The following is a 121,896-nucleotide window of genomic DNA, read 5'->3' on the forward strand; positions in this document are numbered from 1 at the left end:
TCTGCGCAGGACAGTTTGTAGCCAACAGGTGGTAATGACATGTGGTGTGAATGTAAAGTGGAAATCACTCCTCTTCTTCATGACGACAACCGGAAGTGTACCAACACGATGGGGCATGTAGCGCCACCTGTGGCTCGGATGCAAAATGTACCTCACACAATAGCTCGATTTCCTTGTGTGCATGTAGGATTGGATTTCTCTGGCACCCCTGCTGGGACCCTTAGCTCGATTACCGACAGTAGCTCGATTTGGATGTGCATGTAAACGCACTGAGGCCCTGTCCACACGGCAACGGATTCAGGTGACTCCGATACAATTGCTTATCGTTTAGGCCTGGCGTCCACACGGCACCGGTGTTTTGGGTGCCCAAAACGCAATCTTTTTGAGAACGGGTTCCAGAGTGGAAAGATCTGGCAACGTTGCCGTTGTGAAGTCGTCTGGATGAGTAGAACGGATTTGTTTACGATGACGTCACAACCACATGACTGTGAGTGCTTCACGCCAGGTAGAAGTGTAACAAATATCACCAGGAAAAAGCCTTACAGAGCACTAGTGAGAGTGAAACACGAGCTTGGATATTATTATTATTATTATTATTATTATAATTATTATGTTCGGTGTTAGTTCACAGTAGTAATGCAAGAAGCAGAATAGTGACAGTAATAGTGAAGCAAAAACATGCAATTGTACAAACACTGCAGCTCTACAGCAAAATATTCATTTATGAAATGGTCTGATTCTTAACACCAGTAGTGCCAATGATCTTCTCATTGCGATGTGAGTTGTCAACAAATCCTATAACTTGGTTCATGAAACGCGCTTACAAAATATTTTCACTGTGAATATTTATTGTGTAATGGTGCAATCCCGCCAGCAAAAATAGGGGAAAAAAGGAGCGATCTCACCTCTTCAGATGTTGATTTAAGTCCAACAATACATTCCTCAAAAAGGGCGTAGAGGAGCAAATTAATCCAATTTATTCCGGACCATTAAAGACGCCGCCTTCCGCGTAGAATCATACGTCATCCTCGCCGCCATATTGGAGAGGTCAAAGCGGAGAATAAAGATTAGCTGCGTTTAACTGTACCAACAGGTTTACCGTCCAAATGAGATCATATGGGATTACCTTTCACAGGTGAGAAACAACAAATTAATCCATCAACGTGTATAATTCAATTTATTCCAGACCATTGAAGACGCCGCCTTCCGCCTAGAATCATACGTCATCCTCGCTGCCATTTTGGATAGGTCAAAGCGGAGAATAAAGATTAGCTGCGTTTAACTGTACCAACAGGTTTTCTGTCCAAACGAGATCACATGGGATTACCTTTCACAGGTGAGACTGGAAAAATACTTTTCATTGTATTTGGTCATTATAATGTAATTTTACAAACAGATTTTCCTGACTTTGTGGCTAATATGAAGTCTCGCGCATAATAGTTTATGCGCATGCGTCGTTACTACTTCTGTTGTTCTGGTGTCTCCGAAGGGACCGTCTTACAGTGCCCCTAGAGGTGTGGCATGTGTATTGCATCGTTTTCAGCAAGCGTTGCGTTGCCATATGGACCTGATATTTTACTGATTGTTGCCCATTTGGACACGATATATTTTTACATAACATCTCGTTGCCGTTGTCGTGTGGATGTAGCCTGAGTGACTCACAGGAGGACAGAGAGAATCAGCATTCCATTGATCACCCTAACGGGCAATCCATTGATCATCCTAACGACTCTCGAGGCCGTTCACATCCAGCCATCAGTTGACCCACACCAACAGGATGACTCAATGACACCTTAGATGAGCTTTTCATCCATGAGAGGATAAATACCTGATGCTCCCTACCAGTCAGACAGAACTGAAGAAGCCTTTCGGATGAGAGGTGAAACGTCTTCAAGAATCTTCAAGCAAGTCCAGTTGCTCTCTTTTACCACCCACAGTTTACCATGACCTGGATGACTGAGAATCTTCACAGACATATTTGTTGAAGTCAACATTCGTAATAAGCGTCCTATTCCTTCGATTGCTTGCATTCTGATATAAGCGAGAGCGGGGGGGGGATACGTAAGTGAGCAGTAGCTCACAGTTGATCTTGTTTTCCTCCTGATGATGAATTACTCTTGGTAAATTAAAAAATCTGAGGTCTTTGTTTCTTCAGAACGATTTGCACATCCAAAAATGCAGCAAAACCTTCCCATACAGATCAATAACAGTTGATTCGTCTGAATGAAGCACAACGAGTTGCCTCCTGTCATGGCGGTGTAGATACCGTTGCTATGAGGGTCATGTGACTGTGCAAAGCCTCCTGTAGAACAGCATGAGCAGCAGTTTGAAAAGATGCAGTTGGCCAGCTTCACGTCTCGGAAGAAGTCCATGTTAGCCTTCACCCTCCCCATTTGGTAGCTGTTGTACGAGAGGGGAGGGTTCGCTAGTGGGTGGGAATTGACAGGAAAAATCTGTCTGTGCAGCTGCCTCCTAAAGAGGAAAAATGATTTGCGTGACTTATTTTAGGCATAATGCTCATCTCTGCAAATAAACGATACTAGGTTCCAGTAGGTTATATTTCAGTCGTAACAATTCTAAACGATCTCCTCTTATCTAATTATAGTCAGAATTTACACTTCATTACTGACTTGTCGACAAATTGTTCGGGATAAATCTGGATTTTCAGTACATGCCTATTGAGTTGATGGAAAGCAGCAGGAAAGCCTGTGCAGTGCTTATTTATGCATGTCTTCTTTTCCCCTTGAAAGAAATCGTCCCATCTAGTATGTATGTGACCTGCCAGCGGCACTTGGACAAACATTGTGCAAAGTTTTCCACTGGGACATTCCATTACCGGTCCCGTTTTAATGCACGTGATTCTTTACCCGTTCTCTTCCCGAGTTCAGAAAGATTGAATTTTACTGTCATGTTGATGTGTTTTCTGTGCCAGATAGCCCTCAGTGATGCCTTAATGAAAACACAATCTTCTCCTTAACTCGTATTTAGTCTATGAGCCAGCACAAAGTCCGAGGATTTGGACTCTTTCGGTCCCTGGTGATGCCCCCTAACCTTTGAGCAACCAGTCAGGTGACTGGATTCCAGTATTATTGAGTATTAGAGGAAAAGTGCATTTTGCTTTCATTGAGAAGGATTAATGACTTAATTTGCACAGTTCACTTTGAGCTTGGTAGCATTTCCGCAAATGAAGGATTCGCCACATTTGCAGGATCATTTCGCCTCAAAAACAAGCACAATGTGGATCAGGACACACACACACACACATGTAGAAAGACACACACACCAATTTCTAAAAACTTCCAGACCAAAGACACGTTTGATGGTTCTTTTGCACTTCTGTATTGCGTATATGGTCATATGATGTTGCTGCTTACTTGGTCGAGTGCAGTACACGGTGTTGCCGTTGCTGGTGTAGCACTGTTTCTTGAACATTTGAGCACGGTACATATGTTTATCCGACTGTGATTTTAGTTAATAAAAGAAAAGAAGATGGAAAAAAAGGACTAATGGAATTCAAAGGCCATGACCGAGCAAAGTTTGCTCATTGTGCAAAAATGATGTAATCATTTTTATTCTGTTTGACTCTGTTCTATACAGTATTATTTTGTATTGCACATTTACATCAAGCACTTATTTCTTCTGTGTACTATGCCTATGTGTACTATTGTTTTTAAAAAATGTAATTGGTACCTTTAAGTACCCTTCAGTGTTAACCAAATACACATAAAAGCACAGTATTATAATTCCTCGGAAAGTTTCTCAAGTCATAAAGATTAAACCAGTATTGTATTCAACATTTGGAGCTGTGTATTTTTGTTCGGTAAATCCTACTTAAAATACTTTGTGACTGTTTATTTGACTTTCTTTGCAGTGCTTTGTTTTTTTCCCCCCCTCTCTCGATCATCACTGGGAATTATATTTCATGATTTGACGCTTCCAGGAACATGTCAGTGGGTTTGTGATTGTCTGAGTGGCCTGCAGTCTCTAAATCTCAGCCCTGTTGAACATTTGTGTGTTTGGCTCCATGAATAACTGGAATACTGGATGGGGCGGCTCAGAAATTCTTCCGAAGGTCAGTCTTCTCTGCTGTTCAAACCGTGGGACAATTAGGATAGTATGAAAATTGAGATGTGCTGCAGTCTGTATCTATAATGAGATTTAAACTCGGAGTGGGTGTGGCCTAAACTGGTCTGACGGCTATCCTCTGGAAACGCTAGACAAAAAATATGTAGATGTAGAAATCTCAGCACTGTCAGCATTCTGGCTGTGACTCAGGTTCCTCAACTTCAGCTACATCACTTGAGTTCATAATTGGTCTCAACAGATGATTTTTATTTTTTTTTTAATCCTGTTCACGCAATTCGTATTTAAATTTCTACCCTCCCCTGAGGTCCCCCCCCCCCCAACACGTTTAGCTAATTCTATTTCCCGAAATATAAACAAACTGGTAGCTTAATTTGAAACTGACCAGGCTATCCATCCATACTACTCATCCGTACCACTCATCCATCCATACCACTCATCCATCCACTAAAGATGCTGCAAATGCATCACATACCACCTAAAGCTCCCATGAAAGAAAAACCTCTGTCGATTGGGACATTTCTGTTGCATCATACAGGGATCCCAATCCTGATGGATATCTTTAGTTTAGTATCAACCACATGCGATGTGAAACTTTCTGGCAAGCTTAAAAAATAAAAAAAGGATGGCATGTTTTTCATATCATATCTGTATTTGTATCTGGTTAGAGAAGCAGATTTGGGACCAAAAGATCACCAGTTCAATTCCCTGGCCCAGCAGGAATGGATGAAGTGCCCTTGAGCAAGGTACCTAACCGCCATCTGCTCCCCAGCCTGCACTATGTATGTTGTACATCACTCTGGATAAGAGTGTCTGCTGAATGCCATTAGTGTAATGTAACGTAACATATCTGTTTAGAATATACAATCCGTTCATTCCAAATAACACATTTACATTCAGGAACATCCCTATTACATACATAAGGAGGTCTAAAAATAGTTTTAAGTACTACTTCTTTGTCATCCCTACACATTTTGATTGCAATCCCAACGCACACTACTAATAACTTGTCTAATTAGGTTCATTATGCGTATTATAAACATACAGAGCCTGTAGCTTTAAGAACGTATGCTGAAGCCTAATTGAGTGTAGGACTGAGCAGTTTGGTACTAAAGGGGAACAGGAGAACATTGTGTTCAGGTAATGTAATTAAATCACACAACCAGTTTATCATTATAGAGTAACTGATAGATTTGAACTGGACACTTGAGGTGGTGTTACACTGGTCACTGATATTTAGACCAGGGACTGAGGAGATCTGAAGCTCTCTGTGGTCCTCCCCATGTCTCTCCTGCAAGAGAAGAAGGAAGTGTTAAATATCCATTCATACCGCTCATCCATCCATCCATCCATCCATCCATACCGCTCGTCCATCCGTCCATCCATACCGCTCGTCCATCCATACCGCTCGTCCATCCCTCCAGCCAGCCCGCTCGTCCATCCATCCAGCCAGCCATACCGCCCATCCAGCCATACTGCCCATCCAGCTATACCGCCCAGCCAGCCATCCAGCCATACCGCTCATCCAGCCATCCAGCTCATCCAGCCATCCATACCGCCCATCCAGCCATACCGCTCATCCATCCATCCAGCCATCCATACCACTCATCCATCCATCCATCCATCCATACTGCTCATCCAGCCAGCCAGCCATATCGCTCATCCAGCCAGCCATACCGCTCATCCAGCCATCCATACCGCCCATCCAGCCATACCGCTCATCCATCCATACCACTCATCCATCCATCCATCCATCCATACTGCTCATCCAGCCAGCCAGCCATATCGCTCATCCAGCCAGCCATACCGCTCATCCAGCCATCCATACCGCCCATCCAGCCATACCGCTCATCCATCCATACCACTCATCCATCCATCCATCCATACTGCTCATCCAGCCAGCCAGCCATATCGCTCATCCAGCCAGCCATACCGCTCATCCAGCCAGCCATACCACTCATCCAGCCAGCCATACCACTCATCCAGCCAGCCAGCCAGCCATACCGCTCATCCAGCCAGCCAGCCAGCCATACCGCTCATCCAGCCAGCCAGCCAGCCATACCGCTCATCCAGCCAGCCAGCCATACCGCTCATCCAGCCAGCCAGCCAGCCAGCCATACCGCTCATCCAGCCAGCCAGCCAGCCATACCGCTCATCCATCCAGCCAGCCAGCCATACCGCTCATCCAGCCAGCCAGCCAGCCATACCGCTCATCCATCCAGCCAGCCAGCCAGCCATACCGCTCATCCATCCAGCCAGCCAGCCAGCCATACCGCTCATCCAGCCAGCCAGCCATACCGCTCATCCATCCAGCCAGCCAGCCAGCCATACCGCTCATCCAGCCAGCCAGCCAGCCATACCGCTCATCCAGCCAGCCAGCCAGCCATACCGCTCATCCAGCCAGCCATACCGCTCATCCAGCCAGCCATACCGCTCATCCAGCCAGCCAGCCAGCCATACCGCTCATCCAGCCAGCCAGCCAGCCATACCACTCATCCAGCCAGCCAGCCAGCCATACCGCTCATCCAGCCAGCCAGCCAGCCATACCGCTCATCCAGCCAGCCAGCCAGCCAGCCAGCCATACCGCTCATCCATCCAGCCAGCCAGCCATACCGCTCATCCAGCCAGCCAGCCAGCCATACCGCTCATCCAGCCAGCCAGCCAGCCATACCGCTCATCCAGCCAGCCAGCCAGCCATACCGCTCATCCAGCCAGCCAGCCAGCCATACTGCTCATCCAGCCAGCCAGCCATACCGCTCATCCATCCAGCCAGCCAGCCATACTGCTCATCCATCCAGCCAGCCAGCCAGCCATACCGCTCATCCATCCAGCCAGCCAGCCAGCCATACCGCTCATCCATCCAGCCAGCCAGCCAGCCATACCGCTCATCCAGCCAGCCAGCCAGCCATACCGCTCATCCAGCCAGCCATACCGCTCATCCAGCCAGCCAGCCAGCCATACCGCTCATCCAGCCAGCCAGCCAGCCATACCGCTCATCCAGCCAGCCAGCCAGCCATACTGCTCATCCAGCCAGCCAGCCATACCGCTCATCCATCCAGCCAGCCAGCCATACTGCTCATCCATCCAGCCAGCCAGCCAGCCATACCGCTCATCCATCCAGCCAGCCAGCCAGCCATACCGCTCATCCATCCATCCAGCCAGCCAGCCATACCGCTCATCCAGCCAGCCAGCCAGCCATACCGCTCATCCAGCCAGCCATACCGCTCATCCAGCCAGCCAGCCAGCCATACCGCTCATCCAGCCAGCCAGCCATACCGCTCATCCAGCCAGCCAGCCATACCGCTCATCCAGCCAGCCAGCCATACCGCTCATCCAGCCAGCCAGCCATACCGCTCATCCAGCCAGCCAGCTATACCGCTCATCCAGCCAGCCAGCCATACCGCTCATCCAGCCATACCGCTCATCCAGCCAGCCATACCGCTCATCCAGCCAGCCAGCCAGCCATACCGCCCAGCCAGCCATACCGCTCAGCCAGCCATTACCGCTCATCCATCCAGCCAGCCATACCGCCCATCCATACCGCTTATCCATCCATCCATTCAGCCAGCCATACCGCTTATCCATCCAGCCATACTGCTTATCCATCCAGCCATACCGCTAATTCATCCATCCATACTGCTTATCCATCCATCCATCCATCCATCCCATACTGCTTATCCACTCATCCATCCAGCCATCCATCCATACTGCTTAGCCATCCATCCATCAATACTGCTTATCCACCCAGCCATCCATCCATACTGTTTATTCATTCATCCATCCATCCATGTATACTGCTTATCCATCCATCCATCTGGGCAGCCGAAGCCAATTCCAGTGATATGCTGCTGTACCCCTAAAGGTACAGTAATGTACTTTATTTTCTGAGAATGTAGTGTATTTATACTTCAATCTATTAGCCTTGCTTAAAAAAAAGACATGGTAGTATGGGTTATATAATTGTGCTGTATATCGTCTGTGTGTGTGTGTGTGTTCACCTTTGTCTCATGCAGTCCAAGGAATTCTGGGTAACTGAGGACTGGCAGGGGGTGTTCTGCTCACGCTTAGCTTTTACCTGTGGCATAAACATGCAGGTGCTCCTTGGTCTTGTATGTGTCGGTTTTCTTTTTCATATTATCTGTATGTTTTTTTTCTCTGTCCTGGTGTGTGTGTGTGTGTGTGTACCATTTTTTTAATCCTCCTCTCAGTGTGCAGCTTTCGGTCCTGTTGCAGTAAAGCTATTCGATCTTTCACAGGCCACACAAAAAAGATCTCATGCACATTACGCATAGCTGCATGCAGCTATAGAAAAACCACAGATGCAGAATAGCATGTTAAAAAAATTGGTACATTTCTTGATGTATTGCAGCTTGCCAGCTGGTCCAACACAAGCTTCAAACTTCACCTGTTAATTTAAATTAATTAGTTTGTTTGCAATTTGCACTTGTTTTATGATCAGTGGTGTGACAATTCACAATCACAAAGTGTGTGTGTGTTTTACCTGTGCTCTGACTCTGTGCTGCAGTTTGAGATCCTGCATAGTGAAGGAAGCTCTCCTCTGGTGTGTATCCACCTGAAAAAGACGAATCACCTCTCTGGAGTCCTGCACATCACACAGACGCAAAGCCGATGTAACTTGTATATTTCACCAGATTAAATGTATGAGTATGTGCGTACTGTACATGTGTGTCGACCTGAATGGTTTTGTTCAGGTGTTTAAGTTTCTCAGTCTGGAGAAGTCTGCGTGTGAGGAAACCTCGAGCTGCAGCGGTGAGACAACATGCTGCCTCCTGCTGTTCCTGAAACTAAATTGAACTTTCAATGAGTATCATAAATATGTTTTGACCATACCACTTTACAAAAGTGACATAAGAAAATCCTGTGTTTTATGTAAGCTAGTCAATAACCAGGGTTCTTTAAAAACAGATACGATAGACAGCAACATAACTGCTCGACAATCTCACAATAAGCAATTGGTAGAAGAAGGATGTTAGATAATTAGAAGATTTATACTTCTTGCTGTGCCACTTTTTTTTATTTTTATTTTTTTTAATATGACATTACTGTCCATCAAACTGTAGTGTTTACTGCATCAAGTGCAGCTATCTAATTCTACACAAATATGAAAAAAGATCAGATTAACAGTACAAATACACAGTTTGCCCCAATTATTGGGCCCAAATCTAAACGTTTTATTTACTATCTGTCCATTTTAATGTCGTTATTATGTGTACTATGCTGTTTAGATGATCACTTGAAGAATTGGATTGAAATTGTTTCTTCTTATCAAGCTTTTTTAAAAGCCATTAAATTTTTCTATATAATAATAAATTATTTGGGAAATCTGCACCAAGAAGTGCTATTAGACGACAGAACGGTGCAGAGACAGCCAAGACTTTTACTCTCATCAAGAACCACTGGTTCTATAAATATCTAAATTCAGAGGAACCCCCAATCATCTTGCACATCTCGCACCTTTTTCCTGGTGAACCATTTTACATGCCCTGTATGGGGGCATCGTGGCTCAGGTGGATAAGGCGCCATACCATAAATCTGGGGACCCGGGTTCGATTCCGACCCGAGGTCATTTCCCGATCCTTCCCCGTCTCTCTCTCCCGCTCATTTCCTGTCTCTACACTGTCCTATCCAATAAAGGTGAAAAAGCCCAAAAAAATATCTTTACATGCCCTGTATGTGCATATGGGAAGCTGTCATGGAAGAACCACATAGCGCTGATACAAGCTTAAACCACTCTTTCCTACGAGCAGCCATATACAGTGCCTCGTCATAATTAACTGATGTCTCTTTTAGGTCTCTCTGAATTAACCCCCTCCCCCCCACACACACACTGTCTGTCCCTCTGAGTTACATGTCAATCCTGAGACCGAGATGCTGACCTCTTCTACTCCTCAGACCTGCCTGATCCATCCTGATGTCCTACATCTGGTTGGAGTCTCACCACATCGCTCCTGTAGAGTTCGGCCCCATATGGACAGTCAAAAGTCACACTTGGAGGACGCTCTGGACTCTTACAGTAATGCTTTTATGGCTGAGGACTACAGTTGACTTGCTAACTTTAGCACTGCAGTTGTCATGAACAGTTTTGTACTCAAGTTTCCATCAATGAAGAGTTTATAACATCAACGAAACTGACTTCATGTTAAAACTGTTAAAATCACGTTATCTGTTATCACCCAAATGAGGATGGGTTCCCTTTTGAGTCTGGTTCCTCTCAAGGTTTCTTCCTCCTGTCGTCTGAGGGAGATTTTCCTCACCACTGTCACCACAGGCTTGCTCATTGGGGATAGATTAGGGATAAAAGTAGTTCATGTTTAAAGTCATTAAAATTCTGTAAAGCTGCTTTGCGACAATGTCTGTTTGTTAAAAGCGCTACAAAAATAAACTTGACTTCAATCACATCCTTCCATCTTAATTTTTGACGCCCAATTCTTCTCCTGCCGCTAGGCTCCCACGACAGTAATCTTCGCGGCAAGCGTAACTGCGCCATTCTTACCAGATGACCAAACCACATCAGTCGCTTTTTTCTAAGGTGGGTGATTAGTGGAACTTGCTTAGTCCTTCAACATACTTCTTCATTTGTCACTCGATCTCTCCAAGTAACTCCTCGTATTCTTCTTAGACATCTGTTATAAAATGCAGATAGTCGCTTCTCATCTGTTGCGGTGATGTTCCATGCCTCAGCTCCATACAACAATGTTGACATTACTACCGCTTGAAATATTCTGGTCTTGGATTTTAAACTTGTTTCATCAAAGGCCCTATTTTATTGCAAGCATCAGCTGCCTTCCCGATCCGATTGTCCACCTCCAAAGTTAGGTCCCCACTAAAACTTACTATGCTTCCAAGATGTACAAATCTATCCACATTCTTTAATATGATGTTATTATCATCTATCATTATACTAAGTGGCTTTTTTTCCTCATCCAATTGACAAAACTTTTGTCTTCTTGGAGTTTAGCAGGAGACCAACTTTAGCACTTTTTTTCTTCTATTTGACTGGTGGAATACTGAAGCCTTTGGGAATCTAATAGACCCTCCAAATTCAGTAACACTTGCTCGTCCTGTGTTCACCACTAACTCTGATTTTTGCAATGAGACTTGTACAAAAGCATGTTTTAGAAAATATTATTATTATTATTAAGTTTGGGTTGTGTGATAGATGGGACCTGCTGGTGGCGCTGTGTCTCTTGTTCCTGTGTTTTGGATATGTCCGAGAACTGGAGTGTGTGTTCTTTCAAACGCTCGCATGATGTTTCTAATACCTGGACATCACCTACAAGAGAGTAGAGGTTACAGAAACGTATTCCATTCACTTCTTTTTAATCAGTTACAGTTTTTAACTATACAAATGAACCTATACACTTTTTTCACAATTTGTAAATGACTAAAGTTTCATTGCAGTAGTGGTGTCCATACTGGTCAACTGGGTTAGAGTGTATGAGTGTAAAGTACTTAATGTTGGTCAGGGTGCAGGTTTCAGAACAGTATGAGGCAGGAATACACCCTGGTTACAACGAGTGCACCATGTGTGTACACACACACAATCATTCAGACCTAGTGTTATGCTCACAAGTGAGTATAACCAATTAAAGGTGAGAGGCGGCAGAGCAGAGCTTCACCAAAAAAAAATTATTTTACACAAGAGCAACAAGCTCAAAGTCTCTCCCAAAAAGTCTATCAAAACAACGTGAAGCCAAAGCAACAATTATTTCCCCAAAAGGTCTCTGCTACCGCATACCCCAAGACGAGAGGAGTAGCCAGGCTGATAAAGTCTGGATACACCCACGCACCCGGTGCATCCAATTGGGCTGATTGCTTCCTCCCCATCAGCAGCACACCTCCAGGGAATCAACAAGAAAGCACACAACATGGCTTGGGGAAAAGAGGCAAAGCCCAGAGGGCCGTGACACCTAGGGCAATTTAGTTTCGGCCAATTCACCCACCAGCATGTTTTTTGGGAAGTCTGAGAAAACTGGAGAACCTCGATGAAACCCATGCATACAGAGACCGAGAACATGCACAGGAACTCCAAAGAGACCAGGATCAAACTGGGATTCTGGAGCTATGTGGAGGCAAAACCATGCCTCCAGTGTACAAACAAAAAGCTTTTTTTTTAAGAAAAACTTGATTTTTGTACTATTGTGAAAAAATTCCCAGCCATTCTGCCATGTACTGTTAAAGAATGTTCAAGAAAACGATCTGGCAAATTCGGTGAAAATTAATGCAAGTCTACCGGACACGCCCACCCATAAGGACTGTGCTCCAGTATGCATACCTATGAAATGAAACTATAAGTACATTGCTAGACTCTTCTTTGTGTTTGCTCTAATTGTCATGAACCTACTGTTTTACCCTGGAGGGAATCAGCTAAGTGCTCCTGGTTCATTCTGTGCTGTGGACGTCCTGCCAGCTCCTGCCTGCATCTGATGGAGGTCTCTGAGGCCTCAGAGCCTGAGCTGATCTGTGGCCTGAGCAGTATCGGGGACGGATTCTCCACATCGTAGGACTGATTGAGCTGAGCTGGAGGGAAGCGCTGGCGTGTGGCACAGTGGTTACGCTGGGTTTTGGTTTTTTTAACGATCACTGGGTTCAGCAGGCCAATTGGTCTCCTTGACGTTAAGCTGCTAGGAGTGGAAGAGGTGAGTAAATTACAGCTTGTCTTGGTTTGGTTGGAGCAGCTGCAGTTCCACTCCACACCAGAAGATGCTGATAAAGCTGACTGTTCGATTGAAATTGTCGCTCCTCTGTTGGAGCTTTGAAACGCTGCATTAAAGTGATCAGGATGGACCTTTGACTCATTAATGGGAACAGAGATGAACACTTTGCGTGAATGGTGGTTGGGTGGACTCGGTAACTGGGCATAAGAGCCCGTTATACTGGCGCAAGTAGAAAGTTCAGTCAGTGATGAGTCAGGTGATCTTGGATCAAAATCAGAGCTACAATCTAAGCAATTACTACACTCCATCACCGGGAGATGCTCCAGCGTTCTACAGCTTTCATTCTCCCTATCGGAGACGGACTCTTCATTTTCCTTTTTCTTCCCACTTTGCATCTTTGCGTATCTCAAATTCTTACTTCCTACTTGAATCTCTTCAATACGGCCTGGCTGCATCTCCTCCTCTCCTTTTTGCTTTTCTCTTTTCTCCACTCTCTCCATCTGGCTGGTCAGGCTCCAAAGTGTCTCTTCCTGCTGTGCGGTACTGTTTAAGAAGAGATCGGTGCGTGGCTGCTCCTTGATTTGTGCTCTTTTGGAGCATGGGGCTTCTCCAGTCTGGTTAACCTCATCATCCTGCACCTTTCGCAACTGCAGAGAACAGAAAACTTCATTAGAGGTCATGAAAGTTTGAAGGTATAATACACATCTGTGCTGTAGGTGGCAGTATACACCCAACATGTGGATCAGGGAAGAAAAGAGGCAAGGGTTTTCACAACCATGTTAGTCCCCCCCCTTCAGCAGAGCAATAGGACCAGGGTTTTATATTTTATTTGGAAACTTCTGAGAAAAAAAACTCAGAATTTTTGAGATTAAAGTCAAAATTTTCGAGGAAAAAAAGTCGAAATTTTCGAAAAAAAAAAAAGTCAGAACTTTCGAGAAAAAAGTCAAAATTTTTGAGAAAAAAAGGCGACATTTTCAAGAAAAAAAAGTCAGAAATCTGTAGAAGTCGGGCTTCCATACGGAAGTGACACTCACTCGCGGCCGGTAGACATGAATGGCTGAGACCAGAGCCATGGAATTCAGAGTTGTGACAACCGGGGTACAGGAAGTCGGTTGGTGATGTGATTCACGTAGATTCAAATACTTCTAGGCAGCGGCTTTCTGTTTGCTAGAGACTAACACAGAACCACTACATAACAAGCAAAGATTAAGTAGAAACGAATCACAATATTGTGATTCTGTGCCAAAACCGCAAGGATCTCTTTGTTATTAAACCCAATCCCGAAATAACATTTGATTAAGTCGTCCATTTCAGCAGCACTAAACACAGTAGTAGCAGACTAAGTCTCCGTCAGCTCTGAATGACCTGGTACTTCCTGGTAGCCTAAATTTGTGACTTTTTTCTCGAAAATTTCGAGTTCATTTTCTCAAAACTTTTGACAAATTTTGACTTTTTTCTCAAAAATTTCGACTTTTTTCTCAAAAATTTTTACTTTTTTCTCAAAATTTTTGACTTTTTTCTCAAAAGTTTTGAGATTGTTTCTCGAAATTTTTGACTTTTTTCTCAAAATTTCTGATTTTAATCTCGAAAATTCTGAGTTTTTTTTTCTCAGAAATTTAAAAAAAATATGTATTTCTTAGTGGAACTATTGCTCTTCCGTACCCCCCCCCCCAAAAAAAAAATCACAGACATTCCACAAAAACTGAGGTCAGGATCTGTCAGAATTCAGGTCGGAAAAAAGTAATGCTGCGCTGTTTTGCTGTGGTCATGATGGTTTGTGAACCATCTACAAGCCAACCATATTTGTGTGGTAGCAAAGACTTGGGTAAAGTTGTACGAGTCCTTGCTTGCATCAGCAATCAGAGCTTGAACACCAAATCACTGAGGGGCATGGTCTGTTCTGTTTTTGAGTAATGCACCAGGTTACTTTTGTTGAAAATGTATTTTAATATTGTAATAAAACTCTAATTCTTATTTGTGCCAAATATTGTTAAATGCAATTCATCCAAGAAATGTACTAGATTGTATTTACTAAATTCAATCATTGGGTGTGCACTTGCAAGATGGCTCTGGACACTTTTGTTATGATGGCTGAGGACTACAATTGCCATGATAACTTTAGGATTGCAATTGTCATGAACAGTCATCAAAATTTAATCAAAAGAATTTTAATTTTGAACCGGTTTGCCATTTTGACAATGCACATTAAGTCAGCAGGAAAACACTGGGGGTGATGCCATCTGAGTGAAATATCAGGAATTATTATACATCCAGGTTACTTTTTCCATGGAATAAAAACATGTATTCTCTTCCCTTCTAGTGGGTTTATTGATGGCATGCAATATTATCATATCCCTTATCCTCCATGTATTACACCACGTTGACAAGACAACACAACGTCACACGTCAGAGCTCATGTGAAGATCCAATGACAAAACTTTTCTACTGCACATGCACAGAATCATTTCTTTGTCGGCCGGGAAGGAGAGAAGAAGAGGCTAATCCAGTGCTAGGATTAAGCACTAAATAAATAAACTGAAACTAAAGACGCGCTGAACACCTGAAAGGCTACCAAAACTTCATTATATATTCTTCACGCATATTTACAAGAGAAAAACATACCAACGGACATCAAAAAACTGGAAAAGAGACACGTGAGAGCTAAACTGTTTTCTGTACAATTGTAAGATTTTTTTTTTTCTTTTGTATAAAATGTGCACAATTTTGGGAATTTTCTGACCATATACTGTTGTAAATTTGTATGAACAAATCTGTTTAATACCATAATGTAGTAGTTAGTTTCAGAAAGTCATTAATTATTGCTCAGATGTTTTAGAATATATGGACATTTACATTAAACATGGACCATCACAGTCTTTGTGAATGACAGTGGAGTTGAAGGCCAAAGAAATTAACGATACCATTTGTGCAAGGCTGAAAAAAGAGAAGCCTATGAACCCTCCCAAGGTCAAAAGAACTTATGGGTTACGAACCACACCAAGAAGAAGTGTGGTTTATTGTAGATGATGGATGGGGGAAGCTGTTGTAAATGTGGGTATTGGTGTGTGTCTCCAGATGACTCACTAATTGGACTGACAATCCTCAAAGTTCTTATCCAGCACCTGTTATTTGCACTCACCAATGAGTGGATTGGTTTGAGCTTGTGAATACTGTAGCCTGCTGTGTGACTGAGCACATATACCGAGTGTGTGAAATTTAATAAGCCTGCTTAATGCATAGAACAGTCCCTTAAATTCTTTACTTTAGGTCACGTAGTTAAGTAAATGGAATGGAGCTTTTGTTTCTCCACTGGTTTAGTAAATCTCAGGCAAAAATGAAGAAAATTGAACCGTTACTGATCAAGGCTGATATTTACTGCAGACCTTTACTTGCTACAAGGGAGTAAAAGGCCAAATAAATTAAATTATTTTTTTCGTGGTCTGGTTTCCATCAAATCCTGCGCTCTGATTGGCTGGCGAGCGGGTCCGTATCCTACGATACGGACCCCGGTTACAGACCTCTGGCGACTCGCTCGTTCACAACAACAACAAACAAAGTAGCATTTTTTGTCAACATTTATCTTGTTTTTATAAGATTTATTTAAAAGATTATCAAAAATCTTATAAATTTTTGCCAGCATTTCTCAGGAGAATTGCATTAATTTTACAGCATGGATAGTGATAACGACAGTCTTCACAGCGAAAGCGAGTTTTACTACCCTGAGGAAGAAGAAATAAAAGAAAACATTTCAGGAGAAAGCTAAAAACCTGGAACTGTTGCTAACGCCGAGCAAAAACATGGCTGAATCCTGAATGACTCAATTTTGTATAAATAGGGGACTACATAGGCGGCAAAATGTAGGTTTTTTTCCTGCCGTGGAAGAGCGCTTGTATACCGAGGAGGAAGCAATTTGCATTACAGCCGTGAATGAGGATTGAAAATGGCGGCTTGGCTCAGTTTTCCTTTTCGGGCGCTCTCGTTTTCTGTTAGAATTTGGTAAAGAAAAAAAAATATTATTTACCAGCTTAAGGTCGGTCCGTATGGTGAAATACCGTGACCTTGGCCTTAAATACTTTCAAGACCTCGGTCACGGTATTTCACGATACAGACCTTCCAGCTGGTAAGATCAAGGTTCAAAAGAGGGGGGCGTCGTAGCTCAGGTGGTTAAGGCGCCATACCATGAATGCGGGCGACCCGGGTTCGATTCCGGCCCGAGGTCATTTCCCAATCCCTTCCCGTCTCTCCCGCTCATTTCCTGTCTCTACACTGTCCTATCCAATAAAGGTGCAAAAAGCCCAAAAAAATATCTTTAAAAAAAAGGTTCAAAAGAGAACTAATCAAGGTCAGAAGAACTAGTTTATTCCTAACCAAACCAGGAAGCAATGTGGTATGTTAGTCAATAAACCTAAACATGGATGTTGGAGGCTCTCTCTCTACTGTAGCTGGCTCAATAATTCAACTGACTATCGCACATCTATTACTCATGCTCACTAGTTTGAGTTGGTGCACACTGTATCCTGTTGAGTGTAACACTGAGTATATGTACTGCGTATGTAAAACCGTACAATAAACTTACCCAAAGCATATTCTCCTGAATTCTTTACAAGCAGTACAACTGTTTTTAGGCCACATAGTGTGAAGAAAAGTGTGTTTAGAACGTTCACTCCAAAGTTACAGTCCAATGTTTAGTGTGTTTAGTTGTAAGTGTTGAGTGAGGTGCTCAGGTGACCTGTACGTGTTTGATGACATCCTGCACTCGATCAATCAGAGAGCTGAGTCTCAGTGTGCATCTCTCACACTCTCTTTGCACTGCTCTCTGTCTCTGTCCAGCCATCTCAACACGCTGCTGTTCACTGAGCTACACATACACAAACATAAAAAATATGACAGTTCTAGCTATAAGTTTTGAAATAAATAAAATATTAGAAATCAGGTTTACGTGCATACTACATTGTAAATATAGAATGGTTGGTAAAAAATCTCCTATGACCCCATCAGCGTTTCTGGTGACCCCAAGTGTGTTGAGCTTAAAGCTACATTAAAATTAGTCTTTTTTTCAAGATCAGGGCTTCAGCTGAATTGTCTTTTTTGCTTAAGGTTCCTAACTGAGACGTTGAGGTTATATGGGTCGTTGACCCTCTCCGTTATCCTGTAGATGTTAGAGGCTGTCCACATGGCAACGGATTCAGGTGAATCTGATAAAATTGTTTATCGTTTCGGCCTGGCGTCCACACGGCACCGGCGTTTTGGGTGCCCCAAAACGAGAACGGGTTCCAGAGTGGAAAAATCTGGCAACGGCGCCGTTGCGAAGTCGTCTGGATGAGTAGAACGGATTTGTTTACGATGACGTCACAACCACATGACTAGAACAAGCAGCACTCTCGCTGTTTTGTATGAACCACTGCATTGCATTCACTTTTGTATACAGCTTTTCTTTTAAATAAACAAGTAACTGAACCATTTCTTGAATTTCTTTTTTTTATTGGATAAGACTGCTTTTCAAAATGTTCACACACAATATAAAAAGTTATATAAATTATATAAAAATGCTTTTCAAAATGTTCACACACAATAAGAAAATTAAGTTATATAAAACTATGCACACTAATAAAACTAATTTGTACACACAGAAGGCACGATTTCCTCGCGTAGTCGCAGCCATCTTCTTCTTGTTGTTGTGTGCTTGTTCCTGTGAGTGCTTCACGCCGGGTAGAAGAAGGGGTTTATGCGCATGCGTCCTACTTCTTCTATTGTTCTGGTGTCTCCGATGGGACCGTCTTACAGCGCACGTAGAGGTGTGGCATGTGTATTGCATCGTTTTCAGCAAGCATTGCGTTGCCATATGTACCTGATATTTTACTGATCCGTTGCCCATGTGGACGCGGTATTTTTTTTAATAACATCTCGTTGCCGTTGTCGTGTGGATGTAGCCTAAGGCTACATCCACACGACAACGGCAACGAGATGACGTATGATGACGTATGATTCTACGCGGAAGGCGGCGTCTTTAATGGTCCGGAATAAATTGAATGCTACACGTTGATGGATTAATTTGTTGTTCTACGCCCTTTTTGAGGAATGTATTGTAGGACTTAAACCAACATCTGAAGAGGTGAGATCGCTCCTTTTTTTCCCTATTTTTGCTGGCGGGATTGACTCTGCCCTAAGGGCTATTTTCTCTCTCTCTCTCTCTTTGCACCATTACACAATAAATATTCACAGTGAAAATATTTTGTAAGCGCGTTTCATGAACCAAGTTATAGGATTTGTTGACAACTCGCATCGAGTTCATTACACTTCTACCCGGCGTGAAGCACTCACAGTCATGTGGTTGTGACGTCATCGTAAATAAATCCGTTCTACTCATCCAGACGACTTCGCAACGGCAACGTTGCCAGATCTTTCCACTCTGGAACCCGTTCTCAAAAAGATTGCGTTTTGGGCACCCAAAACGCCGGTGCCGTGTGGACGCCAGGCCTAAACAATAAGCAATTGTATCAGAGTCACCTGAATCCATTGCTGTGTGGACAGGGCCTTAGGGTCACTGGAGGCCAGGTGTGAACGGTATTAGCAGCCTAGAGGGTCGTTAGGGTGATCTTTGGGTCGCTGGCTCTCTCTGCCATCATGTGAGTCATTGAAGTCAGCTGAGTTTTGGTGTGGATGTGTATTCAGTTTTCTGGCAAGTGTACCAAGGACTGCACTGTAGGTAGCTGATAAGTGGTCCACTAGAGGATAAATACTTGAAACTCCCCACTAGTCAGACAGAACTGAAGAAACCTTTCAGATGAGAGGTGAAACGTCTTCAAGAATTTCAAGCAAGTCCAGTTGCCTTCTTTAGCACCTACAGTTTACTATGACCTGGATGACTGAGAAACTTTACAGATATGTTCCTAAATGAGTGAAATGACCCAAAAGTATCCCCGTGGAAGCCATGATAAGAGCCCTTAGATTTCTCTAAATGCTAAAGAAAGGTGCTTCAGTGCTTCCTTTCTTCTCTCTTATAGCATATGGTACACTGGACCATCCTTCATGAAAGGAAAGGAGATAACGGACTTTTTAAACTAATTGATTGGTTGATTGATTACCCTGGGCAAAAGCACGTGCATGCCGTGGAAGCAGATTGTGGATCGTGCCTCCGTGTGACCGTGTCGTGCGCTGCACCCACTCTCCGCATGAACGCGGGCCAGGCTGTTCAAGCAGAACTCCTCATAGCTCTCCATCACCTTTTTCTTTCAAGAAACAAATTTAGAATAACATTTCATCACACTGATGTTTTGTTATGAATATGATTACTCTTAAGTAAGATAGTAAATAAGTAAGATAGCAAATGTGTAAGTAACCAATATAATAAGTAAGACAATAAATAGTAAGAAAGTAGGCAATATCGTAAATAAGTTAGTAAGATTGTAAATAAATAAGTGAGAAAATGAGTAACTCAGTAAGATAGTAAGTAAGCAATATAGTGAATAAGTGAGTAAGATAGGAAGGAAGGGAGTAAATATGTAAGTGAGTAAGACAGTAAGTAAATAATATAGTGAATAAGAAAGTAAGTAAGCAATATAGTGAATAAGTGAGTAAGATAGGAAGGAAGGAAGGAAGGAAGGAAGGAAGGAAGGAAGGAAGGAAGGAAGGAAGGAAGAGAGTAAATAAGTAAGTGAGTAAGATAGTAAATAAGTAAGTAAGCAAATAAATAAATAAGGTAGTAAGTAAGCAATATAGTAAATAAGCAAGTAACTGAAGATAGTAAGTAATGAAGTGAATAAGACAGTAAGTAAATAATCTCATCTCATTATCTGTAGCCGCTTTATCCTGTTCTACAGGGTCGCAGGCAAGCTGGAGCCTATCCCAGCTGACTACGGGCGAAAGGCGGGGCACACCCTGAACAAGTCGCCAGGTCATCGCAGGGCTTAAGTAAAATAATATAGTGAATAATTAAGTAATTAAGATTGTAAGTAAGCAATATAGTAAATAAGACAGTAAGTAAATAATATAGTGAATAATTAAGATTGTAAGTAACCAATACAGTAAATAAGTAAGACAGTCAGTAAATAATATAGTGAATAAGTGAGTAATTGAGTAATTAAGATTGTAAGTAAGCAATATAGTAAATAAGACAGTAAGTAAATAATATAGTGAATAATTAAGATTGTAAGTAACCAATATAGTAAATAAGTAAGACAGTCAGTAAATATAGTGAATAAGTGAGTAAGACAGTAATTAAGTAAGACAGTAAGGAAGCACAATATAGTGAATCAGTGAGTAAGATAGTAAGTAAATATAGTGAGTAAGATAGTAAATAAGTAAGATAGTAAGTAAACAATATAGTAAATAAGGCAGTAAGTAAATCATATAGTAAGAGAGAAGGTAGGTAAGCAATATAGTGAATAAGTCAGTAAGAGAGTAATTCAGTAAGATAGTAAGTAAGCAATACAGTAAGTGAGAAAATAAATCAGTAAGTTTGAAGTGGTCTGATATTAATAGATAAAACCTTCAGCTTCGTTTTTAAACATCAAATCATAAAATCAAGGTGAGGCTCCGTTACCTGTACACATTTATCCGCTTATACATTTGTCTTGTTTCACATTTTGAGGAATTTCGTCCTTTTTTTTCTCACTAACTCAACAGAAGAATAAAAACCTACAGTAAAGGCCCATCATTCAGATTAAATCTATAATATTTATTCTGCTTTTTAAACTCCTAATGTTTTCACCATTACAACCTGATAAAATAATAAAATATATACATATATAATCAGATAAATAGTTTGGTTTGTTGTATTTTATCCGCGGATATGAATTCTCTCTCTCTCTCTCCACTCGGTTTACACTTCCGGAAACGAACGGCTAGAACTCTGTTGCCTAGAAACCGACAAGCCACGCCCACTGACCTGTTGGGTCTGCCCACTGGTCTCATTCTGGACTAGAACAAGCAGAAATAAGTAAATAATATATGGCAAACAGACAATATCAGGATAATATAGTCATATTCATTTGAGTTATTTTCTTTCAACTATGAAGCTGCATTTAAAGTTGAGGATTGTTTCATAAATTATTTTGGGATTGTGTGTGTGTGTGTGTGTGTGTGTGTGTGTGTGTGTGTGTGTGTGTGTGTGTGTGTGTGTGTGTGTGTGTGTGTGTGTGTGTGTGTGTAAAATAGAGAAGGGTATCACTGGGACCATCTCATTCTTCTCAGTCTAACAAAGTGGCAGAGGTGGATAAAGCACCCAACTGCAGTCCAAGTACAGATCCCGCTGGTCAAATGTTACTCCAATACAAGTGAAAGTTGTCCAGTAAAATTTTTACTTAAGTTAAAGTACTGAAGTACTTGCTTGTAAAAATACCTAAGTATGAAAAGTACATTTTCTGTCAATGCATCATTGTATTATTGCCACAACGCTTACAAAACCTAACGCCGTTACCAAAGACAGAAATGTGAATTCACAAAATGAACGCATGCTGTGCATCATGACGGTTTAACGTTAAGCTAGCTAGTCAGTGAAACTCCACCTGACATGCTAGCAAACTCTTTTCAAACTCGAAATCATATTGGGTAGCTAACGCTACTAGAAAAGAAAGATTTCTACATTCTGTTTATTTGGCAAGATTATGCTAAAACATATTTCTGAAATGACTTCAGATAAGTTAACGTTATTCATGTGAGCGTAACTCTGTTTTTACATGCTAACTAACAGTGTCCAAGTTAACTAGCTATGTGTTAATGTTAGCCGTGGACGAGGCTACGGCAACTTGGCGAACAAATCCATAGAAAGTCATTTGACTGACCAGACTGCATAGCTATTGCAACGTTATCACTAGCTCTAAAAGCACAGACAACTTCATTGCAAGCTTTCTCTTGGAATAAAACGTTTACATCCCTCAATATGCTTCCGCAGGTTGACGGCGAGTTTTTGTAGGCCGTGATGTGGTTTGTTTTCGGCAAACAAAGCAAACATTTAAAACAAAACGACTCTTTCCATTCTGCCATCAACTGATCGTGTTTAAATAACGCTGCTGAGAAATCATTCATCTTGATTTTTTCCAGTCTATGGACGTGACGTGACCCTAGTGATTACTGATCGGCTCTCAGTGTCACCTGCGAAAAAACCAATCACGTTTAGAAAATAAAATTTAAAAAAATCCACTTTCAAAGCCGCTTCATAGTAACGAGTAACGAGGACCTTGATAGAAATGTAGTGGAGTGAAAAGTACGATATTTGCCTTTCAAATGTAGTGAAGTTAAAGTCATAAGTTTCCAAAAAAATTACTCAAGTAAAGTACAGATACTCAAAAAGTGTACTTAAGTACAGTACTCAAGTAAATGTACTTCGTTACTGTCCACCTCTGCGAAGTGGACCAGCAGCTTCACACAAATCTGTCGTCATACTCTTCTCATAAGGTTTGTGGTTGGTGTGTAATATTAATACAGTGCATGTACTGGTGAGTTATTTATATTAACATCTGTACTCTGTGTCTGTGTGATTCTGAATTCAGACCAGAGCTTGTGCCCTTCGTCTCTCCTAAAGAACACTGGTCAGGAAGGAAGCACCCATCTGAAGCTCACTACGTAGGTAGGAAATGGAAACATCTTAACCCTCCTGAAGTTAGTTTCATCCTCATGGTGCATTAGTTTGTAAGTATCACTTGGAAACTAAAAAAAAATTGTCCAACATGCTGCAATCACTTGTGAGAATTAACTCTTAACAGTAAAACTGCACCTGCTATCAGTTTATTTGGTATTACACTTCATATCTTAAAGTAATGATCGACTGTTGTGGTTTTTTTGCATCTGTTTGTTTGTTTGTTCCCAGTGTAACTCAGAAAGTAATGAACAGATTTTGATGAAATTTTGAGGAAATGTGAGCCACGGGCCAAGGACCAGTCGATTAGATTTCGATACAAATCCAGGTATGGATGTGGATCCAGGACCCAGATACACTATATTGCCAAAAGTATTTGCTCACCTGCCTTGACTCACATATGAGCTTAAGTGACATCCCATTCCTAATCCATAGGGTTCAATATGACGTCGGTCCACCCTTTGCAGCTAGAACAGCTTCAACTCTTCTGGGAAGGCTGTCCACAAGGTTTAGGAGTGTGTTTATGGGAATTTTTGACCATTCTTCCAGAAGCGCATTTGTGAGGTCACACACTGATGTTGGACGAGAAGGCCTGGCTCTCAGTCTCCGCTCTAATTCATCCCAAAGGTGTTCTATCGGGTTGAGGTCAGGACTCTGTGCAGGCCAGTCAAGTTCATCCACACCAGACTCTGTCATCCATGTCTTTATGGACCTTGCTTTGTGCGCTGGTGCACAGTCATGTTGGAAGAGGAAGGGGCCAGCTCCAAACTATAAAAACAGTCTGCATGCCTAGGTGCTTGATTTTATACACCTGTGGCCATGGAAGTGATTGGAACACCTGATTCTGATAATTTGGATGGGTGAGCAAATACTTTTGGCCATATAGTGTATGCATGCAAGTCCAGGATTTTTTTATTTTTATTTTTGGTCTGTTCCTAACGTAACTCAAAAAGTAGTGAATTGATTTTGATGAAATTTGATGTACAGCTTTAGTATTGTCCTGAGTTCGAGTTATTTGATTTTGATGTTGATAATATGTGGCTTGGAGGAGGTGTGCACTCTACTGACTGCCCTTTTAGTATATTTTGTATACACCATTTTCAGTACAGCAGTTTTCATGTGTGTTAGGGTTTTGCTGGGATTCGAACCTGGTTCGTTGGTGTGATAATCCAGCAAACCCCCACTAGGCCACCAGGGGGATGACTCAAATGCAGAGGCGTGAGGCGGAAGTAGAAAAAGAATCAAAAGGTTTATTTAAACTATATACACTATATACAGGGCAAAACAAAAGACAAAAAAAAAACCAAAGAGTAAAATCCAAAAGAAAAGCAAAGTGCAAAAATACAAAAGCTAAGAAGATCAAAAAACACAGTACAAAGGAAACTGGAGATAAACATAACAGCACAAAGACTCCGTGACAAGAGGACTGAACTCAGGGGTATAAATAGACAAACTAATTAAGGACACAGGTGAAGATAATTAGGCAATTAACACAAACACAAAACACAGGAACAGTGGCGGCCTCTAGAGGCCAAAATAAACACGACATGAAAAGGAAATAACAGCGGCCTCTAGAGGCCAAAACAGTCCTAGTCCTAACAGGACCCCCCCCTCTAGGAGCGTCTCCTGACGTTCCCAGGGCGATCCGGATGGGCCGAATGGAAGTCCCGACATAGTTCTTTATCAAGGACATCCCGAGCAGGAACCCAGCAGCGCTCCTCAGGACCATAGCCCTCCCAGTCCACCAGATATTGCAACCCGCCGCGGACCCGGCGGGAGTCAAGCAGGCGATTCACAGTGAACACAGTCTGCCCCTGGAAGATGCGGGGGGGTGGGGGGTTCCTAGGGGCAGGGGCATACGTAGACGTCAGTACGGGCTGTAACAGGGAAACATGGAAAGTGGGGTTGATCCTCAGAGTCCGGGGCAACTGGAGCCGGTAGGAGACAGGGTTCACCCTGCGCACCACCTTGAAGGGGCCAATGTAGCGAGGAGCAAGCTTGCGGTTCTCCACCCGCAGTGGAAGGTCCTTAGTGGACAGCCAAACACGCTGCCCAGGGCGGAAAGCGTGTGCAGGTCTTCTATGGCGGTTGGCCTGAGTCTGGTTGGTTCTGGAGGTCTGTATGAGGGTCTTCCTGACCTTGCTCCAGGTCTTGCGACACCGTCTCACATATTGGTTGACCGAGGGCACCCCCGCGTCCTCCTCCTGGTCCGGGAACAGAGGTGGCTGGAACCCGAATTGGCACTGGAATGGCGACAGCTTGGTGGCCGATGACTGCAGGGTGTTGTGGGCGTACTCCGCCCATGGCAGCCAGGTGCTCCACGATGTCGGGTTATCCATAGCCAGGCCTCGCAGGGTGGTTTCCAGGTCCTGGTTGAGCCTCTCCGTCTGACCATTGGACTGTGGGTGAAACCCAGAGGAGAGGCTGGCAGTGGCTCCGATGACCTTGCAGAACCCGTGCCACACTCGGGAGGAGAACTGGGGCCCTCGGTCTGAGACGATGTCCTGTGGAAGACCAAAGACTCGGAAGACATGATTAAACAAAAGTTTCGCAGTTTCAAGAGCAGAGGGGAGTTTGCACAGTGGTATGAAGCGGCAGGCCTTGGAGAATCTGTCAACTAAGACCAAAATGACCGTGTTACCTTGTGACTCAGGGAGACCCGTGATAAAGTCGACTGCCACGTGGGACCAGGGACGCCGGGGAATGGTCAGAGGATGCAGGAGACCCTGGGGACGCTGTCGTGGGTTCTTGGTTCTGGTGCAAACCTCACAGGACAGGACAAATGACCTTACTTCCTTCTCCATGTTAGGCCACCAGAAGCGTCTTTTCAGGAAGTCCAGGGTCCTCCGAGCTCCCGGGTGGGCGGTGAGAGGGGAAGAGTGACCCCACTGGAGAACCTTGGCCCGGGCTTGATGTGGGACGTACAAGAGGCCTGGTGGCCCCGTCCCAGGACCGGGGTCCTGGCGTTGGGCTCGTCGGACAGTCTCCTCAATACCCCAGCGGACAGGGGCCACAATCCGGGACACAGGGATAATAGGCCCGACTTCATTCTCCCTGTTAGTGGCAGAGAACAGTCTGGACAGTGCATCAGGTTTGGTGTTCTTGGAGCCGGGGCGGTATGAGAGGGTGAAGTCAAACCGACTGAAAAACAGGGCCCACCTAGCCTGTCGAGGGTTCAGTCTCTTGGCTTGCTGGAGGTACTCCAGGTTCTTGTGGTCAGTCCAAACCAGGAATGGATGTTGTGCTCCCTCCAGCCAGTGCCTCCACTCCTCAAGGGCCAGTTTGACCGCTAGCAGTTCTCGATCCCCCACATCGTACCGGGACTCAGCAGGACTCAGGCGGTGGGAGAAGTAAGCGCAGGGGTGCAGCTTTCCTTCCGAACGTTGAGAGAGCACCGCGCCGACACCACTGTCCGAGGCGTCCACCTCCACGATGAATGGTTGGGAGGTGTCCGGGAGAACCAGAATGGGTGCCGTGCAGAAGCGGTCCTTGAGGTCTTTGAACGCCTTTTCTGCCTGAGGAGACCAGCCATAAGATCCACCTGTCCCTTTGGTGAGGTCTGACATGGGTGCTGCCACAGAACTGAAGTTCCTGATGAACTTGCGGTAGAAGTTAGCGAATCCTAAGAACCGCTGAACCTCCTTAACGGACTTGGGAGTAGGCCAATCCCGGACGGCCAGGGTCTTGGCAGGGTCCATTTGGAGTTGGCCTGTCCGTACAATAAATCCCAGAAAGGAGACCTCGGGAACATGAAATTCGCATTTCTGGGCCTTGGCGAACAGATTGTTCTGTAGCAGCCTCTGGAGAACCTGGCGGACATGGTGGCGGTGCTCCTGCACGGTCTTGGAAAAGATAAGGATGTCGTCGAGGTAGACAAAAACGTATAGGTTAATCATGTCCCTTAAGACGTCGTTGATTAGGGCCTGAAAAACAGCTGGTGCGTTGGTGAGTCCGAAGGGCATCACCTGGTATTCGTAGTGCCCAGACGGGGTGTTAAAGGCAGTCTTCCACTCGTCTCCCTGTCGGATACGGATGAGGTGGTATGCGTTCCGTAGGTCCAACTTGGTGAAGACGGTGGCGCCTTGGAGCAGGTCGAAAGCTGTGGACATCAGCGGAAGGGGATATCGGTTGCGCACAGTGATCTTATTCAGGCCCCTGTAATCAATACATGGTCGGAGCCCCCCATCCTTCTTGCCGACAAAGAAGAAGCCGGCTCCAGCAGGTGAAGTGGAGGGTCGAATAAACCCAGAGACCAGGGCATCTTTGAGGTATTCCTCCATGGCCTTGCGTTCTGGCTGAGAGAGTGAAAACAGTCTGCCACGAGGAGGGGTAGTCCCAGGGAGCAAGTCGATGGCACAGTCGTAGGCCCGGTGCGGAGGAAGAACGGCGGCCCTGCTCTTGCTGAATACCTCCTTGAGATCCCAGTACTCTGTGGGAACTTGAGATAACTCGGTGAGATCAGGGGGCTCGGCAGGAGACACAGGAGAGCTAGAGAGCAGACAAGAGGCATGGCATGCAGGGCCCCATTCCACAACCTGGCTTGTTACCCAGTCTATGCGAGGGTTGTGGCGAGTAAGCCAAGGAAGGCCTAGAATAACTGGGAACTCAGGTGAAGGAATCAGGTGCAGGGATATTTCTTCCTTGTGACCTTGAGACTGGAGGAAGACTGGAGAAGTAACTTGAGTGACTCTTCCATCACCTAACGCTTGGCCATCGAGGGCAGACACAGACAGAGGGACTTCAAGAGGTGCAGTAGGTATATTGATGCTTTGGGCGAAGTGAATATCCATAAAGTTCCCAGCCGCCCCTGAGTCTATCAAAGCTTGACAAGAGTGGACAGACTCACCCCAGGAGATGGAGACCGGGATGTAGATTCCTTGGCCAGGGAGTCCGGGAGAGAGGGTAGGCCCCGTCACAACCCTCCCTCGGCTGGACGGGGCGGTCCTTATCCCAAGAGTTCGGGACATGATGCTCGGAAGTGACCAGGCTTGCCACAGTAGATGCAGCACTTGTCCCTCCTTCTGCGCTCCCTCTCAGATGCGGAGAGGCGAGTACGACCCACTTGCATGGGTTCTGGACAGTCACTGAAGGAGGTAGACGGTCTCCAGGTAGAGGTAGGGAGGCTGGGGGGGCTCAAGGCTTGGTGGCGTTCTCTCATCCTGTTGTCCAGACGAATAGCATGTGAGATGAGGGTTTCGAGGTCACTTGGGCATCCAATAGAGGCCAGACCGTCCTTGATGGGGTCAGACAGACCATGGTGGAAGGCTGACACCAGGGCAGTCTCGTTCCATCCACTTACTGCTGCGAGTGTTCGGAACGAGATGGCGTAATCTGCGACGCTTCCTCCTTGCCGGATGGACATGAGCTTTCGGGCTGCGTCGGTACTGATGTCTGCCTGATCGAAGACCCGAAGCATCTCTTCAGAAAACAGCTGGAAATCAAAGCACTCAGGTCCCTGTCTTTGCCAGATAGCAGTAGCCCAGGCTCGCGCCTTACCAGCTAATAAGGTGATCACAAAGGCAATCTTGCGGCGATCCGTAGTGTAGGTGGTAGGCTGAAGCTCAAAGGTGAGTTGACACTGGGTAAGGAACTCTCGGCACTCACTGTGCTTGCCGTCATACCTCTGTGGTGCAGGAAGGCTGGGTTCGCGAGGTGAAGAAGGCAGCATTGCAGGAGGCACTGGAGCAGGAGTGGGAGCTGGATCAGGAGCAGGAACTGGATCAGGAGCAGGAGATGCAGGCAGAGATGTCAGCTGTGCCAGGGTTTTCCCAATTTGCTGAAGCAGTTCCTCGTGGCGAGCGAGGGCCTCACGTTGGCTGGTGAGCGTACGTCCATGAGCGTCCATGGTCGCTCCGAAGCGTGTCAAAGCTGCCATAATTCCCTGAAGGTTGGCCGGGTAGACAGTTGAAGCAGCCTCTGCTGAGTCGGTCATGACGGAGTCTTTCTGTTAGGGTTTTGCTGGGATTCGAACCTGGTTCGTTGGTGTGATAATCCAGCAAACCCCCACTAGGCCACCAGGGGGATGACTCAAATGCAGAGGCGTGAGGCGGAAGTAGAAAAAGAATCAAAAGGTTTATTTAAACTATATACACTATATACAGGGCAAAACAAAAGACAAAAAAAAAACCAAAGAGTAAAATCCAAAAGAAAAGCAAAGTGCAAAAATACAAAAGCTAAGAAGATCAAAAAACACAGTACAAAGGAAACTGGAGATAAACATAACAGCACAAAGACTCCGTGACAAGAGGACTGAACTCAGGGGTATAAATAGACAAACTAATTAAGGACACAGGTGAAGATAATTAGGCAATTAACACAAACACAAAACACAGGAACAGTGGCGGCCTCTAGAGGCCAAAATAAACACGACATGAAAAGGAAATAACAGCGGCCTCTAGAGGCCAAAACAGTCCTAGTCCTAACAGTGATCATGTCAAGTAGTTCTACTTCATAATTTAGTTTTGAATAGCTTTGAGGAATGTGTCTTTACTCATTCAGCATGTAAAATTGGATGAAAATATATATTAAAATTTTATTTGAACTTCATGTACAATGCTTAAAGCGAGACGGCCTTTCGATTTCATAAAATCGGTGAACTTTAGTTCCCTCTGAAATTTGGTCACTGTGATAATGTGTTTGTTTCTGTAATATCTCAAAATATCAGGCCGTTCTGTGGCTGGGAAGTTATTTAATTTGAGGGGATTAAAGCAAATAATGTGCAATAATTCGTGCAGTCAAGCAGACAGATGAAGTCCATGTGTGTATGTGTGCGCATGCGCAGGTTTACCTTTGAGCGTGCACTGACAGTTCCATCATTCTGTCGCTAAACGAACAGCTGATCACACCGAGGTGCTCACTGAGCGCCGATATTTATTCGTTTGGTCCTGCGTTTCCTTTCCTTCGTATATAACATAACGTCTTTTCTTCTCGCTTTCTTTCCGTTACTGTAGTCGCTCTTTCCTGTTTTATTCGCACACTCGCGTCCTCCATTTTTTTCTCCTGTTTCAAATTTGTATCCCACAATGCCTTGCGCGAATGGGGAAAGCCCACCATGTCAGGAATGGCATAGGATCTTGAGTTGGGTCATGGTGAAGCAGGAAAAAATAGCGGAGAATTTAGGGCCATGTGGCTCTAAATTCATTAATTGCTCTTTAAAAAAAAACTAATAAAATTGGAAGTCTGTTATTCAAATTCAGTAGCTTTCGGTCCACTAAACGAAAATAATTGGGTGTCGGGGAAAATTATTTTTATGACCGACACTTGAAAAAGCTGAAAGGCAGTCTAGCTTTAAGTTATTTCTGAAATCATCTACTTTGAGGTACAGCATTCTTGATATGGCTAATATTTCTTCATCTTGGTTTAAATCACTCAAAAAGCATATCTACTTTCTTTTTTTTTCTGTAGCAGTATCCTCCAAGATGTCACAGTTGAAATCTCCAGGAGGGTCCTAAAGCATGAGTCAGCTGCAATGCGCACAAATCTAGACGCTAAAGAGGGATATCCTGGAGCAGGGATAAGCCCAAGCTGCACATTGAAATTCATCAGGCAGTTTGAATTGTCCACCCATTAACAAAGCCAAGAAAGCCAGATGATCACCAAGGAGGTGCCAAATCCTCAAATATGAGACATAGTGGGCCGGCTTATGCATGTTGAAACACCTTGAATAAAAAGGTATAATAATAAATGATGTAGTCCAAGTCAGAAAAAGTTGGGATAGTATTTTGAAACTGGAATAAAAAATGAAAACAATTATTGTAAACAATCTTTGACTTGTATTGCACTCAAAACAATACAACAGGAGGCGGCACGGTGGTGTAGTGGTTAGCGCTGTCGCCTCACAGCAAGAAGGTCTGGGTTCGAGCCCCGTGGCCGGCGAGGGCCTTTCTGTGCGGAGTTTGCATGTTCTCCCCGTGTCCGCGTGGGTTTCCTCCGGGTGCTCCGGTTTCCCCCACAGTCCAAAGACATGCAGGTTAGGTTAACTGGTGACTCTAAATTGACCGTAGATGTGAATGTGAATGGTTGTCTGTGTCTATGTGTCAGCCCTGTGATGACCTGGCGACTTGTCCAGGGTGTACCCCGCCTTTTGCCCGTAGTCAGCTGGGATAGGCTCCAGCTCGCCTGCGACCCTGTAGAACAGGATAAAGCAGCTAGAGATAATGAGAATTTTATTGTTTCTTCAAAATAAACACATTTCAAGTTTGCTTCTTGTATAACATTTAAAAAAAAAAGTTAGGACGGTAAAATATTTACCACTTTTATTATGTTTCCATTCCTTCTCACAACACTTCAAAGATGTTTCGGGACTGAAGACACCAAGTGAGGAAGTAGCCCAGGAGTAATAGGGTTATACCCGGAACAAATTAGTAACAAGCTGAAAATTTCAGAATATGTTCAGAATACCTTTAGGAATAACATACTAAAAGTCCCCGGAAATCCCCCTTGTGCTCTCTGAGAAATTCAAGATGGCGTCCAAAATGGCCACCAAATGGAGATCTGCCCATATCTCAGGCCCAAAACAAAATATTAATGCAATTAAAAGGTCAGAATATATGTTTTGTAGGGTAGGAGAGTAAATTCCAACATGTGTGTATTAATTACATTGTGTATTAACATTATATAATAACAATGTACACATTATTATAACAGTATATTTGTGTATAGTGTGGATCCATTGGTTACTCGTTCACTCCGTATCATCCTATTCTGTTCACAAAACAACAAACACAATTACTAGGGGTTGGAGCACTTATTTTCATTAATATTAATTAAAGTAAATTGGTGGTGAAAAATGGCATGTTAAAAGGTCATGCTGAGTTCAGTCATTTTTAAAAGGTCATGCTGAGTTTAGTCATTTTTTGTCCGAACACACTGGCATTGCTAGTAGTAAAGACTGGCGCTAGAAACTCAAAGATTAATTTTTTTCCACCCTTAAACAAGCTTGAATAAATTCCCTACTCCATTGATGGTACAACAAAGGTCCAAGCATTACAACTGAGGCACTGAGAAGTGTTTAAGTCTACTCATTGTTTATAAGCAAGAGCTTTTATTGAGGCAGACCTTTTTGTCATGAAAGTCGCCGGAATGTTGAAGAAGTGTACTGAAACAGCTTGCCATTGTAGTTTTAGAAGATAGAGTTCTCAAATTTAATTTCCCTTTAATATTTTATCAAAGCTTAAAGATGCACTAAATATTAAGGAAATTGATGTCTAATTGTTGTCTTACATTATGTTCATGTATGTAGATAGCCTACTAAGCTAATCTGTCAATCATGTCAACCATCAAATTCCATGTAATTTCCACATTAATGATTTGATTTGATTTGATTTGATTTGGCAATATAAATATATATGATAAAAACATACATGTACATATCGCTGAGGATGACACAAAAAGCATTAAAATACACTTATTTCCATTGTGGTCCTCAAGATGACAAGATGGTTGTGGCAAACTTGGCACGTAAAAATAATAAATTTGACAACGTAAATATTTAAATTATAAACATACTATGATTAAACTAATTTATCACTAGAAACAAAAATTATATTTAAAAAAACATAATTAAAATTAACATAGTAGATACTCGTAAAATAATAAGTATTAACCATTGTAAAAAATAAAAATTACTGTACAATTTTGACACCTAATACATACATAACTAATAATAACTAAAATCGTTATTTTCTTCATTCATTATTTTAGCCATTAGGTGTTCCTTTACACATTTTTTGAAAGTAAACTTTGAATCTATTTGTCTTACTTCGATTGGCAATCCATTCCAGCATTTAACACCACAAAATAAAAAAGAATTCTTTCCAAACCCATTCACCCTAGGGACAAAAAAAGCTGATTGACTCTGTCTTGTATTATGTGTTTGTGCTGCACTATGAAATTGACCTTTCAGGTATGAAGGAGCATTTCCACGCTTAATGTTAAACATGTGATTTAGTTGGAGTTGCTCAACTCTATACTGTACAGGCAGCAAACCAACTTTGGAGAACTCTGCTACACCAATGTGTGCTCTGGGAGAGAGGTCTAATATGAACCTTATCACCTTATTTTGGGCAACTTGTAACCTTAACTTGCTCTTCTTAGTCAGGCCATTATACCAAGAAGAGCAAGCATAGTCAAAATGACACTGGACCAAGGCAGATACAATTAGCTTCCTGGTTTTCAGATTAAAATTTCGACAGTTCCGGTATAAAAATTTTATTTTGGCGGAAGTCTTTGAGATCACTCTCTTCGCAATTAATTCGCCAGAGAGAGATTGATCCAGATTTACACCAAGATATGTAACTGACTGCCTTGGTCCAATGTCAGTCCCACCACAAGAAACATGTATACTGTCACATTTGGCTAATTTTCTTTTGGACCCGAAAAGTATTGATTCTGTTTTACCGAGGTGTAAGGATAATTTATTGTCAACCAACCAGTCATGCACCTTGGCCATTTCATTACTGAGCCTTTCTTCAATTTCTACTGTGCTCCTGCCTGATACAAGTAGTGCAGAGTCATCGGCATATAATAAAAGCTTGCAATTGACTGCTGCCGGCATATCATTCACATATATAAGAAATAAAAGAGGTCCAAGTATTGATCCCTGGGGCACACCACATTCTATATCACACTCATTCGACATAGTGCCATTTATGTCCACAAGCTGTTTGCGGTTTGATAGGTATGATTTAAACCAACCGACAGAAGGACTAGACATACCAAGACACTTCATCTTATCTAAGAGAATGTTGTGATTAACAATGTCAAAGGCCTTTTGCAGATCAAGCATAACCATACCTGTATAGTTGCCTTTATCACATTCTAGTTTTATGTAATCACACAGGTGAATTAGGCAAGTATCTGTGGAGTAGTTGGACCTGAAACCAGATTGAAGTTCATACAGTAAGTTGTGGTCCATTAAATACTCATTAAGCTGGTTATACATGAGTCGTTCAAAAACCTTTGACCATTCAATACTGACACAGGTCTATAATTACCAACTTCAGTTTTAGATTTTTTCTTGTATAGTGGAACCACTCGAGCAAGCTTTAAGTCATCAGGAACCTTGCTGATACTGATCGACAAGTTTATAATGTGCCTCACTGGATGAGCAATAACATCCGCCCCATCTTTAAGAAATCTGGCTGGTAGGTTGTCTAGACCAGTTGCTTTACTGGCACTCATGGAAGTGAGAACTTTATATACTTGGTCAAAGCTGACTTCTTTGAGGCTAAAACAGTCACCAGATACATTCAAATTTGTATAGTAGTTTCTAACAAAATCAGTACCAAACATACCAGTACAAGGTGGAAGCTGCTCAACGAGCTTAGAGGCTATTGTAGTAAAAAAGTTGTTAAAATAATTAGCCACTGTTTCTGTTTCAAATGTCAAGGAGTCATCGATTTCAAGACCAATGCTGCTGACTCTGGATTTGCATTTTGAGGATGAGCCCAATGATTTTATGGTCCGCCATAACCTTTTGGGGTGATTTTTGTTTTCCTCAATCTGATTTTCAAAGTAGTCAGCCTTGGCTTTTGTTTTTTTGTACTTGACCTGGTTACGATAAAATTTAAACTGTTCATGATCTTCAAGGTTTTTACAAGGTTTTACTGTTATTAAACCTGGCTAAACATTTATTTCTTTTCCTAATCAGTTCAATTATTTCCCCAGACATCCAAGGTTCAGTTCTTTGTTTTACTCTGACCTCTTTGAATGGGGCAATGGAGTCTAAAATCAATGTGAATGTAGTTTTAAACAATAGCCAAGCCTTATCTACGTCATTGCAGTCTAGTATAGTTTGCCAGTTTGCTGTACCGAGGGCCTGATGCAGAACCTCTTTAGAATAGTTTTTGAGAGAACGCATGCGTACACCATTATGCTTGTTAATAGGTTGACCCTTTTTTAATTTCCGGGTACAGTATGTGATAAAATGATCACTTAGGCCTAAGCTTAGTACACCAGATTGACTTATTCGGTCAGAGTCAGAAACAAATATAAGATCTAGTATGGACTTTGTTGTTTTAGTCACCCTTGTAGGCTTATCTATAATTTGTTTTAGACCACATGACCCTGCAAAATGGTACAAAGCATTTACTAGGGCATTGTCAGACTTCTTTAGTAGATCAGTATTGAAATCACCAAGAACCACTGTCTCAACCTGAACTAGACTAGTGCCACATGCGTCTTCAAGCAGTGCATAAAAGTCTCGTTCTTTCTCAGTTCTATAGCACACACCAGTAAGAATGGGTCTAGTCTTTGGTAGCAAGATCTCAGCCCAGACTGTCTCACAGTTTGAAGGGGCAATGTCATCCCTGGGATTATATGCAATGTCACATCTGATATATACACAAACACCACCACCATCCCTGCTTCTGTCATTACGATGAATAGAGTAGCCTGGAATCTCCACTTCTGCATTGCCCACCGAGTCATCAAGCCAGGTTTCTGTGACGCCAATGACTGCTGCATTTGTGTGCAGGGCTATTCGTCGAAGCTCGTCCAGTTTTGGGATTAGGCTTTGGGTGTTAAGATGTATAAAATGTAGGCCCTTGGATCGAAAGCACTGGAACATATCGTCGTCTTGGTCGATTTCAGAAGGCTCTGGTGCTGGATTATCCTGGCCTTCAATTGACTGGGACTGAGATGCAATACTCGAGTTGCTACTAGGTTCATCATCTCCAGGTAGAGAGGCCCAACCACAGTTGTCACATACAAATTGCAGGGGCTCATCACTGTTGAGAACAGCAGCATTATATTGCTCAGCAGAAATGTCGCAGCACTTTATATGGGTCCATTCCTCGCATAAATCACAGGATACCGCCTTACTATTGCTACGAACAGCCTTCTGACATCTGGTACAAGGAATTTGGGACCTGGGCCAGGACAAGGGTGAATATCCCCGCATCCCAGGAGACTCAGTGTCATAAATAGACTATATGTGTCTACTTTAGTCATCAAAAGTCTGGTTTTCTTCCCCTGTTTACCGTTACTATGGACGCGCTCATTTCCCAAGGTAGGCGATATTAGGTGCATATACAGATTTCCGGTCGCAAATCCACAGTGTTTTAAGCCATCATACAAGTTTTGTCGCTCAATTACCCCCTGGGTAAAAGGGGAACCTTCATTCAACCGATGAATAATCTTTCTGATAGTAATGTTGGCTAAAATCACATAAACATATATCGCAAAAGCAATGGCAAGTTTACCGGTCGCCATCTTGTAAGCTGCCGTAAACCACTTCACGCTCCACGCGCGCGCGCTCCCGATCTGAGTCGAGCTGAGTCGAGACCATTCACATTCAATTTAGAGTCACCAGTTAACCTAACCTATTATATTGTCCGAATGTCTATCCTATTCGATATTATTATTGTTATTTTTTTGTAATGTTCTTTTCTGTTCTGTGCACATATATTTTACTTTCTATATTCTATCTTAATATATATTAATTTGTGACCTTGTAATCTTGACCTTGTAATCTTGGTTAATTTTAATTTTAACAGTGTGACAATGGTGAATTTGCATTGCTTGTATGAGAGAACATATAATTTAACATTTTAATTGCATTTATATTATGTTTTATCCCTGAGATATTGAAAAATCTCCAATCGGTGGCCATTTTGGACGCCATCTTGAATTTCTCAGACAGCACAAGTTGGATTCCCGGGGACTTTTAGTATGTTATTCCTAAGGGTATTCTGAACATATTCTGAAAAATTCAGCTTGTTACTAATTTGTTCCAGGACTCCAGTACTCAATTTTGAGCTAATGCTCTTGGGCTAAAGTGTTTCAGGTATTATTTTGTCCCGTTCTTCCTGCAAACAGGTCTTAAGGTGTCCAACAGTCCAGTACACCACACATTCTCTATTAGGGACAGAGGGGACACACCCTCTTCTTCTACAGCTATGCCTTTGTAATGTGTGCAGAATGTGGTTTTGCGTTGTCTTGTTGAAATCTCCCTGGAAAAGATGTTGTCTTGAAGGCAGCACATGTTGATCCAAAATCTGCGTACTTTTCTGCATTAATGCTCTGTCACAGAAGTGTAAGTTAACTTTGCCAAGGGCCCTGACACAACCCCATACCATGACAGACGCTGGCTTTCGGACTTATCGCCGGTAACAGTCTGGATGGTCCTTTTTGTCTTTGGTCCAGAAAGGTATATACCGTATATCATTAATCACAATAAAATCTGTTAAAGGGGATCACCGATGACACCGTTACCTCGAGACACACACTGATCATGTGGCAGCCTGGACTTGAGTCTGTGGGAGCTGGGTGCACATTTTCTGAATAGATAATGGATTATTGTATGTATTTAAAGGTCAGGCAACCAAAGGCAATATAGAATGGGCTTTTACCTCATAAATTATAGTGTGCTGTCACAGAAAACCTCGTGCAGTCACAGACCTGATGGTGCAGACCCGAGCTGCAGAAGCAGAGGGCCTGATCAAGAAGACAACCTTGAGTCTTTACTACACAGGTTTATGGAAGTGTGCCATGCCTCAGTCAAAGGAGCTTTCTCAGAAAAAAGTGTTATCCGTGCTCACCAGGCTGGAAAAGATTACAAAACCATTTCTAAACAGTTTGGCCTCCAGCAATCCACTGGAAGGCAGATGATATGCAAATGGAGAAAATTCAGCATTCCCAAGGAGTGGTCATCCAACAAAAAACAGTCATGGTGAATAATATTATGGGAAGTCACAAAGAAACCTAAGTTAACATTTAAGGCCACTCTTGCATTGAGTAATATCAGTGTTCATGAGTTCACCACCAGGCAAATACTGAACCAGAACGGCAGGATAGCAAGGAGGAAGCCACAACAACAAAACGCTGTCTGTCAGACGTTTGCTCAAGACCATGCAGATAAACCAGAAGTTTTGAGGGACATACTACATTTTTTAGACAATCTTACAGGAACCTCCCAGAAAACAAAATGTATTTTCTGATTATTTTCCACAAATATCAGGAAGTGAAAGCTGAAATTCTCATCTGTTCATGTTTTGTCCACTCAATCTCGTCATACATGGCTTATACATATATTTTCTGTTCTCTTATAACGTACTCTATTATATTGTCCGAATGTCTATCCTATTCGATATTATTATTGTTTTTTTTTTGTAATGTTCTTTTCTGTTCTGTGCACATATATTTTACTTTCTATATTCTATCTTAATATATATTAATTTGTCATATTCTGTGCTATTCTCGGGCGGCACGGTGGTGTAGTGGTTAGCGCTGTCGCCTCACAGCAAGAAGGTCCCGGTTCGAGCCCCGTGGCCGGCGAGGGCCTTTCTGTGTGGAGTTTGCATGTTCTCCCCGTTTCCTCCGGGTGCTCCGGTTTCCCCCACAGTCCAAAGACATGCAGGTTAGGTTAACTGGTGACTCTAAATTGAATGTGAGTGTGAATGGTTGTTTGTCTCTGTGTGTCAGGGCTGTGATGATTTGGTGACTTGTCCAGGGTGTACCCCGCCTCTCACCCATAGTCAGCTGGGATAGGATCCAGCTTGCCTGTGACCCTGCACAGGATAAGTGGCTACAGATAATGGATGGATGTGCTATTCTTTCCTAAGTTATCCTACTTGATTTTATTTAATTTTTTAATTCTATCCATGGCGGCACGGTGGTGTAGTGGTTAGCACTGTCGCCTCACAGCAAGAAGGTCCAGGTTCGAGCCCCGTGGCCGGCGAGGGTCTTTCTGTGTGGAGTTTGCATGTTCTCCCTGTGTCCGCGTGGGTTTCCTCTGGGTGCTCCGGTTTCCCCCACAGTCCAAAGACATGCAGGTTAGGTTAACTGGTGACTCTAAATTGAGCGTAGGTGTGAATGTGAGTGTGAATGGTTGTCTGTGTCTATGTGTCAGCCCTGTGATGACCTGGCGACTTGTCCAGGGTGTACCCCGCCTTTCGCCCGTAGTCAGCTGGGATAGGCTCCAGCTTGCCTGCGACCCTGTAGAAGGATAAAGCGGCTAGAGATAATGAGATGAGATGAGATTTCTATCCATAATGTGTTATATTGTTAGTTTTAGTCCTGGGTATGACTCTAAACTGCAGCCGGTGGTGAGTCTCAGGTCTGTAAGGACTTGAGTATTGGGGAAAGTGAAGTTTACACCTTAATCACCATTACTCCCAGGTCCGCTCTGACCCTGAGTGGTAGCACCTGCCTGGGTTCCAGCTATGGATTAAATAGTACATCACCAATAAGGCGCTGGCAGCAGGGCGCTTTTCGGTGCGATGTGGGAGATGAACCCAACAGGGTCAATGGCACACCACCAGATGGCATGCGGAAGAGCGACTCAAATGGCCAACAGATGGCATCACTCACTCGGCAAGTCAGTTGTCAGTGCGGGGCAACTTCCATACCTGTCAGGTCTGTGGCACTTTTGTGTACCACTTCGCATCCAGAGAGACAACATGATAGGGGCATGACATCATTTGTTTTACCTTACTGTGTAAGGCACTTCATTCGGCCTTATTTCACGATGGTGCGGGCCTCGTGGCCCATTTGTGTTTTTGCACATCCTAATGAGGCACTCATCATCGCTAGGGATTGATAGCCAACGACAACATGGCTTAACGCCAACTTGGTGCTACGTGCCTCATCGGCTATCGACTCTATTTTGTGGAATAACTGTTAAATTAATAACTATCAATTGCTATCTAAGTAGACATCTAGCTATCTAAACAGATAGCGATCAAAGTACAATAGCTCTCAGAAACAGTCCTTTTCGACAGTTTCCTTGCAGTTATTGAGGTAAAAAGATATACAGTTGTGGTCAGAAGTTTACATACAGTGGCGTGAATGTCATCTTGGATATGAATGTCATGGCAATATTTGGCCTTTCAGTAATTTCTTTGAACTGTTCTTTTTCTGTGGCAGAATGACTGTACAGCATACAGCTTTAATTAAAAAAAAACATTCGAATTTGGTGCACAAGTTTTAATTTTCTTTGGGTTTTCTGAAATCAGCACAGGGTCAAAATTATACATACAGCACACCTAATATTTGGGTAAAATGTCTCTTCGCAAGATTCACCTTGACCAAACACTTTTGTTTACCATGAACAAGCTTCTGGCAGAATTCTGGTTGGATATTTCACGACTCTTCATGGTAGAATTGGTAGAGTTCAATTAAATATTTTTTTTTCTTGGCATGGACTTGACTTATAAGCACGGTCCATATTAGAGCCCTGCACTCCCGCGGGAGTCCCACGGGACTCGCGGGACCCGCCGCAAAGCAGTGCAGCGCGGGACAAATTTTGAAAGCTCATTGCGGGCACGGGCGGGACCGGAAGTGCACATATGCGTGCGCGGGCGGGAGCGGGAGTGCACATATGCGGCGCGGGCGGGAGCAGTGATAAGCTGCAGTCCCGCTAACTAAAAACGTGTTTGAAATAAAATTTATAAATTATTAATTTATGTCTATCATATATAATTTGTGCTGGATATTTTATTTGGCATTAATAAAAACATTTTAAGATGCCTAAATTTGCAGAGAGAGTCAGATTGCCAGATTGAGTGAGGAATGGCATCTTAAATAAAAAACACCATTGGTACAAAGCAAGCCCATTCACTTTTTTATGCTGATCAGAGAATTACAATGGTTTCTCATGTGATAAAAATGTGTGATTCACGATTAAATATTTTAATCGCTTGACAGCACTAATTATTATTATTATTATTAGAGACACTACATGCTGAATTCAGAAACAAGGTAAATAATAACAAATGTGAACGTGAGCTGTAGATATTTATGCTCAAATCCACTCAAAGTAGGGGGCGGGGCACCATCACGCTGTGTCAAGACAAGAACTTTCCTGAGAAATAACGCGAACGTCTGCATCATGTGGGATTTGCGGGTGGGAGCGGGACAAAATATGGCAGGCGTGGGCGGGAGCGGGACTGAAAATCATAATTTTTTTGTGGGCGCGGGCGGGAGCGGGACTGAAAATCATAATTCTTTGCGGGCGCGGGCGGGAGCGGGACTGCACAATGCGGGCGCGGGCGGGAGCGGGACTGAAAAATCCGACCCGCGCAGACCTCTAGTCCATATATTTTCAATCGGGTTGAAGTCAGGACTTGTTTTAAGCTTAATGTTAGCCTGCTTTATCTTCCACAACCAGCTCTGATGCGTGTTTGGGTTCATTGTCCTGTTGTAACTCCCAAGTGGTGTTCAAGTTTGTGATGGTTTATGCTGAAGAATTCTGAGGTAGTCCTCCTTCTTCATTATTCCATCCACTTTGTGCAACGAACCAGTTCCACTGGCAGCAAAACAGCCCCAGAGCATGATGATCCTACCACCACCACCAGCTGGTACAGTGTCCCTCTGTACATTGTGGCCAAACAACTCAATCTTTGTCTCATCTGACCATACAGCTTTCCTCCAGAAGGCTTTTTCTTTGTCCGTGTGGTCAGCTTCAAACTTTAGTTAAGCTTGATGGTGTCAGTTTTGGAGCAGGGGGTTATTTCTTGGATAGCAGCCTCTTAGTCCATGGTGATCTGAACTGTACACAGTGATCCATCAGCTTCCAGTTCATGGCAGGGCTGTGCCATGGTGGTTCCCAGGTTGTTCATGACCATCCAAACCAATTTCCTTTCAGCTGAGGGTGACAGTTTGGGTTTTCTTGAAGCAAAGTGGCTTGGCAAAGTGACTACACCTCACAGTAACTTGGATACAATTGTTTGAACTGATCTTCGAATTTGCAGTTGGCTCCAAGAGACATTCCGGAGTTGTGTATATCTCCGATCCTCTTTCTCAGATCTGCACTGAGCTCCTTGGACTTTCCCATTTTACTGTGTGTTGGTCGATCCAGTGAATGCTGTAAACAAACCCTTTTTATGAAGGCACAGAGAAGCTACCAGCTGTAGTCAATCATGATCACGAACAGGAAGTTAAGAGACCTCGGCCTTGGCAAGATAAGAGACATTTTGGAAGTTTCAGCACCTCCAAATTAATAATCTGAGTGAGTGTATGTAAACTTTTTATGGATAATTTTGACCGTGTTGACTTCAGAAAACCCAAAGAAAATTAAAGCTTGTGTGCCAAATTCTCATGTATTTTTTTTAATTAAAGCTGTATGCTGTACAATCATTCTGCCACAGAAAAAGAACAGTTCAAAGAAATTACTGAAAGCCCAAATATTGCCAAGACATTCATATCCAAGATGACATTCATGTCACTGTATGTAAACTTCTGACCAAAACTGTAGGTGTATCACTGGAAGGGTCCTTTCCATGTAGTCAGATATTTATAATCAGGTTATGAGCCTGTCAGTGGTGAATACATGCAGTTTCCTTTGATACGGATGGTTGCCCCAGAGGATTACACTGTACAGCAGTTGTGTGGTTGTTGGTTCTAGTGTTGTAACTCAGTACAGAATAATATTTGGAGCCAGAGAGATGAGAACACTGAGAGCAGGTTAAAAACTCCTGGAGTTTTCCTTTAAGCTCTGATATCCTGGGTGGTCCTCTCAGGTTTCAGGGTCACCGTGAGCAGGGCTGACCCGGCTGAAGGGTCATCATTCATGTGACATGACAAAGTGATAGGAGGGCACGCGCGCACGAGCGCCTGGTGTCCAAATAAGGCTCGCAAGTGACGCAGAAGCAGCTCACATGAGTTTCACGGCAGTGTGAGTGAGAAGCATCGGACAGCCGGGAATCAGACACCTCCGAGTGCACAGGCCTGGGTTTGAGTGAGAAGAGACAGTCAGATGATGATGGCGACGACCATGGTGACGATGAAACAAACAGAGATTCAGTACAATAACGGCTACATGCAGGAGGAGTACATGGTGCAGGAGGATGAGTGGGACCGGGACCTGCTGCTCGACCCCGCCTGGGAGAAACAACAGCGCAAGGTGGGAGTCAACAACACCCTGCCCTCTGTCTGAGTGTGTGTGTGTGTGTGTGTGTGTGTGTGAACAAGAAGAATGGTCTTACGGTAATATCAGTTTTGGCATTTGTATAATGTATATAACCTTAACACTTCTCTATCTATCTATCTATCTATCTATCTATCTATCTATCTATCTATCTATCTATCTATCTATCGACTACTGTTCAAAAGTTTAGGGTCAGTTAGAAATTTCCTATTTTCCATAAAAAAATAAAAATAAAAAATGAAATGAGTTGGAATAGAAAATATAACAAAATGAATAAGAAATAGTCATTGACATAGTTAGAAATGATGATTTTTATTTGAAATAAATAAATAAATTTTATGTGTGTATTTACTTACTGTACTTACTTATTTACTATCTTACTTATTCACTATATTTACTTACTATCTTACTGACTTATTCATTTCATTGCTTACTTCCTATCTTACTCACTGATTCACTAAATTACTATCTTACTCACTTATTTACTATATTGCTTACTTACTATCTTATTTATTTACTTGTTTACTTGCTTTGGGTGGCATGGTGGTGTAGTGGTTAGCACTGCTGCCTCACAGCGGTTTGAGTCCAGTGGCCAGCGAGGGCCTTTCTGTGCGGAGTTTGCATGTTCTCCCCATGTCTGTGTGGGTTTCCTCCGAGTGCTCCGGTTTCCCCCAAAGACATGCAGGCTAGACTAATTTTGGTGGCTCTAAATTGACCGTAAGTGTGAATGTGATTGTGAATGATTGTTTGTCTCTGTGTGTCAGCCCTGCGATGATCTGGCAACTTGTCCCGGGTGTACCCCGCCTCTCGCCCATAGTCAGCTGAGATCATCTGGAGCAGCTTATCCTGTGACCCTGCACAGGATAAGTGGCTACAGAATATATATATATATATATATATATATATATATATATATATATATATATATATATATATATATATATATATACACAGTGCCTTGAAAAAGTATTCATACCCCTTGAACTTTTTCACATTTTTCCACCTTACAGCCACAAACTTAAAAGTTTTTTATTGAGATTTTATGTGATAGACCAACAAAGAGTAGCACATAACTGTGAAGTGAAACGAACATGATAAATGGTCTTCAAAATTTTAAACAAATAAAAATCTGAAAAATGTGATGCGCATTAGTATTCAGCCCCCCTGCGTCAATACTTTGTAGAGCCACCTTTTGTGGTATGTCTCTACCAGCTTTGCACACTGAAATTTTTGCCCATTCTTCTTTGCAAAATAGCTCAAGCTCAGCCAGATTGGATGGAGAGCGTCTGTGAACAGCAATTTTCAAGTCTTGCCACAGATGCTCAATGGGATTTAGGTCTGGACTTTGACTGGGCCATTCTAACACATGAATATTCTTTGATCTAAACCATCCCATTGTAGCTCTGGCTGTATGTTTAGGGTCATTGTCTTGCTGGAAGGTGAATCTCCTTCCCAGTCTCAAGTCTTTTGCAGCCTCCAACAGGTTTTCTTCCAGGATTGCCCTGTATTTAGCTCCATCCATCTTCCCATCAACTCTGACCAGCTTCCCTGTCCCTGCTGAAGAAAAGCATCCCCATAGCATGATGCTGCCACCACCATGTTTCACAGTGGGGATGGTGTGTGCAGGGTGATGAGCAGTGTTAGTTTTCTGCCACACATAGCGCTTTGCATTTAGGCCAAAAAGTTCAACTTTGGTCTCATCTGACCAAAGCACCTTCTTCCACATGTTTGCTGTGTCCCCTACATGGCTTCTGGCAAACTGCAAACGGGACTTATTATGCCTGTCTTTCAACAATGGCTTTCTTCTTGCCACTCTTCCAAAAAGGCCAGATTTGTGGAGTGTACGACTTATAGCTGTCCTGTGCACAGATTCTCCCACCTGAGCTGTGGATTTCTGCAGCTCCTCCAGAGTGATCATGGGCCTCTTGGCTGCTTCTCTGACCAGTGCTCTCCTTGCTCGCTCTGTCAGTTTAGGTGGACGGCCATGTCTTGGTAGGTTTGCAGTTGTGCCATACTTTTTCCATTTTTGAATGATGGATTGAACAGTGCTTCTTGAGTTGTTCAGAGCTTGGGATATTTTTTTATAACCTAACCCTGCTTTAAACTTCTCCAGAAGCTTCCCTGACCTGTCTGGTGAGTTCTTTGGTCTTCATGATGCTGTTTGTTCTTCAGTGTTCTCTAACAAACCACTGAGGCCTTCACAGAACAAGTGTATTTATGCTGAGAGTAAATTACACACAGTAGGACTCTATTAACTAATTAGATGACTTCTGAAGGCAAGTGATTGCACTGGATTGTATTTAGAGGTATCAGAGTACAGGGGGGCTGAATACTAATGCACACCACATTTTTCAGATTTTTATTTGTTTAAAATTTTGAAGACCATTTATCATTTTTGTTTCACTTCACAATTACTGTATGTGCTGCTCTGTGTTGGTCTATCACATAAAATCTCAATAAAAAACTTTTAAGTTCGTGGTTGTAAAGTGGAAAAATGTGAAAAAGTTCAAGGGGTATGAATACTTTTGCAAGGCACTGTGTGTATATATATATATATATATATATATATATATATATATATATATATATATATATATATATATTTTTTTTTTTTTTTTTTTTTTTTTTTAACTTTCATCATTTCATCAAAGAATCTTCCATTTGCAGCAATTACAGCTTGGCAGACCTTGAGCATTCTAGACGTCAATTTGTTGAGATAATCTGACGAGATTTCACCACATGCTTCCTGGAGCACCTCCCACCAGTTGGATTGTCTTGATGGGCACTTCTTACATACTCCCATAACAGCTCAATAGGGTTGAGATCCAGTGACTGTACTGGCCATTCCATTATAGACCGAATGCCAGCTGTCTGCTTCTTTTCGAAATAGTCCTTGCATAGTTTGGAGGTGTGCTTTGGATCATTTTCCTGTTGTAGGACAAAATTAGCTCCTATCAAGCGCTGTCCACAGGGTATGACATGAAAATGGAGTGATAGTCTTCCTTCTTCAAGGTCCCTTTCACCCTGTACAAATGTCCCACTTTACCACCACCAAAGCAGCCCCAGACCATCACATTGCCTCCTCCATGCTTGACAGATGGCTTCAAGTGCTCCTGCAGCATCTTTCCATTTGGTCTGCATGTAACAAATGTTCTTTTTTGTGAGCCGAACACCTCAAACTTGGATTTGTCTGTCCATAACACTTTTTTTCCAATCTTCCTGTGTCCAGTGTCTGTGTTGTTTTGCCCATCTCAAGCTTTTCTTTTTATTGGCCATTCTCAAATAGGGCTTTTTCTTCACAACTCTCCCGAGAAGGTCAGCTTCCCAGATACACCTCTTCACTGTAGATGTTGAGACTGGTCTTTTGCAGGTCCCATTTCATGAAGCTGACAGTTGAGGACCTGTGAGACGTCTGTTCCTCAAACTACACACTCTAATAAATTTATCCTCTTGCACCGTTGTGCATCGGGGCCTTCCACTCCTCTTTCTATTGCAGTTAGAGCCAGTTTGTGCTGCTCTGTGAAGGGAATAGTACACAGCATTGGAGGAGATATTCAGTTTCTTGGCAATTTCTCGCATGGAATAGCCTTCATTTCTCAGAACAAGAATAGACTGATGAGTTTCAGGAGAAAGTTCTTTGTTTCTGGCCGTTTTGAGTCAGTAGTCAAACCCACAATTGTTTTCTCTCGAAAATGAGGACATTTCTATATATAAAGTGTGTGTGTGTGTGTGTGTGTGTGTGTGTGTGTGTGTGTGTGTGTGTGTGTGTGTAGAATGGTCTTGTGGTGATATTTGTTTTGGCATTAGTATAACATGTATAACATTAGCATATATATATATAAAACAGTTATTCTACGAAATCGAGTCGTACATGAGCTGATAGCCGACGAGGCGCGTAGCACCGAGTTGTCTATAATCCATGTACAACGAGATTGAGTGGAATAACTGTTTTATTCTATCTACATTCACTGGATTTTCAGAAACAGAGCATTTTTATTTTTACTTTTTGCAAATTCGATAAATAAAATTTTTATACAAAACGTCTGAGGAAATCATTTCTGCTTAGGCGGACTTCTTGAAAACCTATCGATGGCTGCATGAATTGACTTTAGTGTTGTTGCTGTTGTTGTTTTTGCTTTCTTTATTTGTAGAAAGTGCCATCTTGCTGTCGTGTCGAGGTCTCGAATAGCTTTAGATGTTTATTTAATTCTTCCTTGGACATTTCAGTTCTGTAATTTTCAAACTTCTTTGAGCTTTTGAACCAGTCTTAAAAAAAATTCAACAAATTTTAATGCTTAAAGATGAAGAATGTAAACAAATCAGTGAAATGACAGGAGCAATTTGTGAAAAATGCTATAATTATAATTCTAAAAAAAAAAAAAGATACATTCTTACCATCAAATACTTTCATTCCATATTTTGTTGCTTTTTTTGGTATTTTTGGGGGTTTTGTTTTCGAGTAGAGTTTTTATTTCATCCTCAGTTGGTTTGGCAACACGCTCCACCATTTTGTTTTTCTCTACTCATGGTATATGAGCTGATATCCTAGTAGTAGAGTAGCCAATCAGAGCACGCGATTGCTTATATCCAGTGAATGTGGATAGAATAAATATATATATTCGCCTAAGACCTGATACGGGTAAATACAAATTACAAGAGGGTTTACAAGAGACACAGTAAATAGTCAGGTCCGAATGACGATAAATATGGATGTGAAAATTCCTGATGAACGTCAATAAGTGATCAACAGTTCATTGATTCACTTAGTGTCCTTTCCTTTCAAAGCTCTCTTCTCATGGTGCTTGGCTCGTCTTCATTTGTTGTCTTCCTTTCTGTCACTGTCTCTCTTTTTGCATATGTCGTAAGTGCACTTCTGCCATTCCGACCTCTTAGTTACAGTGTCTTTCCATATGTGTAGTGCATCACTACATTTCAGAATATCCTTGATAGTGTCTTTGTATCTAAGAAATGGACGACCGATCTTTCTAGAACCTTCTGCCAGCTCACCATAAAATTGTGCTTTGACTGAGCAGTCATCTGGCAAACGTGCAACATGTCCCACTCAGTGTTTCTGATAAGTATGTTCTCAATGTTTTCAGACTTAGCATGTTCTAGAACTTCATCATTTGTAATATATATAACATCAACACTTCTATAATACTGACCCTATGGGTTACAATGGGTCACCTTTCCAATCCTGTGTGTGTGCATGTGTGCATGCCTTGCTGAAGGGTCCAACAGTGACCCAATACTGGGATTTGTGAACTTATGACCTTCTGAGCAATAGTACAAAAAAATTAACCAGTGCACCACCACTGTGTAGAAATAACATCCATGTTGTCTTTTCATATGCACTAAGTTTGACCAGAAGTAATTCCTTCTTCTAGAAAACATTGTCTAACTAGAAGGGCACACGGTAGAGTGCATACCAGTGGCGGCTGGTAGTCTTTCAAACAGGGGAGGCTGGTCGGTTACAATATTTCCAGATTTTAAAAGAAAAAAGATCAATTTTGCCCATACTCTTGCCTCTGATCTGGCTGATTGTTGGCAGGGTCACAAACTGTGAAATAACAGGTTCTTTTGCCCCATTAGCCGACTGTCCAATATACATGATGGTGGTGTTGGGGGGGGGTATATTTTAACATTTTATATTTTAAAATTGTGGCATGTTGTTTAAAAATTTATCATTATTGAAAGCAGCTCTTTGTCAGGAACCTCAGCAGTAACAGCAGAGTGTTCTGGAATAGGCACAAGCACTGACCTTGGGGAGCCAAACACAGAGCTGGGTGCCACACATTTCGTTCAAACACACTTTCCCTATATTTTACTTATTTTGACTGAGAAATGTTTTATTGACAATTTTGATAACCCTTCACTTTTAATCCAGGTCTGTAGTGTGAAATGTTCTCGGCTGTGTTTTTGTTTAAAAATGTTTTCCAAATTGTAGCTGTGTTTAATTCATATCCAGAGAAATATATATTCCAATATAATATACTCAGCATAAACATTTTAAATAGATTCTATATTTTTGGTCCATCCATGACATATTACTAAAGTAGCCTATTTACTGTTGTTGATGTGGGTCACTTGCTGTTAGCCAATTCACTTTCTCGTACCAGGAGAGCTGAAAGGAACGAGTATTATTCCCTACCTTTTTCACCAAGTCAATTTGAGGCGTTGGTCTACCCTGCTCTTTAATTTTAATTTTTTCCTCGAAAGGAAGACTGGCAAATGGCTTCACCAAAATTAAATCAGCAATGCTTGGCATCCGTGCGCAGCTTTCTTGCTAGCTGACTAGCCCCCTCAAGTTCAAGTTCAGTCACTCAAATAAACGAAATTTCTGGAACTAAGATAGCAAACTTGACAACACTATATTTACACTTTATTTATAATGAAAATATATACAAATTAAAAAAGCTGGTAGAAACCGTATGTAATGGATGAAATCGAAATGTAAGCTGATCTCTTACAATACACCACACCACTTGCGAATCCGCATGGGCCTGAACTGAAATTCACCGCTGCCTGTCTATATTTGAAACGAGCTGTCAATCAAAGAAAATATCCGGCCGCTTTCACCAATCACCAGTCTCCTCGCGGAAAGCTTTGCCATGTCCCTCCCATGTGAGGCTCGGAGTCCGTAGGCGGGCATTTTCACAGTATTTGTCCAATAACCGTCTTGCATTTTGAGATTGACAAGCGCATAGCTCCCAAATGCCGTTGAAGTCCACTGAGGCTGGGAGTCCGGTGGGCGGGCATTTTCGCAGTATTTGTCCAATAACCGTCTTGCATTTTGATATTGAAAAGCGCATAGCTCCCAATGCCATTGAAGTGCACTGAGGCTGGGCTGTATCGCGCTGTCACGAGGGGGAAAAACTCACGCACACATTAGGCGAACTGGGGAAAGTTATAACGGAATGATTTCGCACTGTAGTTTGGTTGAGCACATATATTTCTATGATTCTGGATCTGAAATAGCAATGTTATAAGGTCAGCTATAACATAAGCCTAGCGCAATTCATCCTACACGATGTTCGTCATTTTTAGAGGAGGCTGAGCCTCCCTCGTTGTCTTAGAGCAATCGCCCGTGGTGCATACCTCTGCCAGTCTACATATTATCAACATCAACATCAAATCACTTGAACTGAGGATAATATTAAAGCTGTCCACCAAATTTCATCCAAATCCATTCATTACTTTTTGAGTTACGTTGGGAACAGCCCAACAAATCCTGGATTTCCATCCATATCCGGATTTGCATCGAAATCTAATCGATTGTTCCTTGGCTGATGGCTCACCTTTCATCAAAATCCGATCACTATTTTTTGAGTTATGTTAGGAACAGACAAACAAACAAACAAACAAACAAACAAACAAACAAACAGAGGTGAAAACATAACCTCCTCCAGTATAGTTGGTGAAGGTAATCATTGGTGCAATGCACAAATGGAGCCAACTAGCTAAAGTAAAGGTTTATGATTGGTTTCAGTGACAATCTTGACCTGCTTTCCTCAAGACTCAATTTTGACTTGGTGTCTACCCCTTTAAAACTCTGTCTTTACTCAATCTCCACTTGTCCTGGTCTTAGAGTTGACAGTGGTGGTCTTGACCAGAGGTGGACAGTAACAAAGTACATTTACTTGAGTACTGTACTTAAGTACACTTTTTGAGTATCTGTACTTTACTTGAGTATTTTTTTTTTAAACTTATGACTTTAACTTCACTACATTTGAAAAGCAAATATTGTACTTTTCACTCCACTACATTTCTATCAAGGTCCTCGTTACTCGTTACTATGAAGCGGCTTTGAAAGTGTTGGTTTTTTTCTTTTCTTTTCTAAAATGTAATTGTTTGTTTCGCAGGTGACACTGAGAGCCTATCAGTAATCACTAGGGTCACGTCACGTCCACAGACTGTATAAAATCAAGTTCAGTAATTTTTCAGCAGCGTTATTTGAACACAAACAGTTGATGGCAGAATTGAAGGAGGTGGTTCTTCTGGGGAATGCACACACTCATGGTCCATGAACCCATGTTTCAGTTTTCTGAAAGGATTAAAGATTCATTTCGTTTAAATTTTTGCTTTGTTTGCCGAAAACGAACCACATCACGGCCTACAAAAACTCGCCATCCAACCTGCGGAAGCATATTGAGGGATGTAAACGTTTTATTCCAAGAGAAAGCTTGCAATGAAGTTGTCTGTGCTTTTCCAGCTTGCGGTATTGTTGCAATAGCTATGCAGTCTGGTTAGTCAAATGACTTTCTATGGATTTGCCCGCCAAGTAGCCATCGCCTTGTCCACGGCCAATGTTAACACATACTAGCTAGCTAACTTGGACACTGTTAGTTAGCATATAAAAACAGAGTTATGCTAACATGAATAACGTCAACGTATCTGAAGTCCTTTTAGAAATGTGCTTTAGCATAATCTTGCCAAATAAACAGAATGTAGAAATCTCTCTTTTCTAGTAGCGTTAGCTACCCAATATGATTTCGAGTTTGAAAAGAGTTTGCTAGCATGTCAGGTGGAGTTTCACTGACTAGCTAGCTTAACGTTAAAACCACCATGTTGGCACAGCATGCGTTCATTTTGTGAATTCACATTTCTGTCTTTGGTAACGGCGTTAGGTTTTGTAAGCGTTGTGGCAATAATACAACAATGTGTTGACCGAAAATGTACTTTTAATACTTACCGGTAAGTATTTTTACAAGCAAGTAGTTCAGTACTTTAACTTAAGTAAAAATTTTACTGGACAACTTTCACTTGTATCGGAATAACATTTGACCAGCGGGATCTGTACTTTGACTGAAGTAATGAAGTTGGGTATTTTGTCCACCTCTGATCTTGACTACAGGCCGAGGCTCAGGTGTGTGCGGCTTCACCTTGACTCATATTTATTCACAATTTGACTGTTGCAGAAATGAACATGATTAGATCAAGCAGCAATATAATTGAAATGTAGTGCCCACATCATGTACCGGTAAAGAGTGTGTGTGTGTGTGTTGGAGTGTGCCCTGAGCTATCTAACAATAGAGCTCAATAGCAAGCAGCTTTCCAACTGCGCCATCCCGGCAATGTGCATGCCGCAAAGACTGTCAGCAGTTTGAGGACGTTCTGGAGATCAGAATGAACACAACAGCGACTAATTTTAACCTTGGAGCACAGGGCCTGGGGAACTGTCCATCTCCACAGGGTGTCACCTTCCCTAAGGCATGAACACACACACACAGGCATGTTGCATTGTGGAGTTTAATAGTCAGAAAGTGTGTGTGTGTGTGTGTGTGTGTGTGTGTGTGTGTGTGTGTGTGTGTGTGTCCTAAGTGGATCGTTTGTAATAAAATGGAACACCTGTTTGCTGTTTGGACCTGCCAAGTGAAGTGACTCTGAAAGACTGTCTGGATTGCGAATATTAAAATCTCAACTGTGAACATAAAAATATAATATACAACTGCATATAAACCTAATATAAGCCTTCATTGAGTGGCTCGTTGCTTTAACATACTATATTTCATTTACTGAAGTGTTATGGGGATCGAAATGAATGCCATAGCAGTGACCTGTCAGCCCATATGGCCTATTCAAACAATTTGGGTCGCATAGATCTGTTTCTGAAAAGCTGCACACTCTTCGTCATGTTCATATATTATAGTTTATTTGCTCATCTGGCCGACAGGTGATGAGTTGATGCCAGCATGTGTTGTCCGTCGTTTGTCAGTCATCCATCGTCCACATTTCACGAAAATCGTTTCTTCTCTCTCAATTCTTCACTGATTTTTATGCTTTTTGGCAGGAAGGTAGGTCTGCCTGGGGTGCATATGCTATAACTTCTCCCCAGATTTGCTTAATTACAATTAATAATGTAGATATGGAGTAATTAATCAATACTTAACAAGCAGTTTCCAAACAAATCGCTTCTTCTCCCTCGATTCTTCACCGATTTTGATTCTTTCTGGCATGAAGGTAGGGGTACCTAGGGTGCATACAGTATAACTTCTATCCAGATTTGCTGAATTACAATTATTAATGAAGTTATGGACTAAGCCTTAATGAGCAACAAAAATCGCTTCTTCTCGGTCAATTTCTCGCCGTTTTGGATTCTTTCTGGCAAATAGGTCGGTATTCCTAGGGTGGATATCGCTTCTATATAGAGCTTGTATATCGTGTTTATAGCTTGTAACATTTATTGGACATTAAGGTGGCCCATTTTAGATCGTTCCTTCTGGACTAGACGGGGCCGGAGTGAGCTACGCTGTCATTGACGGTCTCGTAAAAATTGCCCAGGATATTTCTGTCTCTTTCTCTCTGAACACTGACAAGAAAATCGTGATACAAGCTGTATGTCACGTCTTTTAACAAAAAAAAAACTTCCGAGAAATTACCCAATACACCCTGGCAGATAAATTTTACCTAAGAACAGAGGATAACCCACAGTGAAGGACACTTTATAAATCCTGTAGCACTCTTTTGTCAGTGTTTTGAATCCCAGCGTCAGGAGTGAATGTCCTTTCTGTGGCAACAGAGAAACTATTTTTCATGCTTTCATGAACCGCATAAGACTAAAACCTTTATTTGCTGTGCTGCATCATTTGTTTCACATGCTTCATGAGAAGGAATGAGAAGGTTTCTATGGACATTTTCATTCGAAGGTACAGATATTCCCTGAAGCACAAAGCTAAACGCCAACTCGTAAACGTTATCATCAGTCAAGCCAAAATGGCCATATTCATGAGTCGTAGGAACAGAATTAAAAATGTCTCAGGCTGAAGTGTATTCCTGGTCTACGCTACACTAGTTAAACCGTGTGTACTAATTCACTGCCGTTTTTATAAAGATGTGAATGAGCTCACGACCATCAGGAATAAAATCTATATGGTGCTTTAAGAATGTTATATGTATGGTGGAAGAGGATAGAATTTGATTTTTTAAGCCATGGCTTCATGGTTAGAGAAGCAGCTTTGGGACCAAAAGGTCACCGGTTCGATTCCCTGGACCAGCAGGAATGGTTCAAGTGCCCTTGAGCAAGGCATCTAACCCCCAAGTGCTCCCCAGGCTGCTCTGGGTATGTTGTATGTCGCTCTGGATAAGAGCGTCTGTTAAATGCCTGTAATGTAATGATTTAATTGCTGACTTGAAATACCTTCTGATATTCCTCCCCAAACCCCCTTTCTTTTTCTTCGTTTTCTCATTCAGGAACCATATTTTCAGTCCTTAATCGCTTGTAAATAAAATCTTCTCTATCATCAATTTTTTTTTTGTAATAAAAGCTCTTAAAAGCCCAATCCTCCATGCATGTTTTATCTCCGTCACAAGTAGGTAATGGTTGCACAAAATCCACGGTGTCCCAAAAAATTGTACTCACTCAGGATCATCTTCATTTAGAGCATGGATTAAAGTTGGAATGTAACATTTCCAATGAACTTGCTTAAAAATGTGATGGGCGCTTGATTTGGGGATTCCTGTCTTACGAGCCATTTGCCATACAGATTTCTGTGGGATCGGTTGAGGCTTTCCAGCAATTGATTGTCTTTTGCGGGGCTGGGTGATGACCGTGGGCTTCCCGAACGCTCCTTATGGACGTCATGCACAGTTCCATCTGATTCAAACTTATCTCGGATGCGAGCAATGGTGCATTGCATTGGTGGATCTTTGTGAAAATGTCTTCTAAATTGTCTTTGCACTTCCATGATGTTTTCGTGCTTCCAGTAGCACTTTATGATAAATTTTCTTTCTTCAAAACATAGTCATACTTCTGCCATTATTAGGGTTAATTTGATCTGAAAAGAAATGAAAAATCCAATGAGTTATGAGGAGTCAAAATGTGAGTAAATTTTTTGGGGACATCCTGTATATTCTGTGGTATTCTGGTTTATTATTTTTTTCGAAGTATCTCTGTGAATATCGCACTTTGTATAGCCTAGTTAATTAGAAATATCTATATACAACTCAATCAGCTTCAAGTTCACCTTCAAGTTTTTAACATTTCTGTTTGTGCAAAAGTCTTAGGCATATGTAAAGAAATGCTGTCGACCAAAAATGGCTGAAATTAAATGAAATGTTTCAACATTAAAAAAAAAACGATAGACAGTAAGCAATAAGCCATAATAAATGAAACAAAGTCAGTATTTGGTGTGAGATGACCCTTTGGTTTAAAATAAAAATAAAAAAATAGTAATCTGAGGTGCAATGAGTGCAGTTTCATGAGGAAATGTCCCAAGCTGTAGGTTTTACTGAGCATCTTACAGAACCGGCCACAGTTCTTCTGGACACTTTGACTGTCACACTTGCGTCTTAATTTTGCACCAAAACCCAGCAGCCTTCATTACGTTTTCTTTTTTAATCTGGAAAGTGATCTCTTATGCAATATGCTGCTCAGATACAAGCATTGTCTTTTCTGTAACATTTAAAGTGCATATTCTGGACCAATTTCGGGGGTTTTTAATATGAAAGTATGTCCCTTTACACACTCATCCAGAAGGGTAATTTTGCACAAGGCCATCTGTCTACAGCAGAAAAAAATAAAATAACAAAACGCGTCTGGAAAAATCCCAAGGGAGTCTGGAGCCAGATTCGTGACGTCACCTGCGGAAGCGCCAGCAGGCTGCGAGAGCTTTGCACGGTTTCAGTGCACAGCCTGTGTAGCCCAAGCGCTCCCATTTCTCTCTCATTGTCCGGTCTTTTGGGAAGCGATGAGTACTAATCCCATCAAGATTGGTGTTGCTACACCCTCCTACGATACATCTGTTAACCATTTTAATAATTACGCGATAACGTTGAAGAAATTTGCAGAAAACCACCAGGTCGTTTTCTCATAAACAAACCAGCGCTGACGTAGGATTCAGAAGGAGGCGTCCCGCACGCGACGTCACGAAAATCAATGTTTGCCGGGAAATCCAAATGCCAAGTTTTTTCAGAGGCGGACCAATTCGCCTCAAATGGTTTGATTTCAACTGAATTTTTCTGGTATTGCACAAGGTAAAAAAAAATTGCACAAAATGCAAAATGTGACAGATATTTGACCAAAGTTGAATATAAAATAGGAGAATTACATTGATCTTGCTCCTGAATTTACCCGTGATATGCACTTTAATTTTGTGCTGGAAAACAAAACGAACGTTTGGAACTCTGAAATGTTTTTGTAATGTTTTGACTCGATAATGTAGAAGTCATAAAACAGAAATCTATATCAAACTTTGTATGAAAAAAAAGAGGCCTAAGACTTTTGCACAGTACTGTAGTAAGTCAAAGTAAGTCAAGATAATAGATTGGTTGGATATACTGCTGCCTTGTATCCAGTGTAATGGTTATTTTCTCTGTATATAGCATCCTGTGTGACCTTAAATGTCATCCAGGGGTATTTAAATCCAACCCATTTGGTGTTATCTCAAATGTTGATTGACAAGCACTGTTTTTACGTGACATGCAGGCCAGGGCTGCGAGCCTGGAACAAATTTCAGCATGAGGTTAATTTATTATAGTCGTGGCACACAACACAGCTGACGCTGACATAACAAATGTTCTTCTGTCCAACTTAACCTCCACCCTTTGTTTTGAGTTGTAATATGATTTGATCGTTACTGAAGGCTAAGAATGATTCTCTTTGTAAGAAATAATATTCCACAGGCGTTCGCATGTCCTGTGAATCACCGAAAACTTGCATTTAATATCTTGTAAATCCTGTGAATCCTCTGAAAACTAATTGACAGACTGTTAAGTTGAATGGATTGCACAGAATTCAGAAGAGTTCAGAAGAGTTCATTTTGCTTATTATTCTGTTATCAGCATATTGCACTAAGGATCCAACATTAAATAAGACGCACAAGAAATACAAAAAATTAAATGAATAGTGTAGCCAAACTTTTACACTGGACCTGGGTAGTTTATAGCTTCTTGATAAACACTGTTTAAATTTCCGAACACTTCAGAAAACCATCATCTGTGAGCACATTTTGTCACTGCATCCACAAATATCAACAATATCCAGAAACACCACCACCTTCTCTTGGCCCGAGCTCTTTTACGATGGACTGTGGCGAAGTGGAAAACTGTCCCGAGGTCTGACGAATCAAAAATAGAAATTCTTTTTCGAAATCATGGGCACTGTGTCCTCCAGGCGAAAGAAGAGAGGGACCAATCCGGCTTGTTATCAGTGCACAGTTCAAAAGCCAGCATCTGTGATAGTACGAGGGAGCTTAAGTGCACATGACATGGGTAACTTGTACCTCTGGGAAGGCATAATTAATGCTGAATTGATATATAAACGTTTCAGAGCAACATGCTGCTATCCAGACGATGTCTTTTCCAGGGGAGGTTTTATTTATTTCAGCAAGACAATGCCAGACTGCATTCTGCACATATTACACATTGCATGGCTCCATAGTAAAAGAGTCCAGGGGCTAAACTGGCCTGCCTGCAGTCCAGACCTGTCTCCTATTTAAAACATTTGGGGCATTATGAAGCGCAAAATATGACAAAGTAGACCCCGGACTGTTCAGCAACTGAAACTGTATATCAGGCAAGAATGGGACAACATTTCAAATTTCACTTTCAAAACTACATCACTTGGTCTCCTCAGTTCCCAAATGTTTACAGTGTTAGAAGTTACAGTTTACAGTTACAATGTTTACAGTTAGAAGTGATGCAACACAGTGGTAAACATGCCACTGTTCCAACTTTTCTGAAACATGTTGCTGGCAGGCGGCACAGTGGTGTAGTGGTTAGCGCTGTCGCCTCACAGCAAGAAGGTCCAGGTTCGAGCCCCGTGGCTGGCGAGGGCCTTTCTGTGTGGAGTTTGCATGTTCTCCCCGTGTCCGCGTGCTGGCAGGTTAGGTTAACTGGTGACTCTAAATTGACTGTAGGTGTGAATGTGAGTGTGAATGGTTGTCTGTGTCTATATGTCAGCCCTGTGATGACCTGGCGACTTGTCCAGGGTGTACCCCGCCTTTCGCCCGTAGTCAGCTGGGATAGGCTCCAGCTTGCCTGCGACCCTGTAGAACAGGATAAAGCGGCTACAGATAATGAGATGAGATGAGATGTTGCTGGCATCAAATTCAAAATGATGATATATTTTTCAAAGAGTCTGTCTGTCTGTCTGGGAAAAGTATGTACCGTAGTTATGACAGTGAGGGGGTGATGCAGCGGGGGACGTGTTAACAGTTTCATGCAGCGAGTAGGCATAGCCCATTGTGTTTAATCTGAATCAGTGTGATTGGTAATGGAGTGAAAAGTGTTACATTTGTTACATACACATAGATCTATCCATCCATCCGTTATCTATAACCGCTTATCCTGTGCAGGGTTGCAGGCAAGCTGGAGCCTATCCCAGCTGACTATGGATGAGAGGCGGGGTACACCCTGGACAAGTCGCCAGATCGTCACATATAGAGACACACAGCCATTCACACTCACATTCACACCTACGGTCAATTTAGAGTCACCAGTTAACCTAACCTGCATGTCTTTGGACTGTGGGGGAAACCGGAGCACCCGGAGGAAACCCACGCGGACACGGGGAGAACATGCAAACTCCACACAGAAAGGCCCCAGTCGGCAACTGGGCTCGAACCCAGAACCTTCTTGCTGTGAGGCGGCAGTGCTAACCACTACACCACCATGCCGCCCATATGCATACATATTTAAGGAAATGCTTAAAATGTGTTAACTCTAAAGCCTTTCTCTCTCTCTCTCTCTCTCTCTCTCTCTCATTTGTCCATCTCTCAATCTGGTGTCTCAGACTTTCACTGCATGGTGCAACTCACATCTGCGTAAGGCTGGGACTCAGATTGAGAACATAGAGGAGGATTTCCGCAATGGACTCAAGTTGATGCTCCTTCTGGAACTCATCTCAGGTACTGAGAGCCATTTTCACTCTGTGTATTCATATTAATGAACTTTGCAATTGTGTAATAAATGTTATAAGTGTAAATACGCAGGTGATTTATAGAAAATCGTGTGCGCTGATTGGTCAAGAAATGCAGACTATTTCTCAATAATCACCTCGAGCGACTGGGCAAAATGGCGTCCGATCGCTTCATCACGGTAAGTGAGGAAGAATCACAAATGATGAGAGAAAATGCTGTTCCTAAAAGCATTAAAGATGCTACGAAGTTTGGTCTAAAACTATTCAAAGGTAAGGTGGGATTGTGATTTATTTTATCCATTTCAAAACAAAGTACTTTATGTGACTCGGGATAGATAAGTGACACAAGTCTGTGCCGTGTATAATTACATTTGCATGCTGCTTTTAAAGTTTAAAATAAATTATTTTTAATATGATTTTTTAAGTTATTATTATTAACTGCATCCATCCATCTATTTATTATCTCTAGCCTCTTTATCCTGTTCTACAGGGTCGCAGGCGAGCTGGATCCTATCCCAGCTGACTACAGGCGAAAGGCGGGGTACACCCTGGACAAGTCGCCAGGTCATCACAGGGCTGACACATAGACACAGACAAGCATTCACACTCACATTCACACCTACGCTCAATTTAGAGTCACCAGTTAACCTAACCTGCATGTCTTTGGACTGTGGGGGAAACCGGAGCACCCGGAGGAAACCCACGCGGACACGGGGAGAACATGCAAACTCCGCACAGAAAGGCCCTCGCCGGCCACGGGGCTCGAACCCGGACCTTCTTGCTGTGAGGCAACAGTGCTAACCACTACACCACTGTGCCGCCCGTTATTAACTGCATATCATTGCATTATTTAAAAAATAACCACCACATGACATGGTGGTTATTTTTAAAGAAGGTTTAATATTTCAAGACTACAAGTTAATTAGGCAGCACGGTGGTGTAGTGGTTAGCGTTGTCGCCTCACAGCAAGAAGGTCCGGGTTCGAGCCCCGTGGCTGGCGAGGGCCTTTCTGTGCGGAGTTTGCATGTTCTCCCCGTGTCCGCGTGGGTTTCCTCCGGGTGCTCCGGTTTCCCCCACAGTCCAAAGACATGCAGGTTAGGTTAACTGGTGACTCTAAATTGAGCGTAGGTGTGAATGTGAGTGTGAATGGTTGTCTGTGTCTATGTGTCAGCCCTGTGATGACCTGGCGACTTGTCCAGGGTGTACCCCGCCTTTCGCCCATAGTCAGCTGGGATAGGCTCCAGCTTGCCTGCGACCCTGTAGAACAGGATAAAGCGGCTACAGATAATGAGATGAAATGAGAAGTTAATAATTCAGGGCCAAAAACTGTGTTACTACAACAACAACGATCTTTTTACTAGCTCAGAAACACAAAAATATTGCCTATAACACATTATATACAGTTTATAAAACTACACATACAGTGGGGTCTAAAAGTCTGAGAGCATTTGTGAAAGTACTTCTGTTTTCCATTCTTTTCTAATTTAATGCAGCTAATTTCATTACAAATTAAATTAGCAACTATTATTATTGTTGTTGTTGTTGTTGTTGAGTGAAAAATAGACTCTTTAAAGCTAGACTACCTTTCAGATTTTTCAAGTGTAGGTCATAAAAATAATTTTTCTCAACACCCAATTATTTTTGTTAAATGGACCGAAAGCTACTGAATTCGAATCACAGACTTCCAAATTTATTAGTTTTTTTTGAGAGAACAATTAATGAATTTAGAGCCACGTGGCCCTAAATTCTCCACTATTTTTTCCTGCTTCACCATGACCCAATACAAGATACTACGTAATGCATTACATGGTGGGCTTTCCCCGTTCGCGCAAGGCATTGTGGGATACAAATTTGAAACAGGAGAGAAAAATGGAGGATATGAGTGTGCGAATGAAATGTGAAAGACTGACTACAGTAACGGAAAGAAAGCAATAAGAAAAGACGTTATGTTATATACGAAGGAAAGGAAATGCAGGACCAAACTAATAAATATCGGTGCTCAGCGAGCGCCTTGGTGTGATCAGCTGTTCGTTTAGCGACAGAATGATGGAACTGTCAGTGCACGCTCAAAGGTAAACCTGCGCATGCGCACACACACGGACTTCCTCCGTCTGCTTGACTGCGCGAAGCGAGCGATTTCATGCACATTATTTGCTTTAATCCCCTCAAATTAAATAACTTCCCAGCTACAAAACAGAATGGCCTGATATTTTGTGAGATATTACAGAAATAAACATATATCACAATGACCACATTTCAGACGGAACTAAACTTCACCGATTTTATGAAATCGAAAGGCTGTCTAGCTTTAAAATATTTACATGAATTTCACAATTGGACTCCAGGTTTGTACAGATCCATTTGAGATGAAATCCATCTGAGTGTCGTCTGAACACATGCTTTTATAGAAGAGATTCAGCTTGAGGAAAATCTGAGTTTACATGGTCAGTATCACAAATTTGTTTCCTTTTAAATAGGGACATAGAAGTAAATATTGAACTTTCTTAAGTGTTTCCTTTCTTCATTTTGATATTTCAAAATTCTCAAACCTTCTGTTTATGTCCAATTTCAAAGGGAAAAAAAAATCCCAAATTTTCAGTGTGGTCTCAGACTTTTGGACTTGACTGTACATACACCAGATAGTCTATGATATGGCAAAAATATAACGTCGCAAGGTTAAAGTCACTCTTCAGTGAGATTTCGGTTTGTTAACAAGTTTCAGTGATGAGTGTACAAGTAACAAGTATTAGTTGTATAACAGTGGTGCCATATTTGAAATAAATAAATGAATGCAGATTTCAGTTGGAAAAAAAACCCAAATGTGCTTATTTAGGCGTGCAATATACACAAAGGCAGAGGTTCGAGAGACTGAAGAAGAGATGGGGACGGGGGGTCTGTTTTACTTGCGTTTATTCACACTTTGCTTCACTCTACACTTTTCAGAGATGCGCTCAGCAACTTCAGCATGCACACCATGGTTTTGATACACACAGCTCTGTGCTAGATCACGACTTTTCTCTCTCTTTCGTCTCTCGGCTCTCCTCCTTTTACGTTTCCGGCCGTTCACTACAACACAGAGCACACTCATGAATTAAATCCGTCGCAGGCAAGACCTCTGTATTACTTCCCTCCCCGACTGCTTTCTCCGTTCACAGACCGGGACTCGATCCTGTCTCTGCCTCCACAAATGGATAAATTATAATGTTGGGAAAAGAAAGTAATTTTGATTGAGGTCAGGGTTGACATGTGCGGTATTACAGTGAGTGATAATTGAGCACTGCTTTTGGATAGAACCATAAGAGTCAGAAACTGAGTGTAAAAGTGTCTGTCTTTGTCTTTAGGTGAAAGGCTGTCTAAGCCAGACAGAGGAAAAATGCGATTTCACAAAATAGCCAATGTGAACAAAGCCCTGGAGTACATCACCAGTAAAGGGGTAAAGTTGGTGTCCATCGGAGCTGAAGGTAATAAACCAGCATTTCTTGTGATGATAGTTACTGTTGCTTATCACAGCTAATGCAAGCTAAAGAGCATTTAACGGCAATGTATTACCTTTACAGAGTTTCTAAATACTGTATAATACCACTGGCTGTAGTTGCGCTTGCCTCTCTAAATCAACACACAAAGAAATAGACTCATATTAGATTAAAGTTCAATGTTTTTTCAGCTGCTGGCTTGAAATCATATTGTAGTTATGCATATTATTGGGCCTGGCTCTATGGGGGGGGGGGCCCTGGCCCACCCAATCACAAGGCTAGCCCACCCACCCGAGGGTATGAGAGAGAAAAAAGGGTTAGTCAAAATTATGTTAACACTTAAATGGTCAAAACCATTTATTCACAAAGCAAGTATATGTGCAAGATGATTAACAGGACGGTCTCATTGTGTTCAACACACAAAAACCAGTAAGCAACAGTACCATTTAAAACCCGGGCACACATTTCGCTGGGAATAGATGATACCACAGTCCTTATTCTGTCCTTGAGGTCATTGATATCACCAACTTTCCTGCTATACACGCACTCCTTCAGCCCATAACCAGAAATCACAGGGCGTCAAATCAGGGGAGTGTGGAGGCCACGACAATGGTCCACCGCGACCTATCCATCAACCTGGAAATGTGTGGTCAAGATAAGCATGAACAGTACAGCCAAAATACAGCAGTGTGCCATCCTGTTGGAAATACCCTGCCAGTCTGTTATCAGTGGCATACTGCTGCACCATCTGTAAGTAGACGTCTGATGTCACTGTTGGGGTGTCAAAAAAGTAGGGCCCAATTACACCAGCAGCGGTCACGGCACACCACACATTCACCTTTGGGGAGTCACATTCGTGCATGATGCATGGATTTTCCGTACCCCAGAAGATGGTGTTATGTCGGTTAACATGTCCACTTGTGTGAAAAGTGGCTTCATCGTTGAATACCATCTGATTCACAATGTCTGGTTGGATAGTCATCATTTCGGCTAAAATCTGGCAGCATTCCACATGAACACGCTTTTGCGCCGCTGTCAAAGCTTGGACGACTTGGATGTGGTACGGTCGCATCCCGAGGTCCTGTGTGAAGATTCGCCACACTGTTTTATGCAGAATCCCTGTTTCCAAACTACACCGTGTGGTCGATTTTGATGGACTCTGCAATATGGCTTCCTGCACAACAGCAGTGTTCAAAGCACTTCTACCTGGTCTGGGCCGTCCCGCATTTCCTTGGTAGTTGTCCGTTACCGATCCAGTCTTCACAAACTTTGCGTAGACACGATAAATCGTTAAACAGTTTGGTGGGTCTTGTCCTGCAAATCATTCTGCAAACTTTCAACGGACTATGGTTGGCAAACCATACACTTCCATCAAGCTTGCAACCACTCTTCTTTGCTCCAGTGTTAATCTGTCACCCATGGCATACGTCTATCTGCAGAAGAAAAATAATCCATTAGTGTGAACATAATTTTGACTAACCCTGTGTGTGTGTGTGTGTGTGTGTGTGTGTGTGTGTGTGTGTGTGTGTGTGTGTGTATTGCCCCCCCCCCCCTCCCCAAAATCTTTCTGGCTCACGCTGTTAGTGAGAGCTGGATCAGGCCCTGCATATTATAGTTAATCATCTCAACCTGTCAGTGGAGTGACTGTAGTGTGTCTAAACAGATTACAAGATGAAAGTATGATTGACAGCGAACACAAGAAAATCAAAAACAATAAGCACAATCAGAGAAAATAAATTAAATAATTTGCATTCCACTTTGGGCCGGGTAGTTAGGAGTCATGTGTTACTTTATATGTTTTTTAGAGATTGTTGATGGAAATGTAAAGATGACTTTGGGAATGATCTGGACCATTATCCTCCGCTTCGCCATCCAGGACATCTCAGTGGACGGTGAGAAATGAAAATGCACCTTATGATTTAAAAAAATCAATCAATTAGTATTTATTGGCGCAGGGGTTCCCAAACTTGCAATGGCAAGCACCTAATTTTTTTTACAAATTAGCTACACATGGGGGGTGGCACGGTGGTGTAGTGGTTAGCGCTGTCGCCTCACAGCAAGAGCCCCGTGGCCGGCGAGGGCCTTTCTGTGCGGAGTTTGCATGTTCTCCCCGTGTCCGCGTGGGTTTCCTCCAGGTGCTCCGGTTTCCCCCACAGTCCAAAGACATGCAGGTTAGGTTAACTGGTGACTCTAAATTGAGCGTAGGTGTGAATGTGAGTGTGAATGGTTGTCTGTGTCTATGTGTCAGCCCTGTGATGACCTGGCGACTTGTCCAGGGTGTACCCCGCCTCTCGCCCGTAGTCAGCTGGGATAGGCTCCAGCTTGCCTGCGACCCTGTAGAACAGGATAAAGCGGCTAGAGATAATGAGATGAAAGAGATGAGCTATACATGGGGTTGCAAGACAAACCCACGGTCTCCTCTTATGTTTCATTTAATTATTTTTCAGATTAATATAAGAAATATCACAGACAGATTTAGTATGCTAATATTTTAAAATTCATCCATTATCTGTAGCTGCTTATCCTGTGCAGGGTCGCAGGCAAGCTGGAGCCTATCCCAGCTGACTACGGGCGAAAGGCGGGGTACACCCTGGACAAGTCGCCAGGTCATCACAGGGCTGACACATAGACACAGACAACCATTCACACTCACATTCACACCTACGGTCAATTTAAAGCCATCAGTTAGCCTAACCTGCATGTCTTTGGGGGAAACTGGAGCACCCGGAGGAAACCCACGCAGACACGGGGAGAACATGCAAACTCCACACAGAAAGGCCCCTGTTGGCTGCTGGGCTTGAACCCAGAACCTTCTTGCTATGAGGCAACAGTGCTAACCACTACATTAATCATTACAAAGTATATTCATTTTGTTTTTCGCTACTTCTATTACACATACAATATGGTACTGATATAAAATGTTACAGTAGTCTTATATTATAAATCTGGAATGGGATAAATAAATAAATAAATAAATAAATAAATCTAGGGTGTTCAAAAAATATATATAAAATCGATCTGGGATCATTTGCCCAAAAGTTTAGGAACTCCTGGATTAGAGTGAAATGAAAATACTGGGTGAATAAAATGTATATTAATATATTTAAAGACTGCCCATGGCCCAATTTTTCATATGTTAGCAATAACAAAATCTGCCAGATGTACATTGGTGTTTAAAAAAATGCTATTTATATTCTTTTTCTGTAGCCTATTATTTATTGGTAAGCCACAGGATTCTTTCTTTTGCACTTATTAGTGGCTCTGTTGATTTTTTTTCCAGAAACCTCAGCTAAAGAAGGTTTGCTGCTGTGGTGCCAGAGGAAGACGGCTCCTTACAGGAACGTCAACATCCAAAACTTCCACGGCAGGTGAGAGATTATGTACTCCAATAGATAATATACTGTTTCTGATTTACAAGCCAGAAAAAAAAAACTTATATTTAAAATGAGTAACAATGTTTTGTGGGCTTAAAGAAATGGGAATTTTTCAAAATATCAGCACCCTGACGATCATTTGTACCACCTCGCCTGGAGAGATTAACCACTTTCCCCTGTCTATGACCAGGTTTTTCTGCTGAAAGTCAGCTGTAAAGCATCTATGATCTCCTCCCATATATTACATTGGGTTTGTGGAGCACTCAAAGCACAGACTTTTAATTGTAATCATAATCCAATGACACTAGGAAGTAAATAGACGTGCGTGTAAATCAATGATGTCAAATCAATTGACAGAACACAGAGCTAAATAAATGATTACACTGCAAAGAATTACATCTTAGCAAGATAAAATATCTTGAATTTAGTCAAAATGGTCTAGAATTTCCGATTAGCAAATTACATTAACCATGTATAAGATTATTAAACTTATTTCTAGACATTTCTTTACTAATTTCAAGCTTGAATCAGTCTTGTTCTATTGACAAATAATTTTGCTAACATTAAGCATTTCTTTCTAGAAAGAAGCAAAATTCATTATTAGTTTAAAGTTTATCATCATAAAATATGACTATAAATAGGCTTTATAGTTGTTATACTGGGCTTATTGTAATCTAGCAACATGAAACAGTTGATAAATTTGACTGCATTCTAGATATTTCTATTTGCTAAGATGCCATTTTTTGCAGTTGAAGTATTGTATGTACTCCATGTACTGTGATTTCAAAACTAAAGGCCCGGTCACACAGCGCTTTACGGCTTTATCACGGCCAAAACCCGTCAAAAAGTGCTCTCCCGTGAAGCAGACGATATTGTTCGTGTTGATGTCGAAGTTAAGACGTGTTACAGTCGATATACAGACGTGACAGGACGCAGGGGAAAATCGGAACGGCGTCGGACGCGGCAAAAAGTTTTGGACTGCTCAAAACTTTAGACCACGGACAACCACGGCCGGCACATGTGGTAAAGACGTGCAACACAGGTGAAAAACACGTGATAATCAGTGTCCCGGCCGTTATTAAAACTTGGGGAGACGTGGTAAGACGCGAAAGTTTGGCGGCCTATCACGGGCAGAGCACGGTCATCGGACGGGTGTTACGCGTTGGTATCACGGGATATAGTGTGTGTTTAGCGGCTTATCACTGAGAAATGGATTTTTCCGCGTACATAGCACTGTCTAAGCCCGTTAAACGACGTCTCAAACAAGTTCTAAATTCGATTGATCACTGTCTAATCACTTCTGCATCACTTCTGATTTGCGGCATGTAAATACCGTAATTTTCTGAGACCTCGGCACTTGCAGTCTAGATGTCAAGGGGTGAACATGAACCCTCAACGCTGTGATGTCCTCATCTTAATGCTCCAGCACCAACAGAACCAACTGATACAGGCTCAACATATCCTACCGCTTTTATATGCGCAGCAAGCCGCTCTTCCAACGACGCTGAGCCGCGGTTACCCGTGATTTGGCAGTGCTATGGCAGTGAAACAGCCGCCGACAGCCATATCCCGTACAAAGCACGGCAAAGCCAAAATTGACCAAAAATTACCACTTACAACCACGTCCACCAGATTTTTGTATCTTTTTGTACGTGATATAGACGCGGAGTGCTGTGTGACCGGGCCTTAAGGTACGCTGCACTGAGTTACCATTCACCTAGCATTACTGCTAACGTTACATTGTTCATAGTTCTACATTGTTGGAGTTGTTGTTGTTGTTGTTGTTGTTGTCGGTGGTGGTGGCATTGTTGGTTTTGGTGTGGAAGGTGGTGGTGCTTGTTGCTGTTATTGTTGGTGGTGGCGTTGCTGTTGATGGTGGTGTTGTGGTTGGTGTTGGCATTGTTGGTGGTGTTGGTGGTGGCATTGTTGTTGGTGGTGGTGGTCTTGGTTTTGGTGGTGGTGGTGTTGCTGTTGGTGGTGGTGTTGGTTTTGGTGGTGGTGGTGGCATTGCTGTTGGTGGTGGTGGTTTTGGTGGTGGTGGTTTTGGTGTTGGCATTGCTGTTGGTGGTGGTGGTGGCATTGCTGTTGGTGGTGGCATCGTTGTTGTTGGTGTTGTTGTTGTTGGTTTTGGTGGTGGTGGTGGTGTTGCTGTTGGTGGTGGTGTTGGTTTTGGTGGTGGTGGTGGCATTGCTGTTGGTGGTGGTGGTGGTGGTGGTGGTTTTGGTGGTGGTATTGCTGTTGGTGGTGGTGGTGGCATTGCTGTTGATGGTGGCATCGTTGTTGTTGGTGTTGTTGTTGGTTTTGGTGGTGGTGGTGGCATTACTGTTGTTGGTGGTGGTTTTGGTGTTGTTGGTGTTAGTTTTGGTGTTGGTGGTGGCGTTGTTGTTGGTTTTGGTGTTGTTATTGGTGGTGGTGGAGTTGGTGGTGTTTTTGTTGTTGGTGGTGAAGTCGGTGGTGGTGGTGATGTTGCTTTTGTTGTTGATGTTGGTAGGTGTTGTAGGTGTTGTTGGTGGTGTTGGTTTTGGTGTTGTTGGTGGAGTTGTTGTTGGTGGTGGAGATGCTGATTTTGTTGTTGATGGTGGTGGGCATTATTGTTGGTGTTGTTGGCTTTGGTTTTGGTGGTGCTGTTGGTGTTAGTGTTGTTGATGGTGGTGGGTGTTGTTGGTGTTGTTGTTGGTTTTGGTGGTATTGTTGGTTTTGTTATTGGTGTTGTTGGTTCTGGTGTTCTTGGTGGTGGTGGTGGTGGTGGTGGTGAAGTTGTTGTTGTTGGTGGTGGTGGTGATGTTGCTTTTGTTGTTGATGTTGGTGGGTGTTGTGGGTGTTGTTGTTGATGGTGTTTGTTTTGGTGTTGTTGGTGGTGGAATTGTTGTTGGTGGTGGTGGTGGTGGAGATGCTGATTTTGTTGTTGATGGTGGTGGGCATTGTTGGTGTTGTTTTTGGTTTTGGTGGTGCTGTTGGTGTTAGTGTTGTTGATGGTGGTGGGTGTTGTTGGTGCTGTTGTTGGTTTTGGTTTGGTGTTGGTGGTGTTGGTTTTATTGTTGGTGGTGGGTGTTGGTGGTGTTGATGCTATTGGTTGTTGTTGGTGTTCGTTGGTAGTGTTTCATTGTTGTTGTTGTTGTTTCATTGTTGTCACCACTGAATTAGAGTGAAGAGCTCAATAATAACTATAATAGCTTTGATAATGGTGGATTGATTTCCATTATTATAACAAAAAAGTGGATCCCCTGGCTATGTTTCACAAACCCCTGTGGTCCCCTTATCTGTTTTGTACTTCCAGTGACACTTGGGAGGAAATAAATCTTTTGGGTCTGCATGCAAATCAAGTGACAGAACACTGAGCTGAATCAATGATAAAATACTAATATAAATCAGAAGACACAGGATGTTTGGTTCACTTCCTGCAGTTAGACTGATTCAGGGTCAAACTGCTCTCTCACTGCATTTCTTTCTTCCTTGGCAAAGATGGACTATTTGAGGAATGTGATTCATTGGTTAAATTAATTTTAGTAACAGTGAAAGAAAATGGTGGGGTACACTCCAATTATATTCCTTTTGTGAGGAAGGAAAAATGATTTTCCTTTTGCACTTCTCATCTCATTATCTCTAGCCGCTTTATCCTGTTCTACAGGGTCGCAGGCAAGCTGGAGCCTGTCCCAGCTGACCACGGGCGAAAGGCGGGGTACACCCTGGACAAGTCACCAGGTCATCACAGGGCTGACACATAGACACAGACAACCATTCACACTCACATTCACACCTACGGTCAATTTAGAGTCACCAGTTAACCTAACCTGTATGTCTTTGGACTGTGGGGGAAACCGGAGCACCCGGAGGAAACCCACGCGGACACGGGGAGAACATGCAAACTCCACACAGAAAGGCCCTCGCCGGCCACAGGACTCAAACCTGGACCTTCTTGCTGTGAGGCGACAGCGGTAACCACTACACCACCGTGCCGCCCCCTTTTGCACTTAAGAAATTTTTTTTCTTTTCTTTCATGCTAAGTAATGTTGTATTACATGCATCATGCTAGATCATAGATCTCGTGATTATATTTATTTATTTATTTATTTATTTATTTTCATTCTCAGTTGGGCTTTTTGTTTTTTTTTTCCCCACCGCTGCTTTGTCCAGCTGGAAGGATGGCCTGGCCTTCTGCGCCCTGATCCACAGACACAGACCTGATCTGATTGACTACTCCAAACTCAACAAGGTCTTCTTGCTATTCTCCAAGCTTTCTGACAGCTCATGTGTGGTGCTGCATGCTCTGAGTTCAGCACAGTTTAATGATTTATCAGCACTAACACATCTAATATAACTCATAATTTCTGATTTATGTCAGAGAAACATTTTAAATGCAGTGATCTCTTTCATCAAAGCACCATATCGCAGGATTGTGCTGTATTTCATTGTGCCAAATTTAGTAAATGCTGTATCTAAGCTCTTATTCTGTTATTAGACAGCTTTAAATGTATGCCCATGCCCCTGTGGTGTTTGAAAGTTTGTGAACCCTTAGAATTTTCTATATTTCTGAATAAATATGACCCAAAACATCATCAGATTTTCACACAAATCCTAAAAGTAGATAAAGGGAACCCAGTTAAATAAATGAGACAAAAATATTATACTTGGTCATTTATTTATTGAGGAAAATGATCCAATATTACATATTTGTGAGTGGCAAAAGTATGTGAACCTCTAGGATTAGAAGTTAATTTGAAGGTGAAATTAGAGTCAGGTGTTTTCAGTCAATGGGATGACAATCAGGTGTGAGTGGGCACCCTGTTTTATTTAAAGAACAGAGATCTATCAAAGTCTGATCTTCACAACACATGTTTGTGGAAGTGTATGATGGCACGAACAAAGGAGATTTCTGAGGACCACAGAAAAAGCTTTGTTGATGCTCATCAGGCTGGAAAAGGTTACAAAACCATCTTGAAAGAGTTCAGACTCCACCAATCCACAGTCAGACAGATTGTGTACAAATGGAGGAAATTCAAGACCATTGTTACCCTCCCCAGGAGTGGTCGACCAACAAAGATCACTCCAAGAGCAAGGCGTGTAATAGTCGGCGAGGTCACAAAGGACCCCAGGGTAACTTCTAAGCAACTGAAGGCCTCTCTCACATTGGCTAATGTTCATGAGTCCACCATCAGGAGAACACTGAACAACAATGGTGTGCATGGCAGGGTTGCAAGGAGAAAGCCATTGCTCTCCAAAAAGAACATTGCTGCTCATCTGCAGTTTGCTAAAGATCACATGGACAAGCCAGAAGGCTATTGGAAAAATGTTTTGTGGATGGATGAGACCAAAATAGAACTTTTTGGTTGAAATGAGAAGCGTTATGTTTGGAGAAAGGAAAACACTGCATTCCAGCATAAGAACCTTATCCCATCTGTGAAACATGGTGGTGGTAGTATCATGGTTTGGGCCTGTTTTGCTGCATCTGGGCCAGGATGGCTTGCCATCATTGATGGACCAATGAATTCTGAATTATACCAGCAAATTCTAAAGGAAAATGTCAGGACATCTGCCCATGAACTGAATCTCAAGAGAAGGTGGGTCATGCAGCAAGACAACGACCCTAAGCACACAAGTCGTTCTACTAAAGAATGGTTAAAGAAGAATAAAGTTAATGTTTTGGAATGGCCAAGTCAAAGTCCTGACCTTAATCCAATCGAAATGCTGTGGAAGGACCTGAAGCGAGTGTTCATGTGAGGAAACCCACCAACATCCCAGAGTTGAAGCTGTTCTGTACGGAGGAATGGGCTAAAATTCCTCCAAGCTGGTGTGCAGGATTGATCAACAGTTACCGGAAACGTTTAGTTGCAGTTATTGCTGCACAAGGGGGTCACACCAGATACTGAAAGCAAAGGTTCACATACTTTTGCCACTCACAGATATGTAATATTGGATCATTTTCCTCAATAAATAAATCTCATCTCATTATCTCTAGCCGCTTCATCCTGTTCTACAGGGTCGCAGGCAAGCTGGAGCCTATCCCAGCTGACTACGGGCGAAAGGCGAGGTACACCCTGGACAAGTCGCCAGGTCATCACAGGGCTGACACATAGACGACCATTCACACTCACATTCACACCTACGGTCAATTTAGAGTCACCAGTTAACCTAACCTGCATGTCTTTGGACTGTGGGGGAAACCGGAGCACCCGGAGGAAACCCACGCGGACACGGGGAGAACATGCAAACTCCGCACAGAAAGGCCCTCGCCGGCAACGGGGCTCAAACCCGGACCTTCTTGTTGTGAGGCGACAGCGCTAACCACTACACCACCATGCCGCCCCCAATAAATAAATGACCAAGTATAATATTTTTGTCTCATTTATTTAACTGAGTTCTCTTTATTTACTTTTAGGACTTGTGTGAAAATCTGATGATGTTTTAGGTCATATTTATGCAGAAATATAGAAAATTCTAAAGGGTTCACAAACTTTCAAGCATCACTGTATAAATAAATTTTAAAATTGCTCAGTGATGTGAAATGCGACATTCCAGCAAAAGTCATCAGATGATTTTAGGTTGGAAAAAAAATGCAATACAGAACAGTCTGCTTATTTTATTTACATTAAATAAAATCTAATTCATGGCTACAGTTGTGTTTAAGGCTAGAGTTATGAACGTGGCCAAAAATCTCGAACAATTTGCCAATTGCAATGTTGAAGTAGGTTACATTTTATGGATAAATTTGTGATTTTTTTTTTGGAGCCGTCTGCTAACTGTGAGGATAATTTCAAACACAAACAAGCCATTTTCCTGATAATTCAGCTCTGTTAAAACTAAAAATATCTTCTAAGTGGCCTTTAATGGAAAAGAACCAGAGCTATATAATGGTTGCTATTGAAATTTGGATTGAACCTAATGGATTTAAGTAAACAATCAAATAGTCTCATTTTACTATAAGAGCTCAATAATAAATATAATTACTTTGATAATAATGGATTAATTTCCATTACAGTAACAAAAATAACCCTGGCTATGTTTCACGTCCCCTCCTTGGACCCCACTTTGCGAACCACTGTTCTTTGAAATCATATCAATCAACCAATGGGCTCGAAAAAAAAACATTGGTGCTTCATTTTTTGACGTTTACCATGGCCCTTCACCATTCTCGATTTTGTACAGTCTCCGTCTTCTGGTTAAACGTCATGTCTGTCCTTTCTGTGATGTTATCAATCCATGCCTGTCTAGACCGCCCATTTCTGTTGCTTCCATCAACCATACCAAGCATTATTATCTTCAACAACCAGTCGTCTTTCATTCTACACACGTGCCCAAACAGCCAAACTTTCCTCCTCTTGATAGTAGCTACATCGTCATCTTCCAGGTGCACATGCTACTTGATCTCTTCATTCGTCACACAACGGAACCACTTCACATCAAGTAACCGTCTATAACACTTCATCTTGATTGCTTTCAGTCTTCGCTCATCATCTTTCTTACACATCCAAGTTTCGAAGGCATACAGCAACATTGAAATCATATGATATGATATTTAAAATAAAACTGCATCTTTATGTTACTAACTAACAAGCTAAAGAGTATCCCCCCCCACTAGTCAGTGAAGCGTTCTCATGCACAATTTTTCTTCACAAAATAAGAGTGTGCACTAAATGGTCCCTCTAACACAGTTTCATCATCCAAACTAAGATGGTCTGGAATTGTCAGCAGTCATAGTGTGGCAGGTGCTCTTAATAATCCTTTAGACATCTCAGTGCATCCTTTATTCATGTATGTGCAGGATGATCATCTAGGCAACCTGAACCTGGCTCTGGAAGTTGCAGAGAAACACCTCGACATCCCCAAAATGCTGGATCCAGAAGGTACACTGCACACTACACACAACAGATATTCGAAACAGAGTTCAGAGCAAGTAGGGAAATAGGTGAGGATCAAAATCAGGACTCAAAATCAAATATAGCTGCAGCAGCAATGAAGGGCCCGAGCATCTCCGGTATACCAAATCTGGCATGAATTCAAGAAACTGCCTAGTCAAGTCAAGTCAACTTTATTGTCAAATATGCTATACATGCTCGACATACAGCACAGATGAAATTTCAGTCCTCTCTGACCCACGTTGCAAACAGGCAATGCAATAAATAAAAATAGAATAATTGAAAAAAAACAACAACAATATAAACAGTATAAACACTCTAGATAGGAACTAGACATAGACTAAACACTCAGACAATATAAACAGGATAAATAAACAGTATAAACACTAGATAAGAACAAGACATAGACTAAACACTCAGACAATATAAACAGTATAAACACTCTAGATAGGAACTAGACATAGACTAAACACTCAGACAATATAAACAGGATAAATAAACAGTATAAACACTAGATAAGAACAAGACACTCAGACAATATAAACAGTGTAAACACTAGATAAGAACTACACACAGACTAAACACTCAAACAGACAATATAAACAGTATAAACACTCTAGATATGAACTAGACGTAGACTAAACACTCATATATACATACACACACACACACACACACACACATAAATTGGTTCAAATAACCAAACAGTCAAGGGCACTTGAGGTATAGCAGGTAAACATGAAACATGAAATAAGCAGTATAAACAAACTAACAGCTGTTAAGATGAGGAGGAGAACATCAAAATGTAATGCGTGTCAAAATGCACAAAACCAACAATAAATCACTTCTTGTTGAGTATGGGTAATACAATGTACATTACAATTTTGTTCGTCTTGGGGCACCCCACACACCTACCAAATTTGACACAGATAGGTGAAACTATATACCGGGCAAAAGTCTCAATGACATGTGGGGGCGCTATGGAGTCCCCTGGACACACCTGGAGCCAAGCCTCCCTGTGTAGCGGTAGCCAGGACTGATGTGTGGACCAAATTTCATGAATTTTCACCCATGGGAACCACCTCAAAAATGCCCAAGTCTTGAAGAAGAAGAATAAAAAGAGAGGAATCCTTCAGAAAACAATAGGGCCTTGCACCTTGGTGCAGCGCCCTCTGGTGGAGACCAGAGGCTGTGCCCCTCCAGTGCTTGGGGCCTTAATGAAGTGAAAACAAAACAAACTAGACAGGGACACTCTAACGAGTACAAACCCCGCCTTTTCCCTATTAAAATACATTGGGCGAAAATTTCGAAGTTCTGCCATGACCTTGACCTTTGACCTTTGACCTCCAAAATTTAATGGTTTCCTTCCTGGGTGATTGGCAACACATGTACAAAATTTGGTCCAAATCGATCCATTGGTTCTTGAGATATCTTGCAGACACACAGACAGACAGACAGACAGACAGATACACACACACACAGACTGACGCAGGTGAAAATAATAACCCCTCCGACTACTGTCGGCGGGGTTAACAAAAAAACAAGGTACGTAATTGGGGCGGCATGGTGGTGTAGTGGTTAGCACAGTCACCTCACAGAAAGAAGGTTCTGGGTTCGAGCCCAGCGACCGACAGGGGCCTTTCTGTGTGGAGTTTGCATGTTCTCCCCATGTCTGCTTGGGTTTCCTCCGGGTGCTCCAGTTTCCCCAACAGTCCAAAGACATGCAGGTTAGGCTAATTGGTGGCTCTAAATTGACCGTAGGTGTGAATGTGAGTGTGAATGGTTGTTTGTCTCTATGTGTCCGCACTGTGATGATCTGGCGACTTGTCCAGGGTGTACCCCGCCTTTCACCCGTAGTCAGCTGGGATAGGCTCCAGCTTGCCCGCAACCCTGAACAGGATAAGCGGTTATGGATAGTGGATGGATGGTACATAATTGTGCAGGAAATATATGACTTCACAAAAAATGCAGAGGGTTTAATTACCTAGACAGCAGGGGTGATTTCTCAGAGACAACAAGGGAAGCCGAGCTTCCCCTAAAATTCTCTCCCCAAACTGTGGCGTCTACGACGTTGAATTCTCATTAAAACAATAACTTGCATAACATAATATATGCCCAAGATTGTATTTATGTTCATAACTATCCTGTAACTTATTTGATTGATGTCTGACGAACTTGCAGTTCGCTACGAGAATCACCTTTGCTGCCAGGCTGTAACCTTTCTTATTTCAATGGGCTCTATGGACTGGCAGCAGTGTTTCCAGATTGGGCGGTTTTAAGTGCATTTTGGCGGGTTTTGAACATATTTTGGGATGGAAAACGTCAGCAGTATCTGGCAACACTGACTGGCAGCCGGGTATCCATTGCAGTCTACGAGACGGCTCTGAACAGCCAATTTCGGCTAGTTGTTATTGGTTAAAATCAACAAAATCGTCACTTCCAGGGAAGCCGGGCTTCTCTGGGACTAAACGAGACAGTGGGAGGGACAAGAAGCCGGGCTGATAAAGGATTATTGGAGGTAGTGTTTGAAAGACATGAGGAGGGCGGTACTTCGGTGAGGAACACGGAAGTATGATCAGTCAGTCCCTAGCGGATGTCGAGAAAGTGTAGTCGTGTGCTAAAGTGCTGTCCAAATTTCTTTTCATATAAACGTTTCTTCTCATTGATGTCTCTGTACATTACTCTGTAAATAAATGTAAATATTACTCGTTGTGCTCCGTTAACTTTCATCCATTCTATCAGTTTGATCATTCGCGAATTCACTTGTTTATTTCATTTGTAGTTCAATCTGGTTGTAGGCTAGCTTGAGCCTTATTGGGATCTGCAGTGCTAGCTGCTAACAGAAATTGGTGAAGTCTCTGGAAAGCACAACCAGCTGGTATGACAGGGTCACAGACCATTTTCTGGAAAAGGAGCGGAGGGCAGAATTTGTGTATAAATAGTGTTCATGTTCATGAATCTGAAGTGTGTATATTGTTCAGTAATGTTAAGAGAATGGTGGGCTCTGTGTTATAGGTTATACCTGGGTATAATATTCAAGGTTCTGTGTGTTGCATAGCCTACCTGGTTATGAATTTCCAGACTGTGTTGCAGAAGATGTTCAAGGATGTGTTGCACAGCTGGGTGTTGTGTTAAAGACTCTGTGTTGCATATCAGGGTATGATGTTCAAGGCTCTTCGTTGAATAGCCAGTGATTTTTGGATGTTTGATATTTTTGATTAAGGATATGAGGCACTAGCCTGGCAAGCCAGACTATAACATGAAATGTACAAGCAAAAATACTTTCTGCCACTAGGTAGGGTTGTCTAGTTCACTATGCTAATGGGGCACACCTTTCTATGCTTTGATATCCGGCCTACAGGTTTTACGATGAATGCGTAAAATGGGCTTCCCCTGTTTTAAAAACCAGCAGCCGCCACTGCTAGACAGGTATAACAAGCAGCTGGGGAGACAAATGATCTCAAAGCAAATGAAATTTTATTGGTCTCACACACAAACACAACCATATACAGTATGACATGCAGTGAAATGCCTTTTACGACTGTCCAGTGACAAAACAGAATTGACATATAAACAGCATTGCTTAAAAATAGAAAAAGAAAAATGTAAAAATCCAAATATCAAAGATAGATGGCAAAAAAATTATGAACTGTATGTGGTGTAAAGTGCAGATATGTGCAACATCGAGCTGAGGTAGTTGCAGTGAAAAAGCTAAGAATGCAATAAATAATTATAAATATGAGACATGTCATGTGTATTGACGTGAATGTCAGGTGTGTGGGTGTTGTGCAGAGAAATCCAAGTTCCTAAGCACCTGAGAGGGCAGTTTAAAGTCCCTTAAGCGTCTAAGGTGGTAAAGATGCTGACGGGCCTTCTTCACCAGGCTGTTAATGTCACAGGACCATGACAGGTCTTGTCACCAAGGTACCAGAAACTGTCCACTCTCTCCACTAGGTGTAAGCACCACTGATCCTGAGGTAATGGTAGCTCCTGTCCTCTCCTGCTTCGTGCTGACACCTACACTGACCGGCTATTTTACTAGGAACACACATCCACCTGCTTTTTGAAAGCAGTTCTCTAATCAGCCAATCCCTTGACAGCAGCACAATGCATCAAATCTCATCTCATCTCATCTCATTATCTCTAGCCGCTTTATCCTGTTCTACAGGGTCGCAGGCAAGCTGGAGCCTATCCCAGCTGACTACGGGCGAAAGGCGGGGTACACCCTGGACAAGTCGCCAGGTCATCACAGGGCTGACACATAGACACAGACAACCATTCACACTCACATTCACACCTACGCTCAATTTAGAGTCACCAGTTAACCTAACCTGCATGTCTTTGGACTGTGGGGGAAACCGGAGCACCTGGAGGAAACCCACGCGGACACGGGGAGAACATGCAAACTCCACACAGAAAGGCCCTTGCCGGCCACGGGGCTCGAACCCGGACCTTCTTGCTGTGAGGCGACAGCGCTAACCACTACACCACCGTGCCGCCCATGCATCAAATCATGCAGATACAAATCAAGAGCTTCAGTTAATGTTCACAGTGTTCAAACAGAATGGGAAAAAATTGTGATCTCAAAGTGTGACTTTCTTTCACTGTGGTATGGGTGTTGGTTTGAGCCAGATGGACTGGTTTGAGTATTTCAGAAACAGCTGATCTCCTGGGGTTTTCACACACAACAGTCTCTAGAGTTTACACAGAATGGTGCCAAAAACAAAAGACACTGAATGAGTGAGTGAGTGAGTGAGTGAGTGAGTGAGTGAGTGAGTGAGTGAGCAACAGTTCTCAATGTGGGTGGAAACAAACGCCTTGTTGATCAGAGAGGTCAGAGAAAAATGGACAGATTGGTTCGAGCTTTTTTGCAAGGAAGGATATAGTAACTTATCTAATCACTCTTTACAACCGTGGTGAGCAGAAAAGCATCTCAGCATGCAACAGCAGAATAACACACTGGGTTCCACTCCTGCAACCAAGAACAGGAATCTTAGAATCAAGAACAAGTCCCTGTTAAAGTGGCTGGTGAGTGTATATATCAAGTCCATTGTCTTGCTGACGTTCAGGTGGAGGTTGTTCTCCTGGAACCAGTTCTCTAGGTTTTTATTCTCTTCCAGGTCGGCCTTTTTCATTATCAGAGATGAGATCAGACCCACCATAACAGTGTCATCAGCAAACTTGACAATGGTGGTAGAGTTTGCAAGTGGCCGGATACAAGCCTGGGGGTCTCCAGTAGTGAGGGTGAGGAAGGTGAGACATGTCTGCCCAACTGTGCTGCTTGTGGTCTGCCTGTCAGGAAGTCCGAGATCCACTGACACAAGGAGAGGCTAAGTTGGTTGTAGGTTAGAAGGGGTGTCCAGATGGGTCAGGACTAAGTGTAGTAGGTGTGTGATGGTGTCATATGTTGAGCGACTGAGATGGTATGTAAACTGTAATGGGTCCAAGGTCTCGGTAATGAAGAGATGATGAAGGCTCTGACCAGCCTTTCAAAGCCCTTCATCACAACTGAGGTCAGGGCTATTGGGCGAGTGTCATTAATGCAGGTGGATTGGGGTTTCTTTGAGACAGGAATGATAAGGGACTGTTAAATCATGTGGGAGTTCTCAACTGTGCTTGGGAAAGCTGGTTGGTGCAAGCTCTAAGTGCCTGACCTGAGATACCATCTGGTCCTGTTGCCTTTCTGGTGTTCATTCTCCTGAAAGACTTCCTCACCTCGTGCTCCAAGACAATGAAGCCGTTTCCTGCTCTGACACACTCCACAGCTGCAGCCTCGGAGTGAGTGTAAAAAAATTCTAACAAGCTCCCTTTCTGACGTACAAAGTGAAGCCAAATCTGAACATCTTGTTGAAGCACATGTTTTCTGAAATAGGCAGCCAAAAGAAACTGAGTGTCTAATTTCAGAGTTTGTGGGTTGGTAGGCTCCAGATACCCAAATGTTTGTGTACAAGCACTGAAAAAATGATTTTTTACAATGTATTCTTTAAACTTTTAGCAGGCTATACTCATCCATGAGAGAAAGAAGTAAATACAGAGAGGAAGAAAATTGATTTCAGTGAAGTTGAGATAGAGATGTGTGTGTCCAAGTTTGCTGCAAATAAAGATTAAAAAAAACAACCTAACCTCAATATTGGCAGATGTGAGCAGAAAATGAAAATACAAACAAAAACAGAATCAGATGTTAACATGCTTTCATCAGAAGAAAGAATGATTGAAGGGGTTTGTCTTTGCAGGCCTGTTTTTACTGAAACTAATGTTATCATGTATGGAGATACCGTACATATGTAACCCCCAGGGGGAGTACCAACCAGTACAGTTTACTATTAAATCTGAACGTTAACCAAACCCACAAGCAGGGGATCCCAATGAAGGGAACAATGAAGGAGAGAGAGAGACTGGAGTATTAAAATAAACAATTTATTTTTTCCAATAAAAATATAAATAAAACACACACACACACACACACACATTCAGTCCTTGGGCTACACACCTTGAGGGCAACAACAATCAGAATGGACAGATCTTAATGTTTCAAACAGTTCAGCAGACAAAAAAACAATACAAAAATGCACAAATCACTGACTGGTTACACTGCATGCCAATGGCCACACAAAAAAAAAGAAAATAAATTTAAACAAACCAGTGAAGCAACGAAAACACAAAGTGGCCAAAACCAAAAATTGTTACCCTTCAACACTAACCCAAATAACCCACAACTTACACACCGCACACACATACACACACCATACGCACAAGCATGCAAACACCCAGCCCACCGGTAGCGACTGCCAAATACGCACCGTGAGCTGACCTCTCACACCGACACACGGACACACGCACACACTTTAAACTAAAAATGGGGCACAGGAAAAACAGTGGCTGGGGTAGCGTAGAGTGCTCCACCTGTATGAATGTCAGCCACAACGTAGAATCAGGGGTTAATCGGTCGCCTTCACAGCAAAGTTGATGCACTAGGTTTTGCAGTCCTCAGCCAATCACCAATGTTCACGGTTCTCTGGACACAGGCAGAGCACAACACGCCACAGGATTACGGCAGCACGAAGGATTACAGCAAATCACTAACGTAGATTTCTCTCCAAAGAGATGCAAAACATGAGGCCAGTGAGCAAGAGGCCAGCTCATAAGGAAGCAAACCGACCAAACGGAGATGGGGCACCACGACAGGCAGGCAAGGCAAACAAACCAGACAGAGGTGAAGCACAACGACAGGCAAACAAAGCCCCCAAAAAAATGACACGAGTGGGAAACGCTGCTACTCTTAAGGTGTCATGCCAATTGCCAGGGCACCTGATCTTAATTACAACCACGCCCACTACGCTACACCGCACCCATTAAAGGCACCTACTGCCAATCGAGCAACCCCTTGCCCATGTTACACATACATAAGTGTTTTGTTTGTTTGTTTGTTTGTTTGTTTGTTTGTTTGTTTGTTTGTTTAATGAAGCTGTTTAAGGCAAGCTTGTAGTACTCAAGTCCAGGTCTTGGACTCGAGTCCGACTCGTGCCTTAATTTTAAGGACTCGTGACTTGACTTGGACTTGAACACTGATGACTCGGGCTTGGACTCGGACTCGTATATTAACTGCATTCGGACTTGTAAATTGGAGACGAGGACTCAGATTTTTTCTTTATTTTTTGTAACGTGCCAGAATAATTAGTCATAAGATATTTATATCTACATTAATTTTTATACTAATTTTGTGCAAGGGAATGCACATTCACCTGTTCATACGTCATGTTCAGGAACAAACTGACGTTAATGGCGCTAAAATGCCTGGAGAGACACCCCTAGGATTGTCCGCTTTGCTTATACAGACTTCTCGTGCAGTGGGAAAAACTGAGTGTTCCAATATGTAGAAGAACTATCGAGGAGACGACGGGGACAACCTCGAACTTCAATCGTCATTTGGCAAGACTCCACCCAGAGAAGGAAGTGACATGCTATGTTCATTACGCTGTTGATAGCGGGGCTTGCTGAGCGATGAACTAGCTAGTGTTAACCCTCTCTCATATTATTGGCCCTGTTGATAGTGGGCGGGGCTTGCTTGCTGAGCGATGAACTAGCTAGTGTTAACCCTCTCTCATGTTATTTGCCCTGTTGATAGTGGGCGGGGCTTGCTGAGCGATGAACAAGCTTTTTATCTGTAGTCTGTTAACAAATATGGGGCAGTCGAGCAGTAACGTTAGTCCAACACAGTAGCAGAGACACTTTCACGTAAAGGCAGCAACAACCAACATCAAATGGTGTCATTGGAGTCTTGTTCTCGGATTCGACTCGAAATTTTCTTTAATGACTTGGACTTGACTCGGACTTGAACACTGGGGACTCAAGACTGGACTCAGACTCGACTACAACACTGGTTTTAGGTAAGTATATAGAAAACTGAGTCATTTTCCAAATTTGGTGACCTGTCCATGGTGTACCCTGCCTCTCGTGTAAAGTCAGCTGAGATTGGCTCCACCTTCCAATAGTTTTCCATTACATGCTAGTGCATTTTCCAGTTTCCGTTTTCCTTTTCTTTTTTTTTTTTGCTTAACCATCCTTCCTTTTCCCTCCCCCACCTCAGACATCATCAACACTCCCAAACCTGATGAGAGAGCCATCATGACCTACGTGTCCTGCTTCTACCATGCTTTTGCTGGAGCTGAGCAGGTACAGCTGTTTTACCTGAAGTCAGACACACCTCACTTATGCAGGCTTAACACCACACTGACCTCACACAGGAAACTGTCAAGCTTTATCCATCTCTTCAAAAGCACAGGCTACATTATGGTTTCATATTCGTTCACTGTTTGCCTGAGATAAATGATCAGATGATCGGACATACCATGTGTCTGTGTGCATGTTGTGTCTGAAAGGCGGAGACCGCTGCTAACAGGATTTGTAAAGTTCTTGGGGTCAACCAGGAGAATGAGAAGTTCATGGAAGACTATGAAAAACTAGCAAGTGAGGTGAGACACACACATACATTCATGTTCGCTGAGAATGTACATCTCCGACATGTTGTCTGATTTCCTGTAAACATTTACAGATATAATTTTTATCTCATCTGGCCATAAGGCCGATTGCCATGGCATGGTGTCCATTGTCTGTCTGTCGTCCACAATTCAGTTAAATCGCATCTCCTCCGTTAATTCTCCACGGATTTCTGTTCCGATTGTTTTGTTTGAAAGAATTCATTACTCCGCACAAAACTTGGTTGTTGTTTTGTTAATTTTTTTGCTAACAAGTTAGTAATTAGGCCAAATTAAAAAAATTTCCAGGTCTCTCATTAGAATTGTACAGTGCTTAATTTGTGAAGTGGGAGGTCCCGGAACGCCAAATATTTTCAAATACATTTTCGTGAGAGCCATATATAAAAAGTGACGCTGAATACAACTAAAATGCATTTTTACGTATGACCAACAATTTGAGTGTAATATATTCTTTTTCATAATGAAGAGGCTCTTGACATGCCGTCTTCCTCTTGTCTCCCGCTGAATATTTTGACGCAAACGTAGCTTGGTGTGTTTCGAAGTGCCGCTTTATTTCATTGTTTCATCGATGCAATCTTGTCATTGTATAGGCCTATTGGACACAAAGCAGGACCCTCTCACCCCACAAAGACGAATTCCTCTGTCCATTCCTGTTGAAATGTACGGTAGCCTACCAGTCACCTTTTTTCCCTTTTCGCCATGTTCTTTGTCAAAAGGCTTTGCTTTGCGGACAGCTAACTGATTTTTTCATTAAATGGAGGTGTACTTCTTGATCTCAATGTGAGCTGATTAATCTGCGAGCCAGATGCAGTCACCAAAAGAGCCACATCTGGCTCCCGAGCCATTGCAGATCCCTGCGTTAAGGCAACAACTGGATCAACAATTAACAAATCAAACACAGGTTACAATATATTGATGGCCATAATAAAACACAGCAGAGTAAAGACTTAATCTTGCTTGTGTATCTGACTGAGATTATAAAGAAAGTAAATAAATAAAACGGTCCTGGCACTTGCACCCACAACGCAGCCCCATAGACCGTAGACCGCATTTGAACAATAGACCTAACACGTGTCGACCGACCCGGCAGTGGCCCCGCTTGGCAAAAAAAATAATAATAATATCAGACATTATGATCTTAGAAAACGTTTTAGTGACGAACAGTTACAGACAGTAATATGTCGTGATATTATGTTATAAAATATTATTTTTTATTAGGCTATATATTAAATTTATCTTCTAAAATAACAGACAGTACTCATATCACAACCGGTTTATTTCACCATTGGAGATCAGATCACACAAGACATGAGTTAAATGACTCATTTTAAGGATTTAAGTAGGGTATTTAAAAGCATAGCCTAGGATTTCAAGCATATTTCAAGTTTAAAAGCAGTGCCAGGCTGGTAGACTTGCAGCAGGTCAGTGGTGCAGTGTCACTGTGTCCAACGTCGTCCATTTTAAGTCGTTTAGGATCCAGCTGTCCTGGGACTTTGAAAAATTTTAGTAAGCTTTCTTGTTTTTTGCCATTTTTTCCACAGCGCAAGCTAACGGCTACAAAAAACCCGGTGTTCTATTGAGCGGAAGTATACACCCCATGTACCCCCCCTCCCCTTTTGCATAGATTTTGTGGATGTCATAGGAGAGAAATCAACAACAGATATCAAAATCAAAACCGAACACTAAACAAATTTTTATTTACTTATTTATTTAATTTATTGTTTGATTTTTTTCCCTTTGTGATGGTCACGGAGGTGATCTGATCCATTTAAATAGCTGCCGGAACACCGAATGAAATGAAAATAGCTGCCGGATCCGACGACGGAGGTTACGGATCTTTTTCCATCATGTTCCGGCTCAAATTAAGCCCTGGAATTGTATCTCCTCTTTCATTTCTCATCCGATTTCAGTTCTGATCGATGTTTTGGGTAGATCTTCCCTTGAGGACCAAAACTTGGTCGTTTGTTTGTTGACTTTCCTGTTGTAAACAATTTGTTTACAACTTTGTTTATTTTCAGTTAAATCATGTCTCCTCCCTCAGTTCTCAATGGATTTCAGTTCTGTGTGGAGTTTCCCAAAAGCATCATAGTACAAAGATCATTGTTAAATGGTAGAGCGAGCAGCATAACGAGCACTCCTCTCTCCAAGTTAAGATGCTCTTAGTGTTAAGAGGCTTTTGGGAAACCCACCACTGATTGTTTAGTTTGAAAGAACTAGACTTTCTGTACAACACTTGGTCACTGTATTGTCAAATTCTTGCTAACGAACTGGTAATTAGGTCAACTTAAGTTCTCAGACTTTTCACTAGAATTGTATCTCCTCTCGCAGTTCTCACCCGATTTCAGTTCTGATCGATGTTTTGAGTAGATCTTCCCTTGAGGAACAAAACTTAGTCATTTGTTTGTTGATTTTCTTGTTGTCAACGATTTGTTTACAACTTTGTTTCTTTTCAGTTAAATCATGTCTCCTCCCTCCATCAGTTCTCAATGGATTTCAGTTCTGATTGTTTCATTTGAAAGAACTAGACCTTCTGCACAAAACTTGGTCATTGTATTGTCAATTTTTTGCTAACAAATTAGTAATTAGGTCAACTACAGAACTGTATCTCCTCTCTCATTTATCGTGCGAATTCAGTTCTGATTGATGTTTTGGGTAGATCTTCTCTTGGGGAACAAAATTTAGTCCTTTGTTGATTTTCCTGATGTAAGCAATTTGTCATGGTGGTTGGTCCTCTCTCATATTGTCACATTTCAGTTCTGTTTGATGCTTTGGTCGTCATGGTGGTTTTGATGGTAGGCCAGATGAGCTGCTACGTTCTGGTATAACATTTCTGATGAGCTCTCATGTGTCCTTTAATTCATATCAGGGCACCTCTATTGTAGATTTGGTCCAAAATTGAATCAATAAATCACTGACCACGAAATCAGTGCTCCTTGTAATATCACTACATTCAAGCAGATTCTTGCATCGATGAAGTTCATGAGAAGAGTTCATAAGAACAGCCCAGTTTTGGGGTATTCCTGACTTTGGATATACATGTTTACCTTCAGCAGCTATGTTGGAGGAGGTTATGTTTTCGCCTCTATTTGTTTGTCTGTTCCCAATGGAACACAAAATGTCATGAACAGTACAGTGATTTTGATGACATTTGGAGGAAAGGTGAGTCTTGGGCTGAAAAACCATTGATTAGATTTTGATGCAAATCCGGATATGTATACAGATCAAGGATTTTTTTTTTGCTTTTCCCAACATAACTCAAAAAGTAGGGCGGCACGGTGGTGTAGTGGTTAGCGCTGTCGCCTCACAGCAAGAAGGTCCGGGTTCGAGCCCCGTGGCCGGCGAGGGCCTTTCTGTGTGGAGTTTGCATGTTCTCCCCGTGTCCGTGTGGGTTTCCTCCGGGTGCTCCGGTTTCCCCCACAGTCCAAAGACATGCAGGTTAGGTTAACTGGTGACTCTAAATTGAGCGTAGGTGTGAATGTGAGTGTGAATGGTTGTCTGTGTCTATGTGTCAGCCCTGTGATGACCTGGCGACTTGTCCAGGGTGTACCCCGCCTTTCACCCGTAGTCAGCTGGGATAGGCTTCAGCTTGCCTGCGACCCTGTAGAACAGGATAAAGCGGCTAGAGATAATGAGATGAGATGAAGTCAAAAAGTAGTGAACAGATTTGGATGAAATTTGGTGGACAGCTTTAGTATTATCTTAAGTTCAAGTGATTTGATTTTGATGTTGATAATATGTAGCTTGGCAGAGGTATGCACTCTACCTTCTAGTGTCCTCCTAGTTTTGGATGAGTTTTGAATATTGAAGTTTTGTTTAATATCTTGGAACCCTTTAAGTCAAGCTAACAACCAGCACTAAGTGTGATTGCTGTGTTATTTCAATCATACAGAGTCGACATATCTGAACTTTTTCCTGTCACTGCCTTCATGTCATCCATAAAAGCATAATAATTCAAATTTAAGGGATGTGTGCTAGCTAACTAAATTTTTAGCCTCATGATTCCCAGTTGCTTCTCGATTGCCTAGCAACAGTGTTGCATTAATGCAGAATGTGGTCATGTGTGCCGATATGTGATATAGGCTTTGATAAACAGCTTTGAATTTTGCCAACAAAACAATGTTTTATAATGTCCTTTTTAAAGCTCAACCTCTAAAAATGACGAACATCATGTAGGATGAATTGCGCTAGGCTTATGTTATAGCCGACCTTATAACATTGCTATTTCAGATCCAGAATCATAGAAATATATGTGCTCAACCCAACTACAGTGCGAAATCATTCCCTTATAACTTTCCCCAGTTCGCCTAATGTGTGCGTGAGTTTTTCCCCCTCGTGACAATGCGATGCAGCCCAGCCTCAGTGGACTTCAATGGCATTTGGGAGCTATGCGCTTTTCAATATCAAAATGCAAGACGATTATTGGACAAATACTGCGAAAACGCCCGCCCACCAGACTCCCAGCCTCAGTGGACTTCAATGGCATTTGGGAGCTATGCGCTTTTCAATATCAAAATGCAAGACGGTTATTGGACAGATACTGCGAAAACACCCGCCCCACAGACTCCCAGCCTCACAGTGGGAGGGACATGGCAAAGCTTTCCGCGAGGAGACTGGTGATTGGTGAAAGCGGCCGGATATTTTCTTTGATTGACAGCTCGTTTCAAATATAGACAGGCAGCGGTGAATCTCAGTTCAGTCCCATGCGAATTCACAAGTGCTGTGGTGTATTGTAAGAGATCAGCTTACATTTCGATTTCATTCATTACATACGGTTTCTACCAGCTTTTTTAGTTTGTATATATTTTCATTGTAAATAAAGTGTAAATATAGTGTTGTCAAGTTTGCGATCTTAGTTCCAGAAATTTCGTTTATTTGAGTGACTGAACTTGAACTTGAGGGGGCTAGTCAGCTAGCAAGAAAGCTGCGCACGGATGCCAAGCATTGCTGATTTAATTTTGGCGAAGCCATTTCCCAGTCTTCCTTTTGAGGAAAAAATTAAAATTAAAGAGCAGGGTAGACCAATGCCTCAAATTGACTTGGTGAAAAAGGTAGGGAATAATACTCGTTCCTTTCAGCTCTCCTGGTACGAGAAAGTGAATTGGCTAACAGCAAGTGACCCACATCAACAACAGTAAATAGGCTACTTTAGTAATATGCCATGGATGGACCAAAAATATAGAATCTATTTAAAATGTTTATGCTGAGTATATTATATTGGAATATATATTTTTCTGGATATGAATTAAACACAGCTACAATTTGGAAAACATTTTTAAACAAAAACACAGCCGAGAACATTTCACACTACAGACCTGGATTAAAAGTGAAGGGTTATCAAAATTGTCAATAAAACATTTCTCAGTCAAAATAAGTAAAATATAGGGAAAGTGTGTTTGAACGAAATGTGTGGCACCCAGCTCTATGTTTGGCTTCCCAAGGTCAGTGCTTGTGCCTATTCCAGAACACTCTGCTGTTACTGCTGAGGTTCCTGACAAAGAGCTGCTTTCAATAATGATCAATTTTTAAACAACATGCCACAATTTTAAAATATAAAATGTTAAAATATACCCCCCCAACACCACCATCATGTATATTGGACAGTAGGCTAATGGGCCAAAAGAACCTGTTATTTCACAGTTTGTGACCCTGCCAACAATCAGCCAGATCAGAGGCAAGAGTATGGGCAAAATTTATGTGTTTTTTCTTTTTTCTTTTAAAATCTGGAAATATCGTAACCGACCAGCCTCCCCTGTTTGAAAGACTACCAGCCGCCCTGATGCACACCTGTATATTTATGCGGTTATCTAATCAGCCAATCATGTGGCAGCAGCAGAGGGTATACAAACATACAGATACAGGTCAAGAGCTTCAGTTGTTGTTCACATTAAACATCAGAATGGGGAAAAGTGTGATGTCTGTGACTTTAACCATGGTATAGGTGTTGGTTTAAAGATTCTGAAAGCAGAAAGTGAACAAAGAGGGCTGAGCATCAGCAAGAATAACACAAAAATTATGGTATTCTCCAAAGATAAAATACCCCCAAAATACAAACGCGAAGAAATACAACAAGTGGAACAGTTCAACTACCTTGGCAGCATCCAAACCCAAGACTGCAGATGTAACACTGAAATCAGAAAATTAATTACAGTAGCAAAGAACACATTTACAGACATGTCAAGTACCCTCACAAACAAACAACCTGCCAATGAACACAAAGAAAAGACTCATGAAATGCTACATATGGTCCACCTTGACCTATGGATGTGAGTCATGAACACTGAGCAAACAAGATATGAATCACCTGGAAGCAACTGAGATGTGGATTTACCGTAAAATAAAGAGACTATCTTGGATCGAAAAAAGAACAAATGATGAAGTACTGGAGTCGCTCAACAAAACAAGGAACCTCATTCAAACTATCTGCCCGAGACACTTGAGGCTCATTGGACATATAGTCAGAGAAAACTCAATTGAAAAATTATACATCGAAGTAAGAGTGGAGGGAAGAAAAAGCCGAGGAAGACAAAGACAGAACCTCCTACAGAGTCTGGCATTGGAAACAGGTACGGTATGAAAGCTGTGGACCTGTTACGGTTGGCATAGGATAGAACTGGTGTCAAAAACATAGTCGCCAACGTCAGACTCTGATTTGGCATTTGAAGAAGAGATGGGTGTTGGTGCCAGATGGACTGGTTTGAGTATTTCAGAAACTGCTGATTTCCTGGGAATTTCACACACAACAGTCTCTAGAGTTTGCCCAGAATGGTGTGAAAAACAAAAAAAACACTGAATGAGTGAAAATTCTGTGGGTAGAAATGCCAGGAAGGATACAGTGACACAAATAAGCACTCTTTACAACCATGGTGAGCAGAAAAGTATCTCAATATGCACAACACATTGAACCTTGAGGTGGATGAGCTACAACAGTATTAAGGCCAATTTATGCTGACAACCCAGTCCTCACAGATGGCGTCGCAGATGGCGTCTGCAAAGCCCCCCCCCCCCCCCCCTTCGCAGACGCTCTGCGCGCACCTCCCAAAAATTGTGACCACCGCAGACAGCCTTGCAGACAGCGTCGCAGACAAGAGGGCTCTGATTGGTCCACTCTACATCCGCTATACACGCACTTCCGCTTCCCTACTTTCCCGGTTTGGTTTGTTTTCACGACCGCCATTTTTAAAAACACAAGCGAAGATGGAGCAGCACGAAGAGCGGTTGATCGAGGAAGTGAGGAAGTACGTACATCTGTACGACTCCAGTTCTAGTCATTATAAGTAACCGGAGGATAAACACTCCACTAACCACACCCACCAACTACTCCTAGCGATTTCGTGACTTCGCGCCCCCTTGCGTTGTGGCGGTGAATAACATCGCGCACGCCTATTACTCCCCGCTCAACGATAAATTACAACTGTCTGCGAAAAGCTATCTGCGAAAGCCTTGTCGCAAGAGCATGCAGAGGCTCCAGTCCTGTTAGTCAAGAACAAGAATCTGAAGCTATCATGAAAGAAAAAAAATCACTAGGTCTTTTTTCCAGTCTTCAACTGTTCAACTTTTAATAACTATAAATTGATAGATAATTGCTTGTGAAGTGAATTCAGCCCATCTGAACACTTTTACTCTGTCTGACGTTTTGGAATGTGTCAAAAAATGTCCTTGTATCCTTGTATCCAACTGCCTCCACCTCATCATGACAAAAGGCAACGTCCCCTCCCATGCCAGGACCTTCCCATGCAGTCTCCTGTCCCAGTACTAACCAGGCCTTTAAGGCGCAGCGGCGGCGGCAATCTCCGTTTCTATAGCCCTCGGCCTTTCACCTATTACATAGCTAGGGTTATAGTAGGGGGCTGATCCTCTGGTAACTGCCAGAGTTTGACTCCCTACTGATATCTGCATTGCGGTCTGCCTCACCAGACGGCAGTAGGTACCGTTTTTATGATGGTCTTTGGTATGACCCAACCGCAAGTAGAACTCACGATCTGCCAGTCGAGAGGCGGACACACTAGCCAGTAGGCCAGCTTGTGGTCCATCATGACAAAAGCACTGTTAATGAATGTCAATTCCAGTTAGGATGCATCTTTTTAAACATGGTAAAGATTTTAAAACATTTTTAATTTTTTTTTTTTTTGGGAAAAGCTGTTTTTGGAAAGGCTAAGGGTACCATGATGTGACTGTTGGGCTGTTCCTGTACTGTGCATTTTTAATACTGTTCTCCTCTACTCCTACCCCTCGCCCGCCCAAGCTGCTTGAGTGGATCCGCAGCACCACCCCGTGGCTGGAGAACCGCTCTCCCGAGACCACTGTGGCAGCCATGAAGAAGAAACTTGAAGATTTCCGTGACTATCGTCGCATTCACAAGCCGCCTAAAGTGCAAGAGAAATGTCAGCTGGAGATCAGCTTCAACACGCTGCAGACTAAACTGCGTATCAGCAACAGGCCTGCCTACATGCCCTCTGAGGGAAAGATGGTGTCGGTGAGACGCCACACACACACACACACACACACACACACACACTCAAATTCATATTTATATTATTATTAGATACCCAGTATCGTTATCAGGCCAATACCAGCAATTTTTTTTCCCCAAACTTGAATTATTTAAGCAGTATGGCACCACTAAGGCTCGGGAGACTAAAGAGACGTGGACAGGCTGGTTAACATGAATAGCATTTATTTTTATTTTCACTTCCAAGCATGACTTTTCTTTATTGCAGGTCTCACACTGAGACACAAATTAACCTTCATCCATCGCAGGTGTAGTCACTCATCTCCTGTGACTTTGCTCTCCATTCACAGCCCGGCACTCAACTCTGTCTCCGCCTCCACAAGCAGTTATGAACAGTTAATGAAAAAAATAAGTGTAAGAGGATAGGGCTTAGAGACGAGACAAGTCCTCTGTGAAGTTAACGAGTCCTCTGATTCTCTGTAGGACATTATGAGTGCATGGCAGGGTCTGGAGCAGGCAGAGAAAGGTTACGAAGACTGGTTGCTGAATGAACTTCGACGCTTGGAGCGTCTTGACCACCTGGCCATGAAATTCCAGCAGAAGGCGTCCACCCATGAGAGCTGGGCTAAAGGTGACAGTGTGCATCATTACACACAAACACAAAAACACACGGATATACAAGTGACACAAGAGGAAACCTGATTCAAATATGGTGAAATACTATTCTTGGATTTCACGTGACGTCACATCCAACTCATTAGTTATTCAAAACTTTAGCTGGTGGTCTACCAAAGCTCAGTTGACAAAGCGTTTGTACGGAGAAGGTGCATTGCTCGCATGAAAAATGCCTTACGCTTGCGTTGTTTTAGGTTGTTCGAATCGATCAAACCATGAAACTGATAAAAGTTTCTTCAGGGTTCCCCGTGAGCTAATAAAAAAGGGTGAACGAACACAGGATTTCACAAAAAGACGTGGAGAAAGGTGGCTTTTGAACCTCTCACTGTAATCGAAGGGAGCCGAGTTGAAGCAAGCTCGAGTTTGCAGTGATCACTTGGTGAAAGGTTTGTATTTCCCTCTCAGCTCTGTCCTTAGTGTTTTCCAAGTACTTTTCTTGCTATGTGTCGTTATTTTACGGTACTTTTTTTAGTCACGAAGCGCTAAAGTCCCCAGCTGTTTCTTTGTTTACTCCTCACAAAGTCCATATGCATGAAGGTCGCGACAAAATTCTTCCCCAGCCATACCGTTACAATGCGCCGTGATCACTTCTCCGTCTTGTTTAACTAAGATCCAGGTCTTTAAAGGGGTTTCTGATGATCTTTGTGAATGATTTAGCTGAGAGATAAGAGACAACACAAGTGAGAATCAAGCCAACTGTTGTTTGTTTACACTTCAACTTGCAGCACTTCGTTGTAAAGATGCAAACGAAAAGCTTAAAAAAATACTTACACGGGCAAAAACAATCCAGGATTCATTGGGCAGCGACTTGATCCCGAGGTCCTTTACCCAGCCACATACAAAAAAGTTGTAAGCCTCTGTACTCTTCCACGCTTTCGTCTGTTTTGCGGGGTGTAGAAGGACGTCTGCAACACCAAATAGTTGAAGATGTCGGGGAACTCGACTGAAGGGTAGTTTTCGAGATCAGATGACAAATCCTTCTTTCCCAGACTGTAGGGATCGATTCCATTGCACATAGCAATCTTCTGAATATATCTAAAGCCAGCAGTGGCTTCTAGATTACGAGCGTACTCTGATAACTTATCGCTAGTTGTTTGCACTATGGCAGCCGTTTTGGTTTGCTAGACCACCAGCTGTTTTAGTGAAATCGCTAAGAAAAGTCACATGATTTTAAGCCCCATAATCCCATTTGTTTCTGAAGAACATGACATACTTTCTACTTACTGACATAAACGCTTACGAAATGTGAATCAGCGAAATGACTCCAACATGATTGTGATTATGTAGATTATTCTATTTAATGAAGAATAAATATTTTTAATAAATGATATTTAAATGACAGTCATTGATTTCAGCTCACTGAGTTGAAAAAGTGCTTGCAAAATAATAACAATCTGTGTTGGTAAATTTCAACCAAAACATATGGCTATTTTTACCAATAACTAAGGGTGTTCTGCAAGGTTTGGTCTTAGGTCCAGTTCTTTTTATAATTTATGTGTATAGTATTTCCAAATTTTTAAGTAACTCTGATGTACAGTTGTATGCGGATGACTCAATATGATATTGTGTTCCTGATTCCGCTCAGCTAGTTGCAAATGACGGATAGCTCTTAATTATTTTTCGAGATTAAAAATAAATTTGTTTGAAAATCTGGAATATCTGTACTGACCATAGAATACCAGAAATCCTTGGTTCAGGTCAGGTGCCATCATACTACCCCGTCATTGGTTATTTTCCAGTAATAGTATGTCACATCATGTTTTATTTTTTTAAAAATTATATTAAACACACTAATGTGCCAATAATGATGACTGAATTAAAATGACTGCATAAAGGCGTTTTTTTCCTCTCTCCTAGTTGTTAATTAAAAATTCATTCTTTAATTCATTAAAATACCAATATTACAATTTTACAATTTGCCAAAAAGCACATCTATACTAGCTATTAAATGTAGCATATTGATATTTTATGAGCTGATTGAGACAGCACAATATAGCATAGCATGATTTATTTTATTGCACATATAATGTATGTAGTCCTACTGTGCTGCACTGCGCACATGTGGTTCCTAAACGGAATAAAACTAGATCACTTCATATATTCCAACCCCTATTTACCTGCACAGATGGTCAAAATCTACAACAGCGTAGTCTTCTGTGTGTGTTTGATGTAGGTAAGGATGGGTTCCTGACTCTGAAGGACTATGAGCAGGCCTCTCTGACCGATGTGCGGGCTCTGCTTCGGAAGCACGAGGCATTCGAAAGCGACCTCGCTGCACATCAGGACCGAGTGGAGCAGATCGCAGCCATCGCACAGGAACTCAAGTATGAGCCCTTCCTGTTTCTTCTGCTTTGTGGAGAACATTTTGGAGCAGGTGGAGCAGGTACAAAGGCTTCAACGTTGACCGTTAAGCTTTATCTCTGGTCTTGAGCCTGACCTCTGACCTCAAGCTTGGATATGCAAAAAAATTAGATTTCTTTCCCATTAGCAGCAAATAAGGAGTCCAAAGTTCAGCCAGTACGTGTTAATAGGTTGGTAAACTCACAGTGCAGTGAAAAAACCCAGCATACTGTTTTATCATGATAAGGAATTCAGTAACAGTCTTACCATTAACGTCATTATATACCAGTAACTTATAGATAATAACATCATAATAAAATAATAATAAGATAATAAAAGCCCTCATCAAGAAACAATTACAACAAAAAATGTATGTGCTAGTATTACTGAAATTATAGCAAATACAATGTAACTGAAGCATGTTTCCCATTTAAACTGTATATTTGAGTTGATTGGAGTGTGTAGGAACTTTCAAGCTGTAATCCATGACTTCCTGATTAACTGGGGAACAAATATGAGGTGGCACAGAGGCCAAATTCCCTCAACATCAACATGGGAAAGATAAGAGAACACACAAACCAAATGAGGGAGAAGTGTGTTCGCCTTCATAAGTTATGAATGGTTATAAAAAAAATAGCTGCTCCATTTCTACTGTTAGGGCAATAATTAAAAAGGGACACCAGCTGGAACTGTTCTAAACTCGCCTGGAAGAGGACCAGAGTTTATTTTGCTCTCACATACAGTGAGGAGGAGGATAAGAGAGGCAAAAAAAATATCCACAAGGATCACTGTTAGTGAATTACAAGAAAAAGTAAAATCTTGTGGTTTCCATATCTCCAAAACCACCAATCAGAGGCCACCTCCACACTGAAAAAAATGGCCTGTTAAATTAACACAAAAAAATATTGTACATCGGTTGCACTTATTAAAATCATATCCACTAAGACCAATTAAGTCATGTTCTGTTTGACTGAACATGACTTAACTGGTCTTAGTGGATATGATTTTAATAAGTGCAACCGATGTACAAGATTTTTTTTGTGTTAATTTAACAGGCCATTTTTTTCAGTGCATGTACAACAGATTATTTGGAAGGTCTGCCAAAAAAAAAAAAAAAGCCTTTTCTGGTCAGTTAACCACAAAAAAGCACCTGGAGTTTGCGAAACATTGACTGGAACTGTGTTCTATGGTCTGATGGAACAAAACTGGAGCTTTTTGGTAATAAACACTTAGTGTGGGTTTGGCGTAAAAAGAAGGACGGCTGGCGGCATGGTGGTGTAGTGGTTAGCGCTGTCGCCTCACAGCAAGAAGGTCCGGGTTCGAGCCCCGTGGCCGGCGAGGGCCTTTCTGTGTGGAGTTTGCATGTTCTCCCCGTGTCCACGTGGGTTTCCTCCGGGTGCTCCGGTTTCCCCCACAGTCCAAAGACATGCAGGTTAGGTTAACTGGTGACTCTAAATTGAGCGTAGGTGTGAATGTGAGTGTGAATGGTTGTCTGTGTCTATGTGTCAGCCCTGTGATGACCTGGCGACTTGTCCAGGGTGTACCCCGCCTTTCGCCTGTAGTCAGCTGGGATAGGCTCCAGCTTGCCCGCGACCCTGTAGAACAGGATAAAGCGGCTAGAGATAATGAGATGAGATGAGAAGGATGGCTATAATGAAAAGAACCCGATCCCAACTGTAAAATATGGTGGAAGTTCTGTGATGTTTGTTTTGGAGCTGTCTTTCCTCCAAAAGCCCTGAAACCTTGTTAGGGTCCATGGCATCATGGACTCCATGAAATACCAGGACATTTTAAATCAGAATCTGACTGCATCTGAGAGGAAACTAAAACTGGGTCGTCATCGGATTTTCCAGCAGGAAGGAGCAATGATCTGAAGCATCTGCCCAAATCAACACAAAAATGGTTCACTGAGAATCACAGAATCAAGCTTCTGCCCTGACCATCTCAGTCCCCTGACCTGAACCTCAGTGAAAACCTGTGGGCTGAGCTGAAGAGGAGAGAGAGCAAGAAGAGAGGTTTGAGGACCCTGGATGATCTGGAGAGGTTGTGTAAAGAGGAATGGGCTCCGATGCCCTGCTCTGTATCTCCAACCTTATAAAATGTTATACCGTGCTGTTTTACTGGGAAAGGGAGGTTGGACAAAGTATTAAATGCAGGGGTGCCAGTAATAGTGGCATGTGTTTTTGGTGAAAATGATTATTTCTTGATGAGGATTTGTTTTTCTCTGAATACATTTATTTTAATTAAAGGTTTGGATTTTTCTCATTTTTTCAGCGTGAGATGAAGCGACTTCACCAAAAGATGAATTTTTTTTCTAATCCCTTTTATTTAAAGGTAGACCACCTTTCAGATTTTTCAAGTGTAGGTCATGAAAAGAATTTTCCCCGACACCCAATTATTTTTGTTTCGTGGACCAAAAGCTACTGAATTCGAATCACAGACTTCCAATTTTATTCGTTTTTTTTAACAAAATAGAACAATTAATGAATTTAGAGCCACGTGGTCCTGAATTCTCCACTATTTTTTCCTGCTTCACCATGACCCAATTCAATATACTACGTCATGCATTAACATGGTGGGCTTTCCCCGTTCGCGCAAGGCAAACAACTGTGGGATACAAATTTGAAACAGGAGAGAAAAATGGAGGACGTGAGTGTGCGAATGAAACGTGAAAGACCGACTACAGTAACGGAAAGAAAGCGAGAAGAAAAGCCGTTATGTTATATACGAAGGAAAGGAAGCGCAGGACCAAACTAATAAATATCGGCACTCAGCGAGCACCTCGGTGTGATCAGCTGTTCATTTAGCGACAGAATGATGGAACTGTCAGTGCACGCTCAAAGGTAAACCTGCGCATGCGCACACACACGGACTTCCTCCGTCTGCTTGACTGCGTGAAGCGAGCGATTTCATGCACATTATTTGCTTTAATCCCCTCAAATTAAATAACTTCCCAGCCACAGAACAGAATGGCCTGATATTTTGTGAGATATTACAGAAATAAACATATATCACAATGACCACATTTCAGAATGAACTAAATTTCACTGATTTTATGAAACTGAAAGGCGTCTACTTTTAATCTTGACAAGGAGTGCCAGTGATTGTAGAGGGCACTGTAGGTTCAATATGGTTTGCAAATAATTGCATTTTGTTTTTATTTATGTTTTACACAGCGTCACAAGTTTTTTTTGGGATCTGGTTTGTCAGCATGTTGTCTTCGGCTGCCAGGAGTCATGTTTCTTTGTTCAGTTGAATCACATGTTCAGCCATCAGTGCAGGCTATCATTAAACTGTCAGTGAAAGAGAATGGAAAGAAACAACAAGCACTTGTTAAACTCACTCACTATCTGTCTCTCTCTCTCTCTCTCTGTCTCTGTCTCTCTCTGTGTGTGTAGTGAACTGGACTACCATGCAGCAGCAGACATTAACAAGCATTGTCAGCAGATATGTGATCAGTGGGACCAGCTGGGAACTCTGACTCAGAAACGGAGAGAGGCCCTGGAGGTATTGTCCACTCCAACCGTTACTCACTTGGGATTATATTTTGCACAATACGTTGCTTAATGGCTCTGATTAAATTCACTTAAGAACGACATGTTTCATGTCATCCAGACTCGTGTTCTTTTACACAGTCAGTAATCAGTGCATCTGAGGATGAAGGGTTATTACCAAACAGCAGGTCACTACACACACACACACACACACACACACACACACACCTCACCACACCTCACCTCACAACATAAGCTAACCAGTGTTGCCAGGCAAAACAAATCTCACCCGGTAGCACTTATGATGAATATGAAGGAAGATATTGTGAAAAAAAAAATAGGTACCCTATGGGTCCATGTGGCTACTGCTTATAAATAAAATAGTTTTCTGATACCATGTCCATACAGGAAATATAGCATATATATATTTACTCTATGAGGCAGTAGCCACAAAAACGAAGCGTAATCCAAAAATGAACAATTTAAAAATCACAGAAGTAAAATATACCAAGTGTCTGTACTTTATATTATTCTACTCTTACCTCTTACAGTTTTCAAAACTGAAACCTCTGAACTGAGGCTGACATACACACGCTGTCACCATGACCCAAACTCTTATTTCCCGGAAATGGCCCGGCGCTAGAGCTCAGTGGAACGCACGTTCCCTCTGTAATAAGCATAAACATGTCTGAAAGCCATTTCTTTAGTCTAGTCCATTTATTTATAATTTATATTTATAATAATAAATCAACAAGTTTTTAATCAATGGGGTTTAAAAGTGGGTGTGACCAAACCCACTTTATTTGCATATGTAAATGAACCAAGAAACCATCCAGTGACAGCAGTGTAATGCAAATGAGGCAGGTAGTTATCCAATCAGTGTGTTTGTGGGAGGAGTCTTTCCGAGGCAGTGCTCCTGTAGTCTGAGCTCAGAGCTTGTTTTTTTTTTTTACTTTTTTGGTCACCATGACCTTGACCTTGACCTTGACTGGATGACCCCCAAAATTTTGGAGAAGATTTTTCAGACCAATGCCCATATATCCTGAAAGTTTAATGAAGATTGGAAGATTGGTCCAGCCGTTTTCCTGTAACAAACAAACAAACAAACAAACCCGACCAAAAACAATACCTCGCCCCCTGGTGGCCACCGTCCTGGGCAAGGTAATAAACAGTCCATCTTTAAAAATCTTAGAGTAATTTTATTTAATACTCATTATTTTGTTCACTGACACTGAGAGGCAGCAAAGGTCAAAAAAGTTGTTCAGAAATAAATGTATTATTATTATTATTATTATTATTATTATTATTATTATTATTTCATGCATATCTTGAGTATGTATGAGGAATTTCACCCTAAAGTCTGTTTAAGATGATCTAAGTTTGTTTTTAGGATTTCATGCTCAATGCTACAGTCAGTGAGAAATAGTTTGAAATCATTCAGACAGTGAACATTTCTGCTCGTTTTCCTTCCAGGTTCCTACTTTTGATATGAAAATCATTTTACATATTACTCTGATTCACAAACTTATTTATTCTGACAGTGATACAAATATTGTAATATTTCCTCACTTAAATACAAATATGCAATTTGTGTTTTTTTGGTTTTACAACCCCGATTCCAAAAAAGTTGGAAATGCAATAAAACAGAATGCAATAATTTACAAATTTCAAAAACTGATATTGTATTCACAATAGAACATAGACAACATATAAAATGTTGAAAGTGAGACATTTTGAAATTTCATGCCAGATATTGGCTCATTTGAGATTTCATGACAGCAACACATCTCAAAAAAGTTGGGACAGGGGCAATAAGAGGCTGGAAAAGTTAAAGGTACAAAAAAGGAACAGCTGGAGGACCAAATTGCAACTCATTAGGTCAATTGGCAATAGGTCATTAACATGACTGGGTATAAAAAGAGCATCTTGGAGTGGCAGCGGCTCTCAGAAGTAAAGATGGGAAGAGGATCACCAATCCCCCTAATTCTGCACCAACAAATAGTGGAGCAATATCAGAAAGGAGTTCGACAGTGTAAAATTGCAAAGAGTTTGAACATATCATCATCTACAGTGCATAATATCATCAAAAGATTCAGAGAATCTGGAAGAATCTCTGTGCGTAAGGGTCAAGGCCGGAAAACCATACTGGGTGCCCGTGATCTTCGGGCCCTTAGACGGCACTGCATCACATACAGGCATGCTTCTGTATTGGAAATCACAAAATGGGCTCAGGAATATTTCCAGAGAACATTATCTGTGAACACAATTCACCGTGCCATCCGCCATTGCCGGCTAAAACTCTATAGTTCAAAGAAGAAGCCGTATCTAAACATGATCCAGAAGCGCAGACGTCTTCTCTGGGCCAAGGCTCATTTAAAATGGACTGTGGCAAAGTGGAAAACTGTTCTGTGGTCAGACGAATCAAAATGTGAAGTTCTTTATGGAAATCAGGGACGCCGTGTCATTCGGACTAAAGAGGAGAAGGACGACCCAAGTTGTTATCAGCGCTCAGTTCAGAAGCCTGCATCTCTGATGGTATGGGGTTGCATTAGTGCGTGTGGCATGGGCAGCTTACACATCTGGAAAGACCCCATCAATGCTGAAAGGTATATCCAGGTTCTAGAGCAACATATGCTCCCATCCAGACGACGTCTCTTTCAGGGAAGACCTTGATTTTCCAACATGACAATGCCAAACCACATACTGCATCAATTAGAGTATCATGGCTGCGTAGAAGAAGGGTCCGGGTACTGAACTGGCCAGCCTGCAGTCCAGATCTTTCACCCATAGAAAACATTTGGCGCATCATAAAACGGAAGATACGACAAAAAAGACCTAAGACAGTTGAACAACTAGAATCCTACATTAGACAAGAATGGGTTAACATTCCTATCCCTAAACTTGAGCAACTTGTCTCCTCAGTCCCCAGACGTTTACAGACTGTTGTAAAGAGAAAAGGGGATGTCTCACAGTGGTAAACATGGCCTTGTCCCAACTTTTTTGAGATGTGTTGTTGTCATGAGATTTAAAATCACCTAATTTTTCTCTTTAAATGATACATTTTCTCAGTTTAAACATTTGATATGTCATCTATGTTCTATTCTGAATAAAATATTGAATTTTGAAACTTCCACATCATTGCATTCCGTTTTTATTTACAATTTGTACTTTGTCCCAACTTTTTTGGAATCGGGGTTGTATTTTTATTCCACTGAATATATTTTACAACTGTTGTGATATCACTTAAAGAGGCGATGAGTGAGCATGTAGTAACATACACCGCTATCCATATACAGGACCAGTCAAAAGTTTGGGCTTGTTTTCTAATTCAGTGTTTTTTCTTTATTTTTATTAATTAAAAGTCACTTCTTCATGTCTTAAAGTAATGATGGGTGTCGTTTCTCTTTACTTAGTCGTTCGGTTCTTGATATAATACTGTATAGATTACTCCAGTTGTGGTGTTGAATCGGGCTATTTACTGTATTTTTATTATTTACTATTTACAGTTTGATCTCAAACGCATTAAGAAGGCAAGAAACTCATCCACTAATTAACTTTTGACAAGGCACAGCTGTTAATTGAAAAGCATTCCAGGTGATGACCTCATGAAGCTGGTTAAGATAACGACAATAGTGTGTAAAGTGTCATGAAGGTCAATGCTGGATATTTTGAAGAATCTGAAATATGAAAGTGATTTTTTGGGGGGTGTTAAACTTTTTTTGTTTACCACATAATTCCATATATTTTCCATATGTTATTTCATAGTTTTGATGTCTTCAGTTTTGTTCTACAGTGTAGAAAATAGTCGCAATACAGAAAAAAACTATGAATGAATAGGGGTGTACAAACTTTTGACTGGTACTGTAGCTGATTAATATTGTTTACATCCAGACCTACATTGCGTCTCACGTGTGTCTCAGTTCTCTCCAGTTATGACCTTGTGTATGACACAGTATTGTAGTCGAGTCACGAAACCTCAAATCCGAGTCCAGTCTCGAGTCCCCAGTGTTCAAGTCCAAGTCAAGTCCAAGTCATTAAAGAAAATTTTGAGTCAAGTCCGAGTCGAGTCCAAAAAAAAGACTCCATCCGCACCATTTGACGGTGGTTGTTGCTGCCTTTACATGAAAGCGTCTCTGCTACTGTGTTGGACTAATGCAGGGCTTTTCAAAGTGTGTGGGGCGCCAGAGTTCTTCGGGGGGGCGCAACGTGAGAGACAAAATGGATCGGTTTTTAGTACCTAAAGCTACAGTGAGTGAGGAGACAAAGTCTGGGCCAAGCAAAAAAACAGAGCCTCCAGGATGTTGCGATTTGCAACTTCAGCGCAAATTCAACCAATCCCCGCGAATTCAGGGCGGTGTTGCAATTATATCCAATCACCGCAACTTTCCCGCAAATTTGACCAATCGTTGGCGTCGTCTTGAGGTGACGTCGACAAACTACCTTCCGCCTTACTTCCGTGTGTTCAAGAGAAGCAGCATGCGCGTCGTGTTGCCAGATTGGACGATTTCAAGTGCATTTTGGCGGGTTTAGAACATATTTTGGACTGGAAAACGTCAGCAGTATCTGGCAACACTGAAAGCGTGTTATGTTTACAGTGAAGGACTGTGTGCACTTTATTTTTTTTTTTACTTAATACAAGAAATTAATGGATGCCAACATTTTTGCCAAAATGGTATTTTATTTTCCATTGTTTAGGCAGCTTCAGCATCATACTGTGAGATTCTGTTCAAATTGCTTTTTTCTTCTATGAAGCCTGAGCCATTTATTTTATTAGTTTATAATTATTGTTTAATTTAGTCTTCAGGAGAGACTGCCTGCACACAGTACTAGTATTAATAGTTTTTTTTTTTCTTCCATGAAAGCTGAGGCATTTATATTATATTTTAAGGTAACTTCATGTTGTGCTGTGAGGTTCTCTGCACTTTAACTTTTGAACCAACAGGTGCATTTGGATAAGTAAAGCCTATTTTTCTGCATTTTTGTAGTCCTGGTAATCTTTTATATTGGTAAAGTTGTTTATAGGACCATTTCTCTTTGTTTTTTTAATCAATAGTTTTTCAGTAATAACTTAATATTTAACATATCACTCAATTTTAATCACAAAAAGAGAAAATCGCAACAATTTCTCGCAATTTTCACTTCCTCCCGCAATGTAATCGCAACAAAAACCTAAAAAACACCGCAACTTTCATCGCAATTTTTTTGGAAAAACCCCGCATCATCAGACATTTTAGCCCACAACAATCACAAAAAAGGCCCGCGGAATCCTGGGGGACTGGAAAAAGAAGGAAGTATGACCATGATTATTTAAAGTTTGGATTTTCATGGACTGGATCTGAAGATGCTCCACTGCCACAGTGTGTTGTCTGCCAAGAGGTGCTAGCTAACGATGCCATGGGATGTTTAAAATGTGTAAAACAAGATGTTTTAAAAAGCACAGATGTTTAAAATGTGAAAAAGAAAAAATAATGTGTACAACAACCATTTTTTTAAAAATATGAATGGAACATTAAGACAACAACAAAAATTGTAAGGGGGGGCGCTGTTGTTTATTTGCTCTCCGAGGGGGGGCCGACTCTCCCACACTTTGAAAACCCCTGGACTAATGTCACTGCTCCACTGCCCCATTTTAGTTAACAGGCTACAGAAAAAAAGCTTGTTCATCGCTCAGCAAGCCCCGCCCACTATCAACAGGGCAAATAACATGAGAGGGGGTTAACACTAGCTAGTTCATGGCTCAGCAAGCAAGCCCCACTATCAATAGGGCAATGAACATAGCGTGTCACTTCCTTCCCTGGGTGGAGTCTTACCAAATGAGGATTGAAGTTCTTAGGTTGTCCCCCTCGATAGTTCTTCTACATATGGAACACATAGCAGTACATTTTTTCCACTGCACGAGAAGTCTGTATAAGCAAAGCGGACAATCCTAGCGGCGTCTCTCCAGGCATTTTAGCGCCGTTAACGTTAGTTTGTTCCTGAGCATGACGTATGAACAGGTGAATGTGCATTCTCTTGCACGAAATTAGTATAAAAATAATGTAGATATAAATATCTTCTGCCAAATTATTATGGCATGTTACAAAAAATAAAGAAAAATCTGAGTCCTCGTCTCCAATTTACGAATCCGAATGCAGTTAATGCACGAGTCCAAGTCATCAGTGCTCAAGTCCGAGTCAAATCACAAGTCCTTAAAATTAAGCCACGAGTCGGACTCGAGTCCGAGTCCTGGACTTGAGTACTACAAGCCTGGTGTGACAGTTGCTGTAAATCCACAGAAAGCATGATGAAATGCCATTTAGGGCAATGTTTAATGATATAATTTTAACATAATAAGGGAAACAATCTTATGAATTAAATGTTGCTGCCTAACAGGATCCCTGGTTTAATCCTGAGAGAGACATTAAAGCTCAACAATTATTTATTATGAAATTTGCAACTGTGCATGAAGTAGACGTTCTAGGTTGACAGAATCAAGGCTACAGTCTCACCAACCTACATTAAATGCTGATTGTGAGAGTGTGTGTGTGTGTGTGTGTGTGTGTGTGTGTGTGTGTGTGTTAGAGGACGGAAAAGTTGCTGGAGACAATTGATCAGCTCTTCCTGGAGTTTGCTAAAAGGTCTGCTCCATTTAATAACTGGATGGAGGGAGCCATGGAGGACCTGCAAGACATGTTCATAGTGCACAGCATAGAGGAGATAGAGGTAACAATCAGGAACGCCGTAGTCAATAAAATGTGGCTAAATCTTGATGAGGAAAATATACCCACACACACACCCTAATACGTAAACCAAAGCTTACCTTTTTTATTTTAATCCGTAGGGTAATGATTTCATGTCTTTAAGGTGTGATGCTGGTTTACTGTAAAGCTATATTTCACAGTAAGTTACATTTTAGGGACATAATTTACATTTTCAACTACATTTGCTGATTTACAGCAACATGGAGTAACTGTTGGCAAAGTGAAGTAGGCAAGACTAGGCATTTTGACCTTTTACGTCCATCCATGTTTGAGATTTACAGACAGTTCTGTACATTATAGGTGGATGAGGGTACTTCAAAAAGTTCTTCGCCTGACCTTGGAACAAGGGGCATAACTCCCATTTTGGGGCAGAACTGTAGACTATAAAGCCGTCTAGAAAAACTTAAATGAAAGAAGCAATCAAAGAAAAAAGGAAAGGAAACTTTCAAGCTGGCGTGATGTTGCTCCAGGACAATGTGCCTGTCCACACGGGACAGGTGGCAGGGGCAGAAGCAGCCAAATGTGGCTTTGAACCGTTGCCCCGTGCACCTTACTCACCTGACCTGGCACCGTCTGACTTCTGTTCCCCAAACTGAAATCCCACTCGCGTAGTCACCGTTTTCAGAGTGATGATGAAGTCATCCATGCTGTTGAGGAGAATCTGGAGGCTCAACATGTGACCTTCTTCCGTAAAGGGATAATGAAACATGAACATCAGTGGACCAAGTGCATTGAAGTTAAAGGAGACTATGTTGAAGTATAATGCAAGAGCAATCTTTCTCCTGGGTGAGGCCGAGAACTTTTTGAAGTGCCCTTGTTTATGGGGCATTTTATGTGAATCCAACAAGGTGCAGTTGGCACAATGCTATTTTCAGCAGTAACAGCTGTGGAATGTAATACTCTGTAGTTTCATATTTCGGCAAAGTCTGTGGTCTATTCCATACATTATTTCTCACACTTAAACTGAAAATATCAATAGCACCATGATTCATACAGGGTGCCAATACTTTTGGAGTTGAAAGGGTAAGGGTAGGTAGCTGAAAGCGGCTTTTTTGTTTGTTTGTTAACTCAGTTTGAATCAAGATGTGCAAATCATTATGTGTGTGTGTGTGTGTGTGTGTGTGTGTGTGTGTGTGTGTGTGTGTGTGTGTGCAGAGCCTGATTTCAGCCCATGACCAGTTCAAAACGACGCTGCCTGAGGCAGATGTGGAGAGACAGACCATCCTGAACATCTACAACGAGGTGCAGAAAATCACCCAGACTTACCACATCTCTCCCGACCTCACCAACATCTACTGCACCATCACCCCAACTGAGATCAACTTCAAATGGGAGAAGGTGTGTGCGATTGTGTGTGTGTGGTGTGTGTGTGTGTACACACATCCTACCAGTTTAAAGGTACAGTGTGTAGAATCTAGTGCCATCTAGCAGTCAGGTTGCAGATTACAACCAACTAAATGCCCCTCCATTACCCCTCCCTTTCTAAGCATGTATTAGAATATATGATCAGAATATATGGACGTAGAATATATGGACGTAGCGTACATCCAAGTACTTGCATTCAAACTACTTCATTTTTTTCCCCGTTACTAATAATCTCCTCCATTTTACAAAATTTGGGTTCTCAAACTTGCTAGCTCGCACCAGCAAACACTGATTCCTCTTCTTTCTCCTTCTTCATCTTCTTTCCCGTGCTTCCTTCCGGATTCACGTTGCCTCTTGTCAAAACATGCAACGCTACAGGTGATCTCTAGAGTTTTGTCCATTCTGGTCTACCGTAGAAACATGCCAGTGCAACATGGCGGCTCCGTGGAACACGACCCGCTCCCTGTGTATATAAAGGGCTCATTTTAAACTTACAAAAACACAGTGATTCATAGTCACGGGTGCTTATACACAAAAGAAAACATACGCTACCGATCAAAAGTTTGGGGTCACTTTGAAATGTCCTTATTTTTGAAAGAAAAGCACTGTTCTTTTCAATGAAGATCACTTTAAACTAATCAGAAATCCACTCTATACATTGCTAATGTGGTAAATGACTATTCTAGCTGCAAATGTGTGGTTTTTGGTGCAATATCTCCATAGGTGTATAGAGGCCCATTTCCAGCAACTCTCACTCCAGTGTTCTAATGGTACAATGTGTTTGCTCATTGCCTCAGAAGGCTAATGGATGATTAGAAAACCCTTGTACAATCATGTTAGCACAGCTGAAAACAGTTGAGCTCTTTAGAGAAGCTATAAAACTGACCTTCCTTTGAGCAGATTGAGTTTCTGGAGCATCACATTTGTGGGGTCGATTAAATGCTCAAAATGGCCAGAAAAATGTCTTGACTATATTTTCTATTCATTTTACAACTTATGGTGGTAAATAAAAGTGTGACTTTTCATGGAAAACACAAAATTGTCTGGGTGACCCCAAACTTTTGAATGGTAGTGTACTTATTATAAATACTGTATTCCATTTCTGCCAATAGATCCCCTAAATCTTACATAGTTTCATCTTTAAGGTGAACAGCTGAATAATAAGCACGGGCTGTTAAATCCTCAGCCCACTGCAATTTGCTAGTAATCATATATGCATACATGTGTGTGCAAGCATAACCAAAAGTCCCAATGTTGACAGGAATACCTGATATTTATCAATTAAATAACATTTAAAGATACAGTAGGTTTTTATTCAGGTTGGGGTTTGATGCACTGAGCTTCTTTAAAGCTTCTGACAGTGAGAATCAAATTTTTTTAAATCTTTTTTTAAGATCTACACATTAAAGGAGAACTGAAAGCAATTTTTTTTATTCTCAAAATTCTCTATCTCATTTTATTAAATATCGGAATGCATTTTTGATAGTTATTTTGTCACTGCTATAGCAAGTTATGAGTGTTTGAAATATGCTCTGTAATATATCAGTACATATGTCAAAGCGATGGCCGTAAACGAGATTCGTTGAGACCTGTGTGATACATCGTAGGACGGAAGTAAAACGTACAGCGGAAATCAAAGTCACCGACATCTGCCAACGTTGTCAAAAGACGTGTGCGCCCTCTTTCGAATGCTGATGTAATCAAGCCGGAAGTTTTGTTTGTTTTGATAGCAATCAGGAAAGTTTGAAAAAAGTAGGCAGTAATCGTCATTTAAACTCGTTTTTGTGCAATACTTCGTTTGGAAAACAGTTTTCAAAATAGCGGCACTGACACCTGGCTGACACTTCACGTTTCGAAGTCTCGCACAAGTCTCGTGAAGATCGCGCAGATAAGCGACGCCTGCCATGGACCAAATGAACTAAATTCAACATGGCTAAAAACCGAACAGGCCGATAAGTATAATATTTAATTGCAATTAGTTGCCAATACGAGTCACGATATAAGGTTACTAAAACCAAAAACGTAATTGAATAACATGTTAATTAAGAAATAAAGCAAGTTTAAAAATGATTTCAGTTCCCCTTTAATAAAAGAGATACATACAGTAAGCCACCAACAGTCTTAATGACTATAGACCAATAGCTCTCACATCAGTGGTAATGAAATGCTTTGAAAAGTTGGTGGCACAGCACATCAAAGACTGTCTCCTTCCAACTTTCGACCCATACCAGTTTGCATCCAGAACAAACAGATTCACTGAGGATGCCATGAACACAGCCCTCTACACTGCACTGAGCCACCTGGAACACCCCGGCACCTATGTAAGGTTGCTCTTTATTGATTACAGCTCAGCTTTCAACACAATCATCCCTGGCAGACTAGTGGAAAAGCTGTACAATCTGGATTTTCCCCCATCCACTTGTACATGGATAAAAGACTTTTTTGCCAACCGCCCTCAGACTGTTAAAATTGGCCGTCACAGCTCCTCCACTGGGGCGGCACGGTGGTGTAGTGGGGGGCGGCACGGTGGTGTAGTGGTTAGCGCTGTCGCCTCACAGCAAGAAGATCCGGGTTCGAGCCCCGTGGCCGGCGAGGGCCTTTCTATGCAGAGTTTGCATGTTCTCCCCGTGTCCGCGTGGGTTTCCTCCGGGTGCTCCGGTTTCCCCCACAGTCCAAAGACATGCAGGTTAGGTTAACTGGTGACTCTAAATTGAGCGTAGGTGTGAATGTGAGTGTGAATGGTTGTCTGTGTCTATGTGTCAGCCCTGTGATGACCTGGCGACTTGTCCAGGGTGTACCCCGCCTTTCGCCCGTAGTCAGCTGGGATAGGCTCCAGCTTGCCTGCGACCCTGTAGAACAGGATAAAGCGGCGAGAGATAATGAATGATGAGCTCCTCCACCATCACACTCAGCACCGGCTCCCCACAAGGCTGCGTTCTGAGCCCACTCCTCTACGCTTTGTACACCTACAACTGCACTCCCATTCACGCCTCAAACACCATCATCAAATTCGCAGACGACACCACAGCGGTTGGTCTCGTCACGGGAGGTGATGAGTCAGCATACAGGAACGAATTCCACGAGCTGTCTGTATGATGTGCAAACAACAACCTGGCACTGAACATCAGCAAAACCAAGAAGATGGTTATCGATTTCAGGAGACACAGAGATGAACCTGCTCCACTCTTCATAAATAGGGTAAAAGCAGAAAGGGTCTCAACCTTTAAGTTCCTGGGGACAACAATCTCAAAGGATCTCTCCTGGTCAGTAAACACTCAGGCGGTGGTGAAGAAATCCCAGCAGCGGTTGCACTTCCTGAGGCTGCTACTGAAAGTCAGACTAAACAAGGATTTGCTTGTGACATTCTACCGCTCCACTGTAGAGACTGTGCTGGCATACTGCATCACAGTGTGGTACGCTGGCTGCTCAGCAGCAGACAGAAGAGCCCTCCAGAAGGTCATCAGAACAGCAGAGAAAATTGTTGGCTGTCTCCTGCCTTCTCTGGAAACCATTTCCAATTCACGGTGCCTTAGCAAAGCCAGCAACATCACCAAGGACAATTCTCACCCTGGTCACAAACTGTTCACTCTCCTGCCCTCAGGGAGGTGCTACAGGAGCTTGAAAAGTAAAACAAACAGACTCAAAAACAGTTTCTTTCTCTGGGCCACCAGAACTGTGAATGCTGCAAACACATGACTTACGATCTCCTACATTCAATGCAATAATAAACTGTGCAATAACTGTGCAATAATAATAATAATCACTTAGTATGTTAAATTTTTATTGGTTTTTATGTTTGTCTTATAAATTTTATATCTGTCTCATTTATAAATGTGTGTTTTTAAAATCATTATCAGATGAAGCACTTCAATTTCGTTGTACTGTAAACAATGACAATAAAGGCATTCTATTCTATTCTTTAACAGCGGGGGGGGGGAGGTTGGGGGGTTGTTTGTTTGTTTGTTTTTACCAGATCATAACTGTGTCAGACTGCATAATGATTGGCAATGGCATCTTGCCAGCAAAATTAGTATCTTTCATCTGGCTTTGCTGAAACATACAACTGTGTGTCATCAGCAGAACAGTGGAAGCTAATACCATGCATGTGAATTATATTACCCACCGATAGCATATATAAAGAAAAAAAGCAATGGCCCTAAGACAGAACCTTGTGGAACACCAAACGTTATCATAGAAAAGTCACCATTTCCATCAACAAACTGATAATGATCAGTTAAATAAGACCTGAGCCAGAAGAGGGCCATTTCCTTAACTCCCACAGCATTTTCTAGTCGATCGAGGAGAATAGAATGATCAGGCAAGGCAAGGCAAGTTTATTTATATAGCACATTTCATACACAATGGCAGTTCAATGTGCTTTACAGAAGCAAAAACAAAAACAGTAAACAATAGAGAAATAAAATTACATAAAATAATTTTATTTTTAATCTAAAACAATTAATTAAAAGAATTAAAAGAAAATAATAAGAATTAAACAATAGTAGAAATAAAATAATAAAATGCCAAAAAGAAAAAAGGAGAAAAAGAAAAAGAAACCAGCGGAATAAAATAGAATAAAATTAAAGTAAATTTAAAACATGCAGAGAAAGTAAAGATTATAAAAAATGTAAAAATATTAATTATTTAACAGAAAGCATCTGAGAACAGCTTGGTCTTTAACCTAGATTTGAAGCTGCCAACAGCAGGAGCATTTTTAATGTCCTCTGGCAGTTGGTTCCATAGCTGTACTGCATAGTAGCTAAAAGCTGCTTCACCACACTTTGTTTTAACAACTGGTTTTAATAGTAAATTTTTCTGTTGCGATCTGGTAGATCTGATTGGGTTAGGCCGCTGCAACATATCAGAGAGGTAATTGGGCCCTGTACCATTTAGAGATTTATACACCAGCAGCAATACTTTAAAGTCAATTCTGTAGCTTACTGGAAGCCAGTGAAGGGACCTTAGAATTGGAGTAATGTGCTCTGTTCTTTTTGTTCGTGTGAGAACCCTCGCCGCTGCATTTTGAACCAGCTGAAGTCGTTTGATGGTCTTTTTTGGCAGGCCTGTGAAAAGGCCATTGCAGTAATCAACCCTACTAGAGATGAAGGCATGTATTAGTTTTTCCAGATCATTTTTTGACAAAAGTCCTCTTAGTTTGGAAATGTTTTTTAGGTGATAAAATGCCGTTTTAGTGATTGCTTTCATGTGACTGTCAAAGTTTAGCTCGCTGTCAATGAAAACACCAAGATTTTTAACCATTTATTTAGTTTTAATCCCTTTTGTGTCAAGAATAGTGGTAATCCTGAGTCTTTCATCTTTTTTTCCAAATAGAATTACTTCTGTTTTATCTGTGTTCAACTGGAGAAAATTTTGTGACATCCAGCTATTGATTTGATCGATGCACTGGTAGAGACATTCAAGGGGGGCATAGTCATTTGGTGATAGAGCAAAATAAATTTGGATATCATCTGCATAGCAGTGATACAAAATTGAATTTTTATTGATAATTTGCCCAAGTGGGAGCATATAAAGGTTGAAAAGTAATGGTCCAAGAATCGACCAAGATCAGTGGTGTCAAAGGCTGCACTAAGGTCAAGCAACACAAGGAGACACAGCCCTGATCAGAGGCCAATAGTAGGTCATTTACTACTTTAACCAGTGCTGTCTCTGTGCTATGATGAGGTCTAAATCCTCAATGATAAAGTTCATGGATGTTATTTCTCTGTAGCAATGAGCAAATGTGCTGTGCCATAGCTTTTTCAAGGATCTTGAATGGTTAGCATGTAGAGACAGAGGAACTTAAAATACTGGCTGCAAAATATCACTTTGCTTGATGTGGCTGGGAAATCTGATGTATGATCCCAGTTCTGATTGTACATTGAAATACCTCACATCTCCTACTTCTGGTATATTTAAACTGGTGAGACAAAAATGCCATATATGTAATGAATATGATATTGAAACCCTTGCGTGCATGTTGTTCGAGGAAAATAATTAATGGCAGGATTGTGTGATGTGGCTTGACGTGAAATTGAATCACCTAGAAACTGAGTATTTTCTTATAAGAGCAAGTGCTGTCATGTTTAATTCCTCCGATAGGGTATTTGTCCATTTAGTGTCTGTTCATTCATCTGTCTGAGATTCTCGTTAATGCGATATCTCAATAATGAGTGCTTAAATGTTTGGAGGATTTATGTATAAAGATCACTGTAACCACCAAAGTCAAATGTCCTAATGGTATTGTTTTTCTTCAATAACTTCCTGCACATTTAAAGTATTTCAAGGGTATTTCTGACATACATATTGGTAACAAAAAGGGCTAGATATGATGGTAGTGGCAGCATCCCCCATCAGTGATGTTGGTGTTGAGTTTAACTTGTTTAGATGTGTTTCTAGGTGAAGAGGCTGGTCCCTCAGAGGGATACTGCATTACGGGATGAGTTGTCCAGGCAACAAGCCAACGAGCGCCTCAGGAGGCAGTTTGCGGCCCAGGCCAATGCGATCGGACCCTGGATACAGACACGCATGGAGGTGCAACAGACATATTGTGTGGCTTTCTTGCCGATGCAGTGAGGTTATGTTGTTCTGTGGTTTTATAGTATGTGTTTGTGTGTGTGTGTTTTCAGGAGATTGCACACTGCTCAGTGGATACAGGAGCCACTTTAGAGGATCAGATGAATCAGCTGAAGCAGTATGAGGGTATGATCATCAACTACAAGCCCAACATCGACAAGCTGGAGGGAGATCACCAGGTCATCCAGGAGTCACTCATATTCAGCAACAAACACACCAACTACACCATGGAGGTGCCTCACTCTAATATATGCTATAGTTATATATGTTTCCTTGCAAATGTTGACATTATTATGTTATATTTTAAGCATATTACACTGTTAAAAGCAAGCTATTTTAAACATACAGTAGACTTCCTCAGAATCAAGATCACTTGATCTGAAATGGGTAAACACAAATCCAAAATGGCGGTCGCTAATAGCTCGACTAGTGCAGCCAGTGATACAATTTGGGCAAAAAAAAAGTCAATAAAAGTCTCCACGATTACTATCGCAAATCATCATCTCTAGCTTTGCAGGAAGTGACATTTTTCTTGTCGTCTTTTGTTCAAGTATGCCAAACACACTTTCGTCGAATTAGATAGCTTGAAATCTTTTATCTCTTTTAATTCTTACAATCCAAATCTAAAAGAAATACAAATTTAACTGGCTCAGCAAGACGAAGATTTCAATGCTACAGCGCACACAGCTACCAATTTTGTTCGTAAATTTAATAATTTCTTACCTCCTGAAGTCTTTTATCGCTCGGAAAAGAATGAAATGATGGACTACTATCAGTTGAATTGTTATTGCAGCCATAAGCTGTGCAATAATGTACCATTTTGAGCTATATGTCAGACTTTGTAGTTCATGAATACAGATAATCCATACAAACATATGAGGCATGTAGGCGTTTGTTTACCCATTTCAAACCACATGACCACAGCATGCCAATGGAGCCGAGGAGGTCTATAGACTACAATGGAATGTTTTACACAACGCTACACTAAACTGCCCTGACAGTGTGAATGGGCGTGCAGGATGGCCGTGATAGATTGGCATACCTCAAGTCAAGTTTATTTGTATAGCGCTTTTAACAATAGACATTGTCGCAAAGCAGCTTTACAGAAAATTAAAGACTTTAAACATGAGCTAATTTTATCCCTAATCTATCCCCAATGAGCAAGCCTGTGGTGACAGTGGCAAGGAAAAACTCCCTCAGACAACACAAGGAAAAAACCTCAAGAGGAACCAGACTCAACAGGGAACCCATCCTCATTTGGGTGATAACAGACAACGTGATTATAAATAACTTGCTTCTATAACAGTGTCCTCGAGAGGAACCAGACTCAAAAGGGAACCCATCCTCATTTGGGTGATAACAGACAACGTGATTATAAATAACTTGCTTCTATAACAGTGTCCTCGAGAGGAACCAGACTCAAAAGGGAACCCATCCTCATTTGGGTGATAACAGACAACATGATTATAAATAGCTTGCTTCTATAACAGTGTCCTCGAGAGGAACCTCGAGAGGAACCAGACTCAAAAGGGAACCCATCCTCATTTGGGTAATAACAGACAACGTGATTATAAATAACTTGCTTCTATAACAGTGTCCTCGAGAGGAACCTCAAGAGGAACCAGACTCAAAAGGGAACCCATCCTCATTTGGGTGATAACAGACAACATGATTCTAAATAACTTGCTTCTATAACAGTGTCCTATAGAGTCACAAAGTATAACTGTGTAAACAGGAAAATCATTATAGTTTTAACATGAAGTCTGTTTTGTTGAAATTATAAACTCTTCATTGATGAAAACTTGAGTGCAAAACTGTTCATGACAACTGCAGTCCTAAAGTTAGCAAGTCCTCGGACATAAAAGCATTACTGTAAGAGTCCAGAGCGTCTTCCGAGTGCGACTTTCGACTGTCCATATGGGGCCGTCCTCCACAGGAGTGACGTGATGAGACTCCAGCCAGATGTAGGGCATCAGGATGGATCAGGCAGGTCCGAGGAACAGAAGAGGTCAGCATCTCGGTCTCAGGATAGACATGTAACTCAGAGGGACAGACACCTTTCAGAATGTGTCCCTGCCTCTCGTCCAGTGTTCCTGATAAGCTCTGGCTCTAGCACGATTCTGACCTGGATGAAGCTGTATAAGATCCATATACAGTATATTGGATTATGTAAAACATCTATAGGAATGTGAACACACTCAACACACACAAACCCTTGAACAACATAATTATGATTCATAAATGTTAATTTGTCACAGCCTTAACACAATCAGTTCAATGGGGGAAGCCATGGCCAAATGGTTAGAGAAAAAGCTTTGGGACCAAAAGGTCACTGGTTTGATTCCCTGAACCAGCAGGACTGGCTCAAGTGCCCTTGAGCAAGGCACCTAACCCCCAACTGTTCCGGCAAGTGTGGTGGCGTACCTTGTGTCTGATTAGCCAATGAAAAACTGATGATGTGATTATCAGTTCGGGCAAGAACCCAGCCATAACAACATCCTCTACACAATATAAAGTTTTGCTCTGTTGTGATCTCAGCATATTCGTGTTGGATGGGAGCACCTTCTGACGACTGTGGCTCGAACCATCAACGAGATCGAGACTCAGATCCTGACACGTGACGCCAAGGGCATCAGTCAGAAGCAGCTCACCGAGTTTCGCTCATCCTTCAGCCACTTTGATAGGGTAATACTATCTGTTATACACACACACACGATTTAATATCTCTTTGTGCTGTATTAGCTTTTGTTCTTTACGATAACATGTCTTTGTCTCAGTCTTTAAGTTTGCCCAATTAGACCTTCTCGTAGCTTGTGTTTGAACGTACACAATTAATATTGTGCATGTGTATGGTTACAGACTAACCTTGGGCAAGTTTCTTCTTCTGATTTAAAAGCTTGTCTGAACCTAACAGGAAACGCTAGGAGGTATTCACCTAACACTACTTACACCATGCACATATTGTACAGACAGGTGACCAATTAAAGGAAAAAAAACCCCCAAAATATTCAGCGTTCCTTGGCTTTGATTCCACAAGTCTCTGGAACTGTAATAATGCAATGAACACCAAACCATCATTCCAAAGATATTCCCTTAGTTTGGGGTTTTGATGATGGTCTCACACGTCACTCCAAAATCTACCATAAGTGTTCACTTGAGTTGAGATCTGGTGAGTGTGAAAGTCATAGCATATGATTTATACAGTGGCGAACCGTTACTATTAGAGCTGGGACTTGAGCTCAGCCAACACTTAGCCAGACACCAAAAAAGTAACAGGGCAAAGGATTTTGCAAGGGATTAGCGTCAGGCTGCCAGGTCACTCTGTTGTATGTAGCTGTCGATGTTGAATTTAAAAGTAGCTAAGTAAGTTACACAGGGAAATGAATACTTAAGTCCAAGTGAAAAGTATTGTGGTGAGCGTGGAGACAGAAATCTTAGTTTCTCGGTCGTTAGCCTGTGCTACTTGCTCTCGATAGATAGCACTAGGTTGACCGCTTTATTAGCACTCGCTAACACTTCTGATGAACGCTACACCGGCTGGAAGGTGACTTCACTGCTGTGCTGACGGCGCAAATTTGTGGTTGGCCTTCGAGAAGGCCTTGGGCGATAAATTTTTGGCCCCTACCACTATAAATCAAAATCTGATTGGTTCATTCATCTGTCACTTCCTACATAAACATACACTGCCATGGCCTTCTGTCACGGCAATGAAGTCCTAATCAGTGAGTGAGCAGCTCTAAACTCTTCTCAGCCTAGAGACAACAAACAAAACAAACAATCTCATTGGATAACTCGATTTTAATGTTTTCAGGACAGTAACCCTTTCATTTCTGAAGCACATTTGATAGAAAATGAGACCAAATTAGAATTAGAAGAGAATAATTATCATGAAATTATGAAAGAATTAAAGAAATTAAAGAAGTAAAGAAATTAAAGATAACATGCTGATATGTTTGGGCCTTCTCTGAACACCTAGAAGGCCCTGGATATAAATCTTTAATGGATTTATATCATTTTCATCCTCATCAAATCATTTAATGAGCCCTTATGGAATGTGGATGGGGGCAGAGTCATCTGGGAAGAGATCACGCCCAGAGATCGCATCGGCCATCAGGACAGAAATGTAATGTCATCATCGGATAAAGGTCACCTATCAGTCACAATATGGATGTGTAGTGACTCTTCTCTCTGAGGGGACAAGTGGACCTAAAGCATGACAGCAAAATAAGTAAATGCCCCCCTACCACCACCACCACCCCTCCAAGGCATAACAGTGCCACTGTTTTTCCTTTAATTTGTTATGTTCTGTCATCCAGTGCAGCACATTAATCTGGCTGACATTAGCGTTTCATCACGTTCAGATCAAATCTCATTACGCATGTGCTTTCTGATATTATGGACAGTACAATCCTCCTTTTTTTTTCAATGTCATACTTACTTCTCATTCTCTCTTTTTCAATAACTCTCTCAGCCCATTTCTGTTTCCTTTTTGATTTCTCAATGTGTATTCTGTCTCTCGCTCAATCCTGCAGAAGAAGAAAGGAAAAATGGACATAGATGAATTCCGTGCGTGTCTCATCTCCATGGGATATGACCTGGTAAAAAATAAAAATCCTTCAGCAGTACTTTTACTGATTTTTTTTTTTTTTTTTGTTCATGGAAAACACTTAACTGTCTCATTAATACAACTTAATGTACAAAGAATGCTGTTTCTCAAAAACGATTGAAATTAAAATTAAAAATTTGAGATACTGTGTATTGCTGCTTTGCTTATCAACACAGAGAACATTGGAGTTTTTTGTCATCAAGTTTCATACACCCACTGTTATTTAAACACAACTGTATAACTTTGTTCTTTGGAGTTCTGAATAATATAAAGTATTACTGCAACCTTTCTCATAATCACGTGTGTGTATGTGCAGGGTGAGGCGGAATTTGCTCGGATCATGTCAGTGGTCGATCCGAATGGGACTAAAACGGTGACGTTCCAGTCGTTTGTGGACTTCATGACCCGTGAGACGACGGAGACTGACACTACTGAACAAGTCGTCGCCTCTTTCAGGATCCTTGCTGGTGATAAGGTGTGTGTGTGTGAGTGTTTACATGGACAAAATATGGTGGCCCTTCACTTTGTGCCTTCAAAATTGTGCCGTGCCTCCTTTCTGTGACACTTGCGGCTACCGCAGGAGAACATGGACATGCACAACCCAGGGATTTATTCCATCCGTCCATCCATCCATCCATCCATCCATCCATCCATTATTCGTAACTACTTATCCTGTACAGGATCACATGCAAGCTGGAGCCTGTCCCAGCTGACTACGGGCGAAAGGCGGGGTACACCCTGGACAAGTCGCCAGGTCATCACAGGGCTGACACATAGAGACAAACAACCATTCACACTCACATTCACACCTACGATTAATTTAGAGTCATCAGTTAACCTAACCTGCATGTCTTTGGACTGTGGGGGAAACCGGAGCACCCGGAGGAAACCCACGCGGACACGGGGAGAACATGCAAACTCCACACAGAAAGGCCCTCGCCGGCCACAGGGCTCGAACCCGGACCTTCTTGTTGTGAGGCGACAGTGCTAACCACTTACCCCCCCAGGATTTAGTGCAAAAAAAAAAAAAACAAGAAGACAGTGTCCTCGATATCCCCCCCACCAACTATATACCAAGTTTCAAGATATTATTTGTCACATTTTTCAAGTTCTGCTGCAGGAAACCAACCCTACCACTTTACACTGACCTCAGCAGCCCACGGCATAAACCCACCGGACCTTTGGTCCAGGTGAGCTAAAAATTAAAATTTCTCCCATTTCTTCGTATAAAAAGGCACATATACTGTACATTAGTCAATCAACACATATACCAACTTTCAAGACCAAACCACTCATAGTTTTCAAGTTCTGCTCTGGAAACAAAACCTACCCCATAGACTAACCTGAGATACTAAATCTGAAATTGTTTCCATAGAAACATGAAAAGTAAAATTTCTCAAATTTCTTTGTATGGAAAGGCACATCTACATCACCTTGTTAACATGTATACCGAGTTTCAAATCCGTATCATGAACAGTTTTGGATATATGCTCTGGAAACAAACGTTGCTCTTAGAAACAAAGTCAAAATCTATTTTTTAATGTAAAAATTTGAAAAGTACTTTTTTTTCAAAAATCCAAAATAGGAAAAGGCACCAGTTGATGTGTTGTTTGATATGTATACAAAGTTTAATGAAGATATCTTCAGTAGTTTTAAAGATATGGCCCGGAAACAAAAACGTGACTGGACGGACAGCCGGACGGATGGACGGAACCCGTTTTTATATCCCCTGCCAAACTTTGTTTGGGTGGGGGATAAAAAAAGTTGAAAGTTTAATGAAGAAAAGTTGGGAAAGTGTAGGGGAAGTGAAGTGTGCAGTCAGTGCAGGTAGGTGCCGGAGGGCCCGAGCTGGCTGGCGGTGAGGCCACAGGTGGGGGTTGGCTACGTCTGTGTCTTTCGGCAATCATGCCAAGGTAGTGAAGCTGGCCAGATCCACCGGCAGCAAAGACAAGGCTCTCTGTTCACTAACCTCTGAATGTGGTGGTACCATTTATACTCCCCTGGCTGCTTGAGGAGGGTGAATTGAGGTGTTGATCATCCCACTCTAGCCGTGTCTGATCACCTGGCCCTGCCCTGTAGCCTTTCAGCTGCTTTCAGTTGTCCAGAACAGTGGCGCTGTCATTGATTCAGCACCGCAGGAGCAGTAGCGTGAGGAGCGATGTGCTGCTTATGCGGCGGCTTTCACGGGCCACAGTAACGTTTCTAAAATCACTATCACTGTTTTTTTGGGTTTTTTTCTGTGTAATTTTCCATCTGTAACTTTTTTCCTTTTTTGTTCTCTGGTGTGTTGCAGCCGTATATAATGATCGAAGAGCTGAGGCGTGAGCTGCCTCCTGAACAGGCTGATTACTGCATTGCCAGGATGCCTCTGTATACCGGGCCTGACGGAATGCCCGGAGCCTTGGATTACCAGGCCTTCTCTTCTGCCCTCTACGGAGAGAGTGATCTTTAAACACACATATACATATTTCTTTCAAATTGCAATGTTACATTACTGTTTCTAGCACTCCCTTTTCCAACGACTTTCCCTCATGACTCAAAAACCTGCTATCAACTACAACACAATGTTTTTCCTCCAGTCACATTTCACTCCAAGAGATCATTTAACAAACCTCAGGGTCGCTGTTTAATGATTATCACAATGACGGATGATGGAAAGTCAACAAGAGTGCTTTAAAAACAGTACTGGAACACAGCTTCTTCTTTTTTTTTCCTTCAATAACATGAAAGTCCCTTACGGAAAAAGCAGTACTGCTGAAAACTGGTTTAAGATTGGAAGAATAAAAGAGGAAAAGAAATGAAACATTAATTCCTTCATTAATTCTGAACCAGAAAAAAAATTGAGTATGCTGCTTAAATATTTTAATCAGGTTGTCTATTGATTAAATTAGTTGTACAACCAGAGGTGGATAAAATACCCAACTTCGTCAAATATTACTCCGATACAAGTGAAAGTTCTCCAGTCAAATTTTTTACTCAAGTTAAAGTACTGAAGTACTTGCTTTTAAAAATACTGAAGTATTAAAAGTACATTTTCGGTCAATGCATCGTTGTATTATTGACACAACGCTGACAAAACCTAATGCCGTTACCAAAGACAGAATTCACAAAATGAACGCATGCTGTGCCATCATGATGGTTTAACGTTAAGCTAGCTAGTCAGTGAAACTCCACCTGACATGCTAGCAAACTCTTTCCAAACTCGAAATCATATTGGGTAGCTAACGCTACTAGAAAAGAAAGATTTCTACATTCTGTTTATTTGGCAAGTTTATGCTAAACCATATTTCTGAAAGGACTTCAGCTAAGTTAACATTATTCATGTTAGCGTAACTCTGTTTTTACATGCTAACTAACAGTGTCCAAGTTAACTAGCTATGTGTTAACGTTGGCCGTGGACGAGGCTACGGCAACTTGACGGGCAAATCCATAGAAAGTCATTTGACTAACCAGACTGCATAGTTATTGCAACGTTATCACTAGCTCTAAAAGCACAGACAACTTCATTGCAAGCTTTCTCTTGGAAAAAAACGTTTATATCCCTCAATATGCTTCCGCAGGTTGGACGGTGAGTTTTTGTAGGCCATGATGTGGTTCGTTTTCGGCAAACAAAGCAAACATTTAAAATGAAATGAATCTTTAATCCTTTCTGAAAACTGAAATATGGTTTCTAGGTATGGCTATGAGTGCGTGCATTCCCCAGAAGAACCGCCTCCTTCCGTTCTGCTTGTGTTAAATAATGCTGCGGAGAAATCGTTGAACTTGATTTTATCCAGTCTATGGACGTGACGTGACCCTAGTGATTACTGATCGGCTCTCAGTGTCACCTGAGAAAAAAAACAATCAAGTTTTAAAAAAGAAAAGAAAAAAACATCCACTTTCAAAGCCGCTTCATAGTAACGAGTAACGAGGACCTTGATAGAAATGTAGTGGAGTAAAAAGTACGATATTTGCCTTTCAAATGTAGTGAAGTTAGTCATAAGTTTCCAAAAAAAATTATACTCAAGTAAAGTACAGATACTCAAAAAGCGTACTTAAGTACAGTACTCAAGTAAATGTACTTCATTACTGTCCACCTCTGTGTACAACTAATTTCATACGAGGATAATACACTCCAGAATCAGTTTTGGACTTTTTGAATGTGGAATTGTAACTCAGCAACAATCACTACAAGCCTCTAATGATTCGTTTTCAGCTGTTTTGTTGGTAAGTAAGTGGATATTTGTAATCATGAACATGGCTCACACAGATATTCACAAATAATGATAATCCAATAAAGTCTAAATGATAGCAAACTGTTGTCATGTTTCATTCTTTGATCTGCATATTAAATTGGATATGCAAAAGTCTTGGGCACATGCAAAGAAATGCTGTAGACCAAAATTAGCTGAATAAATAATGAAATGAAATGTCTCAACCTTAAAAAATACTATAAACAGTCATCAGTAAGCCATAATAAATTTAACAAAGTCAATATTTCGTGTGAGACGACCCTTTGCGGCGGCACGGTGGTGTAGTGGTTAGCGCTGTCGCCTCACAGCAAGAAGGTCCGGGTTCAAGCCCTGTGGCCGGCGAGGGCCTTTCTGTGTAGAGTTTGCATGTTCTCCCCATGTCCACGTGGGTTTCCTCCGGGTGCTCCGGTTTCCCCCACAGTCCAAAGACATGCAGGTTAGGTTAACTGGTGACTCTAAATTGAGCGTAGGTGTGAATGTGAGTGTGAATGGTTGTCTGTGTCTATGTGTCAGCCCTGTGATGACCTGGCGACTTGTCCAGGGTGTACCCCGCCTTTCACCCGTAGTCAGCTGGGATAGGCTCCAGCTTGCCTGCGACCCTGTAGAACAGGATAAAGCGGCTAGAGACAATGAGATGAGACGACCCTTTGCTTTAAAAAAAATGAG

The 121,896-nt window shown here is 41.9% G+C and overlaps 1 protein-coding gene across 1 annotated transcript; it reads left to right on the plus strand.

Annotated features, from left to right (window-relative positions):
- The first annotated feature begins 42,893 nt into the window (after positions 1-42,893).
- Positions 42,894-121,293, plus strand: LOC132898587 (alpha-actinin-2-like). The gene is made up of 21 exons (XM_060940300.1): positions 42,894-43,180; positions 58,935-59,049; positions 62,402-62,521; positions 64,339-64,425; positions 65,814-65,901; positions 70,042-70,120; positions 73,667-73,748; positions 82,348-82,433; positions 82,640-82,732; positions 90,999-91,229; positions 91,689-91,836; positions 94,054-94,204; positions 97,619-97,727; positions 104,276-104,416; positions 105,610-105,792; positions 112,216-112,350; positions 112,446-112,625; positions 114,931-115,077; positions 116,925-116,990; positions 117,315-117,473; positions 119,292-121,293. The coding sequence occupies exons 1-21, from the start codon at positions 43,034-43,036 to the stop codon at positions 119,448-119,450; spliced, it is 2,706 nt and encodes a 901-aa protein (XP_060796283.1). The 5' UTR covers positions 42,894-43,033; the 3' UTR covers positions 119,451-121,293.
- The last annotated feature ends 603 nt before the right edge of the window (positions 121,294-121,896 follow it).

This window comes from Neoarius graeffei, chromosome 14, assembly GCF_027579695.1.
Source record: "Neoarius graeffei isolate fNeoGra1 chromosome 14, fNeoGra1.pri, whole genome shotgun sequence".
NCBI classification, from domain to species: domain Eukaryota; kingdom Metazoa; phylum Chordata; class Actinopteri; order Siluriformes; family Ariidae; genus Neoarius; species Neoarius graeffei.

Excerpts from the sequence above, each read along its gene's own strand:
- LOC132898587 (XM_060940300.1), top strand. The coding sequence starts at position 43,034 with ATGATGATGGCGACGACCATGGTGACGATGAAACAAACAGAGATTCAG. Across the intron at positions 82,434-82,639 it reads CTTTTGCTGGAGCTGAGCAG|GCGGAGACCGCTGCTAACAG; the intron begins GTACAGCTGTTT and ends TGTGTCTGAAAG. Across the intron at positions 94,205-97,618 it reads GCCATCGCACAGGAACTCAA|TGAACTGGACTACCATGCAG; the intron begins GTATGAGCCCTT and ends CTGTGTGTGTAG.